Consider the following 133,736-nt stretch of genomic DNA (forward strand, 5'->3'; position numbering starts at 1 on the left):
TGCTGGAGTTTGTGGATTACGTGTTCCACGGCGAACGGGGCCGCCGGGAAACGGCCAACCTGGAGCTGCTGCTGCAGCGCTGCAGCGAGGTGCAGCACTGGGTGGGCACCGAGCTGCTGCTCTGCGAGTCCCTGGGCAAGCGCGCCCACCTCCTCAAGAAGCTCATCAAGATCGCTGCCATGTGAGTATGGGGATGGGGGGGGGGTTCATCCCCCATCTGCGCCTCACCCTCTGCCCCCCTCCCTCCCCTTCCCCATCAGATGCAAGCAGAACCAGGACATGCTGTCCTTCTACGCCATCGTCATCGGCCTCAACAACGCTGCCATCAGCCGCCTGCGCCTCACCTGGGAGGTAAAGATGTGGGGTGCGCCTGGGACCCCCTGGGTGCTCCTGGAACCCCCATGGGTGCCCCTGGGCCTCCTCGCATGCTCCTGGGATCTCTTTGGGTGCTCTTGGGACCCCTTTTGGTGTTTCTGGGACTCCTTTGGGTGTTCCTGGGACCCCTTTGGGTGCTCCTGGGACCCCTTTTGGTGCTTCTGGGACCTCTTGGATGCTCCTGGGCCCCTCTGAATGCTCCTGGGCCCCTATGGATGCTCCTGGCCGCCCCTATGGATGCTCCTGGGCCCCTCTGAATGCTCCTGGGCCCCTCTGCATGCTCCTGGCCACCCCTAAGGATGCTCCTGGGCCCCTCTGAATGCTCCTAGGCCCCTATGGATGCTCCTGGCCACCCCTCTGGAGGCTCCTGGGCCCCTCTGGATGCTCCTGGGCCCCTCTGGATGCTCATTCCCCCCCCCCCCCCCCCCCCCCCTTGTCTTGCAGAAGCTCCCAGGGAAATTCAAGAACCTGTTTCGGAAGTTCGAGAACCTGACGGTGAGAAGGGCTATGGGGTGTGTGTGGGGTGTGTGTGTGTGGGGGGGTGTTCAGCCCCCCAGGGGATGGTCCCACAGCATCCGTTCCCAGGCCCCATGCCCACTGGTGCCAGTGCGGTGGGGGACCAGGGTGCTGGCACCCCTAGGGAGCTGCTCCCCTTGTTCCCCCCCCACCCCAGGACCCCTGCAGGAACCACAAGACGTACCGGGAGGTGCTGGCCAAGATGAAGCCCCCCCTCATCCCCTTCGTGCCGCTCATCCTCAAAGGTGAGGGGGGGGGGGGGACAGGCTGTGCCCGGAGGGGCTGCGGTCCCAGTGCTTGCCCCATTGCCCCCCCCCTCCCCTCACCCCTCTCTGCTCACCCCCAGATCTCACCTTCCTGCATGAAGGCAGCAAAACCCTCCTGGATGGCTTGGTCAACGTGGAGAAACTGGTGGGTGCCCTTTGGAGGGGGGGTCCCTGGGGTGAAGCTGGGGATGGAGAACCCCATTGAGAGGATGGGAATTGGGGGGGTGTGAAGGGCCCCTGGGGTGCAGAATATGGGTCCCTGGTGATGGGGATGCCCCAGGGCAGGGTTGAATGGTCCAGGGGGTGCTGGGGTCTCACCGGGGGTGCTCTGTGCCCAGCACTGCATCGCTGAGAAAGTGAGAACCATCCGGAAGTACCGGAGCCGCCCGCTCTGTGAGTATGGGGTGGGGGGGGGTAAGGGCATGGCCCCACATCCCTGCTGCTGGCTCTGGGATGGGGACGTGTCTGCACCCGCGTCAGCTCATCCCTGCATCCCTTCATCCCTGCATCCCTTCATCCCTGCATCCCCCTCCCTGCATCTCCATCCCTTCATGCCTGCATCCCTGTCCCCACATCCCTGCATCCCTTCATCCCTGCATCCCCCTCCCTGCATCTCCATCCCTTCATGCCTGCATCCCTGTCCCCACATCCCTGCATCCCTTCATCCCTGCATCCCTTCATCCCTGCATCCCTTCGTCCCTGCATCCCTTCATGCCTGCATCCCTGTCCCCACATCCCTGCATCCCTTCATCCCTGCATCCCCCTCCCTGCATCTCCATCCCTTCATCCCTGCATCCCTTCATCCCTGCATCCCCCTCCCTGCATCTCCATCCCTTCATCCCTGCATCCCTGTCCCCGCATCCCTGCATCACTTCATTCCCATCCCTCTATCCCCACATCTCTATCCCCCGCATCTCCCCCATCCCTGTGTTCCCATCCCGGTCCCCTTCCTCCACGCCTCCACCCCTTGTATCACTTTGTTCCCGTGCCTTCAACCCTGTATCCCTTCACTCCTGTCCCAACGTCCCTGCATCTGCAATTCCACTTCCTTCTATCCCTGAATCCTCATCTCCCCACATCCCTTCATTCCCACCCCTGTATTCCCATATCCCTGCATCCCTTTCTTCCAATCCCTGCATTCCCATATCCCCACATCCCTTCATTTCCATCCCTGTATCCCCATATCCCTGCATCCCTTCATCCCCATCCCTTCATCCCCATATTCCTGCATCCCTTCATTCCCATATCCCCACATCCCTTCATTCCCATCCTTTCATCCCCCTATCCCCACATCCCTTCATTCCCATCCCTGTATCCCCATATCCCTGCATCCCTTCATCCCCATCCCTTCATCCCCCTCCTCACATCCTCCTCCCCTCATGCCCTTCATGCACCCCCATCCCCACATCCCTCCATCCCCTTTCATCCCCATCCCTTCGCTCCTCTCCCTCCATCCCCGTCCCCCGTCCCCCCCCCATGCCCCATTCCCCCCCCAGGCCTGGAGCTGGAGGCATCCCCGAGCCAGCTGCAGACCAAGGCGTACGTGCGGCAGCTCCGCGTCATCGACAACCAGAACCTGCTCTTCGAGCTCTCCTTCAAGCTGGAGCCGGGCGGACAGTGAGGGACCGGCACCGGGACCGGCACCGGGACCGGGACCCCCTTCCTCCTCCCCGGGGGGCCCGGTGCCCCCCAGCACTGACGCACTTTGGCCTGACGCAGGGTGAGGGGCACAGCCGGGCGCTGCCCCCACCCTCAGCACAATGATGGGGGGGGGGGGACGGGACCCCCGGGCTCATCTCTCCCCCCAGTGTCCCCTTGGCACCCCATTGACCCCCTCCATTGATTGACCGGGGTGCAGGGACCCCCCCACCCCCGGACTCCTTCCCCCCCCCTCTATTTTTGTACGTGCCCCCCCGCCCCTCCCCCCCAGACGTGTATATTTTGTACGGAGCCGCCGTCGGGAATTGTACATTTATTTTTTAAGAAAAAGGAGGAAAAAAGGAAAAAAAAAAAACAAACCCAACAATGGGGGGGTGGGGGGGGGTGCAGAGCCCCAATAAACGTCTGTCCCGGCCCCTGTCTGATGATGTCATTGGCTGGGGAGCGACGTCATAGCTCTGCCCGGTGACGTCATGCCGGTGGCTTTGAGGGTTTGACCTCCTCAAGATGGCGGCGAGGGGGGGGAAAGGACCTCTTCAAGATGGCCGCCACAGCGGGCTCATGCGGCCGGCTCTATACGGCGGGAGGGAGGAGCTGGCTGCCGTAACCCCCGCTCTGCCGGGGCACCTCCGGTCTGCCGCGGCTCGTCCCGGAGCGCGGAGCCCTCCCGGTGCCGCCGCTCTCCCCGAGGCCCTCCCGCCGCACCGTTGACCTTCCCAATATGGCAGCCCCGCCGAGCGCCCTTCCCGCCCTTGACCTCCCCATCATGGCGGCGCGGCCCCGCTGCTCCCCGCCCACATCCGGCCCGGGGCGGCGCAGGAGCGGCGGGGGCCGCCATTTTGTCTGTCGGAGGCCGGACGGAGTCGCGGGGCCGCGTTTCCGGGTGCGGCGGGAGGAGGCCGCGGGCGGCCGGTGAGAGCGGGGAGCGGCGGGGGGATCCTCGGGGGTGAACGTGAGGGGGAAGCCGGGCCCGCAGACACGATCGCACCGGGGCCCGGAGGGGGGGGCTCCCACCGGTGGGAGCGGCTGCGCTGGAGCGGTGATGGCGGCGGCGGGGGGCTTCTGAGGGGATCCCCCCCCCTCCCCGGTCCCGCTGCTCCCGGTTCCCCCGTTCTCTCCGCACCAGCCGGGCTCCGGCTCTGCGCTGCGCTCCTCCCGGTGTCCGGTTGGGCCAGGGGGACGCGGGGCCCTCGGGGTCAGGGACCCAGCACCGGGATCCCCGGTCCGGTCCGGTCCCTGCTGGCGTCCTGAGCAGAGCCGAGCGTGGAGCCCCGGTGGGCGGGCAGCGGGTGCCCCGGTGGAGGCCGGCGCCGGGCGCTGCTGCGGGTAAACACGGCCGCGACCTCCCGGCGCTCCCCACCCGCGGAAGCAGCGCTGCAGCCGGGCCAGGGGCAGCACCACGGCCCTCGGGATCGCGGGCGTGCTGCGGGTTCGCTTCGGAGCCCTCCAGAGCGCTGGTTGTAAGCGAAGGAAGTGAGGAACTGGTTGTTTGCCGGGGCTCCTCTGGGATGGAGGCAGAGCTCTGGCTTGCCCCCTTTGCCCCTGCAAGGACTCAGCAGAATTGATGCTGCTCAGCCCTGTCTGAGTGCCCGCTTGCAGAGCTGCCTCCTGCCCGTCCCAGCTCCCTGTTTGTGGGGTTCCCTGCGTGCCTCGATGCACTCGGTTGGGATGTGCCTGGGTTCAGGCTGTTGGGGACATGTGCTGCACAGGGGTGAGCCCAGCGGCGGGGTTGTATCCATGTGCGTGGAGGAGTGGTCCCTCCTCGGGGTCTGCTCCTCTTGGGGTGATGCTGGTTTTGGGGGTTGCCCCATCACAGCGAGCCCAGAGCTGGGGGAGACCAGGGTTGGTTTGGGGCACTCTCAACCCACTTATTTAACAAGCACTGCTCAGAGACTGATTTTTGGGGTGTGGGGGGGTTAACCTCGAATCCCCATGGCTCTTAACCACGGCTCTGCTCCATTTACCCCCTTGCTCGGTCTCCCCTCTGACCTTCTTGCACTTGGGCAGCATTTGGGGGTGGGATGCAGAGGGAGGAGACGCCGGCTGCCTCCTGACCCTCAGCTGATGGACGTGCGGCTCTGAAGGCCTCATGACTGCCCTGCTCCGGGTTATCCCATCCCCACCATCCAGGCGGAAAGTGGTGCTTGGGAAGGCAGCGAGGAGCCGGTGCAGCAGCGTCCTCAGGCCAGGTGGAGGCAGAGGTTTTGCATGGAAGTCATTGCAGCGAACCGCAGCCTGCGTGCGCCGCGCCGAGCCTTGGAGCGCTGCCGCCATCCCACATCGGCCTCGGTTTACCTTTGGCAGACTTGGCTGCGGGCAGCATCCGCCCGGGTAGCTCCGGCCTGGCCTGATCCCTGCTGTGCAGCGGCTGCCAGAGGGGAGCTGAGCTGGGCTCGGGGTGCCCATGAGGTGTGAATCCACCCGGCTCCAGCTCCGCCGTGCTCTGCGGGGCAGCGCTGCCTGGTGAGCGTGTCTTCTGCTTCTCACAGCCTGCCTTCCTTCGCTCCTGCCTGCCTCAGCCTCAGCGGATCCAGTGCATCCTGGCCCTGAGGGGTTTCGGCACTGCTGAGCCCCCCCCGGAGCCGTCCCGTCTCCCACCGCGCTCCCTCTCACAGCCACGCTTTGCTGCTGGAATGCAAAGGCAGAGCGTGTTTTCCCATGGCTGCTCCGGGGCCGGGAGCACAGACCCCTCTTTGTGCCGTGAGGGCTGAGGGAGGGCTTTGGCTTCATCCTGCTGCGACCAAACAGGAGCCAGTGCCATCCCAAGCCTGGGGAGTGCCCGGACAGAGGGGACCGGTGCCACCTTTACCAGGGGTTTGGGTCTGTTTGGGAGAGCTTTTGCCACTAAAAGTAGGCCTGCACCATGTGAGGCTGCAAAGCCTTTGGCTGCTGTGGCTGCAAGGTGCTAGACCCTGTCTCCAGTATCTCTGTGCACGGTGCCACGCTGCTGCTCTGGCATCCTCTGCTCTTGCTGAGCGAGGTGAGGCATTGCCGGCCCCCTGCCCCAGCACCGAGGTGATGGGGGCATGTTCCAGGTCAGGGCTTGCTTCCCGCTTTGCTTCCCTTCAAAGTGCTGTTGTCGAGGCGCCCTGGTCCTTGTCTGACCTACTTACTTACATCTGGCTGCTTGGAAGGGAGGCAGATTTGCTCTGCCAAAGAAGTAGCTTTGTGTTGGGAAGCAAAGGTAGGAGGAGGGAGCGGGGGGGGGAAGTGCCCTCGTAGCAAGGGGCTGAGCGTGTTGGGTTTCTCCTGCTGCCTTTGCCAGGGCAGCTCTGGCACGAGCACAGCTCGGGGCCTGCTCCTTGCTCTGATGTTATGAGCTTGAGTGAAGAATTGAAGAGTCTTTGCAGAGCTGAACCGGCTCCTTCAACACCAGCCCTGGGAACCCAAACCTGCTGGGGGGTCTCCTGCAGCACAGAGGCCGTGGTCCTGAGGCTCGGGTGCTTCTCTGCTTCCTTTGGCTCATCCCTGCTCCCTTTCCTTCCTCTGGCGTCTCTCACATGCAGTACCATAACCGTAGGGATCCGTGCTGCTTGGCAGGACTGGCTGCACCGGCCGGGGCAGAGGCAGCTCCGGAGGGGCCCTCAAAGGGAAAGGGAAGATGCTGCAGGCAGTTATGGAGGCTTGCAGGGAGCTTCCCTTTCCCGATGGGAGCAGGCTGGGGGGGTGTGGATGCAGCTCACAGCATGGCTCCTGGGTAGTCTGGGCCATGGGGGGTCCTGAGCATCGTGCTGGGATTCAGCTGCTGCTGCACTCCAGTGTCCTTGCCAGGACAAGGTGATGGGCACCTTCCTGCGGGGCTGGTGGTGTTTCCCTCCCTTAAACCTGGGCTGGAGCCTGGTCCGGGGGTGCCGGTGACACTGCCTGGCGTTGGGGAGGACACGGTTGCATCCTCAGGGACCCTGTTGCTGCGGCTGTGTCTGTCACACCCCGTCCTGGGTCACATCCCGGAGCAATCCCTGCTCTCCCTCTGTAAATCCGCAGCGTGTTCTTGGCACCCACTGCCCCGGAGAGCAGCTGAGAGAGGCTCCCAGAGCTCCGGGTCCCCGTGGCACGGGCACAGGCGCTTCCTTCGTGCTCTCCCACCTCCCGCTGCCGCAGTGAGGGACGGTGGGGCCGGGCCCTCGGCACCTTCAGCAAGGCTCCGCTGGCTCTGAGCCCCGTTTGTGAGGCTTCTGCAGCTTTAGGGTCTTGCACAAACACCAAGCATATCCATCTGGCCCAAAATAACACTCGAGTGCTGGGGATTCGACAGCAGCTTGTAAATGTTCTCTTTATGACTCCAGGTACAGACCTGCTTAGAGGAAGGATGTGTTTCTTTTGCCAGTTAAGTGGTTTAGAAGCAGTCAGTGATGGGTTTCTGAGTGGCTGCTTCCTTTCTGCGAGGCCTTTGTGGTGACTTTATCCTGCGGTGGGGACTGCGCCCTTCCAGCAGGCACCTCCCAGTGACTTGCACTCTGCCTCTGTTCCTCACCCTGTGTATTCTGGATCGGGAATTGGTGCATCCCTGCTTGGCCTTTGCCTAGGAAAACCCTGGGAACACTTGGCCGGGGGCTGTGGAACAGCAGGAGACCTCGCGCCCGGCTCTGCTCGTCTCCTTCAGGGCTGCTGCCCGCAGCCGGGCACGGAGCAGCTCTTGCAAAAGAGGCGGCAGCACAGGAGGGCGGTGAGGAGGCAGAGCCTGGCAAAGGGGACCAGAGCTGGAGGTCTCCATCCTCAGCCTCCCCCAGGGACCCCTCAAGCAGAGGAAGAGGGAGGGAGCATCATAGATGCCTTGTAGGGGATGGGAGAGACCCCACTGAGGGTCCTGCAGGCTCCTGGCTGGGGCGGGGGGGGACTAATCCAGCCCTGGGCACTGCCCTGCAGAGCAAAGGGTGTGGGGGCACAGCGAGGTCTCAGGGGTGTTTAAGCCGAGTGTTGAAACCCAGGCAGAGGCTGGTACAGGGGTTTAAGCTGGAGCCGGGCCTGCGGTACCTTAAAGGCACAGCTTTTCTGCTGGGGACAGCAACCTCCAGGCATGTGGTGTAGTGGCTTTTCAGCAGGTTTGTTCATGGTTTTAACCAAGCTCCCTGTGTCGGGGCAGACCACGGGGGTTGGTTTGGTAGCGCAGCCTTCAGCGCCGTGCCATCCACTTCGTGTGCTCTGTGTGGCTTTGTGCTGTCCCTGGCTCAGACCTGCTGCGGCAGTGACAGCATCAGCTCGGGGTGGCAGGCTGGAGCTGGAGCCGGAGCCTGCCTGCTGCTCCCCTGTGAGGCTGCTGCTGCCATGGAGCATCTGGTGCTGCTTCCCAGATAACTTTGTGCACTGTCGGGTTCCAGAGCTGCGGGTTTGCTCGGTGCCCTTGCTCTTCGTTGGTAGCGTGTGAACCACTTTCAAAGGCTCTTGGAGGCTGCTGGAGCTTTTCTTTGCTTCCCATCCTGCTTGCGGCAGCCTGAAGCCACCAACGTTCTTCTTGCTCCTCAAGGAGCTCCCAGCTCCGTTGGCTCCATCCAGCGCCGTTCCCTCTAAACGCACAGAGGATGCTGGAACCTGCGCTGAGGGGCAGTTGATAAGAAGTCACTTTAATCTGAGCTCTCCACTAACAGCACCAGGCCCGGGAGCTGCTTTCCAGGCAGTGCATTGTTCTGTGCGAGGCGTGGGCCCTGCAGCACGTTATTCCCAGCCGTGGGTCACGGCACAGCCGTCGGGAAGTCCTCGTGTCTCCCGCCGCTTCCTCCCGCTGGAACAATTGGAGGTGTCCGTCGGAGAGCAGTGGTTCCGAGCCGTTCCTGCCCGCTCCCTTCGGTGCCACCCTCTCCCTCCCCAGTTTCCTTTCCCTCCTCGCCTGGCACATGGGATGGGGAGAGGCAGGGAACTCTCTGGGCTCTCCTGGGATGGGCTTTTCCTGCCCTTTGCTGCAGCCGAACGTCAGGCCGCAATTCCTTGCTCCTGATTAAAGGTTTCCTCTGGCAAGCGAGCCGAGCTGGGTGGAAAGCTGCTAAAGGCCAGCCCGACCCCGGGGGTCCCGTGGCCGGGCTGGGGAAGCCGTGGCTGCGGAACTGAGCCCGGGGGGCATCCGGAACCGTTGTGTTGTGGGGGGGGGGGGGTTGTTAAAAACGCATTGTCAGTGCCCGTGGGTTGTGAATAATTGAGAGCGAACGTCTGAGTCCCGCGGGGCTGCCGGCTGTCTGTGTGTCTGCACGCAGAGATGCACCAGCTCTTTGAGGCGCTCCAAATGGAGATGGCAGCTCGCGCTCTCAGCGCACGCCGATATGATTTTGAAAGCCTGAATGACCTCAAATCCTGCGCTGCTGTCGTTCAGGATAAATTATTTATGGCGCATCCTCGGTGCTGCCGGAGCCCCCGCTCCTCGGGAGCGGGCAGAAATGTCAGCCTTTGGAGGACAGGCTCTCAATTGGGAAGGGCAGCGCTCAGGGTAACTGAGGCTTGGGATGGGAAGAGGTGGAAGATAAAGGCGCCCTGCGAGGCGGGAGAGGGAGGGAGGGTGTTTCAGAGGTCCAGCCTTGGAAGTCATCCCCAAACCGGTGCAGCTGCATTCTGCAGCCGACATCAGAGGGCTGGAAATTCCTCTTGATCTGCAGTTCAAAGCCGCTGCCTCCCTGAGGACCAAGCTTCATCTCGCGTTTGCAAATGCGGGCTCGCTGCGGCGTAGCTGTGAAATACAAATCTGCCACAGCACCCAAATCCCTCTGAAAGGCGAGGGAACGGCGGCTGAAGGTCACTGCTGCCTGGGCTGCTACAACGGCAAAGCCCCCCGAGGGGTGAGCAGGAGCCGGGGCTGCTTCGCTTGCTGTGCTGGAAGAGACATTTCATCTCCTTTCAGCAAATGAGGACTTGAAAAACGTGGCCTGTAGTCTTGTCCTGGCCAGCTCTGGCTAATGCAGCTCGTTTCTGGGAGAGAGGGGGGGGCTGCTGAATGGGGTTTAACAGTGTTCTGAAGCCAGGGTTGTCAGGGCACACGCGGCGGTGGTGGTGGTGAGGGTCCAGCGTGGCTGCTGAGCAGCAGCTCTCTGCAGGGTCACCTCGTTTCGGTGAGCTCCCTGCCCTCCAAAGGGCTGTTCACGCGTTCTCTTCCCCGGGGTTCCTCACAGCTTCCTTGGCTTTGTGCTTTCGTTGTCCAGGGGAAGCCGAGGTGCAAACCTACCCCAGGCTGCGCTCCCCTGTGCTCTCATCTCACGGGGGTCTCTCCTGCCCTGCTTCAGGTCTTTCAAAGCACTTTCCCTGCGAGCACAGGGAGCTCTCAGCGGCTCAGCTCTGGCGGGGTGAAAGGATCCCTGGTAACGAAGAACAAAGGAGAAGGCACGCGGAGAAGGCGGCTGTCGGAGCAGCATTGTTTCAAAGGGCATGGTTTCCGTCAGGCATACGCCAGCCCATGGAGGGGTGGTGAGCAGTGCTGGGAGAGCTCCCCTTGGTGTTTTGTTCCTGGAGGATTTAGCTGTGCCTCCCTAATCTTTATCAGCTGTGTCTGTCCTCATGGCCATTGAAGGTTTCGGCTTTATTTTAAAGGCACTGCAGCCTTCCCACCCGGAGGGCTCGGCGTTTCCCATGGGATGAAACAAGCGGCAGCCGCCGTGTGCTGTGTCCGGTGCCTCTTGAGCTGGGTTTCTCAATGTGACCTTTGCTGTTAATCCACAACCTGAACGGGGCCGTGTGCTGAAACGGAATGACCCCTTTCTCAGGAATTCAGTGTCTCCTCAAGCTGCTTGAGCTTTGAGTCTTCTTTCCCCTCCTCTTGCTCTTCTAGGACAGAGCCTTTATCTGAACGCGGGTTTCGGTGCAGCGCTGGTTTTGAAGGGCATGGTAGCTATGGGGAGGTCATGACTCATGGTTTCTTTGTAGAAATACCCCTCTCCTCCCCGGCTCTGCTTACAGGAGTAATGTCACGTTGGGATTGTCCCCTGACGCAGGGCTTACGTGGGGGGGACCCGAGCAGCGCGCTTCCCTTGCAGCCATGACTTGTGTTCTGGCGGCTGACGTCCCGCTCTCCGTCTGCCCGTGTCCCTGGCACGGGAGTGGTAAAGGAGCTCCGGTGACCCCAAGCGCCATCGAGGTGCGGAGCCTGTGAGTAACCAGCGGGAGCGTTAACGGGTTGGTGGTGAGGAGGAGGTGTTTGTGTTCCCGTGGGTCGGGAGCAGAGGTGACAAGCGGCAGGGCTGGCACCAATCCTGTGCTGGCTCAGGCCTGTGACACATGAGACCCAGGCAGGAGTCTCTCATTACCTGGCACGTTTCTCAGCTCTCTCGCTGATAATTACCTCCTGCTGCTGGTGTTCCAAAGAGGCCGGGGCTCTCCTGCCCATCCTGTGCCCCCGCCGTCGCGCTCCGTCCTGGCAGCAGCTTGCGCCGGCCCGGCCCTTCCATCCTGCTGCGGGGTGGGAAGCGGCACGGGGGAAAAGCATTCCTGTTGCAACACGTCCCGGCAGTGCCAGACGAGCACGTTGTGAGCCGGCTCTGATCCTGCTTTGGTGGGAAAGGTGCAGGCTGAATGGGTTCGCCGGGCTTGGTTCCAGCCTGCGGAGTGTCCCGGCTTGGTGGGGCTGAAGGAGGAGTTGATGGACATGTGCGAGGCTTCAGGCTCGGTCTGGAGCAAAGCAGCACCCCACGTGTCGGGGGGGGGCGTGTTTCCAAGAGGCAGGAATGAGCTGGCTTCCCCGGTGAGGTGGACAAGGACTTACTGAGTCATGGCAGGTTCGTTCCCAGCTCTGCAGAGGTGTGGCTGGTGCCATCAGAGAGCACGAGATCCCAGGTGACTTAGGAAAGGCTGGGAGCTAGAGGGAGGAATGTCTTCCCAACAAGGGTGTCTGCACTTGGGGAGCTTCTCACTTGGAAGAAGAGCTGCTTTTCATGAGAAGGCAGTTGAGTTCTTTATCCCCCTGAACCGCAGAGAGCTGCTGGGTCACTCCAGGGCAGCCGCTGGCACCGCGGTGATGCTGCTGCTCCTTCTCCTGTTCTCACACCTCTGCCGTGCCAGGGAGTGGGAATGTGTGACACGTGAGGATGGACCTGCTCTTCCTCTGGCCTCCGTGTGCCGTGCCTTCAGCAAACTGTAGTTTCTCTGGTAGAAGGTGAGTCTCAGAAGGGTTTTTAATACCTGATAGAAACCATTTTAGAGGTTGTGGACACCTTGGTTTTGGTGCCTGTCTCCTAAAGAAGCTTTCACTGTCATGTTGGATGTGTCTGTCGCATGCCCTGGAGGTCATGGATGGGAAGTTGGAAGCCTCAGGTGTGAAACTTCCCTGTTCTCACCTTGTGCTGGTATTGTGGTCCACTTCAGTGGTTAGGGAGCAGGTTTTCCTATGGGAAGGACATCGTTGGTGCTGAAAGGGGCATTTATCCCCTGCCTCTGTCTGCCCCCGAGCACCTGAAACTCCTGGAGTGCCGAGTGAGGCCTCCAGTCACCACATTCCTATTCCCTGAGCCGGTGCTGCTGGGACAGCCCTACCTGTGCGCTGCTGTCAGAGGCACGAGCTTGCCAGGGGCCCATCCTGTGATCTCCGGGTGATTCAGGCTCATCCTGTCCCTGCTTCCTCTGTGCTCAGTCTCCGGTGCTGACCAGAGCTGCCGGGCTCCGTGGAGCCCCACTGGTGAAGCACTGTGCGGACGGGGATCCATCCTGGGTGAGCCATGGCGTGGGACAGGGTGGTTTTGGCCTCGTGATGAGCTGGATTGAAACGTAATCAGGTTGATGTGAGGAAAGGTGGTTTCATTGCCTGCTCGGGCAGCTTCGAGGGGTGCTTCGGAGCTGTGTAAATGGAGCGGGGTGCAGGCAGCCTTTGGGGTGTTGGGTGATCCGGTGGCTGGTTTAGTGGCGCTGGTGACAGCAGAGACTTTGGGCTCCTTTCACACTTCCACGTGTGGCTGCAGGTAAAGGAGCTGGATTCATGGTGCAGGATGGGCTCAGCCGGGTTCTCTCTGCTGAGCAAGGCGGTCGTGAGGGAAATGTGCTGGGGTCTGTGCTGGGGTGGGGGCCCTGCTCATTTGGGGCAGGGAATGGTGCTGGCTCCCACCTCCAGGCTGTTGGGAGAGAACAGCCCCAGGCTCTGCCCCGCAGCACAGGGCAGGAGCACACTGGCCTGGGGCCGTGTTTCTCTGCTCTCTGGCTTTCCCTTCCAGTCCCTGACCGCTTCCTCCATTCCCACAGGCATGAGTGACCAGGCTTGTCCCCACCTCTGAGCCACCGGAGCGGGGCCACGATGCCGATCCCGCCGCCGCCGCCGCCCGGGCCCCCGCCGCCTCCCACCTTCAGCCAGGTAAGAGCTGCTCTTGCTGCCCGTGACCTGAGCCCTCACCTCCACACGGTGCTGCTTGCCAGGGCCCGTTGTGTTGTTTCTGGAGCTCCTCAAGTCCAGCCTGTGAGAGCTTCAGGTGGTCCCTGGGCAGCAGAGTCTGTACATGGAGGGGGCTGCACGTGGCTGTACTTTTGCATTAGTGTCTTCTGCTCCTTGGTGCCTCAATGGGGAGAGCTGGGGATCTTCCACGTGGCTGTGGCTGAGCTGTGCTTTGGGTCTAGGTAGGATGGGGTCTCAACCTTGCCCCATAGAAGAGCGGCATAGCCTGGGGCGACCCTATTGCTCCATGTGGAGAAGGATGTTTGCTGGCAGGGGCTGGGGAGGTGGAGTGGGGCTGTGCCTGCTCTGTGGGTCGGGGTGTCCATGCACGCAGGCCAGCTGCTGAGCTGCTGCTTGTCCGCAGGCGAACACAGAGCCACCGAAACTGAGCCGAGAGGAGCAGCGGGGCCGCGGGGCCCTCCTGCAGGACATCTGCAAAGGGACCAAGCTAAAGAAGGTGACACAAATCAATGACCGGAGCGCACCCATCCTAGAGAGTGAGTCCTGTCGCCGGGGGGCTCTCAGCCCTGCGCCGGCTGCTGCTGTGTCCTTCAGGACAGCTTCCGAGCTCTCACCCATCTGGTTTCCAGAGCCTTCATGCTGCTGGAGGAGCTAATACCAGGCTTAACCTCTCTGCCTCTCTCCTTTCAGAGCCCAAGGGCAGTGCTGGCGGTGGCTGCAGCTACAGCTCCAGCTCAGCTGCCATCCAGCCAAAGGGCGGCCTCTTCCAAGGCGGCGTTCCCAAGCTGAGACCCGTGGGAGCGAAGGACAGCTCAGGTAATGGCCTCCTGCTCGTGGTTTGTGTGTGGTTCCCTGGGGAGGTCCCGGAGCAGGAGGGGGGTTGAGGATTTGGCTGTGCTTCCCTGGGGATTTCAGCTGTTTAGCGGCAGTTCAACACCCCACGAGTGGCCGCGGGCGAGCTGCACGCTCCGTGCCGCGGCGACCCACGGCACAGATCTCCTTGGAGGGCCCTGGTGTTGTGTGTGCTGCACAGCGCTTTCTCTCTGCTATTTTCTGTGGCATCCTGCCTCCCAGCAAGGCAGAGAGCGCATAGCAGTGGTGAGAGGGGAGCCGTGTGTGGCTGAGCCTGGTGCCAGCTCCCTGCCTGTGCCAGACAGCGTTCCGCACGGGCTCGCTGCCCCGCAGCGCCGCACGTCGCCTCTCACTCCCTCCCTCCCTCTGCTCTCCTACCCCACAGACAGCTCGGGTAAGCAAACCCTGCAAGTCCCCGGCTCCAGAGCAGCCGCCCCCAGGCCCCCGGTGCCGGCCAGCAACAGCCGACCTCAAGATGATGCCGACAACAGCCGGGGCTCGCCGCCGGAGCTGCCGCGCACGCAGAGGCCGTCGCTGCCGGACCTGTCCCGGCCCAACGCTGCCGGCAGCACCGGCATGAAGCACAGCTCGTCTGCCCCCCCGCCCCCCCCACCGGGCCGCCGTGCTGCTGCCCCCCCGGCGCCCCCCCCAGCGCACAGCGCCAAGGTCTCGCCCTACAACCGGGAGAAGCCGCTGCCGCCCACCCCGGGACAGCGCCTGCCCGCCAGCAGGGACGGGCCCCCGGCCCCACCGCCCATCAAACCGCCCCCCTCCCCAGTCAGCATCCGGACTGGGGCAGGGGCTCAGGGCCAGTCCCTCGCCCCCCCACCACCCCCTTATCGACAGCCCCCCAGTGTCCCCAATGGCCCTTCCAGCCCCATCAACGAATCCGCCCCGGAGCTGCCGCAGAGACACAACTCCTTGCACAGGAAGGCGCCGGGCCCTTTGCGGGGTCTGGCACCGCTGCCACCCGCTTCAGCCTCCCCATCTCTCCAGAGCAGTCGCCCCCCTCCTCCAGCCAGAGACCCCCCCAGCCGGGGAGCAGGTAAGAACCATTTGCTCTGCTGGACCAGGCTGCTTTGGTGCCTGGGAGCAGGCGGGGTGGGTCCTGCCCATGGGGTGTTTGGTGGCTGGTAGGAGATGAGCGAGCTCCAGGGTGCAGTGAGGCTTCTCCTCGGTGTAGGGGTTGAGCCAGGGGCAGTAGCTTCTCTGTCGGGTTTAATCCGTGTCCCTGGTCCTGTCCTGTTTATCCGGCTCCTTTCAGGCCTGATGCTGCTGGTGGGTTGTGGCTATGCAGCTCCTGCCTGTGAGATTGGTGCATCCTCCTGGGGTGGGAGGTGAGGACATGGTGGAGCCGGAGCCATGTACACTGTGACTGCTCCCCTGAGCTTCCTAAATGTCACTGGCTTGGTGACAGAAAGCTGTGGCAGAGGAGGGAGAAGCCTTTCCCATGGTGGTGCAGCTGGACACTGCCCCATGGCCCTTGGGAGCTGTCCTGGGCTCTCTGGGGCTGGGAGCAGCGATGGCTTCATCCCGGTGCCCCCCCCCCCCCCCCATATGCTCTTGGGCTCCGTGTCCAGACCACAGCTCCCGCCTGGTCCCCTGCCAAAGCTGCTCTGTCCTTCCGGCCCTGCCAGAATCCCTCCTCTGAGCTACAGCTGAGGATCTGCTCCCTCAGTCTGCCTGGAATTAGCCTAATGAGGGGCATGAGCTGCCACTGCATCCGTGGGAGGCTGGGCAGGAGCAAGAGGTGGGTCAGAGGGGCTGTGGGTGCTGTCACCACCTCGATGGCAGTGGGGATGTGGTTTCCCAGCCCTGGCAGGCACCATCTTGCCTCCACGTGGAGTTGCCTCAAAGCCTTGTGTGTTCGGGCTCCTTGGATCTCCTCTGTGCAGGGGCTGTAGCAGCCGAGCCGAGGGGCACAGGCTCTGGCCCCTATCCTGCTGACTGCAGGAATGTAGATGTGAGCAAGCAGGAAATCTCCTCCGGGAGCGTGTGGGAGCATCCCTGGCCGGCTGCGCTGGCCGCTGGCGTGGTCTGGCTCAGCAGCCGGCCTGGAAAGCTTCCTCGGAGGATGTCCTTGGCCCTGCTGCCAGAGGGGAGGGTTTGCCCTGGGGATGCCGAGCCTTGGCAGGCTGCAGTGGCCGCGCCGGCGCTGACCCAGCTCTCATTGCAGCTCCGCCGCCCCCTCCGCCGCTGCTGCGCAATGGGGGGCGTGATGCCCCCCCACCTCCGCCCCCCTACAGACTGCACGGCTCCACCGAGCCCCCCAGCAGGGGGAAGCCGCCGCCACCCCCCACGAGGACACCGGCAGGGCCCCCCCCGCCGCCGCCACCGGTGCGCAACGGGCACCGGGACTCCATCGCCACCGTCAGAGCATTCCTGGGTGAGTGGGACCCCGGTGGGGCTGAGCTGGGGAGGGGGGGAACCCTTTGATGCCCATCCAGAGCCGCTCACCCTGACCTGCTCCTTGTTCCCCTTTCTCTGCAGATGACTTTGAATCCAAATATTCCTTTCATCCCGTTGAAGACTTCCCAGCCCCAGAAGAATATAAGTACTTCCAGAGAATCTACCCCAGCAAAACAAACAGAGGTAAGGGAGGAGGAGGAGGAGGAGGTGTCCCACCGTCCCTGCCTCCCCTCCTGCATGCTCCAGGGTGGCGGGAGGTGACAGCAGAGCAGCTATGGCCAGCGCTGTCCTGTTTGTCCCTGCTCAGGGTGGATCATGCAGGGGCTGGCGTGAGCCTTTCTGAGCCCCAGGCTCCTGGTCCGTGTCCTCTGTGCCCTGGGACCTGAGCCCCAAAGGCAGCCTGCACCCCCTTCTGCTTGCTGAGTCTGCACAGAGAAATGCTGCAGGGCTCAATCCTGCCTGTGCTGAGCACCTTAAGTGCTGGAGTGGCTCCAGAAGGAGCCCAGCAGCTGGTCCTGCTGCCAAACCGATGCTGGGCAGGGATTTGGGGGTGAAGAACCTCCCCCGTTTCACACCCCAGGATGGGCCCAGCGCTGCCAGCACAGCGCAGCGTGCCCTTGGTGCGCCTCTGCTGCACGTCAGCCCTGCGGATCCCGCAGGAGACTCCGGGGAGAACGGGATGCTCGTCTATTTTTAGAGCAATGAATGTTTAATGTGGATTTGAAGAGCCCGGAGCTCTCCGTGCGTGCTGCAGCGGCTGGTGCCAGGCGCAAATCCCAGCTTCTGGATCTCCGCATGGATTGGGGAGGGAGGGGAGGAGGAGGCAGCTGGTGTGGGGATGTGGAGGAGGGAATGGAAGTGGCTTGGATCCTGCTCTGGGAGCACCGGGACGGAGACCCTGACCCAGGGCTGGCACGTGGGGAGGTGGCACACGGGGATATGGCAGATTGCACGGGGCAGGCTCTGGTTTCATTGAGCTTTTCTTGTCCTTCAGCTACACGTGGGGCTCCCCCTCTGCCCCCCATCCCCAGGTGAAAGCGAGCTGCACACACGGATTGATCCTGAGCAGACACACGGAGACCTCCTTCCCCTTCCTCCGCTGGACCCTCCCCACCTCCCTGCATGAGAAACTCCCAGCGTCTGGTTCTCCCAGGACCAGCAGCTTCCGCCAGCCCAGCTCCCTCCATCCTCATCTATGCATCTCCCCCGGGACCAACGGGACCTTTCCTCCTCCCTCCTCGCAGATCCCGGGTTCCTGGTAATCCCGCTGCAGCTCGGGAGCCAGACACAAGGACTTGGGGCAGAGCCTGTCGGGACCAGGGGTATCTCAGTGCCCGATTCCCTGGGGCAGAGCAAGGGCTTGGAGAGGAGCTGGAATAGGGCAGGAGCTGGAAGTGCTGCGGGATCACCGGCAGAGCGAGGGGCAGCCGGGATGTTGGGATGGAGCTTCCTTATCCCGGCACAGCCGATTGCTGTTTTGCACAGGAGCCAGTGGAGGAGCAGGGGGTGAGTGGGAACCCCCCGGAACCCCTTCCCACAGCGCTGGGGTTGGATGGGGTGAGGAGGCACCTGGCTTTTAACGCTGAATTCCCGAACTGGAGCATTTTAACGGGAAAACACTAATTATCCATGGAGCAAACTGGGGCTGCTGTTATTGGGGGGGGGGTGTTTGTTCTCTTAGGTGGCGGGGGGACCCGTGCCTGGGGTGGGGGGGCTCCAGCTGACGTTTTGCCTTACCCCTGTCCCTACTGTTGGTACCTTGCTGGTTTCTCTGGCATTCCTCACTGTGCTGGGGGGGGGGGGGGGGCTGGATATTAACTGTAGTTACTGATCTCTTTTGTACTACCAGAGGCGGGGGGGGGGGGGGGGGCATTGCGGGTGTACTAACCCCTCCCCTCTAACTGTCCTGTGCTTCCTTTGGGGTTTCTATGGAGGTGGAGCGAGGCGGGGTGAGGGGCTGCGCTGGAGGACGAGCCCCCCTTCCCTCCCTCTGTAAATAAGGGTTCAATACAAAGGTTCTCCCCCAGCGCTGGCAGCCCCCCCCTCCCCAGCAGGGGCTGGGTTAAGAGGGGACAGAATTAACCCCAAGGAGCTGGAAATGGCATTTAAATAAAAGTTATAAAGAAATGTGGCTGCTTGGGAGCACTGGGGGGGGGGGAGGGGGTGTGTCCCCAAGGCCCCCTCCACTCTTTGGGGTTGGGGGGCAGGGATGTGGTGCTGGGAATGGTGGAGCCACTGGGACTATTGGGAAGGCAGGACTGGGTCAGTGAGAGCAGAGGGAAGCAGGACTGGGGACACTGGAACCATCGGGAAGCAGAACTGGGGTCACTGGAACCATCGGGAAGCAGGACTGGGGACACTGGAACCATCGGGAAGCAGAACTGGGGACACTGGAAGCACTGGGAAGCAGAACTGGGGTCACTGGAACCACTGGGAAGCAGAACTGGGGACACTGGAACCACTGGGAAGCAGAACTGGGGCCACTGGAACCACTAGGAAGCAGAACTGGGGTCACTGGAACCATCGGGAAGCAGAACTGGGGACACTGGAAGCCCTGGGAAGCAGGACTGGGGTCACTGGAACCACTGGGAAGCAGAACTGGGGCCACTGGAACCACTGGGAAGCAGAACTGGGGACACTGGAACCACTGGGAAGCAGAACTGGGGCCACTGGAACCACTAGGAAGCAGAACTGGGGTCACTGGAACCATCGGGAAGCAGAACTGGGGACACTGGAACCATCGGGAAGCAGAACTGGGGACACTGGAAGCCCTGGGAAGCAGGACTGGGGACACTGGAAGCACTGGGAAGCAGGACTGGGGACACTGGAAGCACTGGGAAGCAGAACTGGGGTCACTGGAGCCATCGGGAAGCAGAACTGGGGTCACTGGAGCCATCGGGAAGCAGAACTGGGGTCACTGGAGCCATCGGGAAGCAGAACTGGGGTCACTGGTGGTCGGTTCGGCGGGCGCTGGGACCCAGCCCGAGCAGACTACGCCTCCCAGCATGCTCCGCGCGCCGCGCACTACCCCGCCCGCCAGGCCTCGGGCTCCCCCTCCCATTGGCTCCTCGGCGGCCACACCCCTCCTCCTGGCGCGGCGCGAGGGACGCTGAGCTTTGCGATTGGCCTCGGCGGCAGGCGCCGCAGCCAATGGAGAGGCAGGGGGCGGGGCCAGGTCTGCCTGGTGGCGGGAACCGTGGAGCTGAGGCCGAGTTGGCGCCAGGAGGTTGGTACCGGTAGCGAGGGGATCGGGACCGGGACCGGGACCGGGACCGGGACCGGGACCGGGACCGGGATCGGGATCGGGATCGGGATCGGGATCGGGATCGGGATCGGGACCGGGACCGGGACCGGGACCGGGACCGGGGTCGGGACAGTGGCAGCATCAGGGGCCCGAGCCGTGGGGCTGGGCTGGGCTGGGCTATGCTGGGGGGCTGCGGGACTCCCCACCGCACCGGTGCCCTTCTCCCTCCCTCCGCCGTGCCCCCCTTGTGACCGGTATCCCCGCTCCGCCCGCAGGCCCGCGCCATGGCCAGCACCCGCAGCGCGCAGCTCCAGGGCACCATCGGCTTCCCCCGCAGGAGGAGCGCCCGCCGCATCGCCACCCCCACGGCCAAGAGCGGCTCCGGTTCCCCCGGCCTGAGGCTCTCCCCCGTGGCCGCGGATCCCGGCCCGGACACGCGCTCGGCCCGGACGGAAGCGCTGCCTCTGAGCCCCCGCAAGCGCCTGGGTGAGGGTTGTGGGGGGGGGCTCATCCTCTTTCTGAGCTGCTGTGGGGCCGGGCTATGGGGCAGGCGGGGGGTCCGGCTCTGCCCTGTCCCTGGTGCAGCCGCGGTTGTGGCCTCCCCTGGTTTCAGGAGGAAACGCTGCTTCCGGGGGGCTGGGAAGGGCTGAAGCACGAAGCCTCCCCCCCATGGAGGGCGGCCCCGTGTCACCAATGGCCTCTCGCTCAGGCCCATGTGCTCATCCCCTCTATTGACCCATCGCAGGTGATGACAACCTCTGCAACGTGCCCCGTGCCCTGCCCTGCTCCCCAGCCAAGCGCAGCAAGGAGAACCAGGGCCGCCGCTTGCTCTTCGGGGACCCCCCGGCCTCCCCCGAGAAGCCCAACAGCCCAGGACCGTCCCCACGGCGCGGGGGGCAGGAGACCCCCCGGAGCTCGGGGCCAGCTCGCACCCGGCTCTTCAGGCAGGAAGGTGAGCGGGATCAGGGAGCGGGATGGGGGTCAGGGTCCTGGCAGCACCCCGTTACCCCCCGCCCTGAATTCTCCCTATTGCTGGCACAGGCACCAGTTACCAGCAGGCAAAGCGGGTGCTGCATTCAGCTGTGCCCGACCGCCTCCACGCCAGGGAGAAGGAGATGGGTGTCATCCGGCAATTCCTGCGGGATCACGTCTGCGGCCGCCGGCCCGGCAGCCTCTACATCTCCGGAGCCCCTGGCACAGGGAAAACGGCCTGTCTGAGCCGTGTCCTGCTCGACTGCAAGGTGCGGGGGGTCCCGGCAGCAGATGAGGGGTGCGATGAGCTCCCCTAGGGGTGCTGGTGGAGCAGGTTGGCAGGGAAGGACCGCTATGGGTGAGGGGAGCGGGCAGCGGGTTGTGGCTGGTGTTAACGCTCCCATTCCCGGCAGGACGAGCTCGCTGGGAGCAAAACCATTGTCCTGAACTGCATGGCCCTGCGCAGCCCCTCCTGCGTCTTCCCCTCCCTGGCGCAGCCCCTGGGTCTGCCCGCGGCCACCGGCCGGGAGGGTCTGCGGAGCCTGGAGAAGCGCCTGACGGCCCCAGGACCCATGGTGTGAGTTCCCTGCATGGGGGTGGCATGGGGACACCCCAAGGGGTGGGACCCCAGGGGCAGCTTTCCCTGCTCAGGGAGCTGCGACCAGGGCAGAGCTGGGGCTCATGTGGGTTCCTCCATCGCAGTTTGCTGGTGTTGGATGAGCTGGACCAGCTGGAGAGCAAGGGGCAGGATGTGCTCTACACCCTCTTCGAGTGGCCCCGGCTGCCCAGCTCCAGGCTCGTGCTTGTTGGTGAGTGCACAGCACCGTGATGCTGCCCACCCCGGGGACCACCTGCCCTGGTTTTGGGGGGGGCTGAAGGGGGTTTGCCTTTGCCACCTGCTCCCTCCTCACCTCCCTGCGCTGTGCCCACAGGGATGGCCAATGCGCTGGACCTGACGGATCGCAGCCTGGCCAGGCTCGGTGCCCACGGCAGCCCCCAGCTGCTGCACTTCCCACCCTACACCAGGGAGCAGCTCACCAGCATCCTGCAGGAGCGGCTGGGGCAGGTGGGGCCGTGGGGCTGGACACACTGGAGGGGGGCTCACCCATGCAGGCAGCAGCGCTGATGGTACCTGGTGCTCTCGTAGGTGGCTGGTGACCCTGTGCTGGACGCTGCCGCGCTCCAGTTCTGTGCCCGAAAGGTCTCTGCGGTCTCTGGTGATGCTCGCAAGGCTCTGGATGTCTGCAGGTCAGTGCTGGACCCATAACCCAGCTGGGGTGACCCCTGTGAGCCCCACATTAGGGGGGCGGTGCTGGATGCTCAGGGCTGTCTCTCCTCAGGCGTGCTGTGGAGATGGTGGAGCTGGAGGTGCGGAGCCAGACGCTGCTCAAGCCGCTGCCTGGTGGTGAGTGGCTGCTGCTGGACACAGCGATGGAGCCAAAACCCTGGGAGGGGGGCACCTCAATGGGGGTCCAGGGTCTCTTTTGGGGCTGCCACTCGCCTCCCCCTGAGGTCCCTTTCTTTGTCCCACAGGAGACTCCCCGGCACCCCCCGTCCCCAAGCGCGTGGGGCTCCTGCACGTCTCCCGTGTGATCTCGGAGGTGTTTGGGGACCGCCTGGCACCGGGGGGCCGGGGCACCCTGGACTCCTTCCCCCTGCAGCAGAAGGTGCTGCTCTGCTCCCTGCTGCTGCTCACCCGGCACCTGCGCATGCAGGAGGTGACGCTGGGGAAGGTGAGTGGTGGTGGTGGTGGTGGGAGCCTCCCTGGGCTGGATGCAGGGAGCAGGTTTGTGTCCCTGGGGTCTCCGTTGGATGCAGCAGCCCATGGGTAACTCCTGCTCTGTCTGCTCCAGCTCCATGACACCTACAGCCAGGTCTGCCGGCGGCAGCAGCTCCCCGCTGTGGATCAGGCCGAGTGTCTGTCCCTTGTCACCCTCCTGGAGTCCCGCGGCATCCTCGAGATGAAGAAGGCCAAAGAGGCTCGGCTGGCCAAGGTACCGGGGGTCTGGCAGTGGGGCAGGGGTCTGGTAGCAGGGCACTGGGGCACTGAGCACCTCTCATCTCTCGCCCAGGTCTCCCTGAAGCTGGACCAAGCAGCCGTGGAACACACGCTGCAGGACGCGGTGCTGGTGGGCAGCATCCTGGCCCAGGGCCTGCAGTAGCCTCCCTATGGCCGCGGGTGGGATTCTGGTGCCGGTGGGGTTTGGCTGGGTCATGGCAGGAGCAGGGAGATGGCTCCTGGAGGCCTCAGCCCTCGTGTGCCCAGCCCTGCCTCGCTCTGGGGTGATTTTATTAATATTATTAATGTTATTATCGTCATTATTTGAGGGGCACGAGGGGTCCCGGTGCTGCTCCCTGCTTTGAGCTATGGCCATGGTGGCTCCTGGCTCATTCGGAGCCTTCTGGGGCTCCTGGCTAGGGGAACATTGGTCCTTCAGAGCAGGGAGGGGTGCAGGGATGGAGGTGGGGGATGACAGCAGGGCCCCCTCTATCTGCTGCTGTTAATAAAGTCATGTTCTGCTTCAGTGCTGGCTCCTGCTTCTGCGTCCCCCATTCCCCTCCTGCCCCTAAGGCTGTGGGGCCCAGCCCAGTCCTCCCCCAGCCCCTTTCCTCTGAGCTGCAGCCCCCCCCCCCCCCAGCTCCTGGCCCCAGCTCCTCTGCTTGTGTTAAATAATAGAAGCTTTGACCTAATTTTGCAGCTCCCCCGGCTGGGGGGGGGCACCCAGGGAGGGGATGAGGCTGCGTCAGTGTCCCACATCCAGCCCTCGCACCCCACCTCTGCCCATCCCACCCAGCACCCCTCGCTGCCCCCATGCTGCCGGGGGCCGGGGTCCCCCCACTGTGCCTCGGTTTCCTTTGTCCCCATGGTGTGGCCCTGGTGTGTGCCGGGCCTGTCCTGATGCTGTCCCCATGGGGTGCAGGGTGTGGGGACATCACTTGTGTCCCAGTGCTGCAGCGGAGCCCAGGGGGGGTGCAGGAGGCCAATACTGAGCTGGGTGTCCTGGTGCAGCCCCCTTTTCCCACCCCCCCTGTTTGGGCACTGCCTTTCTCTGCTGTGCCAGGGGACACTGGGGACAGGGCAGGCCCTGGGCACAGGGACTTGCAGCGTGGGGAGCACTGGGGAAACTGAGGTGGTGCCGGGGGCAGGCGGTGGCCCCAGCCAGGCCCTGAGCACGGCTTAGCCCATTGCTGCCACGGGGCTATTTATAACAGAGCTGCTGGGAAGCAGCACGGGGGGGGGACGTGGGTTCAGCCCAGGCTGTGTCCCCTGTCCCTCACCAGGCCTCACATGTGGGGGACCCAGGCCCTGCCACCCATCCATGGGGCTGAGCTGGTACCAGCATCCCCATGGGCAGAACTGGGGCTGCCAGGGGGGTTCCCTGCTCCCCCTCACCCCCAGCAGCTGCATCCTACCCTGTGCCCATGATGCAGCCCCATGGCACAGGATGGCATGGGCCGGAAGGGAGCGGCTGGCAGCGTGTGTGACCACAATGACGTGTTGGTGACACGGGTGGGCACCGCGGTGCCCCTGCTCCCCGCATCCCCCCTGTGCCCACCACGGTGCTGGGTGAGGTGCTGGGTACAGGCAGGGCACGGTGGGTACCAGCCCCGCTGCCATGAGCATCCCATGGTGAGGCTGGAGGGTGCTGGTGCTGCCTTCAGGGTGCCCTGGGTGGGGACAAGGAGAGCGGGGTGCCACAGGGACGTGGCCCCATGGCGTGGGAACGCGGCTCCGGGGCCGTGCCAGCCCTGGCTCCGCTCTCTGCTGCAGTGCGTGAAAAATCAATAGTGCACACGGATGGGGTGAGCTGCGCGGTGCCGGAGCCGCTCAGCACCGCGCCGTGAGGGGCCGGCAGCACCACGGCGAGACCATTGCAGTGTGGGGACACCTCTGCTTGCCTGGGACCCCCCCCGGCCCCACAGCATCATGGGGATGCTGAGGGGCCAGCCGGGCTCCGTGCCCCCCCCAACTCCGGCACATGTGTGCCCACGTCCCCCTGCTCCCGCACACACGTGCTGTGCCCTCTGCGTGCGTGTCCGGCCGCATGTGCTCAGCGGGGACCTGGTGTCCCCTCGGCGGTGTCCCCGGTGCCCCGGCCATCGCTGTCCTCCCTTGCACTCTCCTTACATAAGCAGCCACGTGTCGGGCACGGCCGCCTCCCGCTGCGGCGTCACCGCCGGCACCCAGATTCCATCTGACAGCCCCGTTCCGCTCGGCTGCGCTCCTGTGGGTACCGGGACCAGGGATGTGGGGCAGGACCCCACATGACCCCGCTGTGATGGCACCGGGGGAGCGCTGCGGGGACACCGGGGACGCGGCCCTGTGCCCATGGCGCTTCTTGTCTGTGCGCCGGCACCCACGTCCTCCCGCTGGGCCTCGGCACCCCGACGCCATGGGACAGGCTGGGGCTGGGAGCTGCGGGCAGGCAGGATGCGGGCAACGGGGGGATCAGCCCCACAGTGGGGTGCTTTGGAGTCCTTGGTGCCCGGTGGGCCCTGGAGGGGGCGGCGGGGTGGCCTCTGCGCACATCTGGCAGTGATTTGGCGCATTCCTCTGGGCTGAGCACATGCCGGCGCTTGGGCCTCGCCGCAGCGGCAGCACCACCATGTTGGGGAGGGGGCCAGCGGCCGTGCCGGGCTGTGGGTGCCCAGACCTCGCTGCCCCCAGTGAGCCCGGGGGTCCCACCTCGCCCTGCCTTGAATAGAGGGGAAACTGAGGCACAGGAGTGCTGCTCTGGGTGGCCCCAGGGACCCAGTGGGAGCCAGCCTGGGGCATGAGGCTGGGCCAGGGCTGCCTCAGGCTGCAGCTCTCCTTTTTTCTTTCCCTTTTCACAGCAAAGTTGCCTTAATCCCCTGTGTGTCCTCAGTGGGATGCAGGTGGGCGACCTGGTGAGAATGTGAGGGACACAGAGGTGCCGGAGCTGTCACCCTGGTAGGGATGAGGGAATCAGGAATGCAGCAGCACAACCTGTGTCCATATCCCTGTCCTCGGGGTCAGTGGCTTTGTTGGGGGGCAGGCAGGAATGCCTCCTTCACCCCCTTGACTTCAGCCCATGGAGGAGGACCATGCCCTGCCCCTCTGAGCGTGGGGACATCTTGTGTATCCCCCATCCCGCTTGACCGTCCCCCCCAGTCCCCCATGCCCTGGGTGGTCCCTTCACCCCCATCCTGTATCCCTTGCATCCTTTTACGAGACAAGGAGAAGGAAAAGGCGCAACGAGCTTTATGAAGCGCGGCCCCTTTAAGAGCCCCCCCCCTCTCCTCGCTTCCCGCGCGGCGCGCGCACCCACTTTCTCCCCTTCCGCCTTCTGGAGACTTCAAAGAGTTACAATGTAGCGGCGGCCCCGCCCACGGCGGCTTCCCATTGGCTGGCGAGGGTCGGGGGAGGGGCGTGTCCCGCGTGAAGGGCGTGGTGTGCGAACGGGCGTGGTTTACGCGAGGGGGGGCGTGGCCTGTGGGGGGGCGTGGCCTCCGCTCGGTCCCCGCCCGCCGCCGCCGCCGCCGCGCCCGGCCCAGCCCCGGGTAAAGTTTCCCCGCGAGCACATGACTCGCAATGGCCGCGGCCGCCGCTCGTTGAACCCCCCCCCCCCTTTCCCCTCCGGTACCCCCCCCACCCCCGCTCCCCCGTCACCACCCCCCCTTCAGGCCGGGTCTCCCCGCCGCCGCCATGCAGCCGCCACCGGGAGCCTCCCGGTTCTGAGGATCTCGGTGGGAAGTCGCCGTGATCAGGTAAAGGAGCGGGCCCCTGTGAGCGCGCCGGGGTGGGCAGGGAGGACCTTGCCGCGGATCCGGTACCGCCTCTGGGGATCCCCCTCCGCTTAATGGGGATCCCTCCCGGTGGGGGGGGGATCCCGGTGCGTTTCCTTCCCCCCCCCCCCCCCCCCCGCTTGGCTGAGGCTGCCGTGAGCCCCGGAGGCGCAGCGCTGCCCCCGCCGCGGTTCCGGATCGCGGCTTTGCCCCCGTTTTCCCCGGCCTTGGCGGTGCTGGGTCCTCTCTGGTTACCGGTGCTGGGGTCCCCCCTCCCGGGGCCGGATCCCCCCCCCCCCCCCGCCGCCCTTGTGAGGGTTCGGGGTACCCCACGCCCCGGGGGGGGGGGGGTGTCGAGGTTCCTCCATAGAGCGCGGGGCTGGGGGATGCCCCCGGAATCGCCGAGGTTCCCCCCCCGTTACCGGTGCGCGCAGCCACGTTCCCCCCCCCCCCCCCCCGCGGCGGGGGGAAGCCGGGGCCGCTTCCCCTTTTCGGGGTGCCGGGGGGGTGAAGCCGGGGCGCAGACGGCGGGGCCGGGCGGGTGAGCGGGGCCGGGGGCGCGGGGGGCGCCGGGGGCTGGGGTCCGGGGGGGCGGGAGCGGCGTCTGCGCCGTTTCCTGGCCGGCGGGCGGAGGAAGCCATCGCTCTCCGCGGCTGACAGGGCGCTGGCGCGGCGGCGAGGCCGGGGGGGGCCGGGCGGGGGGTGCCGGCTGCCGCCGCCGCAGATACCGGGGGTCGGCCTGGGGGTGGAGGAGCCCCGGCGGGGTCCTGATGGAGCGGTGGTGACGGTAGTGGGGGGGGGGGAGCTGGGGGCTGCCCCACTGCGTGTCCCCCACTCCGCGACCCCGAGGGTGGGGGGACCCTCGGGGTGGGCAGCAGCGCCATAAACAGGGGGGGGGGTGTAGGTGCAGAACCCCCCTGCCCGCTGGAGCTGGGGTGTCCCCCAAATCTGTGCCTCTGACCTTTGACCTCGTTGGGTGGCAGGGGCTGTCCCAGAGCCCAGTGGGTGCCAGGGGGGGGAACACGGGGGCATCCCCACACCGGTGCCCCTCGCCTGTCCCGCTCCAGGGTGCTGGGAGGCGCCGGGTGGCAGCTCTGGGTGCGGTGCCCTGACCGCAGCCTCGGTGCTGGGATTAGCGGGTGACGACTCGGTGGCTTAGCAGCCCCACAACCACCGCTGCCGGGCCATATGTCACCCGTGGGCCCCGCGCCCTGCCCTTGAGGGTGACCTTGCTGTGGTGCGGGGACACGCGTGTCCCCACGGGTGCTGGCACTGGGGGTGCCAATGGGTGCCTGGTGCCTTCATCCACCACTTGCAGACCCTTCGCGGTGACCCAGCTGCCACCAGCGGGCACCGGGACAGTGGGGAGAGGCCAGTGCCCGGTGCCTCATCCTGTGCTACCCCGTGCCTGCAGGGATGCTCGGCTGTCCTTGCACACCCGCTGTGTCCCTAGTCCCGGTGCTGTGAGCGGCGTTGCGGCCGGTGAGCCTGGGGAGGGCCCATGCCACCGCCTGCCCTGCGGCGCTGGGATTCACCAGCGCCGCGGCTCCGGCTCTATTTATAACCAGGAGGCTCTGGCGTGTCAACGTGCCACATTCGGCTGCACCGGCCGTGGGCAGAGCGTGCCCTGGGCCACCAGGGCTGCCACTGGGGGTGTTCCTTTGCCCTTTCTGGGGTGCTGCTGCAGCACTTTATGGGGACTCTCGGCTGGGACTGCGGGACCCATGCTGTGGGGTACCCCCATGCCGCAGGGCTCCCCATGGCAGTGCCAGCCCCAGGGCTCGGGGGGAAGGGCTGCGGTGCTGGCAGCACGGGGGGGGGGGGGGTCGATCATATCTGCGGTGACACATGTGCTGATTACAGAAAATGGGTTAATCTCCCTGCGGCTGGAGGCGGCTTAGCGGGTGGTGGTGGGGGGGGGGTTTGTTCATGGCAAGGCCCGGCGAGGGGCCGCATGTGCCCGTCCTGGCCTGCCCCGGCCCCGGTTACCAGGCGGTGCCAGAGGACACGGTGGTGGCACACGTCTGCGTGCCCTTGTGTAGCCAGCCTGGGTGCGACGCGGTGGCGGTTTGGCTCCCCCCCAGGTATCCCAGGTCCCATCCCTGCATGACCTGGTCCTGGAGCCTGCCGGAGCCAGGGGCCCGGTGCCACCAGGTCCCGCTGTCCGGGGGTGTTAACGCTGCCGCCTGCCCGCTGCGCTGTCCCACGCCAGCCGCGGGTGCCGTGTCCCGAGCGGCCCCATGCCGCGGGCGCAGCCGGCTGCACTTGTCTGCCGGCTGTCGCCGAGCCAGAAAGGGCTGTCTGGGGCCGCGCTGTTCCCGGCACGCCGTTCCCAGGGCGCCGGCTGCGCGCCGCATCCAGGGCTAAAAACAACCGGGGGCTGCCGCGAGCGGCTGCAATCCTGCTGCTGCCCAGGAGGAGTCCGTGGGGAGCCGGGATGGGGCACCCCGGGACCGTGACTCCCCGTGAGCGGGACTTGGGGTTCCCTGCGCTCATCCTAAGGATCGGGGTTGAGCTGGAGCCGGGGGTGTCCCCGCTGTGGGCATGGGTGGGGGTCCCCGCAGTGCCAGGTGCTGGGGGGGGGGGGCATGGCTGGTCCTTTGGTGATGCAGCACCCACGGTGCAGAGGTGGTGCCGGTGGCAACGTGGCACGGCCGTGCCGGGGGCTGTGGCGGGGGCCGGGGCACCTGTTCCCGCAGAAGAATGGGGAGCGTGGTGGCGGGTGCGGGACGTGTAACCGGAGCATCGCGTTCCCGGAGTAACCAGAGCCGGCCTGGCCACAACAGGTGGAATTTCAGTTTGTGGCTCCCAGCCGGCAGCGGGACGTGGGGGTGTCAGGGGCGAGGACCCACGGGGCGAGGGCTCACGCCGTGGGGCCCCCGTGGGGTGTTGGCAAGGACTCCGTCCCCACCTCTGTGTCGCTGTGTCCGGGTGTGGGTTGATGCTGGTCCATCGGGTGCCGTGGCGCAGTGGCATCAGTGCTGCCCATGCAGTTCCTGGGGTCCACACGAGCCCCACATCCCCTTGAGCGCGGCTGTGGCAGCCCCAGCTCTGGCACACGCAGTCTGTGCCGAGCGTGTGCCGCTGGCTCCGGCCCTGCAGCCGGGCTGGGGCATGATTCACGCCTGCCCGAGGACGTGAGAAACGTGACGGTGACTCACGGCTGAGATGCTTCGGGGATACAGGGTGGGGGTCTCGCTTGTGCGGCCCTGCCAGGGGACCCCCGCGCACCCCCTGAACCGCGCCGCTGGAGCCGGGGGCCGGGGGTGGTTGGGGGGCAGCCGGTCCTTGGCCTCGCGTGTGAGGCCGTCCCGGGCCAAGCGCTGACAGCAGCGAGGAAACCGCAGGCTTCGACCGCACAGCGGCTCCGCGGGCGCTTCCTGCCCTGCCCAGGAGGCTGCCAGAGCAGCGGGGGCCACCGGGCTCCCCCCGGCACAGCGTGGTCCCCAGAGCTCCCCGGCCTGACCCTCGGCCTGGGTGCCACGGGGGTGGCCTGGCACCGTGATGTGCCTGTAACCCGTTGGGGTGAGGCTGGGGGATGTGGGCAGCAGCCCCGGCCAGCTCTGGGCTGGCAGGGGGCTGGGGTGGCGGTGGCAGAGGAGTGGCAGGGCACCAGGGTGGCACAGGAGCAGGGTGGAGGTGTCTGTGGTGGCACAGGAGCCGGGTGGCAGAGTCTGGGGTGGTACAGGAGCAGGGTGGCAGGGCCTGGGGTGGCAGAGTTTGGGGTGGCATGGAAACAGAGTGATACAGGAGCAGGGTGGCAGGGTCTGGGGTGGCACAGGAGCAGGGTGGCAGAGTTTGGGGTGGCACAGGAGCAGGGTGGCATTGTCTAGGGCGGCACAGGAGCAGGGTGGCCGAGTTCGGGGTGGCACAGGAGCAGGGTGGCAGTGTCTAGGGTGGCACAGGAGCAGGGTGGCAGAGTTCGGGGTGGCACAGGAGCAGGGTGGCAGAGTTCGGGGTGGCACAGGAGCAGGGTGGCAGAGTTCGGGGTGGCACAGGAGCGGGGTGGCAGTGTCTGGGGTGGCACAGGAGCGGGGTGGCACAGGAGCAGGGTGGCAGAGTTTGGGGTGGCACAGGAGCAGGGTGGCAGTGTCTGGGGTGGCACAGGAGCAGGGTGGCAGAGTTCGGGGTGGCACAGGAGCAGGGTGGCAGTGTCTGGGGTGGCACAGGAGCGGGGTGGCACAGGAGCAGGGTGGCAGAGTTTGGGGTGGCACAGGAGCAGGGTGGCAGTGTCTGGGGTGGCACAGGAGCAGGGTGGCAGAGTTCGGGGTGGCACAGGAGCAGGGTGGCAGTGTCTAGGGTGGCACAGGAGCAGGGTGGCAGAGTTCGGGGTGGCACAGGAGCAGGGTGGCAGTGTCTGGGGTGGCACAGGAGCAGGGTGGCAGAGTTCGGGGTGGCACAGGAGCGGGGTGGCAGTGTCTGGGGTGGCACAGGAGCGGGGTGGCACAGGAGCAGGGTGGCAGAGTTTGGGGTGGCACAGGAGCAGGGTGGCAGTGTCTGGGGTGGCACAGGAGCAGGGTGGCAGAGTTCGGGGTGGCACAGGAGCAGGGTGGCAGTGTCTGGGGTGGCACAGGAGCAGGGTGGCAGAGTTCGGGGTGGCACAGGAGCAGGGTGGCAGTGTCTAGGGTGGCACAGGAGCAGGGTGGCAGAGTTCGGGGTGGCACAGGAGCAGGGTGGCAGTGTCTGGGGTGGCACAGGAGCAGGGTGGCAGAGTTCGGGGTGGCACAGGAGCAGGGTGGCAGTGTCTGGGGTGGCACAGGAGCGGGGTGGCACAGGAGCAGGGTGGCAGAGTTTGGGGTGGCACAGGAGCAGGGTGGCAGTGTCTGGGGTGGCACAGGAGCAGGGTGGCAGAGTTCGGGGTGGCACAGGAGCAGGGTGGCAGTGTCTAGGGCGGCACAGGAGCAGGGTGGCAGTGTCTAGGGCGGCACAGGAGCAGGGTGGCAGAGTTTGGGGTGGCACAGGAGCAGGGTGGCAGAGTTCGGGGTGGCACAGGAGCAGGGTGGCATTGTCTAGGGTGGCACAGGAGCAGGGTGGCATTGTCTAGGGTGGCACAGGAGCAGGGTGGCAGAGTTCGGGGTGGCACAGGAGCAGGGTGGCAGAGTTCGGGGTGGCACAGGAGCAGGGTGGCAGAGTTCGGGGTGGCACAGGAGCAGGGTGGCAGTGTCTAGGGTGGCACAGGAGCAGGGTGGCAGAGTTCGGGGTGGCACAGGAGCAGGGTGGCAGAGTTCGGGGTGGCACAGGAGCAGGGTGGCAGTGTCTGGGGTGGCACAGGAGCGGGGTGGCACAGGAGCAGGGTGGCAGAGTTTGGGGTGGCACAGGAGCAGGGTGGCAGAGTTCGGGGTGGCACAGGAGCAGGGTGGCATTGTCTAGGGTGGCACAGGAGCAGGGTGGCATTGTCTAGGGTGGCACAGGAGCAGGGTGGCAGAGTTCGGGGTGGCACAGGAGCAGGGTGGCAGAGTTCGGGGTGGCACAGGAGCAGGGTGGCAGAGTTCGGGGTGGCACAGGAGCAGGGTGGCAGTGTCTAGGGTGGCACAGGAGCAGGGTGGCAGAGTTCGGGGTGGCACAGGAGCAGGGTGGCAGAGTTCGGGGTGGCACAGGAGCAGGGTGGCAGTGTCTGGGGTGGCACAGGAGCAGGGTGGCAGAGTTCGGGGTGGCACAGGAGCAGGGTGGCAGTGTCTAGGGTGGCACAGGAGCAGGGTGGCAGAGTTCGGGGTGGCACAGGAGCAGGGTGGCAGTGTCTGGGGTGGCACAGGAGCAGGGTGGCAGAGTTCGGGGTGGCTGGCATCCGTGGCAGCCAGCCTGGGGGTGAACTGAAACCTGGCTGCCCAGGAACCGATAGCGGCGAGGGGAAGCTGCGGCCGGGAGCACGGTGCCCGCAAGCATGACAGGAAGGGCTTGGCCGCTGCCCGCTGCCCTGCCAGGCACCTCCAGAGCAACCCCAGCCCCGCTTGTCCCCTCGGTGCCAGGGGGAGGCCAGGGCGGTGTCCCCGCTCCCCGGAGTGTCACATCCGGGCGCTGGCGCTGCCATCGCCGTGTGCCCTGGCAGGAAGCGCGGCTGGGTTTGGTGGTGTGATGGGGGCACCGGGGCTGGGGGTGCTGCTGCACTTGGGGGGTGGGGGGGGAGGTTCACGGATGGGAGGTGCTGCTGCCTGGCCCCCTCAGCTGGCAGGGCTGCGGGTGGCTGCTGTGGTTGGGTACCGCAGTCCCGGTGTGATGCTGCGTGCTCTGTGGTTAGCGTTGGCCCTGCCAGGGGCTGTGCCTGGCGTTGGGCAATGAATCCAACCCGGGGTCGCAGTACTTTTGGAAGGGGTCCCCTGGGGGTCTTGTGCCAGTGCTGCCGGCTCTGTTGGGGTGTGCGGGGTGCGCTCTGTTGGGGTCCATGGGCTGAAAGCGGCTCTGGCAGCCGTGGTCGCCCCCAGCCGCGCTGCTGCCAGCCCTGCGAAGGCTCCGGTCCGTGTGTCCGTGCGTCCGTCCGCTCCCGGGGGCCACCCCCGGCCTGGGCGGGAGGTTCCTCGTGGCTGGGATTTGGCCCGGGCCCCGCAGCAGCGTTTTCCGCGGGGCTGGAACGAGGCGCTGGATTCCAGGAAGCTCCGGGGCCCGTCCAGCTCCTGCCGGGGACTGGAGGAAAAGGCGCCGGGAAGGGCGAGCGTGGGCCCCTCTCGAGGGGCTGCGCGGCCCCCGGCCTCATGCTGCTGGCCTGGGGCTCTCCAGGAGTGGGACCCCATTTGCCATGCCCGGGACTCACGTTCGGGATGCCCATGACAGCTGGGTTGGGAGCAGCCATGGGCCGGGGTCTGTGCTGGCACGGGGGGTCAATGGGATCCAGACCCTCCTGCAGCTGTGGGGCACTGGGAAGCTGTGGGTCTGCCGCAGGTTTAGGGTGCCCGGTGCCGGCCTCGTTCGGTCCCAGGCTGGCGGCATGCGGGGGGGAGAGTGTTGAGTAATTGGGGCCCGTTGCGGCTGGCGTGGTGCCGGGTGAGCACTTGGCACTGCCAAACATAAACAGTGCTTCCCGCACCTCCAGCCCCCCTGCTCCCCCCGGGCAGCGCGGTGCAGGGACCACTGCCTGGCTGGGGGGCAATGGGCAGCCCCCCGCTATGGGGCCCTGCAGCGCCATGTGGGGACCCCACGCCAGGTCTGTCCCCTCCTTGGTGCCAAGCGCTTGGTCCAAACGGATGATGCTGACCCGGTGTCCAGCACCGTGCCCATGGGAATCCCGCAGCATCTTGTGCTTGGGGAGGATGTAACCCCCACCCCAGCCATTGCTGGGTGCCCGCCCTTAGGTCTCCCATGGGTGCTCCAGCCGGTCTCAATGGGTGGGAGCAGCGCAGGGGTTGTGGGTGCTGGTGTATGCTGGGAGGATGGGGGGGGGGGGAAGGGGGTCCTGTCTCGGGTGGGTGCTCCCAGTTGGGTGCTGGTGGGGCGGGCAGGGCCGTGCCCGTCCCAGCCCCTCCCCAGCGCCTCGCCGGGCGGCCCAGCCTTGTTCCTCTGGATCCTTTTCCGCCTCCGCCAGGCCGGGAGCCAACACTCTCGGCAAATAAACAGCCCCCGCCGGGCCCCGCGCCAGTGCTTAAATAAACAGCCAGCCCGGATTGTGAAAGCCCCGTGCCCCCCCCTTTACCACCCCCCCCCCCCCCCCGGACCTCTCTTCCCACCGCCACCCCCCGGCCTGGCGCAGGGTCCCTGTCCCTGCCTTGGCGTGGGAGCTGCTGGCATCACCAGGCACACGGTGCAGGCTGCACCTCGATGGGCACAGCCCAGCCCTGTGGCAGAGGCTGAGCCCCCCCCCCGGGACCTCAGGGGGACACCACCCCCCCTCCTTTCCTGCCCCATTGAGGCCCCTTGCGCTCGGTGCATGTGTGGGAGCAGAGGTGGAGGGGCCATGGCTGTGACAGCAGAGCCAGGGTGGAGCAGGGCCACTGTCCTCAGGGGACCCCGGTGCGCTCATCCATCCCATATCCCCCCCCCCCCGGCTGCCTTGCAGCCCCCAGACTGGGGCAGGGGGGCTGCCCCATGCTCCCCATTCCCAGGGTAAGGCTGGGGGAGCAGCTCTGATGCTGTTGCTTGGTCCCTGGTGTGAGGGGGTGCCCTATGGGGCCGCAGTGTCCCCGCGCCGTCCCCCCCATCGCCCGCTAAACCCCGATTAGCGCCCTGCGCCTGCCCGTCCCGGTGTCGTTAATCTGGGGGGATTGTGGTTAATCCCATGGGGAGCGCTGGGCCCAGCCGCCTGCGCCCTCCTGGGGCCGGGAGGGGACGTGGTCCTTGGGAATGGAGGGGGGGGGTCTGGGGAAACTGAGGCACGGCTTGTGGGTGTCCCATCACTGACCCCCCTCTCTGTTCCCCCCCGCAGCGCTGCAGGAGCCAGTGAGGACAGCGCCGGGCAGCGGGTCCCCGCGGGCCCCATGCTCTGCTCAGGCCCTGCACCCCGCGCCTGAGAGCCCCCCACCCTGCGGAGACCCCCCCCTCTTCGCCATGGCCAGCAACAGCAGCTCCTGCCCCACTCCTGGAGGGGGGCACCTCAATGGCTACCCCGTGCCCCCCTACGCCTTCTTCTTCCCCCACATGCTGGGGGGGCTCTCACCGCCCAGCACCCTTGCTGGTATCCAGCACCAGCTGCCCGTCAGCGGATACAGCACCCCCTCGCCTGCCAGTGAGTACCGCGGCTCTTCCGGAGGGGTGGGGGGGGCTGGTGGGAAAGGGGGTGTGTGAGGACCCCTGGGTGCTGGAGTCTGTGCTCAGATTGGGATGCGGGTGCTGACCCCGTGATGCTGCTCCGGCACCGGTCCATAACCAGCACTAGGGCGGTGGCACCGGTGATGGGGGGGGGTCTTCCTGCTCACAGCCACTAATGGGAAGCTCTGTTTGGGGGCACCAGCTCCTTCCTGGTGGTGGTGGGGGGCGAGTGCCGGGCGCTTCCCCCCGCGTGTCCCCCGTTAGTGCTGCTGGGGAAGCTGAGGCAGGGGCGGACGGGTGCGTGTGACTGACCTGCTGCTGCGCCTTTGTTAACGGCTCTGTTTATAGCCCGGCTGCTAACGGCGCTGCGAACGGGCCCTTGGCTGTCCCCAGCACCCACCGAAGCCGGGCTGCACCGAGCGGTGTCGGCGGTGGCCGGGGAGGCCGATGCCGTGTCCCCGCCGTGGCTCTTTGTTCGCCGGCGGCGCGGGGGCCGCGGTGGGGGAGGCGATGAAGGCAATCATCGCGTCTGCTCCTGATTCAATTTCCCCCTGACAGGGTCGTCCATCACGGCCCCGGTAATCACCGCCCCGCCGCGCCGGCAGCCAGGAGCCGCGGGAGGTGCTCCCGGCACCGCCACCCCGCAGCCTGCCTCAGTTTCCCTGCACCCACAATGGGTGCCGTGGGGCAGCTGCCGGAGCCCATGCACCGCTGCGGATGGGTGCCCTCGCCCGTTCCCGCGCCGGTGGCATGGGTGCCCCGCGGCACCCGCCGTCGGGGAGGCCGCCGTGGGTCGGGGTGTGGCGGGGCCCCCCCCCCTACCCCATCCCTGGCCGCGGGGGACGGTGCAGGCCCGGGCAGGGCCGGCCTGGGGTGCTGTCCCCGCCGGAGCCGCCCCGGCGGCGGTGGGACCCAGTGGGACCAGTTCAGCCACTGGGTGTCGGCGGGTGGGGCCCCTCCCCCGCGCTGGCTCTGGGGCCATTCCCGACGCCTGGCATTGTGGGAACGGGATGGGGGCAGCTCTTGTGTCCCCCCACATCGTTCTCCCTCCATGTCTGACAATGGGGCTGGTGGCCCCCAGGTGGGCTGTGCCTCAGTTTCCCCTCGGCTTTCCCTGCTGGGGAGCGTGTTCCAAGGGGTGGGGGCGCTTTGTGTGCTTCCCCCCCCATGGCACCCACACAGCCTAACGGGTGTCGTGTTTGTGTAGGTCCTGCGGTGTCTGGGGGCTGTGGGCAGGATGCCCCTGCTCTTGTTGCTGGTGATGGGGCCAGGAGGGAATTGCTGGGATCCGCGTCCCATCTGAGGGGCTGGTGCAGCGCCCCCCACCTCCTGATGCGCCTCCATCCCCACCACCAGCCCACCCTCACCAGATGTGCTGCAGCTGCACAGCCCCCGGGCCGATCCAGCTGGGCCCTCCCGGGGGTGCAGATTTCCCCCCCCCCCCCGGGGGTTTGGCCGGGAGCCACGCTGGGGCCTTGGGTGTCAGGATGGGGATCCGGTATCGCTGGGGCTGCTGGTGCCGGATCCGGCTCCTGGGATGCCAGGGAATGGGATTGGCTGCATCCTGTGCGTGGTGCTTGGGGCTGCCCCGGCTGTGGATGCAGGGGACGGCTGGTGGCACCCCTCAGCCTGCAGTGGGTGTCCCCGGGTGCCCTGGGACCCATTGTCATGGCCAGGGCTCCAGGCTATGGGTGAAGAGCATGGGGCACCCGGGGTGGATGTGAGACCTCTCCCCACTCAGTGCTGTGTGACCCATGCACATCCGTGTGTGTCCGTGATGCTGTGCGTGTGTGCTGCCAGCTGTGCCCACATGTGGCTGGGGTTATGTGTGTGCATGTGGGGTTCATACGTGTAACAAGCATGTGCAGGGCTGAGTGACTCTGTGGAGGGGGCTGTGTGCAAGTGTGCTCAGCACCCACTGTGCCCGTGTGTGCACGCCACATGTGCCATAGGGCTGCCTGTGTCCCCATGCACGCGTGGCGGGGCTGTCCCCAGGGACTCCCTGATGGCTTTGGGTCTGGCTGTCCTGGGGGGGGGGGGTCCCCTTCCCTTGCTCATGGGGGGGGCTATGAGGGGTTCCCTCCTGCTGCCCTGGTTCCCAGGCCTGATGGCTGGAAATGGGCCCCCACCGTGGCCCCCTCCCCGTGCTCTGGGCTGCCGGGCCGGGGGGCCCCCGGCTGTCACCCTACCCCCTGGCTCCGGTTTCCTCCACGCCGCAGCCGCTCTCCCGCAGCGGCCCCGTAATTAATTAATTTTTAAAAATTAATGAGCAAAACGTGCTCCCTGCAGCCTGCGGGGGGGGGTTGGGGGGGGTTGGGGGGCCCCGGTGCTGGGGTGCGGGGCTGGGGACCCCTCGGCCGCCTCCCCATCTCCTCCGCCTGGGGAAGATTGATGAGGCCGCGCTGGGCGCAGGGCCCCCGCGCCTGGGAAAGCCCATTACAGCGGAGGTTTTCTATCACTGTCACGGGGGCCGGGGGGGAACCGGGAATTCGCCGCGCTCAAAAGGCGCTGAAGGGGATAAATGGGGTCTTTTGAAGTGGGCGGGCGAGCGGGGGGGCTGCGGGGCCCCGAGGTGCCAGCATGGGGATGGGGGGAAGGGGCTGGGGCCCTGCACCCCGAACCCCAGGCTACGCTGGGGGGGTCCTGGGGGTCCCTGCCCGTGTCCTGTTGTTGGGGCTGTGACCGTGCGCTCCTGAAGCTGCTCATTCTGGGCACCGTGGTGTCCCCCGGGGTGTCCTCATGGGCTTTGTGGCCAAGGCTCCATCCCGCTCATGGGAGCATCCTGTGCTCCCCAGAGCATTGTCTGTGCCCCCATGAGTGGTGCCGGGAGGAAGCAGGGCTGGGGGGATGCTGCTAAGCAGGGAACCCCATTCTGGCACCTCCGGGCTGCTTGTGGGGCAGTGGGACACGGCATTAGGGTATCCGTGTCGCCCTCGCGTGCGGGGTGCTCCCCTCACCCAGTTCCTCTTGGCTTCTGCGTTAAGACTTTGGGGTGGTTTCTTCTTTATTTAATCTCTGCTTCTTCCTGTTCCTCCGGCGTGGGACGGGAAGCGCTGGCCGGCGGGGCCTGCGTGCACGGCACAACCGGCCTGGGCTGCGCGGTGCCACCGGCCGCCGTCCCCTCCGCCGTCCCCTCCGTCGCAGCCACATTCTTTCCAGCGCTGGTAAATGAGTCAAAGCAGACATTTGTCATGTTCGCTGCAGGAAGTTGGAGGAGCGCTGGGCTTTTGTTCAGAAACCTGCTGGCTAAGCAAAGCCTTTGACTTTCTATTATTATTTAAACAGGCGCCGCCGCTCTGCTTTGCACACATCCACACATGCACACACATGCACACACATGCACACACATGCACACACATGCACACACATGCACACACATGCACACACACATGCACACGCCTCCCGGCCTTTTTCTTACTCATTTCTGTGTTTTCCTCCCCTTTTGCCCCCTCTCTTTGGGGGCCCCTCGCCGCTCACTTTGGGGCCCGTGGATGTGCTGAGTGCGGCTGTGCCAGCGGGAGGGTGTCCTCAGTGCTGGGGTGTGTGTGTGTGCACCCTCCTCTGTGTGTGCATTCTGCTGTGTACATGTGCCATGCGTGCACACACATGTGCACGTGCACATCTGCTCATGCACGCTGCTTGCTGCATGTGCAGGGTTGAGCTGCTTGCCCAAGGCAGGACCTGTGTTGGGGTTCACTGGGCTCTGCAGTGTCCTGAGCTCCCCCTCTAAGGGCACCCCTCTGGTGGGCAGCATGGGGCAGAGGTGGACCCGCATCCCATGGCAAAGGCCACATGCACTGAAGCTGCTGTCCTTGGCATGGGTCCGGCCCTGTCTGGTGCAGAGAGTGGTGCTGAGCCCACCGTGATGCCGGTGTCACCGCTTTGGGGTGTCACCTCCAGTGGCGGGCCTATATGCACAGATGGGGAGGGATAACGTGTGGTGCTGTGGGCCGCATGCAAACGCACATGTGTGCAGTGGCGGTGTGTCCATGCACTCACACGCAGTGTGGACATACACAGACACGTGTTCACGTGCTCTGCTGCTCCCGTGCTTGGTGGGGACACGGCATCACACACATGTATGTGTGCGTAGAAGGGATGCACATGTGTGTGCGTGCACATGGGCTGCCCTATGTGCCCACACACAAACGCACCCGTCAGTGCCGCCGTGCAGCGGGGCTGCACATGCGAACACACGCGTGTGCACAGACACACGCACACGCACACACACGCTCCCGCGCCCCGGGGCAGTGGTACCCGCACCCCCGGGGGTCAGGCCGAGGTGAGCCCTTCCCGCCGGGTTCACCCGCAGTTCACCCGCATCCCATTAAGCAAATGAGCCGCGGCCGACGGGCAGCCCCGGCCCCCCCCCCCCCCCCCGGCTCCCCCGTGGCCGGTGCCGCCCGCCCCGTCCCGTCCCGTTCGGTACCGGGGCGGCCCCGCGGCGCGGAGCGGGTTAAGGCTGTGGGGAGGCGGCTGGTGCCGGGAGGGACCGGGGCTGCCGGAGCCGCAGAGCCGGCGGGGCTGCGCCTTCCTCCCCTCCCCCTCGTCCTCCTCCTCCTCCTCCTCCGCCGCCGCCTGCCCGGGCGCGGAGCGGAGCGGCGGGGCCGCGCTCCCCGGCTGAGCCCCGGCGGGGCCATGGCAGCGCGGCGCGGGGGGCCCGGCTGCCGCGGGGGGGGGCATTGACCGCACCGGGGCCGCCCCCGCCGCCGGACCGGAGGGAGCCGCGGCCCCGGGCCATGTACGAGGGCGCGGCGGTGGCGGGGCTGCCCCCCGGCCCCTTCCTCCGGATGGATTTCTACGGGCCGGGCCGGGGCTGTTTGCTGCCGGAGCGCGGCCCCCCCGCGCCCCGAGGGGCCCCCCGCCGCCCCCCGTCCTGGAGCAGCTCCGGTCGCTGTAGGTACCTGCGCCCCGGGGGGCGGCCGGGCCCCTCACCGCTGCCTCGGGCCGGTGCTGGAGCCCGCCCGGGCGGGAGGAGCGGCCTCGAAACGCGGCTCTGATCCGGGGCGGGGGTGGGTGGGAATGCGGGGATGGGTGCGGGGTGCGGAGCGATGGGTGCTGGGGGCTTGCCCGTGGGTGCGGGGGCTGAGCGGGGCGCGGGGGGCTGGTCCCGGGGGTGCTGATCCAAGGGGGTGCTGGCAACAGCCCCCAGCCCAAACCCCTCTTCCCCAGGCCCAGCTCCGGCACCGCCGCCGCCAGCTCGGCCATGAACAACCCTTGGCCTATTTCGGTGAGCGTCGGGATGGGGCTGAGCCCAGCGCGGGGGGGGGCTGGGGCCCTGTGGGTGCCCCTCGCACCCCCTTCCCATGAGCAGGGTCTGCAGCGGTGCCAGCGCCAGCTCCAATGGGAATTCCGCTCCCTCCTGATAAGGGCTCCAACAAAACCCAGTTAAAACGGAGCCGCCGCCACTGCTGCGCGGGTGGAGGGGGGCACCAGCGTGGGACCCCCACCATGGGCCTTGGGGGGGTCAGGGTGACCCCCTGGGCTGGGGTGTCCTGGGTGCTGATGTGGGGTCCAGGCAGCCCCTCTGGTGCCTGGGGGGGTGATAGCCCCGTGTCACCCCGGGGGTCCCCTCTGTCCTCAGGACAGGATGCAGAGGATGTGTGGGTGCCTCTGCTGAGCAGGGGCAATGTACCCGGAGCTGCCACCCCATGGGGAACATGGAGCCTTCCTCTGCTTTGGGGGGAGCCCCATGGTCCCCACAGCATGTGGCTGGCCTGGCCTGATGCCCATGGGCAGGAATGGTCCTTTCGGGCTCTGTGGGACAGGCACCGTGATAACGGCTGCGTGAGCCTTCAGTGAGGCACATGGGGCCGGGGGGGGGTTCCCGGTTCTCCCTCCTCTGGTGCTGGTGCTGGGGGTTTGTGTGTGGCCGTGGCGCCCGGTCCTGCTCCCTGCATTGTCTCTGGTCCTTTCCTCTGGCACGGAGCACGGCCGAGGGGCCTTTGTCTGCGGCTGGGGAGGGCGCAGGGGCTCCCACTGCCTCTGTGGGTGCTGCGTGTCCCAGGCTGTGCCCCAGAACCCAGCGCGGTTGTGCTGCCCCGAGCGGGGTATGTGGGGACCACTGTGTCCCCATCCTGCAGGGCAAGGGGCGACCTGGCCACGGCCCCGTCCCCACGGGTTGCTGGCTGCGATTGGAACTGTGGCCCTGGTGCCATGGGGAGGGCCAGGGCACCTCCGGGCGCTGGTCACAGTGACCGTGACCCAATGGCAGGCGCGGGCAGCTCTCCCTGGCACTGTGCCCCGCTCCCTGCGTCACACCGAGGTGCCGTGTCTCCCCGGCTCGGGGCTGCCAGCCAGCGGCAGGGCTCAGGGTGACTGCACCGTGCCTCAGTTTCCCCATAGACAGCAGTGGCTGGGCTGGCCCCGAGGTGCTGGCTGCTGCGCCGGTGCTGTGCGGCCTCGCTGGCGCATCAGGAAGAGCCTGGGAATGCTGTGGTTGTGGAAACTGAGGCACGAGGGCGGTGGAGGAGCCCGCTGAGGTGATGGGCATCCTGTGCCAATGTGGGTCCGTGGGATGCAGGGTTGTTTGTGGGGTGCTGTAGGGGTCTTGGGGGGGTCCATGGTGTTGGGTTGTATGTTAGCGCTGGATGGCTCCGCTTTTACCTTGGGCTCGTTGTCAGGGTGATGGGGACCCTAAGCCCTGATGCTGGTGGGGGGCAGGACCCCCATCCGTAGGGCAGGATGTGCCGTAGGGACCAGATGGGGTGGCAGTTCCCAATGGCACCCCATGCCCTGGGGCACCCCACGGCTCAGGGCTCCCAGGGCCCTCTTCCCACCCGTCGCTCACTCCCACAGGCGTTGGAATTCAGGGCACGTGGGATCCTCACCCATAGGGCAGCCCTGGGGGGGGGGACCCCCCACCCTCCTTTGGGTGCAGTGGACCCCACCGCAGCCCCGGCGGGGCTTTGCCCCTTGTCCCGCTGCTCTCGAAGCCTGGATCCCATCCCTGGCTCCCATCCCTGGCTCCTTTGGCCGCCGGTTGCTGGGAGCAGCCCTGACTCCCGGGTGTCCCCCCCGGGCCCTGGCGCACGGCGGGGCCCTGCGGGCGCTTTCCCACGCCAGGGCGGGGGTGCGGGTGCCGGGGTGCCCCGGGGTCCCCTCGGTGTGGGCAGGAAGCAGCCGGCGGGGCCGCGGGCAGGGGGGATGCAGCCGGAGCCGCAGCATCTGGTCTGCAGCTGGGCTCCGCTTCCTCCAATGGGGGGGGGGGGGGTGCCGGAGCCTGGGCCCCTCCTGTTCCACAGGAGATGGGGCTGGGGGAAGGGAGGGAGCCTGGATGTGGGGTTCCCGCTGTCCCCAGCCCGCCCTGTGGGAGCAGATGCTGTTTGCACCCATCGTGGTGCCTCAGCGCCTTTGGGTGCTGCTGAGGGGCACCCAGGCCTGATGCCACCACGAGGGGCTCCCGGATGACCGGCCCTGGGGGCGGCTGTGCCCGCAGCCGCGCCTCCTCGCTGGTGGCACCGAGCTCCGGTGGCTGCGGTGGCTGCGGTGGCAGGGGATTCCCATGGTGCTGGTGGTGGCGTGTGCTGATGGGGGGGGGGGAACCGGGTCCCTTCCCCCTCCCGTCTCCTCCGCACCCAGCACATCAGAATCTTGTCAGATCTGCATTTTGCGAGTGCAGCTCTCCACCAGGAAGTTCTTAAATTATATAAAAGAGGCGATAAATTATAGACGACGTTCGCTCAGTCACTTTAATGGCTCCGCTCCCTCGAGTGGCAGCAGTGATTTATTCAGTGACGCCTGGGAAGCTCTGCCCGGCGCGCTCGGATCCCACCCCACGTACTCCTAAACCACCCCGCACGCTCCCATCCCACCCCACACGTTCATCCCACCCCGCACGCTCCCATCCCACCCCGCATGTTCATCCCACCCCACACGCTCCCATCCTACCCTGCACATTCATCCCACTCCGCACACTCCCATCCCACCCCTCACACTCCCATCCCACCCCTCACACTCCCATCCCACCCCGCATGTTCATCCCACTCCGCACGCTCCCATCCCACCCCACACGTTCATCCCACCCCGCATGCTCCCATCACACCCCGCACGTTCATCCCACCTCGCATGTTCATCCCACCCCGCACGCTCCCATCCCACCCCGCACGCTCCCATCCCACCCCTCCCACTCCCATCCCACCCCTCCCACTCCCATCCTACCCCTCACACTCCCATCCCACCCCTCCCACTCCCATCCCACCCCTCACACTCCCATCCCACCCCTCACACTCCCATCCCACCCCGCATGTTCATCCCACCCCGCACGCTCCCATCCCACCCCTCCCACTCCCATCCTACCCCTCACACTCCCATCCCACCCCTCCCACTCCCATCCTACCCCTCACACTCCCATCCCACCCCGCATGTTCATCCCACCCCTCACACTCCCATCCCACCCCGCACGCTCGGTCCCTACCCTGCAGCACTCGCCTCCATGCTGCACACTCACCATCCCTGTTGTGACAAGGCCTCGTGGGTGGCTTTGTCCCCGTTGGCCCCCCCTCCCTGAGCCCCTTCTGCACCCATGGCAGTGGCACAGCCAGCCCTGGGGGGAACCCCCCCAACCCTCATCCATCACCCCTGAAAGCCCCACTGCCTGCATAGGACCCCTCCTTGGCTCAGCGCCAGGGTGGGTGCCCCTGGCCAGGGCCTCTCCTTGGTGTGGCTCCTTTTGGGGGCCCATTTTGGGGCCTTTTTTGGGGCACAGGGGATGGGGGGGGGAACAGGACCTGGGTTCCCCTGTAGGGCCTGGCCTTTAATATCCTGTTTGACTGGTTCGCTTGGCTCCGCTGCAGAAAAACATGAGCAAACATCCCGGAGCAGCCGGGGAGCGCTTAACCCCTGCCTGGCTGCACCCTACATTGGGGGCTGGCACCCCAGAGTGGTTTGGGCTTGTCCTGGGGGTACCTCCAGGCAGTGCTGGGGGGCAGTGGGGCACAGGGATGGCCTGGGAAGGGCACATCCCATGGGATTTTGGTGTGCTGGGGAGGTGCAAGCACATCCCACACGGTTTTGGGACACGGGGGTGCCCCTAACTATGGTGCACCGGGGGCTGTGCACACGGTGCCCACACGTGAGGGTGCGCGACAGCAGCCCCCCCCCATCGCGGGGCTGCCCGGGGGCTCCTGGGATCCCGCATCCCGGCTTTTTTCTTTCCTTTTTTTGCTATTTTTTTCCCCTTTTTATTATTTTTTTGTCTGCCTCAAGCCCACGTCATCTCCGTGGCCTGGAAATGTCAAGTTCCATCTTCCCAGCTCGTGTCCTCTCCCCGCTTGGCCCCGTGCGACCTCGGCCCCATGGCCGGGTGGGCAGCGCAGGTCACCGCAACCAAGGACCAGCCCTTGTGTTACTGGGGAGGGGGGGGGGTCCCCATGGGGCCTATGGGGGGGTCTCCATGCCCTGAATGCTGTCACCTTCCCTGCAGCCGTGGAGACGCAGAGCACCAGCTCGGAGGAGATCGTGCCCAGCCCGCCCTCGCCCCCTCCCCTGCCCCGCATCTACAAGCCCTGCTTCGTCTGCCAGGACAAGTCCTCCGGGTACCACTATGGGGTGAGCGCCTGCGAGGGCTGCAAGGTGAGAGCTGCCACTGTCCCCATGGGTCATGAGAGCCCCCGGGCCAGGGCCACCATCCCCATGGGTCCCTGGGCTGGGTGCTGATTGGGGTTTTTGGGGTCATTCCCCCTTCCCCCAGGGCTTCTTCCGCCGCAGCATCCAGAAGAACATGGTGTACACGTGCCACCGGGACAAGAACTGCATCATCAACAAGGTGACGCGCAACCGGTGCCAGTACTGCCGCCTCCAGAAGTGCTTCGAAGTCGGCATGTCCAAGGAGTGTGAGTGAGGACAGGGATGGGATGGGGACATCCAGCCCAGCAGCTCCCACCGTGTGCCCAGGGAGGCCCTGGCCGGGGGAAGATGGGGGACCCCTGGGTTTGTGTCACATCCTCACCGTTGCCCAGGCAACGCGTGATTGATAATGTCAGAGATAAATGATGCCGATGGGGCCTCCTGGTGTCTCGGTGCCAGTTGTCATGGTGCCCGGCGGTACCCCGCAGGGCCGCACCACCGGGGTGGGTGGGTGACGGGGGGGCGATGGATGCTATGGGGGGGGGGGAGGCTCAGCATCCCACACGCTGCAGCTCAGGGAGGGGGTCCGGGCCCACAGAGATTGATCCCTGCGGGATGTGGGGCTGCTCCCACTGCTTCTTCCACACTCCCCCACAGGGAGTGCGGTGCCTCAGCTGCCATTTTCAATCTCTGATGCTCCCCTCCTCTGTATAGGCTTTGTAGAGCAGAGCTGAGCGCTGTCCCCATGGCAAGGGATGGGGGTGTCCTGTGTCCCCCCCCCAGGGCGCAGTAACCCCTCATTGCCTCCTGATGCCTTTGGGGGCTTACTTAAAGGAATGCTGTGCAGGGCTGGATGTCACTGCAGCACTGGCGGTGGGGGGGGGGGACACGACCTCATCCAGAGTGTGTTGGGCCTGAGCCCCCACCTCGGGCAGGGACTGGTGGCCATGGGGCTGGTGACACTGACCCCATTGTCCCTGCAGCCGTCCGCAATGACCGGAACAAGAAGAAGAAAGACGTGCCCAAGCCGGAGTGCTCGGAGAGCTACACCATCACACCCGAGGTGGAGGAGCTCGTGGAGAAGGTGCGCAAAGCCCACCAGGACACGTTCCCTGCGCTCTGCCAGCTCGGCAAATACACTACGGTGAGTTGGTGATGGGGGGGGGGTCCTGTGGGGGGGCTGCAGCAGCCTCTGCAGTGCCCTCATCCCCTGCCTTGCGCCGCAGAACAACAGCTCGGAGCAGCGGGTGTCCCTGGACATCGACCTGTGGGACAAGTTCAGTGAGCTGTCCACCAAGTGCATCATCAAGACGGTGGAGTTTGCCAAGCAGCTCCCCGGCTTCACCACGCTCACCATCGCCGACCAGATCACCCTCCTCAAAGCCGCCTGCCTCGATATCCTGGTGAGAGCCGGGACCGGGATGGGGACGGGGTTGGGGATGGGGATGGGGACAGCAGGCTGAGCCCCCAGCCCTCGCTCACCCCCAGATCCTGCGGATCTGCACGCGCTACACGCCGGAGCAGGACACGATGACCTTCTCGGACGGGCTGACGCTGAACCGCACGCAGATGCACAACGCCGGCTTCGGGCCCCTCACGGACCTGGTGTTCGCCTTCGCCAACCAGCTGCTGCCACTGGAGATGGACGACGCCGAGACGGGGCTGCTCAGCGCCATCTGCCTCATCTGCGGAGGTGAGTGCCAGGACATGGGATGCAGGGATGGGGATGCAGGGATGGGGATACAGGGATGGGGGATGCAGGGATGGGGAGTGCAGGGATGGGGAGTGCAGGGATGGGGAGTGCAGGGATGGCGGATGCAGGAATTAGGATGCAGGGATAGGGGATGAAGGGATGGGAATGCAAGGATGGGGGATGCAAGGATGGGGGATGCAGGGATGGGGATGCAGGGATGGGGGGTGCAGGGATAGGGGTGGAGGATGCAGGGAGGGGCAGCTGGCCCATTGTCCTGGCTGCACTCCCCAGATGGCTCATCAAGAAGACCTCAAATGTTGGCCCTCGCTATGGCACAGCCTTTGCAGTGACTCCCCCTGGAGTGAGGCAATATCCCCACCAATGGAATGATGGGATGTGTGCTTCTCCATCTCCCCATAATAAACTATGTCCCCCCCCCATTCCTCAGACCGCCAGGACCTGGAGCAGCCCGAGAGGGTGGACAAGCTGCAGGAGCCGCTGCTCGAGGCACTGAAGGTGTACGTGAGGAAGAGGAGGCCCAACAGGCCCCACATGTTCCCCAAGATGCTCATGAAGATCACGGATCTCCGCAGCATCAGCGCCAAGGGTGAGGGCTGGAGAAAGGGGCCGCAGCTCCGTGTCCCAAGGGAAGCATCCCCTGGGCATGGGATTGCTGGGGGGGGGTGCCAGTTTGGAGGTGCCAGTTTGGAGGTACCAGTTTGGAGGTACCAGTTTTGGAGGTACCAGTTAGCGGGTACCAGTTTGGGGGTGCCAGTTTGGAGGTACCAGTTTGGAGGTACCAGTTTGGAGGTACCAGTTTTGGAGGTACCAGTTAGCGGGTACCAGTTTGGGGGTGCCAGTTTGGAGGTACCAGTTTGGAGGTACCAGTTTTGGAGGTACCAGTTTTGGAGGTACCAGTTTGCGGGTACCAGTTTGGGGGTGCCAGTTTGAAGGTACCAGTTTTGGAGGTACCAGTTTGCGGGTACCAGTTTGGGGTGCCAGTTTGGAGGTGCCAGTTTGGAGGTACCAGTTTTGGAGGTGCCAGTTTGGGGTGCCAGTTTTGGAGGTACCAGTTTGCAGGTACCAGTTTTGGAGGTGCCAGTTTGGGGTGCCAGTTTGGAGGTGCCAGTTTGGAGGTACCAGTTTGCAGGTACCAGTTTGGAGGTACCAGTTTGTGGGTACCAGTTTGGGGGTGCCAGTTTGGAGGTGCCAGTTTGGAGGTACCAGTTTGCAGGTACCAGTTTTGGAGGTGCCAGTTTGGGGTGCCAGTTTGGAGGTGCCAGTTTGCAGGTACCAGTTTGGAGGTACCAGTTTGCGGGTACCAGTTTGGGGGTGCCAGTTTGGAGGTGCCAGTTTTGGAGGTACCAGTTTTGGAGGTGCCAGTTTGGGGTGCCAGTTTGGAGGTGCCAGTTTTGGAGGTACCAGTTTGCGGGTACCAGTTTTGGGGTGCCAGTTTGGAGGTGCCAGTTTGGAGGTACCAGTTTTGGAGGTGCCAGTTTGGAGGTGCCAGTTTGCGGGTACCAGTTTGGAGGTACCAGTTTGGGGGTGCCAGTTTGGAGGTGCCAGTTTTGGAGGTACCAATTTTGGGGGTACCAGTTTGGGGGTGCCATTTTGGAGGTACCAGTTTGGAGGTACCAGTTTGGGGGTGCCAGTTTGGAGGTGCCAGTTTTGGAGGTACCAATTTTGGGGGTACCAGTTTGCAGGTACCAGTTTGGAGGTGCCGATTTGGAGGTGCCGATCTGGGGGTGCCGATTTGGGGTGCCATCACCCCCCTGCTGACCCCCACCCTTCCCGCAGGCGCCGAGCGGGTGATCACGCTGAAGATGGAGATCCCGGGGTCGATGCCGCCGCTCATCCAGGAGATGCTGGAGAACTCGGAGGGCATGGACACGCTGGGGGGGCAACCGGGCGGCCCCCGCACAGGCACCCTGGGCCCCCCCCCGGGCAGCTGCAGCCCCAGCCTCTCGCCCAGCTCCAACCGCAGCAGCCCGGCCACGCAGTCGCCGTGACCCGCGCCCGGCGCGCACCAGGACAGAGCCACACGGCAACGGAGGGGGGGGGGGGCACCCGGCACCACAGCCACAGCCCCCCCCCTACCCCCTCTGGACCTCCCCATCGCCCGGGGTGGACTCCTTGGGGAGCCCCCGGCCCCCCCCTTTCCCCCGGCCCCGGGCACAGCGCGTTGGTTGAGTCACATTTCAGGGGCGCGGGGACCCGCGGGGACCCCCCCCCCCGGCCCCACCAGCACCAGCACCCATGGGATCGCGACCACCGAGCCACCCACATCACCCCCCCCCCCCCCAAGCCCTCCCACCCCAATCGCAGAAGAAGTGGAGGGGGGGGGGAACGGGACCCGGCCAGACCCCGCCCGCCGAGGAAGCAGAGTCATTTAAAAGAGAAGAGAAAGCAAAGTTATATATATATAAATATCTATAAATATCTATAAATACGTTTTAAAACCTTTGTAAAAGTTTGGAGGGGTTTTTAGGCCTGTGCAGGTGGAGGGGGCCCGGTGGGTGCTGCCCGGGGGGGGGGGGGGGATGGGATGGGGGGAGGGGGGGGGGAGGTGGGGGAGGGGGCACACGGTTTATTATTATTAAATCTCTCTTTTTTTTTTTTTTTTTCCGGTTGTTGTTGAGGTTTTAGTGGGTTTAGAGCCGGGGGGCACCAGGCGGGCCCTGCCCCGGCCCCCCCCGACCCCCCCAGGGAGGGTGGGGGCTGTGGTGCCACCCCGGCCTCACGGGCACAGGGGGGATGGGGAGGGGGGGGGGGGAGGCTGGCTCCAGAATAAAGTTTATTTATTCTAGTGCCTGGCTCGTTCTTGATGTGGGGGCTTTGGGGTGGGGGGGGGGGGGGCTTGTTCAAGGCTGCAGCACCCCAAATACCGGGGGTTCTTTGGTGCTGGGGGGCATCCCAGGATCCCTCCTTGCTGTTGTCTCCATGGGGTAGAACCCTTTAGGGTCCCCCCAGCACTCCCCATCCTTTCCCATTGCTGATGCTGCGGTCCTGTCCCCATGTGCCAGGAACCAGCCCTGTCCCCGATGCGTTTGAGCTCCCCCCAGCCCGGGGAGGGGGACAGCCCCGGGGGGGTGCAGCAGGGATGGGACCTGTTTGTTTTCCGTTTGTCCGTGTTTTTTGTTCCAGCAGCTGCGGGGCGAGGCCCATCCGCTGCCCACAACAGGAACCGGGGGCTCGGCTCCGCGTGGCACCGGGGCAGGGAGCCCCGGGCTGAGAACGGCCACAACTCGCACCAGCGATGGCAGCGCGGAGCCCCCTCACACAGTGAGGTCCCCGCGGGCCGGGGGGCCGGGAGGGCAGCGCGGCTCCTCCGTGCTCCCCGCCGGCTGCCCCGGGGCCGGTCCCCGCTCCTGCGGCCGGTGGCAGCAGGCGGCGCGGGGCGGGTGGCCCTTGCGCAGGAGGTGGCCGAGCTCGGCCAGGCTGAGCAGCGCCGACACCAGCCCCACCACGAAGTAGAAGTGGATGAAGACGGTTTTCTCGGTGGGGCGGGACACGAAGCAGTCGACGCGGTGCGGGCAGGGCCGGCGGCGGCACACGAAGAGCGGCTGCACCCTGAAGCCGTAGAGCAGCGCCTGCCCCAGCAGGAAGCCCAGCTCGGCCGCGATGCGGGCCACCACGCTGCCCACGTAGAAGGGCTGGAGGCGGCGGGTGCGTTGGCCGGGCCCCCCTCCGTGCCCCGGTTTGGCCGCTTGGTGCACGGCGAAGATGACGAAGAGCGCGGCGGGCGCCGAGAGCACCACGACGTGGAAGACGAGGAAGCGGTAGTGGGAGATGGGGAAGGCAGCGTCGTAGCACACGGGCTTGCAGCCCGGCTGCTGCGTGTTGCAGACGAACTCCTCCTGCTCGTCCTCGAAGACGTCGCTGCCCACCGTGGCCAGGACCAGGATGCGGAAGAGGAGCATCACCACCAGCCAGAACCGCCCCACCATGGGCGAGTGCTCCTGCACCGCGTCCAGCAGCGAGCTCAGGAAGCCCCATTCGCCCATGGCCGCCCTACGGGAGCGGGGTCAGCTCCAGGGGGATGCTGTGCCCAGGAGGATGGACCCCAGCGGCAGCACGGCCCCTCCAGCTCACCCCCATGCCAACCCCAAACGCATAGAATCATGGAATCAACCAGGTGGGAAAAGCCCTTTAAGCTCATCCAGTCCAACCATTCCCCAGCACTGCCACGGCCACCACTAACCCATGGCACTGAGGGTGTGGGAGCACTTGCAGGGATGGGGAGTGCAGCCCTGCCCTGGGCAGCCTGTTCCAATGCCTGAGCACCCTCTGGGCAGGAATTGTTCCTCAGCTCCATCTAAACCTGCCCTGGTGCAGCTTGAGGCCGGTTCCTCTTGTCCCATCCCTTGTTCCTTGGGAGCAGAGCCCAGCCCCTCCTGGCTCCATCCTCCTGTCAGGCACTTGTAGGCAGCAATCAGGTCCCCCCTGAGCCTTCTCTTCTCCAGCCTGAATCCCCCAGGTCCCTCAGCTGTTGCCCATCACACTTGTGCTCCAGGCCCTGCACCAGCTTCATTGCCCTTCTCTGGCCCCGCTCCAGCACCTCAATGTCTCTCTTGTAGAGAGAGGCCCAGAGCTGAACACAGGATTCGAGGCATCGCCCCGTGTTGCTCACAGGGGGGTACCCGGCAGTGCCAGCCCTGCTCACCCCATCACAAGCATCCCCTGTGCCCCAGGACTCACCAGAGCTGGCTCCAAGGACAGCAGCCGGGGCAGGACCAGCACGATCCCCATCCCTTGTGTCCCTCCCCAAGCTCCTTCCCCAGCCCCATCCCGCTGGGGTGAGCCCCGGTACCTGCGGAGGCTGCGGTCCACGGTGTGCCAGTGCGGCTGGCGGCGGCTGTCCAGGGCTGACCGGGACTGTCCGGTCCCTTGTCCGGCCGGGATGGGATAACGGCCCTGCAGCCACGCCTGGACTCCTTTTAAAGAGACAGAGCAGCCCGGGGGCGCCCGGAGGGGAGGGAAGGGCTTGGCTCTGCCTGTGGCCTTGCCTGCAGCCAGGCTCTCCTGTGGGGCTGGGGCGCTGTGCCCAGGGGATGCTCATTGCTGGTATGAGATGCTGTGTCCAGGCTGCCAGGGCCATGGTGCTTCATAGGATCAGAATGGCCCATTGGGTTGGAAAAGACCTAACGTTCATCCAGTTCCAACCCCCTGTCACAGCCGGGGATGCCTCACACTTGTAGACCGTGCTACCCAAAACTGTGTCCAACCTGGCCTTGAGCACTGCCAGGGATGGGGCAGCCACAGCTTCTCTGGGCACCCTGTGCCAGCGCCTCAGCACCCTCACAGGGAAGAGCTTCTGCCTTGTATCCAACCTGAACTTCCCCTGTTTCAGTTTGAACCCATCACCCCTTGCCCTATCACTGCAGTCCCTAATGAAGAGTCCCTCCCCAGCATTCCTGTAGCCCCCTTCAGACACTGGAAGCTGCTCTGAGGTCTCCACGCAGCTTCTCTTCCCCAGGCTGAACAGCCCCAGTGTTCTCAGCCTGGCTCCATACGGGAGCTGCTCCAGCCCCTGCTCATCCTCGTGGCCTCCTCTGGCCTTGCTCCTGCAGCTCCATGTCCTTAACGCTGAGGACCCCAGAGCTGCACACAGTGCTGCAGGTGGGGTTTCATGGAGCATCCCAGGCTCTGGCATGTGCTGGCAGACGGAGCCACGCCAGTGGTGGGAGGCCATTCCACTGGGTAACTCTTGGAAAGCACTGTGATGCTTCACAAGGAATTCTCTATGGCACAGGCAGGGCAATGCCAGTGGCCTTTGCCTGTGCCTCAGGATCCTTTGGCAAAGGGAGCAGAGCCCTGGCCAAAGCAGGTCACCCTTGGTCCTCCCTCACCCCTTGTGATGCCCACAGTGTGCTGGCGCCCTCAGCTCCCCCTCCAGCAGCGCTCAGCATCCGCAGTGCCCTGGTCAGGATGGATTTGTGATGCAGACACCGCAATGCGCTCGTGTCCATGCACACACACCGCAGGGTGATGCTGGGGTTACGGGAGCAGCCCCCGGCACAGCCGTGGCCTCACCAGCAGCCGGTCCCCGGGCTCACTGGCAGCAAGAGGAGCTGTAAATAGCTCGGCCCCTCGGCAGGGACGTGCCGGAGACACTCTCCAGAGCCTGGCAGTGGAAAATGTGACAGCACTTTCCACACTTGACTGGGTTCCAGCAAAGCACCTCGGTGGCACCGATAGTGCCTGCTCCCGGCCCCAGTGCCACAGGGGACTGGGGGCCCTGGTCCTGAAGCTGTACAGTAACCTCCAGATGCTGCCAGGGATGTGATTCCAGCCTGGAAAGACAGCTTAGCACAGACTCTGCTCTGCTCTCAGTGTGCTGTAAACCTGTGCAGCTCACCTGCAGCCATTGCCCTAAAGCAGGACCTAGGGCAGATGCAGGGCATCACAGAGGTGCTCACATGAATGTGGGAACAAGGCAGCAAAGCCACAGGCTCAGCTGTGAGGAAGTTGCAGGGAAACAGCCTGAGTAGCAAGGAATTTCCTCAGGCAGGGTCCAGAGCTTTCACCCCAGTGCTGCTCCTGCAGTGACCACCTACACCAGCCCCACACATGGAGCAGAGGGCTTGGCACAAGCTCTACGATGGGTATTTCCCTAACAATGCCAAAACTGCCCAAATCAGCCCTAGAAATAACCTCAGAAATAACAAATGTGGTTTGATAATGGAGACGAGACATTTAGAGCAGGCCTGGCAGCAGAGGGTGGAAGCTGATGGCCTCTTGCTCCTGAGAAAGGCAGAGCTTCAAGTGCTCACCACAAAGACAAGCTGTGGCTCTGGACAGCGGGCACAAGGGATAACTGAGGCAACAGCAGCTGAGGACAACTCCTTTTTAATGAGCAAAGCTCAAGTAAAAACCCTTTTATTACATAAATATTAAAAAAGACAAAGGACAAGACAAACACAGAAAGTATTTACATGGACAGTCAAGAAACCACAAGAAGATAAATACTCTGGCGTGGAACTTCAAATTTGAGTGTAAAACCCCAAGGGCTAAAACTCAACATGGCAGAGGCTGAGCAACTGGGGCTTGCACAGACATAAAGGACTAAGAGAAAGAGACACACTAGCGTGGAGTTCTAAAACACCTCCCTGTTACATCTCTATGGTTGTGAATCTTATTATTAAGGTCTCTAAAATGGAAGGTGTCTATGCAAGAGAGTACTTAAAAAGGATTTGATCTGTTCTAAAGTATAGCTGAACATTAAAATGACAACTGAGTGTCAAAGGATTCCAGCTACTAACAGGTAAGAGGAGGGAAGGGCATCAGCACCAGCTGGGCGTGTGGCTCCAGTGTTCCCAAGAAAGGGGGAAAGGGGGGTGGGGGTCCTGTTTAAACAACTCAAAGTTCTTTAAACCCAAGAAAAACAGAGAGATATTCACTTACACCAACACATTTAAACTCGCTTTAAACTCAGTGGAAGTATTCACTAGACCAAGATAAGGATGTTCTTTGGCGAGAGCATGTCCAGAGCTCTGCTGATGGGTTCAGCACTTTGAAACTCTTCTTCCTAATTCAAAACGAGTCGTCCTCCTCTGACTCCTCCAGGTACTGGACTGGCTTCTTGAGACGCCCGGGCCTGGCACGGGGCACGGCTGCGATGGGGCTGCCTCCACGAGCACTTGGATCAATGGTAAAGCTGTCGTCGTCCTCTGGCTTGGGTTTCTGCAGGGAAAGGATGGTCAAGAAGTGACTCACGACTCTGAGCAGAAACAGGGAAGGCTCAATTAGCCCTTAACACCCCACTGTGTCAGGGAAAGGGATGGTTGGGCTGATGAGACCAAACCAACAGCCTGGGATAAGCCTGTGTGCCCAACCCTGCTTCTTGCCCACCCCTCCCTGCACCCCCGGGCTGTCATACGGGAGGTTCTACCTCTACCACACTTTTCCTGCCACTCTCTATGGTACCCCCTCAGCCCTAACGGGTGGTGGAGCACAAACCTTCGCTGCGACTGATTTGGAAGGCTTGGAGCCAAAATCTGACTCAGAATCCGAAATCAAAGCAGTCAGCTGCCTTTTGACGACTTTCCGCCCCTTGGTCTGCACAGGCTTCTTGTCACCCACTGCTGCGGCCTCAGAGTCCAGGGATCCCTCCTTTGCTGCTGTCTTGGTAGCTTTGGGTGCAGCCTTTTTCTTGGTGAGAATATCCACGATGGATGGCTGGTTATCTGAAAGAGAGCTGTGTTTAAACCCTTGCTCTGCTGCCTCTCTTCTCCTTCACAGCCTGTGAGTGACTTCCAACACAAACACGCTCTGCACTACGCTGTGAGGCTGCGCTGGTTGTCTAATTTTGAAGCATGGTTTTCTAGAATGATCACTCTTTACCAAGATGAGGGGAAATGAAGGGGTTTATCTGTTCAGTGCCACTGCATTTAGAAGATCAAATTAAAACGCACCCAAAGCAATTTGCAGGCTATTCCAGGTTGAAAAGGCCTCAACTCTCAAGGCTGTGTAACCAATCTCACACCTTCAAAAGTTCTGCAAAGGAAGGAATGAATTTCCTGTCTACACCAAACCCTTTCTGGTAGAGTTCTTCCTTACCTACATTTTTTAAACAGCATTTTGAAGCCCAGCTCCAAGCTGAGCTGAAATGAGCAGGCCACTTCTGAGTGATAATAGGCTTTCTCAATTTAGGAGCGGAAGAAACAGCTATTTTGCTGTCAAGTAACATGCTATTTCACTGCTGGGATCAAAACCAGCTCGTGATGGGATATGCAAAACAATTCTCCAAGTTTGACACAGATTGGGCACCTAAAAAAAACCTGAATCAAATGTGGTAGATTTATGGGGTTGAGCTAGCACTAAATAGTTCAAGCTACCCCAAAGCAGCTTGGCTTCTTCCTGGGAAGTGAGCTACCACGCTGCTTTCTTCCCAAAAAGACATGAAGTAGAACATTGACTGCAAGACACAAATTCCACTCGGATTGTTTCTGCCAAGTATTACATAGCACAGTAGGAAGCATTCACTTTTCCTGTTCCCAAACTAAAATTCACTCCCTTCAAGCATGTCTGAGATAAACTCGAGCATGATCTGCTTGGAAACAGACTTCTTTAAAAATGACAACAACCAGGAAACCTTTGCCACAAACCTCAGATCTTTTTGAAGTGAAAACTCAAGTTATTTGGGCCTCTGAATGCCTCAAAATCACTCAGACTGGTTTCCCACAGGAAAAATACTTGTTCATCTAGAAAGGTCACTAAGGTAAACTTCTTACCCTTTGTGGCCCCGGCCTTCTTAGCTGCAGCAGGTTTTTTAGCTACAGCCTTGCTGTGAGGCACAGAGACAGAAGAAGCTGCAGCAGCTTGACTCTCATTTTCATCAGCAACATCCCGACCTTGAGCTGAATAAAGAAAACAGAAAGCAAGTCTGAAGCAGTCAAATTTTATCTATAAACATTACAGCAGAAGAAAATTGGCTTAACCCACTCTATAAAAAGCACAACTATTCAAACTGGATTTATCCCAAGTCCAAGTTGGAAACGGACAAGAAGTCTGGTGCCCTGAAACCACCTTGTACCACATCAGTGCCCTCTCATGGAGTTATAGGTAAAGCATGGAGGTTTGGAAGGTCTGGTACTCACCAGGGATAGTGCTTTGCACTGGCTTTTGCTTGGGAGCTTCAGCTGCTTTTTCAGTGGTTCCCCTAGAACACAAGACCCCAAAGTATTTTTACAATGTGCTAAAAAGGTACACTGAAGAAAATGAGCTATTAATATCTATAGAGCAGTCACACTAGAAACACAACTAATTTCCAGTGACTATGCAGAGAAACACTCACTTTGGAGCAGCTCTGGGCTTGGAAGGGGGTTTTTCTTTGGAGTCTGTATCCGATTCAGTGTTGCCTTCACTGCTGGCCTGAAATTTAAACTCCTCATCTGACCTGGAGGGATCTGAATCCGAGTCCGAACTGATTACGGTCTTGACTTTGGCTGGTGAAATGACACAGATGTATTTTACACATTTGGCAACATGAAACTCAGTTTCCTTTTCCTTATTTTAGCTGCAGTTATTAAAAAATACAGATCTGAATAAACCCAAGCAGAGACTGCCAGTGAGAAGACTCCAAATCACAGGTGTATTCTGCACCCGCTCACCAACAGCATACTTGATTTGCCAAACACTTGTGTAATTAAAGCAAATGACCTATTTCTCTTGCTGCCCAGTTCTGCTTTTCCTTGAAAAGCATGGTGAAAATTTGCTTAAATGGTAGAAATATTTACTTCTTCTCTCTAGTATAATAAACAAACCTCTTAAAAATGATTTCTGACCGAGATCTCAGGCTCTGGGAGCTCTCTGAAGAGCCTGTTCAATTTTCTCCTTCACAGACCACCCTTCATTTGTGTTGCACTCACCTGCTGCTTGGCGAACCACTCTCTCTCTTTTAGGAGGCACTTCAAAATCATTCTCTGAATCAGACCCTGAGTCAGACCAAGGGTTTCGTTTCTTCCCTTTCTTTAATGGCTTAAATGGTAGCGTGGCCTGTCTCTTACCACCTGAAAAATATTGGAGGCAGGATGAACCAACTTCCACATGTGCTTCAGGCTCCGCAGTTCAAGCTCAACTTAGAGATACATCACTAAATTCAGAGGATTCTACCTTAAATACTAAAGAGAAACAACAGTCTTACCCTGCCTGTTATCCAGGATCACTTTCACAGCTCGTTTTTCCAAGAATAGTGATCCTAGATGTTACTCATCACTTTAGGAAGAGGTCAGATAACCAAATGTACAACCCTTCCCCTCATTTTCCGTTGATGCAGTGACACACAAAAACATTTACCTTGCTCAGTCTTAAGCTTCTGTGCTAATCTCTGCTTAAGGCCTGAAGGCTCTTTGTCCCCTGATGGGCTTTCTTCTTGATTCTCATCACATTCATTTTTTTCAGTCTGAAGATACAAGCAGATATCAAATAGAAAGCAAGTCAGCTCACACAGGAGAGGCAACACAGGGTAATGCAGAAAGGAGCTGCTTATTTGAGATGTAACAAAAGCTGGTGAACCAAATTGTGTGTAAAAATGATTACAAGTAAATAGGACATGATGTGTGCCCAGAGCTGGTGACTTCAGTGCAAAATTCACCTATTAACAAAAACAGGAACTTTGCCCCCACTCTGAGTGCGTTTTTGGTATCGCCTTTGTGTGCTGCTGGTCTGGCTCTGGGGTGTGTTGAGGACGCAGAATTGAACAGGGTGGGTGAAAAACAACAGTGCAGGTTATGTGGAAAAACTGTTCAATGGAAGCATCTGTAGGAAAGGAGCCCTGCCTGGCTCCAGGTCAAAACAGGTGAAGGGCTATTTTAATTTTCTATGTTGCAAATGGCTGAATGGCACAATTAGCTCTATATAAAGGATTCAGTCTTTATCTCCTCAATATTGAGAACAATAATGGCATGAAGTGGCTGAAAGTATTACTGGAAATGCAGAGACTGTTCTAGAGAAGTGAATTTACTAGCTGTGCTTCTTGCCTGCTAGGGGATTTATAAAATGCCCAAGGCACCTAGGACAACTTTACTTGCATCTGCCTTTTAATTTCTAAGCTACCAACCCATCTCTGACACTGTGACATATGCTCTTGCCAAAAGATTTCCCTCTAAGCCATCTCCTGATCTGTTAGCGTATCTGTTCTCCTTCAGGCTAAGAAACATCCATTTCCAGTGTTCCCCATGTGTTAGAGTTCTGTCCTTTTCCCTGAATAGCTGCTTCATCAGGACAAGTTCAGCTAACAACTTGCATTTCTTTAGGACTGTACTGATGGGGATGTAAAGGAAGATTAAGCAGAATGCTCCTTGTTACCTTAATTTTCTTTTTACTTCTCTTCTCTGCCTCTGCCTTCATCTCTGCAGTTATCCGAGGTACAACCCTTTCGCCATGAGGAGATGGCATTACTTCTGGCAGTTGTGCCTTCTTCACTTTCCCTCCTTTTGCTTTTAAAGGTTTCCCAACAAAGCCTGCCATCTCATCCTGCCTTTGCTTGGCTTCCACTGCCTGCAGAGGCGAGTTTAAAATAAGACAACCATGAGAACACAAAAGAAACAATGTACTCCTGAACAAATCATCACAGACTGCAATGGAGGACTCTGCACTTGCTGATACACTTCCTACCATCAGTTTAAATGAAGTTTCCCACCCTCGGAATCTGCAGATTTGCTCAATGATTTAAGCCAGAGATGTAGTTACTTGGGAAGTAAGGAGAGACACAGGCAGTGACCAGGTGCGATGGTGCACAGACGCCAGCCCACAGTTCAGGCTCTGTTCGGTAAAGTCCAGCTCGTCCCTCCCTCATCCACCTTTGTGTTTTGACTCCCTGACCCAGAGCTGTCGTGCTCCTACCCAAGCTAGGAAGGTGAAAAAAGCTTTCATTCTCCATAGTGAGTGCAAGACAGTGCAAGACATAGGAGTTATTTTTAGTCTCCTTGTTATGACAAAAAAGTCAATAAAGAGCTGGTGGCTAAGACTACGAGGGAGTCAGTTGTCTGCACTGAACATTGACATACATCAAGTTCTTCAACAAAGACAGCAAGGTCTTCCTTCCACAGATCAGAGGGACTCTTGCACTTCAGGTTCTCCAGCTCCTTTTCCTAAAGGGAATCACAGTTGGTAGTCATTAGTCACATTTTAATCCACAATCAAAAAAATATGTGACGATGCTTTTACGAAAAAAAGGAAGTCACTTACTTTGTTATCTCTCTGCTTACACAGCTCATCTTTCTTCTCTTTAGTCAGATACCAAAGAGGCATGTTAAGCAGATAGTTGAAGTCCGGTCCAGTACCTGCAGCCGATTCCTTGTCACTCTCCTCCTCCTCCTCCTCCCCCTCTTCTTCCTGAATGTGGATTTAAAACAAATACTGTCAATAAATGCAGTGACATACAAGGGTAGGGCTGTTGATCAAATCTGGACTGCATCACAGGTAACTCCATGGGCTTGTGGTGTCCTAGGCAAATAGCAACTTGGGCTTCTTCACATGAATTAAGAAGCTTCAAGATGGGCTAATTGGGATCTATTTAGAGAGGATGACTGAAGCGTTACCTTGTTCTGCGACTCCTTCCAAGCCTTCACTGGATCAGATTCATACCCTCTCTGGATAAGAACTTGAATCAGCTCTTTCTTGGGTTTGTTTTCTGTAAACAGTCAGTTCAGGATTGTCAGTTAGTGACCACTGTCAGTCACTGGTCTGTAGCATCCCATGGTTCTAGCAGCTCAGCATCCTATCGGGCTCTAAACCAGCCTTTCCTTATGGGAGGTGGGACATGTGGAAGAGCCTGAAATAACACCTAAAATGTTCCTACTTAGCAGGTGATTTGTCAGGTCAGCATTGCTCCTAAACCTGCCAGGAACTCCTGCCAGAGCACTGTAAATATTTTTCTTCTTCATTTCCATACATGCATTTCCTCTGCCCTCAGTAGTTTTTGAACTTGGAAAAAGAGGTGTGATGGTATCAAAAAGGCTTCATGGTAATAGGCAGGTGGAGGAAAAAAAGCCCTGATAGCACTCCAAAGGCTTTGGTGTAGCTTCTACCTCATTAGACATCAGCTGGGAAATTTATGCTCTTAAGTGCCCCAACCACTGGAACTGCTTCAGCTGGAATTTGTTCCTTTTTAAGATATCAGAAGCAATCAACCATGAGACACAAATACAAATGAAACCAGCTCTGTCAGCCTTGGAACTACTTATTACAAAACCCCAAGAAAATGCATTTCAAGGGAATTATTTCTCTTCCCGAGTCAAGTCAGACAGACACAGGCTATTGGGATTATGGGGCTGCCTTCAGATACAAACCACAAAGCATCTTATGACACTTTGTCTAGCTGAGTCCTCCAGGAATGCAAGTGAAATACAGACTTGCCTTTTAGACTGAGGTGGAAAAGTTGATTGAAAAATCTGAATGCTGGGAACAAAGATCTGTTTCTTTTCCTAGCTCATGATTCTCAGATGCTGCTAACTTGAGTATCTCCTGAGTTTGAAATCCCAGTCCACTGAGAACATGATTTGGAATACTTTTGCAAAGGTTCACAAAGGTAACACACCTTAAGTACGCATTTAAACAGAACACACTACCTCTCCTTTTAACCCCACCAGTACTTTGCTCTTATTCTGAATCAGAAATGCATAGGGATTATAACTAAAACAATTAAAAAAAAAAGAATTCTATTCTCAAAATAGTGTCAAACACACAGTAGGAAAGCTGCACGAGTATCCTGTGCATAATGCTCTACAGACCAAGGATACTCTGTGAAGCATTTTCCTCTTGCATGTTACTGGAACAGAAAGATAAGCTCTGGTGTTGCTTGTTAAGAGCCAGTCCAGGGCTGAGGGGGTGCTGACAGAACTCAAGGGAGCACCTGGTTCTCCCTATTTCATCAACCAAGTACCCAAGAACAATACATACCAATGACAATTTTGCCGTCTATTTTCTCCAGGATGAACCGAGCCTGGTTGCTCAGCTTTGCGGACTCAGCACCCAACATTCCAATCAGCCATTCCTTCCTCAAATTGTAATATCGGAGTCTGAGTTCAAAGAACTCTTTAAGAATGTCTTGGGGAGAGTCGTACTTCTTGAGAAAGCCAACATGGTCAAAAAGAACCTAGATGAAAGAACACGAGCGTTATGACAAAACTGATTTCCAGACCCACTGAGAAGTACCTATAACACAGGTGTGACAGTGCAATTGAATTATTAGCCAACAGGTTATAAAACCTTTGTGTTGCTTTAGATACGATTGCAGCTTGCAAGCCCAGCAGCAGAGACTATTTTAGAATATGAAAGTTCTTGAAAGCACACAGTAGGGTGAAGGTTACTCGAATCTTCAAGCTATCTGTAGGATAAACGTCTTGCATCAAGCTTCACACATTGTCAGAATCCAGACATTCAAGTGGCAGTGCTGTTGTCACTACAAAGGTTTCTGTAAACTGTGTGATTTCAGATCACTTTGACTCCTTCAGGCAAAACTATACCACTCTGAGCCCATTCCCAAGCAAGCCTCTTGACCTTTTGAAGGTATATTTAGAAAGCAGATTTAAACCCAGTAACAGCAGAAAAAAAAAAGGATCAAAGTGAATAGCTTACTGCAAAAAGGATTTTTGTTACAGGCAGCTGTTTTCACAGTCCGAGTTAAACCAAGGACTTTCTTCAGCAAAATCTATTACATACCATGGAGTTGCACGTTAAACTTGTTTGGAGTTTGAAGACCTTATGTACCCCTGCTGCTTTAACTTCTGCTAGTTTTTCTTCAGTCATCTTCACTATAAACTTCACTGTTGTATCTGTGTGATATTCTTTATAGTCTGTGATCAGTGGGGGTGTCTTCTCAGTCCCATTCAACATTGGCTCCAGAACTTGCTCCTTGTAAGTCTGAGAAAAGAGTCAAAGTCAGACCCATGTTTTCTGTGGAGATGAAAAGCTCCAAAACTAATCACTTTTGTTTTACAAGGCAAATTATCCATTCCTGGGGCAAATTCACTGCTTATTACCTGTGTCCAAGTTCTGACAGGCAGTTCGGTGATCTCAATGGTTGTAGAATTAAGGATAGACACTTCGCCACTTATCACATACTGATTAGGTCCCAGCTCATCTATTGTGCCTTTGAAATTCTTGTAACTAGGAAGCTAAGCAGAGAAGAACACCAGGTTCAGTTCTGTGTTGATGTTTCAAGTTTTGAAGCACTTGCTTGAAATGCTCCAAAGTGCTGAATGAACTGACAAGTGAGGCCTTGGTTTTTAAATGCATTATTTACCATTGGCAATGGCTCTTCTCCATCCATTAGGCGACGGATATTGTTCACAACTTCCCTAATATCAAAGTTGGGGATCTTACAGGACCAGCCAGTCCCAATTCCTTCTGCCCCATTTATCAGCACCATTGGAATGATAGGCATATACCACTCTGGCTCCACACGTTGATTATCATCATACAGGAACCTCAGGACATGGTCATCCATTGGTGGGAACACCAGCCGTGCTAGTGGACTAGAATGGAAAAAACATTTTAAGCCCAAATTCTCATTATTATCCTACTCAAATTTACCCCTTTGTTTTCACTCCTATCTCCGTATTCTCTGCCATGCCTTTCTGTTCTCTGGGATGATTAGGGACACAGTTTAGTGATGGACTTGTCAGTTCGAAGTTCAGGCTTGGACTTCATGATCTTAGAAGTCTTTTCCAACCTAAATGATTCTATGATAACCAAGTTTACATATCAGAACCTAGCATCCAACTCTCACTTCAGTTGTTGCTTTTGAGTATGCAAGTAGCCCAAAGTTTCAAAGGGAAAAAGTAACTTCAGTTTTGAGCCCTGCAACATGCTAATAATATTTAAAACAGTAAGAAATCTTTAATGCTGACCTGAGCATTGTGAAGATGTATCGAGGACTGGCAGAGTCTTTCCCACCATGCAGCCTCGTGCCAAACTGACCAATTGGCTGTAGCAAGTTGAGGTTGTTACTGCCCACAAAGTTCTGAGCTAAGTTAATAATAGTCATCATCAATGATGCCTGCAGTAAAGGAAAGTTCAAAGCTAAGAATGCAGAATTCTTCACTGAATGGACAAAGTTAAAGGTAAAATTCACACCAAGATCAAAACTGACATAGAGGATAATCTCCGCTAATATAATGCTGGAGGAAACCCACTGAAAGAGCATCTCAAGACCATCTATCTAGCCTGGGTGACGGGATGTAATCCAGTGACTCACAGATATATTGCTATCTACCTGTCCTTGAAACCTCCAATGAAAGATTCTGTCAATCTCCAAAGGGAAGCTTGTTTTAGCGCTTAACTTCTCCTTACCAAGGTATAAAGGCTATTAACATCTGCCTAAATCTAGCACAAATAAAGTGGGTTTTTCTTGCTCTACTTTTCGAATGAAATATAGTCCCATGAAATCTAGGTAGGACAGGCAGACTGACCAATCTCACATTAATTTAATAATGAATAATTAATAAAGGATATACAGCCACTTGGCTTTGTTTACACTCAAACATCTAATTCTGCTCTAGTCAACTTAGCTGTCAAGTCAACAGAGGGGCTTTTTTTGCCTTTCATTTAAAATGCATTTTGCCTAACCAGGCCAGGTTCTTACTTCACCGTGATGGTATGAGGACATCTCAGCTACAGAACCAGCCAGCTGAGCAACCTTCACCTCCCGCTTATCATTTCGTTTGAAACATGTGAACAGAACTTTTCTTTGACCTGGCTTCAAACCTGTATAAAAAAGAAAAGACCTTGTGGTTAGAATGTACAATGTGTTTCACTTTGCTTCTGCTCTCTAGAGACCAAGAACTACTTGAGCACCTAAAGATTCTGCACCCAGAGAGTAAGGTACTTGCAATGAATACTATAAAACAGACAAGGCATTCAATCCATAGGTTAAAAACCTGGGTAGCAGAAAACCAACTTCAGAGCATTGATCCTGAAAACTCAGCAGGTTCACAGACTCTGATATGACATGACATACAACACCCATTTATTAAGTTCTGGGGAAGGCACTGTGCAGTATCACCACCTTGAAATAACTTACCATCAACCAGCGACGGGATTGATCTTTCATTATCTGAGTTTGAGAACAGCACTAGCTCCTTGTTGATGAAGTTGTTGTATGTCAGGTAAGTAGTGTTTTTCCCGTATAGGTATTCCTAAGAAAAACAGGTGCAAGACTGCCTTAATTTTAACAAGGTCTAATTGCTGAAAATCATACCTGGCTAGTTTCAATAGAATGGAAGCTCCTTGTACAACTAGGTAGACACAGCTCAAGTGCTGAAATCCTTAGCATGGCCCATGATGTTTGAGAAATAAAGATCTCAAACAGTCCTTGTGGAGTTATCAATAGGGAAATTATAAAGTAATTTGGAAGGTTAAGAGTTAAAAATTAACTGTTGGACAACTGACAGTGAGGCCATGCTGATAAGATGAGAGAAGCAGCTGCTCTGCAAAATCCCAAAACATTTCAGCTGTCCCATAATCCAGCGACTGACTCTCCAAATCCAAGCTGTATGCAGCTCTCATGTGCCAGAATGAAGCTGAGAACAGCCTCAGGGAGAGACAGGAAACCAGTTTACTGATATATGTAAACCTTCTACCTCTGGCAGGCCATGCAGCTTCCGTTGTCTTCTATCCTCCATGAAATTAGTCAGCCACTCCTTTCGCTCCTCTACCTTCTTCTTGCTAAAGGCCTGTATATTACAAAATGAAAAGTAACTCAAGGTCTGACCCAGGAGAAAACTGCAGCAGAACATGCAGAAAAATGTTAAAGGAATATTTACTGTTGTGTCTGAAAATATCAATTGGTTTGTAGTGATTAGTTTGTTCTGAGCTATATTTAAAACCCATCATTAAAAGGGTATTCCTGGCCTGAGGTCTGTGGACAGATTTGCTTCTACTGGTTAGACTAAAGCTGTAGCCTTGACAACAAAGAGATTGTCTCAAGCCCAAAGGCCTCTATGAGCATTTTAAGAAAAATACACAGCACTCAAAGCAGTAAAATACCAAAGGTATTAAATCAGCAGTTAAATCAAGTGCTAGTAGTTACCAGGGTGATCGCAGCATCATCTTCAGGCCCAGTGTATTTGAAGCCAATTCGATGTTTAGCCATATCTGCAAAGTATTCTTTAGCCTCCTTCGATGTGCTGGTACCCAAACCTGCAGAGACAGTATTAGTTAATCCTAGTCAATTCTTGCTTAAATCAAGTTGTAGTTCAAAGGAGTATTTTTGCTATGCCTAGTGATACGTCTGTGATATGTCATTAAAATGCACAGCATGAAGAGGACTTATTGAAAACTTAAGTTACTTTAAAATGAGGTGTAATGTATCACAAAATATCACAAGAATTGCAGACTGGTGAGCAGTTGCATGCTGTACCTTTGGGTTTTGTCTGTAACTCCTGTAGATATCTGCAAGTATTAACTGCAGATTGGAAACAATTCCTCATATCCACCAGCTGGCAACTTTCTTATTGGTATTAAGCAATGGGTGATTACTTACCTTACAGTGCCAACAGTACACAAGAACTGTGCTACGGAAAACAGCACATAAAGCTGAGGATAATTGCCCAAGAGGGGTGAAAGAATGGTTACCTACAAATATTGTAATTCCATTTTGACATTTTATCCACTTGGAGGTTACTATTTCTTTACTTTTATAATTTATGTTGCAGATATTCCTAATCAGGGTATCTTGGGAGGGTAGAGACATGGAGGACACCCAGTCCAAAACTCCTTCCGCAAAGGTAGGGCTAATTGAATTTAATGATGAATTCTCTTGATTGGGTCATTTAATTTCACCACATTACATTTTTTACAAACCTTTATAGTACTTGATTTTCCATGAATTGTAGTTCTGTGTTCTGTTTTTCCATTCTTCAAATTCTGGAATGCTGTAGAATGCAATTTCTTCTTTGTTTTTAGAGGCCTACAATTAATAAAGTAATTTGTGAAATGAGAGGCAGATTTGGACCAACGGATCCTTCCTCATTCGCCTTCCCATCCACCCAACCCTTACCTTTATGATGGGAGTAATAAATTCCTCCAAAAAGTTGTGTTTTAGAAGAGATGGCCAGTTGTGATGGATGAAGTTAATCAGCAAACCTTTGATATGTGATCCATCCTGATCCTGATTTAAGAAGAAAAAAAGAGACATTTTATCAGGGGCATGCTAGAATTGGCAATTGCTAGACTGATAGCAAATGATTTGATAATTCCAGCTAACTGGCCCTATTCACATTCACTTCTAACAAGGTGACCATGTGTTGTTTAATCGTTGAAAATTAAGAGAAATAGGAAAGGCACATTCTTGGTGAAAAGAAGTAAAAGGGACTGGGTCAAGGACCCTGAATCAGCAGACTGAAAGATAGTAATTGGCTATTTGGTGATGCTACTCCCCCTTCTGCTTCATCTGGTTTGTGGCTGAAAAGATATTATGACCCACTAAAATAGAGGATGATGAAATATATACAGAGAATTTGGTACAATGATGGCAGTGGAAGAAAAATGCCATTTTCTTCCTTCTCCCCATATTCAGTTTGAGTAAACCTAACCTGATCTGTCATAATCATAATCTTGCCATAGCGAAGAGTGTTTAAAGATTCTCGATCTTCATAGTTCTTTTTGTATTGCAAACCCACAATCTTGATGATGTTGTTGATTTCAGCGTTTTCCATAATCTGGAAAAGACCACACAGAATAAAAACCAGTCTTTCAGACTTAAAACATAGCTCTCAGAAAGTCTAAAATGATTCAGAAACTGTTGACTGAGCTTTGTCTTGTCAGTGGTTTTTTGCTGTTTAGAAACTTATTCCTAAACTGAAGCCTAGTGCTTAAATTATTATATATAATTCCAAATATTTTATAGTCCACAACACAAACACTATTTCTCCAGGCAAAGTGCTGAACAGGACTTAATATTCCCACTTAACCAGCAAGGCAGGCTGAAGATGAGACTAAATTCAGGTGTTTAAGATGCTGCTCCTCTGAGTTCCAGTGTTCCAGATTATATTGACTCATTACACTAATGTGCCTTCTAACATGTAGACTCTAACAATGTTCCAACTCACCTGCTTGTGAGAAGCTTCTCTGACATTGAGTATTTTCCCACGAAGTGGAAATACTCCGTATTTGTCTCTACCAACCACTCCTAGACCAGAGACAGCCAGGGTTTTGGCTGAGTCTCCCTCGGTCAGGATAAGCGTACAGTCTAAAGAATTCTTGCTGCCTAAAAAGAAAAAAAACAAACCAAGACAATTTCCCAAGTAAGTGAAATCAAAGCCTGCATGCTCAAATTGAATGTGAATATCTTCCAACATACAGGTTTTGTTGCACTGTGTGTAGTAAATGGGGATAAACATAGTAAATGGGACTGCCAAGTGGGGATAAACTATAATTACAGGTTCTGTCTTCTTTTTTTCATTCTTTCATTTGTCTAATGAACAAGTTTTAATTGTTTTTGAAGGAATTGGTTATAAAGGATGCAAAACACTTACCAGCATCGTTGGCATCATCCAGCTTAGGAACACCCTTAATCTTCGTGTGTTTCACAGCTGAACATTTCTTATTCAGCAGGTTCTGAGCTTTAAATTTTACCCAGTTTAGGATACTTTCAACAATGCCACAGGCGATTGCCTGCAAGACAAAAAATAACCCTGAACAACTGGAAAAGCCTTAACAGTGATGGAATTTTAAGGTATATACTTTAGTTCATGACACTACTTCAGAAGCATGTATTTGCCACGTTAAACGTAAAATGGAGTTTACAGACATCTTGATTGTGTATACCAATACTTACACCCTTAATAAATTTTTCACTCAGTTTACAGGTTGAGCCAAAGTTCTTTGCCTGCAGAGTCATGTTCTCCTTAGTCTGAGAGTCAAAAGTTGGGTTTTCAATTAAGGCATTCACGAAAATCCACATGTGATTCTTCACCTGGGGTTAAACACAACAAGCACCACAGGTTACACGGGCACCTCTCAGTAACAGTAGCCAGTGCATTCTGACAGCTGCCTGTCAGAACCACACAGTGAGGAAAAGCTGTTATCACTGTACGGTTTGGAATTTTCCTAGATGTGCTGAAAGAATTTAGGACAGCTAATGAACTTTCCTGAACAATACTTTATGATTTGGGATGTCAGGGAACCAACAGCGATCAGCCTAATAGCGATCACCTAACAGATACTGAGTTTTAGTGCAGATACACTGACTTATGGTGTTCTGATTACAAAACACATCAGTCAAACAAAGAGAAGATTGTTAGTTGTCTTAAACTGGACAACACTTCTATAATTAGCACATTTTTCTATATATTGTCTGTACAGTGGAAATATGTATTAATTAATGTGGTAATGCATTAAGCTGTAGTTACAATGTGCAATAATGCTAGAGTTGTGCTTCCCACTGGCGACACTGTACCTGAAAAGGCTTCACTCCAACTCCGTTCTTGTTCTTCTTTTTCACAACTTCAATGACTTTAGTCACAAGCTGGTCAGCTATGTAATCAACGTGCCTGCCACCCTAAGGGAAAACGGGACCAGAGACTTGATGGTAATTCCATTTAAAAAAAGAAATCGATTTCAAACTTTATGCATAGCCTATGTAACATGAAGCAGCAATGTCTTGTTCACTAACATTTGAAACAGCTAATGACAAAGAACATGGCATTAGCTTGACTGAAAAAAACAAAGAGTTACCTTTGTAGTGGCAATGCTGTTGACAAAGCTAACTTGCTGGAAGCCTTTTTCACTTAAAGTCAAACACACTTCCCACCGAGAATTTACTTCCTCATGGACAACCTTAAGTGTGTTACCGGTTTCATCTACTTTGTCCTTCAGATAGAGGTCCACATAACTGCGGAATCCTTTTACCTGCACACAGATATAAGCAGACAACTCCTTTATAACAGCTCCTATAAATACTTAATTCATATCCTCCTGAAAAGTGGGTAGAGAAACCACTCAGGCACATTTTCCACTTACTGCGTGTAATGACATAAATTGCTTCAACAAAACCTCACTGTTTAAATGGCATGAGAAATGCAGATGTTACCATTTCTGCTAAATGCTCACTTACAGGCAGCCTCTGTCCATTTAGGAAAACTTTGACATCCTTTGTGGATCCAGCAATATCATACGCTCTTCGAGACATCAGTGCTACAATGTCTTTATCAAGGATTGTCATCTTGAATTTTGACAGATCAGGTTGGAAGGTGACACACGTGTAATCTTCTCCATCAAAATACTTCAGTTTCATTTCACCAGCCTTCCCCATGTTGTCGGTCCAAGTCTGAGAAAAGGAGGTTTTGTAAGTAGCAAGTCTAACACACACGAGCCACTAGAGCTTGGTTTTTAAAAGCAGAAAGCCAATTTGCAAGTTTTAGATACTTTCAACTAAAAAAGTCCCTACTGGTTAAAAATTAGATTCTGGTTATGTCTGCTCATTTCATTATTCATTTGAATTTTACTGTGTGGTACAGTAACTGTGGGCTAAACTTATTCTAGTCACAATGCTCTGAATGCAAGTTACACCTGGATTTTTGAAACAAAAAATTAGGGTCTTAATGGAAACTCTTGGGTATAATCTTACTGAAATAAGAAGGGTTCATACCTGTCTGAACAGCTTTTTGTATTCACGACAGGCTGTTTCCACAGTAAATTTTGTGCTAAATATGTTGCACAGTTTGGCTCCATAACCATTTCGCCCACCTGGAATTAGAGGGAAAACAGACTCATGTTATTACCTTTGGTCAAAACCGCCTGAAAGAATTCCAGACTAACAGGAGTTCAGCCACTTCAGCGCAAAGAACAACAGGCAATAAGCAACAATATCCTACAAACTCAGTATGTAACTATAAACCCATATTTAATTACAATTAGCATTCAAAGAGAATTTTCCACGTTTGCACTGTTATTAATATAGAGCATGAAGGTATCTCTCTGGTGGACTCCAAACTTCATTTTCAGTTGCATCAAGGGCACCCTTCCCAATGTTATTTTGGTTTACACACTTTCATCCATCAGGCTGCTCATCTATTTGAGTCTTCCCTACCTGTGACTTTCTTTTCATTGTCATCATAGTTGCTGGATGTTAGCAGCTGTCCAAAGATAAGAGCAGGCACATAGACCTTCTCCACTTTGTGTTCAACAACTGGAATACCTTTCCCATTGTTCCATACGCTGATCGTGTTATTCTCTCTAGGTAAAGGAAAAAGGGTGTTTTTGAGGCTGCAAATGACTGAGCTATGAAACAAGTGTCACACAAAAGCTCTGGGGAAAGGCCACCATTTCATCAAAAGCAAACCTCTGCTGAGCAAGTGCAGAAACTGCCAGCAGAGGGAGAACAAGTCAACCAAAAAACTCAGCTCCAAAGAGTTTATGAAATGGACCACCACACACGGAAATCCTCCATTTGTGCTTGGTGACAGAATACAAAGGTTGAGAGGCAGAGAATGGCCACAATAGAAAACAGCCACAAAGCAGTCATTTCACAAGCCAGCACTCTAAGAGACCAAGGCAAAGAAAATAGCTTTTCACCAGAGTTAAATTACTAGTCTACTTTGGATTGACCTCACAGCAGAGACCACCACCACCACCACCACCACACCAGCTTAAACAGTATCCATGTGAGAAAATACAATGTACTCATGTTGGGAAAGCAATGAACAGAAACAAAGCAAAACTTACACGTCAATTGTAACTTTAATGCATGTCATGTTTTTATCCCTCTGCTTGTTGTCTGCAGCATTGACTAGAATGGAAAGATTGTTGTTATTATATTGCATTGTCAAGCAAGACAAAGCTACTAACTGATAAAGTGTCTTCAGCAGAATGAATGCAAAAACTCAATACAATGTTATTAACAACCACCTTGGCATGCAAGTATGTTGCAAGCTAAAGATGAGTACAAGTTAACATAAAAATGAGAAGTCTGGGCTGAATTACATCAGTTTTGTCAGCGTGCCATCATCCCACGAAACAGCTTCCTAATAACTAATGGAAGGACTTCAGTATCCAGTATCTCCAAGCACAAACCACACACCCTGCAACCACCATCCATCAAACTGTGCTGCAGACATTAGGTGCTCAACAAGGCAACCAGATAAAAGTAGATTTGCATTTCTTAGCTGTTTATTAGACATTCAGCACCCATTAATCAACCATCAACCACTGACTCAACAGGCAGGTCTCCTTACCTAGAATCTCGTCAAAGATCTTGTACAAGCCAGGCACAAAGGTCACGTCTCTGCAGTTGAGGCCCACGTCTTCATCAAAAACCCACATTTGCTGAAAAAAAAAAAGCAAAACCCACATGAGTCCTTGGGAACGCCTCCACCTGTGTGCCCTGGGCCTGCAAAGCAGGCGTTTTGTGCTGTATAAACCAAGCAGATAGCGATGCCTTCCCGCCTGGCACCGAGGAGCTCGGGCGGCTTAGCCCCAACCCCGCACCTGGGTGACCATCTCCACGGAGCCGATGTAGGTGTCGGGCCGGAGCAGGATGTGCTCCAGCTGCGTCTTCTTCTGGTAGATGTGCTCCACCGAAAGCGTCTTCTTGACGCCATCGCCCTTGTGCACGCGGAGGTTCCCGTCCGCGGGCTGCTCGGGGGACACAGAGCGGCGGTGAGGGGCAGCGGGGTCCGGGGGGGATCAGGTCGGGGACGGGGAACGGAGTGGGCCCAGGTGGGGGGGGACCGCGGCACGGAGGGGAAGGACCCGGGGGACCTGAGAGGACCGGGGGCGGGGAGAGACCAAGAGGGGGCCCGGGGGAGCGGAGGGAAGCGCGGAGGAAGCGGGAGTGAGGGGAAGGGGCTCCCCGGAGCGGGAGGGGGCCTCGGGGCGCCCCACGCACCCTGAGGGGGGCCGGGTGCTCCTGGAGCTCCATGATGGCGGCAGCGCGCGGCTGAGCGGCGGCGATGGCGGCCCCAACGGCCCGCGGGCTTTCAAAGCTCCGTTTAAGCCCGCCGAAAGCCTCCGCCAATCAGCGCCCGCGGCTCCCCTGCGCGCCGCCAATCGCGGCGGGAAGGCGGTGACATGGGCGGTGCCCCAGCTTGTCCCCTCTGGCCAGTCAGAAACGAGCAGCGCGTTCAAACCAGCCACTCAGAAGGGAGAGTTGAGGGATGGGCAGGGGAATCTGCCAATAGGAGGGCGTTGATGCTGGAGGCTCTGCCTGCCCGGACGCTGTTGGCGCGCTGGGCAGGCGCTGGTGCCGCACTGGGACCATACTGGGACCCACTGGGACCATACTGGGACCCACTGGGACCATACTGGGACCATACTGGGACCACACTGGGACCATACTGGGACCACACTGGGACCCACTGGGACCATACTGGGACCTACTGGGACCATACTGGGACCATACTGGGCCCCACTGGGCACGCCCTGAGAGCACCGCGCTGCCTCTGGGACAGGCACCGGTGCTGTGCCCCATGTGTGTACCCAGCAGTGCTGGTGTCACTGGAGCCCCGTTCCATGGCTTCAGCGTCCCTATGGTGTCCCTGTCCCCCCATTTGTGCTGGTCCCAAAGCCCACGGGTGGCTCCAGACCCTCTCCCTCTTCCCCAAGCTGGCTGCAGCGTGACCCCCATTGCCCCTCGCTGCAGCAGGCGATGTCCTGGGTAAGCTCCCCCACTCCAGTAATGCTGGGCATCATCCAAACCTCAGCGGTTTGCATCTTTATTTCCATGGCAGTGGCAGCATTCCCTTTACTGGAGCTGCAGGGATGCAGCTGGGCACAGACCAGGGATGCATGGGGTTGGCACAACCTGCGATGAGCCCGGCTGCACGCTTGGCATCCTCTCGATGCTCTCACCTGGCTCCAGCGCTGCACTTCTCCCCCCCCCTGCACCACCCCATATCCTCACCCGCAGGACAGGGGAAGCCGCCTGGAGCGTGCAGCCGGAGATCACCGGTGCCACGGCGCCGGCGTCACCACATGTGCTGATAGGGAAAGGCCACCTCCACGCAGAGCACCACCAGCGCCTCGGAGCAGTTGTGCCGCTGCCCAGCCAGGAGCCTGCCCTCGCCCAGCGCAGCGGCCAGGCCCTGCCCGGTGCCGGAGCTGCGCCAGCCCTGGCAATCCCGCTTGCGGGCTTGGCTGCCCCGCGGCGTGGATCCGTGCCAGGCCAGCGGCCGGGGCCTGCGGATGGGGATGGGGGTGAGAAGGGCTGGGGGGACCCCCTCCAGGTCTTTGCATCTGTGCAAGCATTGGGAGCAGGGGGACCAGTGCAGACCCCCCCCACCCCAGTGTGGGTGCGTTCATTCAGGGTTACTCTGCTGGTGCCCACCAGACTCACCAGAGAGGATCGGTCAGGACATTGCCCCCATTGAAGGAGTAGATGGGGCCCCGCAGCGCGGCGCTGGTCTGCCCCTCAAAGAGGGAGGTCCAGGACTTGGCCAGGAGCTGCCCCTGTGGGCACAAGCAGTGGCACTGAGCTGGGGGCCAGGGGTTAAGGCGATGCCACGTGTGGGCAACCCTCCGAGCTCCCCATAACACAAGTGCTGAGCACGGCCAGGGTGCAGCAGCCCCGCGGGGGACAGGGGTACCTGCCTTCAGGTTGACGATAGGGAGGTTCCTGTCCGTCCTCTTAACGATGGAGACTAAGTCCTGGGTAGGGGCTGACAGGAACGCCCGGAAAGTGCCGTAGAGCTGAGCCTCCTGGGACTGCCGGTAGCACTGCAGGTCGGCACCGCGGAGCCCGCTCATGTCACCGGTGAGGGGCACGTTCAGCGCGGCCAGGCGGAGCTGGGGGGAAAGCAGGGAGGCTTGGGCATGGCTGGGATTTGAGGTCTCTGCTCTCCCTTCCCAAGAAGCTGTGAGGGGCTGCCTGGGCATGGAAAGGTCCCCTCAGCACCTCTGCCCAGAGCTGGGCACTGCTTACTGATGGGATCCGTGGGGCGATGGTGGTGGGCAGGGTCTGGGGCATCTCTTGTCCCCCTTCCTTCTGGACCTGCAATAACACAGCTCAGGTCAGCCCAGGGACATCCATCCCTCTGCCATGGGTGCAGCCCAACATGACCCCAGGCTCTGCGTGTACGCTGCCCTGCAGATACCCCAACCCCATGGCACAAAGACATGCTGCAGGGCTCACCAGTGAGTCCATTAGGGTCAGCGCAGGCAGTGCCGTGTCAGGACCTTTTGTCTGCACCCGCTTTGCCTCCTGAATGGAAAGGAGAGGACAGTCCCACAGGAGCCTGTCTGCCCCCTGGCCAACAAAGGAGGGCTCTGTCCCCTCGATGGGTACCCACAGCCCTCACCTGGTACCGAGGGGTGGAAGCAGAGGGGTCATCACCAGCAAAGAGGGACTTCGAATCCTCCAGCTGCTCAAAGCAAAGAGCAGAGCCATGGGTTAGGGAGGAACCAGCTCCATCCCAGGGCTCTGCTGCCCCAGTGACAAATCCAGCTGCCAGGGCTGGATCCTGCTCCCCCAACCCTATGAGGGACCCCAAGGGGTGTGCTCGGTACCAGGAGGCGGCTCCAGCCAGTGGGGGTCCGGAGGAAAGCGCTGCTCCCTTCCCGCACGTAGACCAAGCTCCCCTCGGGCACGGCGCTGCCTGACTTCAGCATCAGCTCCTTGGTCCTGAAGACCCACATCTGGCGCTGGGGGATGGAGAGGTTCATGGCTCAGGGGCACGGCCCAGCTGCTGTGCGTGGGGCAGCCGGACAGCTTGGGGGGTGCTCGACTATGGCCATGGTGAGGACCAACCTGGAGATCGACACGGGAGTCCAGAGGCTCCGTCCGAGGGACGTCGGCACCTGAAGAGGGTTGGGGGTTATAAAGCATCCCGGTGCAGGGGCTGGGGTGCTCTCTGCAGGGATGCTGGTACTGGGAGCGGGGTGGGAGAGCCAGCTGCAGCACTGGGGATGCCGGAAAAGGAGTCCAGAGTTGATAAAAGGTGGTTCCAAGGAAGATGGAGCACTGGAAACACCTGAGAAATGGCCTCACCTTCTGTCCAGCCCGCATCCGAGGCTGCCTGCGGAGGCAAGCGGGGCCCGTTACTGCTGCTGGGCACCAGGACACCCTTCCTGGTGCATGGGGAGGGGACGGGGTCTCTCCTGGGGACAGTAAGTCTGTGGCTTACCGGCTGCTTGCAGGGCTGCTGGGCACGGATGGGGTAAACCCTCTGGAAGCAAAGAGAGGTGGGTTTGTGGGGAGCCCCTCGTGCTGCGCGTGCTCACACATGTGTGTGCTCTGGCACAGGCACGTGCACAGCCACTGCTGCACCTTACATTGAGGTAGAGGAGTCCTGGTGCTCCGGGGGGACCAGGGGGCCCGGGGGGGCCGGGGTTCCCAGGGGGACCTCGAAGACCCTGCAGCAGATCAGTGTGGAGGTTGGGCTGGGCTATTTTGGTGCTGCCTTTTGGGGGGGCAGCTATAAGACACCCCATTGCTGTCCCTCATCCTTCCCACTCCCTTCCCCTCCCAGGGCTGAACCCCCCCTGGGCTGGGGCAGCACACAGATAGGAGCCAGACAGTGTCTCTCACATGGGGAATGATTGCTCCGTAAATCTCCGTCTCCTCTTTGCTGCCCTGCAGAAAAAGAGAGAAGATTGAGATGATCTCCATCCTCCCTCTCTCCATCCTCCATCCCTCCAAACCAGCTGGGGCTGTGAGCCCTGGGGACCTGCCAGTGGGGCACACAGAGCCTCCTGGGCACCCCTTGCCATGATCCCCGTGATCCCTGAGGACTCACCGTCTGGTACCCATTGATGGGCACCCAGGAGCCGGCCTGGCTGCCGGTGCTGGGGAAGGGGGGGTGGCCTGGTTTGCACCCATGTTCCCCATAGCAGCACCCCTGGGTGAGACACAGAAAAGGCACGATTATATCCTGTGCTGGGTGACGGGGATGCTGTGTGTGTGCATGGGGGAACTGCATGCTTGCATGGCTGTGCACACATGTGCATTGCAGGTACCACAGGGATAGTGTGACTCTCCAGTCCCCCCTTCCCGTGCCCCAGCCCGTCTGGAGACCCCAGTGATGCCACTGGGTGAGTGAAGGTTGGTGCTGCCCAAGGAGAGGGCAGTGGGGAACGGAGGCAGCTCTTGTGGCTCAGGGGTTCACATTCAGGTTGCAGGGATGGGACCCACCCCCTGCACCAGTGCTCGTGGCTACTAACCCGCTCTCCGGGGTCACCCTTTTCTCCCTGGAAGGAAAGCAGAGAGGTCCCGTTGGTGCCCAGCTCCGGGGGTACAGTCCCAGCCCCCCTGCTCAGCGCTGTGCCTCACTCCACCGGGCAACACCCGCCATGGAACTGTTTGGTTTTGACACCAGCACCGGGGAGCAGCGCGGCCGATGCTGTCCCCATGCCCCTGGTGCCAACACCTCCACCCGCGGTGCCCTGGCTCACCTTGGGGCCTGGTGGTCCGGCTGATCCATGGTGCCCTGCGTGGCGCAGGTCGCACTGGAAGGAGAGGATGTGCCGGGGGTGAGCATGGGGCAGGTCCCCGAGCACCTGCAGCCCCGGGACCTACCCCCTACTCACCCTGTAGTCCCCCGGTGGCCCTGGTGGTCCCATGGGCCCTGGCATGCCCGGGGCACCGGTCTCTCCGGTGCGGCCAGGGTTCCCTGGCATGCCCGGCAGTCCATATTCGCCCTTCTCGCCCTGCCAGCATACATGGGGTAGTGAGTGTGGGGGCTTAGCACCCCAGATCCATAGCAGCAGGGCTGGGGCAGAGCAAGGGGCTCATGGTCCATCCCCATTTCGCTGGCTCTGAGCTCCTGCAGGACCATGGACAGGCTGGGGCTGGGACCCACTTACCTTTAGTCCAGGGGATCCCGGCTCCCCTCGGAGCCCTGGTTTGCCAGGGAGGGATGTAGGTCCTGTGGGGCCGGGGGGGCCTTCGTGCCCAGGCACCCCGGGGGGACCCTGGGGCCCTGGGAGCCCCGGTGCCCCCGGGGATCCATCTGTCCCAGCCAAGCCTGGAGATCCCGGAGGTCCTTCAGCCCCAGGGAAACCAGGGGGTCCCACAGCCCCAGGTGGGCCGGGGGGTCCTGGCTGCCCATCCCGCCCAGGGACCCCTGGGGGGCCTTCGTGGCCTGGGTAGCCTGGGGGTCCGGGCAGCCCTGGGGGACCTGGGGGTCCCGGGTTTCCCACCGGGCTGGATGCTCCCAGATGCTTGTTGGGTTGGAGGGAGAAAGAGAGAGTGGAGTTAGTGAATGGCAGCATCCCATCCCCTATTCCCATCTGCTGCTCCCATCCCCTGGGCTGCCCACAGCCATGCTCCCCATCCCTCCCGGGCATTGACACCACTGTCAGCCCCCCCGCCCTGGAATCAGCCTACCCGAGCACTCACCTCGTTCTCGGATCCCTTGGGAAGGGCGGCGGGTGCAGGCTGGCTCCTGGCTCCCCAGGTGCCTGGGGGTCCCGGGGGTCCCGGAGGACCTGGGGGACCCCGGGGTCCCTGGTGACCCGGCTGCCCTGGGCTGCCCGACTTCCCTCTCTCCCCAGAGAGCCCTGGCTGGCCTCTCTCCCCCGGGGATCCTCGGTCGCCTTTCTCTCCCTGTTTGGAAAAGATAGAGCCTGGCTCCGGCTCCTGGTGCTCTCCTCCATCAGTGCCCATCGCGGGGACCTGCTGCCCCTTGCCAGGGACCACCCGCTCTGTCCCCCACCCAGACCCCGAGGCAAGAGTCCAAATACGAGTGGAAAACTGTGCACGGCCAAAAGAGCCTCAGGATTCCTCCCGGTGTGTCCCTATGGGTCCCTGTGCCCCCGTGTGTCCCTATGGATCTCTGTGCCCCCGTGTGTCCCTATGGATCTCTGTGCCCCCGTGTGTCCCTATGGATCTCTGTGCCCCTGTGTGTCCCTATGGGTCCCTGTGCCCCCGTGTGTCCCCGGGGAGGATCACCGCACCTTGGGGCCGGGGGGGCCGGGAGGGCCGGGGCGCACGGGGCAGACGCAGCCGGAGCCGTTGTGCATCTGGAGAGGGAGAGCGCGGTGAGGTGCGGGCTGGGAGCCCGGCTGCAGGCTGCGGGGTGGGTGCCCTGAGCCCCGCTTACCTGCACAGCTGGATCCACCTCTGGGGCTGGGGGCACCCGCCGGGGCAGCCCCTTTGCTGTTGTCTGTGTGGAGGAGACAAGGGGCTGAGTCCTGAGACCCCTGGGCACCGGCCCCATCCCCTGCAGCACCGTCCCCATCCTGCCCTGCCAGCCCACATCCCCCAGAGCCCCCCACCCGGGGGCACATCCCGGGCTGTCATTGGCAGCCCCCCTGGGGCTCAGGGCCCTCCACCACCTTGATCTGCAGGAACTCCTCTTCCTCTGCGCTCCCCTCGAAGATCTCCGGGGCGACTGTGGGTCGCTGCTGCGGGGATGGATGGACAGGGAGTGCTCAGTGTGGGGCTTGGGGGCATGAAGGACCCCTCCACAGCCGTGGCTGCCTGGGGAGCGGGTGGGGGCTCAGCACATCTCTGCTGTGGGGCTCGGCCATGTGTGGGGACACCGGGAGCTGCCACAGCTCCTTCCCATGGGATAGAGGAGGCTGAGCCACGGCCGGAGCAGGGCGCGTTGCCCTGCCTGGGCTGTGTGTGCTGCAGGGCACGGATAAGGGGAAGGACAGGGCAAGGAGCCCTGCAGCGGCTGGGGGGGGTCGGGAGAGCTGGAGAAGCTGGGGGGAGGACGGACTCCCTGTCCGGGGAAAGGCACCTGGCCTCGTGTGCGTGGTGGGGCATGGCCCAGACCCTTCCCCGCGCCCCTGGCGAGGGGGTCCCGACGTCTGGGGGCTGTTGCCAGCGGGGGTTTGCTCAGCAGCATCTTCCTAGTGGGCTCCACGGCATCTCTGTCTGCAGGAGCAAAGGGGTGATGGGGTGGGAAGTGGTGGGGCAGCCACAGCAGCCCCGGACCCCAGCACCCCACACCTCACCCTCCAGCCTTATGCCAGAGGTTCCCTTGTTTGCTGGGGTGCAGGAGCCAGGGATGCAGGGAAGCCATGCCCTGTCCCTCCATACCTACCTTCCTCCCCATCCAGGATGGGCGCTGTAGGGCTGGTGCCTGGGTCCGGGGTGGTGTCGTCCAAGCCCAGGGGATAAAACCACTGGGCCGTGGCAGAGGGCAGGCGTCCGGCCAGCACCCAGAGGATGCAGAGCACGGGGAGTAGGTGCTGGGGGCTGCCGGACCCCATGCCGCTGCCTCGGGGCCGGGCTGCCCAGGCTGGGGGTCCTGGGCTCATCCCGCTCGCCTGTGCTGTCTGCTCCCGACACCCGCAGTTATCACGGCGCCCCCCCCGCGGCCCGACACGCCCCTTGCCCGCCCCGGCACCCGCACCTACGGGCCGCATCCGGAGGGGGCTCAGCACCAACATGGCCGGGTCACTGTCCAAGAGTGAGAGGGGGCAGCCGGGAACCACGGGGAAGGGAGCCAGGGCCGGGAGGAGCTGATGGAACCAAGGCGAGGGCGGGCTGGGGAGGAGATGCTGCCTGGAAATGGGGAGTAAAACCAGCGAGGAGGGGGCTGGCTGAGAGCAAGGGGCATTGACCGTGGCGAGCAGTCGGGTGCTCTACAGGGACTGCTGGTGCTGGTGCCAGGAGGGGACTCGGGACTCAGGGGATTTGGGGGTCAGTGGGGCTGAGCCTTGGGGACAGGGGGGTTGTGGATGTCCTGCAGCATACGTGATACCTGTGCCCTGTGGTGTGTGCAGTCATCGTGTCCACAGTGGGTGCAAAGAGCCCTGTGTGTTGGTGGCTCCATCAGGGCCACCTCATCTGGGGGTATTCAGCCCTCTCTGACTCCCAGACCCCCTTCTGCCACTGCCTTGTGCTAACCTGCAGCCTCTCCCCAGGCTCCAGACCATGCTGGGGCAAGTGGCAGGGAGGTAGCAGCCAGGCTGGGCCCCAGCAGCCTTGGGGACCCCAAAGAGCCACTGAGGCAGGGAAGCTGTGCTGGGAGCTCCAAGACCAGGGACAGGGGGAGCTGGGTTGCACCAAGCACCATGCACTGAGCTCTGTGCACTGGGCATCAACCACCGGGCACTCTCCTTGGCTGCAGGGCTGTGAACAGGGAGGGGGGCAGCATGGCTGTGGGTGCCCCAGCTCAGCCCCCCTCTCTTTGGCAGGATGGTGCTGGGGACCTGGAGGAGCACAGCGAGAGCATCCCTGTCTCCTGCACACGCTGCAGACACAACAGTCTCCGCAGCGGGCGCTCGGCGCTGCCAAGGCCTGATAAAGTGCCGCGGGGCTGGGCGCATGTTTGGGTTTGGTCCCTGCTTGGACACTGTGTCAAGGCTGGTGTCTCTGCTCCGAGTCATGGCCACTGCAGCAGTGCCAGGCAGGACAGGGGCTCCGGAGTGGCACCCGGTGCTGATGCCTTGCAGGGCCCCTGTGGCAGATGGGAGAGGAAAACTGGGGCTGGGAGGCTTAGGGGACACAGACCCTGCCTGCCTGTGTCCTGCTGGTACACTTGGTGCTTCCCGACTCATCTGCACAGGAGAGAGATGGTCCTGGGAGCTCTTGCAGCCAGTGCCACCAGTGCTGGCACTCCAGCCTCAAGATACCAGCTTGAGCACTGGATGAGATGAGTTCAGGGTTCTCAGCCTGAGCCCTAATCCTCTCATCCCACTCACTACACCGAGCCCCACACCAGGGGCCTGCAGCAAGACCCAGTGTCTGGGTATTTAATGACTGTTAATCACCATGTACGTGGTGCAGGGCACAGTCACAAGCCCCAGCAAACCTGCTATTCAGCCAGGTCTTTGGTGGGATGTGGTTGTTCCCTGCTCGTTGTGCTTGCCCTACAGCTGGGCTGGGCTGGTTCCCTTGTCCCAGACGGTGAAGGCCATCTTCCTGACAGGATGCACCATCTCCCCACTGTTGCTGTTGGTGGGGATGGCTGGGGTGGTTGTGGTCATTTCATTACTTTGTGTGGCACAGGGTGGCGTTTTTGCTGGCATTGTCCAGGGCCAGTGTGGTGACACGGCCAGCACCCAAGTGCTGCTGAGCCAGTGTGTCCCTGAGTCTGCAGGACAAAGCTCCCTGCAGTGCTCAGCTCCTCATCCCATGGCATGAGTTCAGCAAGTCTCTGCTTTACCCTTGCTCGCAGCTCATCCTGTCCCTAGGGTGGGGAGGAGGGCTCTCTGTGTCCTTGCACCCCCGCAGCGAGCTGGGCGTGCTGGGGACAGCTTGTGCAAAGCCTGCGTGGGTGCCACGGCCATTCACAGAGGGCAGCGAGGCTGCGCTTGTACCGGAGCTCATCCCACCCGCAGAACCCCGCTACCGCACCCAGGCGGGTCCCCCCGGGCAGGGCGCTGCGGGTACCGGCGGGGCCGGCCCGCGGGGAGGGATTCCGGCTCCCTCCCGGTTTTCCCGAATAGCCGCTAGGTGCCGGCAGCTTTCAACTTATCCCGGGGCCGTGCGGGGCGCGGGGAGCCGCCGGGTGCGGGGCCGGGTGCGGGGGGAGCCGGCGGGGCCTCCCCGGGGCGTTCCGGGCAGATGGAGCTGAGCCGTCCCCAGAGCGATGCCGCTGCCGCCGGGACCCCCGTGCCCGCGGCCCGGAGCCCACCCCGGGCTGCCCCATGCGGGAGGTCTTGGCCGCAGCCCCCGAGAAGCAGCTTCGTGTGGTGTCCGCGTCCCCCCTCCCAGTTCACCCCCGCTGCTCTCGGGCCAGGGCGGGTTTCGGGGCTGCTGGAGGGGGCGGCGGGTGGGCGGCGGGGAAGGGGGGCGCAGGGCCGGGGGTCTCCGCGCTGCGCGGAGCCGGAGCTGTCCCGCCGGCGGTGCCGGTGCTGCCGCCGCCCTCCCCGGTGCTGCCGCCGCCGTCGGCTGGGATCGGTTCTCCCCGGTGGCTTCCCGGTGTCAGCGAGGGCGGCCCCGCCGGTGGCCCCGGTGCCGGCGGCGGGAGGTGTGGCCAGGGGCCGCATAAAGCCTCCGCCGCCAGCCGAGCGCCGCCAGCCGCGGGCCGGAGCGCGGGCGCGGGGCCGCCATGCGCGGGGCCGCCGGGTGCCCGCTACCGCCGGTGCCACCGGTGCTACCGGTGCTGCTGCTGCTGGCGGCGGCGGCGGCGGGGCTGGGCGGCGGCGAGGAGGCGATCCAGTGCCCGCCGTGCTCCGAGGAGCGGCTGGCGCGCTGCAAGGCACCGCAGGGCTGCGCGGAGCTGGTGCGGGAGCCGGGCTGCGGGTGCTGCGCGACCTGCGCCCTCGGCCGCGGCACCGCCTGCGGGGTCTACACCGCCCGCTGCGGCGCCGGGCTGCGCTGCTACCCCCCCCGCGGCGTGCCGCGGCCCCTGCACACCCTCATGCACGGCCAGGGCATCTGCACCGACCTGGCCGACGTCGAGGCCATCCAGGAGAGCCTGCAGCCCCCAGGTAAGGCCGGCCCCGGGGCGAGGGGTGGGTGCCGGGGGGGGGTCCCTGCCCCTCGCATGCCTGGTGGCAGCCCCCAGGCAACCCCTGTGTGCCCCAGGCCGCGCTCCACTCACTTGGCAAGAGTTGGGGCCATGGTGCCGGGGGGCTCAGCAGGGACCCTGTGGCAGGATGGGATGGGGCAGCCTTGGCATGGGCATACAGGGAGCGTCTCCCAGTGGTGCTGAGCTCCATGAGGTCCCACAGCTGGGTACCAGTGGGTCATGTCTGTGCCATCCTTACCCAGCATGAGCGCAGCCGTGCCATGGCCTCTGAGGGAGCAAGGTGCTTCCCAGGGACCTGTCACCCGCTGTGCCCTGGCTGCAGCGTGCCCCTGGACATCAGGGCAGCACCCGTGGTCCCTGGGACAGGTCCCAGCTGTCTGGGAGGCTCCTGCTGCACGGTGACCCTTTCCCAGGGATGTTGTCCACAGCTCTGCCGGGAGGAAACAGGAAAGAGGCTTCAGGGCACCTGCTTCCCTCCCAGGCAGGTCAGGCTGTGCTCTGCCGGGGCTTTGCTGAGGGCTGTGTCCTTCCCACAGCCGGACAGGGCAGTGGGATGGAGGCAGGGCCAGGGCAAAGAAGCTGCCTCTGCGTGTCTGCCCCAGGACCCTCCTGCTGGTGATCGTGGGCTGGTGATCCTGTGGCTGGGAGCAGGTCACGCTGTGGCTTTTTAGTGGGAATGGAGCTGCTCCTGCAGGCTGAGTGTGGAGACCAGGCCCATGGAGCTGGTCCGTTAGTGGCTCTGGATACTGCCACATCCCCATTTGCCCATGCTGTGAGCTGTGCTCAGGACCACGTCCTCTGGAGCTAGGGAGCAGCATCCTGCCACGGGATAGTCCATGGGCTATTCTGGCCCCGTGTGCCCATGTGGGGTCACCCAGAGCTCCCCAAGGGGCAGAGGGGGCTGGAGTGGTGTCTGTCCCTGTCCACCTTGATGGCCAGATCCCAGCTCCATTCCCTCCTCGTGTAGCTGTTCCATGGGTGCTCTGCTGGTGTCCCACAGTGAGGAATGCCCTTTGTGGATGGGCCCCTCCAGCTGCCCCTCTCCAGAGACATCCCCACGAGTGCTCGGCATGGGGTCCGCTGCGGAGACCCCCTGCCCTGCCTGTCTGTCCTCATCCCACATCCTGCAGGAGCTGTCTGGGCTGCCTGGCCCGGGGCTGCGTGGGGCTGCCAAGGCCTGTTGGTTTTGGCTGTGCCCCCGGTAACGCAGCATTTTTTCCCAGAGCCTTTAGGAAACAGACTTGCAGATTTTTCCCTTCCTTCCCGCCGTGTTTTGGCCTTGCTGGGCACGGGTGGGTGGCCGTGGGAGCCGGGCTGGCCCGCTGGGCTCCGTGCCTGCCTGCAGCATCGCAGGTGGCAGGATCGGGGAGCACCTTCCCCTGGGACACCCCACAACACGTTGCTCGGTGCAGCCCTGGTGGGAAGATCCCAATGGGATGTCTGAGCCGTGGCTCCCTGTCCCGCTCCTGCAGCCTGGAGCAAGTGGGAATGTGGGGCTGGGGACTGTGAGCTATAACCCACCATAACCCTGCCTGGCACAGTGAGGGCATCCCAGCATCCGATGGGTCTCCTCTGGGTAAGGAGAAAGGGATTAATTGCCTGTTCAGGGGCAGGGGCATAGGGAGTGGGTGCCCCCGGGGCTGAGCGGGTGCCGGGGAGCAGAGGCTGCAGCAGGAGGGTGGCTGGGAAGCGGTTAACATGCAGCTCGTACAGTCAACACTTTGTCTGGGGGCTCAGCCCAGGGGGGCTCTGCATTCCAGGGAAGAGGCTGGGATGGAGGGGGCTGGGCTTGGAGCCGTGGAGCACCATCGCCAGGAAAGAGCCTCTCTGCTCACCCAGGACCTGCAGCACCGTGGGATGGGGCTTCCTAGGAGCTGAGGATGCTGGTGGCTGCTCTCCTGACACGAGACCTTCACCCGTGGCTGTTGTGCAGGACCCTGGTCTCTGCTTCCCACTCTCAGCCCTGCCAGCTCCAGGTTGGCTCCCGGAGCATCCCGCTGGTCTGGCCAACCCCAGGAGGTTCCAGCCGTGGGTTTTTGGCACAGCCTGTGGGTGCCTGGGGGAGGTGATGGCTGAAGCCGCGTGTGGCAGCCGGGAAGAGGTGAGGACGTTTTCCCCAGCACACATGACAAGTGATTTAATGCTGGTTAAATAATTATGTCTGGGAAGAACTGACCCCATGGGAGCTGCATGCGTCCAATGCGGTTGCTGGAAGCAGTGTCTGGACCGGACCCTATTCCCTTCCCATGTGCAGTGACTAGGAGGGACAGTGGTAGCTGTGCCCAGCTGAATGGCACAGGGATGGTGAGGACGGGCTGGGTTCATCATGGTGGCCGCGGTGCATTCATCTGTCCCTTTCTGCCCTGGCAGGGGGCCCTGTCCCATCTGTCAGCTGGGATGGTGTCTGGCCTTTGCCCATGCTTGGGTTTTTCCAGGCTGGGAGCTGCTCCCAGCAAGGCTCTGGTCCCTACCAGGAATCATCCGCATCCCGGTATCCCGACCTTACCTCCGTTGGACTCTGGGCACCGAGCCGGGAGGTGCAGATGTGTTTGGCCATGTTTGAGCACAGCAGGGGCTCAGCACCATGTTCCTGTGGGATGAGGATGGGCTTGGCTTCCCAGGAGCATCCCTGGCCAAGGGGCACCCCTGTGCCTGGCTCCCTGCCCTCCACCGGGGCCAGCTCTCACCAGGACAAGCACAGAATTCCCTGTGCCGGTGCCTGCCAACCCCGGAGCCCCGGCAGGCAGGAGAGCCAACGCCGCTGGTCCCTGCCAGGGCCACCCACCGGCCGCATCAGCCCTGCCAGATGGGGAAGAGGAGGGTGCCGGGACCCTGCGGCTTGTGCTGGCCATGGACACATGGACGTGTCCCTTCTGGCTCCCTCTGGTCCTTTGCCCCTGGGCTGGTGGACTGGGGGAGCAGGGCTGGAGCTGTGGGACCCTCACACTGTTCCTCTGCCACGGACACACTGCCCCGGGCTCTTCCCCCATGGGAACCATGTGGTGGAGCCGGAGCCCTTCCCAGCTCCCTTGGAATCACAAGCTCCACATGTGACCGACCTCATCTGCAGCTCCCGTTAATTGAAGTTGATGCTGAATGACCCGTTTGTGTCTCCCATCCACAGCTCGAGCAGAAGGCCGGGCAGAAACCCTCCTCCTGCCAGGGCAGGGCGGCCAGCACGGGCAGCATCGGTTCCCATCCCGTTGTGCTTTTTCCATGTCCTTTTGTGAGCAGTTCCCTCATCCAGCCGGTGCAGGAGGATTGCCAAGGGCACCTCAAGCTGCTGCCTGTCTGAGAGTGGGTGAGAAAATCACCCCGAGGATTGCAGGGATCCTGGAGGGATCCTGGAGGGATCTGTGTGCAGGTCGGGGACCATGGGCACAGAGCTCTGTCCCCAGAGCCGAGTGCAGGACCAGGAGGCTCCTTCCTGCCCGGAGGCGCTGACGCTTCATGTGACCTTAGGAGAATGTTATTGGCATCTGGTTTTATTTAAGCTGAGGGATGTGATGCTCTGAAAGCAGTTGGCTTTCGGGGGGAGGAGAGGGGTCGGTCCATGCCAGGGCTGGCTGAGGGCTTCCCCCAGGCAGTGCTTCCCAGTGCCTTTCCATGGCGCGGTGGTGGTGCCAGGACTTCGGCTTGGTGGTGCCAAAGCTCCCAGCTGGCTCTTTCCTCTGTGTATCCCCGAGGAGGTGCAGGGGGAGGCCGGGGAGGGAAGGAGCTCTGCTGCCAGCGCCCGCTTTGCGCCGCGGTCCCGTGGTTGGTGCCACCGGGGCTGGCATCGCTCTGCGCCGGGTGCTGGAGGCTTTGGGTTTGTGTTCCAAATTTCAAGGGCATGAGGCATTTCCTGGAAAAGAAGAAAAAAAAAAACCAAAAAAAAAAAAAGAAAAAGGACAAATTAAACGAAAAGCAAACAACACGAATTGAAGGAGAAAGCTTCGATCCAGGCTTCGCTGTGAACTTTAACCAGGCTGCTGGGAGCTGGTCCAGGAGCCTTGCACTGCAGGGGAGCTGATGGGAGACCAGGGCTTGGATCCCATGGGGATGTGGCAGGCAGGAGGCTGTGGCTCTGACCCTGCTGCCTGCCTGTGGGAAGGGCTGGTGCTGGGCATCACGCCAGCAGCCTCCATCCCTGGTGCTGTGGGGCCCTGGGTGCTTCCCCCCGTGCTGCACCATGACCGCCTCCCGCCTGGTTTGGGAAGGTTTTTCCCGTTGCTGGCTGCGGTATTGATTAATACAAGCCAAATCCTGGGATAAGCTCAGGCAGGAAAGGGCCCTGGCTGCTTTCCTCTTGCAGCCCAGCCGGGTTGGGAGTCAGAACGCTGCCTGACGTGGCTCTGAGCGCAGGCAGGACCCAGCTGCCCAGCGTGTCCCTGTCCTGCAGAGCATTAATGGGCCCCAAGCTGGAGTGACCAGCAGCTTCTTAAGAAACAAAGTGGCCCCGGGAGCTGGGTCTCATGACACCTCCTCCAGCTGCCAACATCTGGGATCGCAGTTTGGCTGCGCTCCTGGCACAGGCGAGGATGCCAAGCGCCGCCTTTCGGGATCGGCCCTTTGGGAGATTAACTTTCCTATTCCAGGAATTCCTGCTTTCATGTCTTTGCGGGGGCTGTGCCCTGCGGCAGAGCACGGCTCCGGTCCCAGCCGCGGCGCCCGGTGCTGCCCCACGCCTGGCGGGTGCTCGGCACCGTCCTGGTGCAGCCCCAGTGCCCCCGTTCCTGCTGCAGCTCCTCAGAGGCAGCTTTTTGGGGGCATCAGGATGCTCTTGGGGCTCCCTGGCCATGCACCCCATGGTTCACCTTTCAGCCCTGTGGATGCAGTGCACGTGTCTGGCCAGGGCACAGCCAGACCCTCGTGCTCCGCTGTCACTGGAACAACTGCCCATGCTTTTGCTGCATGCGTTTGCAACCCTACAATAACAGACACATGGCAATAAGCCTGCGAATCATGGCTAATGTGTTGTCAAAACTCCCAGGAGCCTTTCCCAGCACTGCAGTGCTCAGCCCAGCGGTAGGAGGGGACCCAGGGCTGGGGGTGATGCCCATGGGGATCAGGGTTTCAACGCAGGGCTGAGCCCCCTCTTGTCTGTGTCCTTGCAGAGAAGGAGGAGATCGACCACCCCAACAACAGCTTCAGCCCCTGCAGCATCCACGACCGCAAGTGCCTGCAGAAGCAGCAGGCGAAGCGGGTCAACAACGGCAACAAGATGCGCAACAGCGGGAGCCCGTACCACCGCGAGGAGACACGGCCCATAGTGAGCACCGGGCTGGGGAGGGCAGGATGGGTGCTGAGCAGCCCTGGGCTGTGCTGCAGAGTCAGGGTGTTGGGGTTCGGGGCTGGAGGCATCTATCATATACCCCCCCACACCGTTCCTGCAGGCACAGGGCTCGTGCCAGAGCGAGCTGCACCGGGCGCTGGAGCGGCTGGCCGCCTCGCAGACCCGCACGCACGAGGACCTCTACGTCATCCCCATCCCCAACTGCGACCGCAACGGCAACTTCCACCCCAAGCAGGTAGGGCAGGGTCACATCCCTCATGGCGGTGCCACTTGTGTGGCTTGGGCAGGCTGGGAGCAGGACACAGCCGATGGGGGCAGGAGCCACCGGTGGGAATCACCCTTCAGGGTGGGATAGGGGTGGCAAAGCCCCCCATGAGAGCTCCCGGTTACCCCAGCCATGGGAATGGGGCTGTGGGGGGCCAGGCTGGGCACCCCTCCATGAACCTGTCCCCTCAGTGTCACCCGGCGCTGGACGGGCAGCGGGGCAAGTGCTGGTGCGTGGACCGCAAGACCGGGGTGAAGCTGCCGGGCTTCCTGGAGCTGAAGGGGGACTTGGACTGTCACCAGCTGGCAGACAGCATGTGAGCGCGACCGGGACACGCAGGAGAGGAAGAGAGGGGACACGACTGTCGAGCAGCTCCTGTGTGCCGGGGGACCCTGCCACGCAGCCCGGCTCTCTGCGGCGCTCTGCGCCCCAGCACGGGGCACGGCACCACGACCTGCGCCATGACCACGAGCTGCCAGTGCCGAGGGCTCCCCGGCACACCTCCATCCTGCACGGACACTCGCTGGGACTGATGCTGCACTGGGGCTGGTGTCACCGCAGCATCCTCCTGCCCCTTGATGCTGCTCCCACCCCATGGTAACCCTCTGGTTTTCGTCCTGGCCCCCCTGTGCAGTGGTGTGGCCGTGGACACTCCAGTGGCTGCATCGGCAGCATCACCCCCTGCCCACGGTGCACTGTGTCCACACTGGACCTCTGCATGGGGCAGCAGCAGAAGTGCCTCATCCTGCCCCCCCTGGCAGCAGGCATGGGCTGGAGGTGCCCAAAGAGACCCGACCCCCCCCCACTGCCACTGCCTGCCTGGAGCCCTCCCTGCCCGCACCTCACTCAGTGTGCGTGCACCATGGGCACCGCAGCCACACAGAGCAATAAGAAACCTTCCCCCTCCCCACTGCAGCCCCCCCAGCTCCACAGCCCAGGTCCTGCCTGCCCCATGGCCCAGCCCCATCCCTGCACAGGGACAAAGCCAGTGGCCACAACATTTTCCTCCCATTCATCCCTCCATCCATCCATCCATCCATCCATCCACTCACCCAACCACCCATCCACCCATCCATGCATCCATCCATCCACCCACCCACCCACTCACCCAACCACCCATCCACCCATCCATGCATCCATCCATCCACCCACCCCCTCCATCTGTCCACCCCTCCATCCATCCACCCCTCCATCCATCCCTCCATCCATCCATCCATCCATCCATCCATCCACCCACCCACCCACTCACCCAACCACCCATCCACCCATCCATGCATCCATCCATCCACCCACCCCCTCCATCTGTCCACCCCTCCATCCATCCACCCCTCCATCCATCCCTCCATCCATCCATCCATCCATCCATCCATCCATCCATCCATCCATCCATCCACCCATCCACCCACCCACCCATCCATCCATCCATCCATCCACCCACCCACCCACCCATCCACCCACCCACCCACCCACCCACCCATCCATCCATCCATCCATCCATCCATCCATCCATCCATCCATCCATCCATCCATCCATCCACCCACCCACCCATCCATCCACCCACCCACCCACCCATCCATCCATCCATCCATCCATCCATCCATCCATCCATCCATCCATCCCATCCCCATGCCCAGTCCCCATGGGTGAGGGGGGTCATGCACCCCCAGGTATGTCTTCTTCCAACTTGGCCAACATGACAAAACCAGGATGAATTTCTGGCGCATCCCAGTGATGGGATCTTCAGGTTTCGCCAGCACCAAGTTCTCAGCTGGGAAATTGTCACCACTTTTGTAATGATTTTTTTCCTTAATTCCCTTTTTTTTTTTGTATTATTTTTTAAGCTGGGCTGGAAGTTTTCACCTGAATGGCTTTAGGTGAGGAGTGTCCTTGCTGGCTGCCATGGCGGGTACCAAAGATGGAGGGGATTTTGCTGACCACCCCCCTCCCAGACCCTCAGTGGGAGGTTTTGGTTTTCCGTGTGGATTCTCCCTGGTGGGTGCCAAGGCCCCGATGGGAAGGAAATGTTTCAGTTTTAGTGAAACACCCTGTGCCTCCCAGCAGCTGCCCGGCACAGCACGGCACAGCATGGCACAGCATGGCACAGCACAGCATGGCACAGCAGCTCCCAGCACCAGCGAGGATGTCCCCACGTGTCTCGGCAGCGGTGCTGCCATCCCGCTGGCCAGCAGCGGCCGGATGGTGAGGACGGAGCAGGGACGGGGCTGGCACCGGGCTCAGTGCTGCAGCTCATCAGCACGGCTGCATCTGGCTCCTCGTCCATGTGCTGCTGCCCTCGTGTCGCATCCCGTGTCCCCAGGTTCACGTGTCCCAGCACGGCCCCGTGCCTTGCTGGGCTCCTGCTGGATCCCCTGCCTGGCATCACCGGGGGGGGGGGGGGGGTTCCCGGGATGCTGCTGGGCCCCACGGCCGGTCCCAGTGCCACCAGCAGCACCACGGCAGATCCCATGGGACCTCGCCTGGTTTGGGGTGGCCAGGGGGTGGTTGTGCAGGGACCGGGAACTTCCGTATCCAGCTCAGAGGGCTCCAGTGTTTTGTAGTGTCTCTCCTGTAGGTTAAGGCTGTATTTACACACGATCATATACCAGCGTAAGGCTCCCCAACCCCAGCTGCGTTTTTCCATGCCGATGTGATTTACGTCAGTTCCTCCCGGGCCAAGCCCATCCCTTCAGCCCCCCCATGTAGCACCGACCCCCTTTTACAGTAAACTTGAACCTTTGTATCGTCAACAAGGAAAACAAGTAATTCCTGTCTTAACTGTCCCTGTTATTTAATGTGTTTCTGTCGAGTGTATTTTATCGTTGCATTGAGGAGAGGGGGGAAGCAAAGCAGAGGAGGAGCGAGGGGTCTGTGGGGATCTCCCCCCTGTGTTCCTGCAGTGCCGCTGTGAGCCATATGGAAACGCTCCCAAACAAATCAGAGGCTGCCCATGGCCTTGGCACCATCCTGCTGCCACCTTGGAGCCCTGGCAGAGGGCAGAGGAGCAGCCCTGACCCATGGAACCCCATCCAGAGGGAGCACTGCTGCTCCTCACACCCATGGCACCCCCTTTGGCCACCTCCAAAGCACCTTGGCCAGGGGTCGTGGCCGGGCTGTGGAGCAGGATGAGGGAGGATGAGGGAGGCCAAGGCAGGGGGAGCTGAGTAGGGCGAGGGGCTGGGCTGCAGCAGTGGAACCACTGCCGGAGCTGTGCGTGCATTGCGGATCCCGGGATGGGACCAGTGCACACAGAGCTCAGGGACCGGCACTGAGCATCCCATGAGTGCAGGGACCAGCCCAGCCTGGGGGACCCTGCACCGGGATCGGGGATCAGCCCCCAAACATCAGGAAGAGCTGCACGAGCCGGGATGGGGCGAGAGGCAAATGATTTAATGCCTTGTCCTGAGTCCCAGCTCAGTCTCTGCTTGGTGCCACAGTGAAGGCAGCAGAGATCATCACCACCAGCCTGGCACAGAGCAGAGGTGGGGCCTGGGGATGGTGCTGGGCTGGGATGAGGCTGACAAAGGAGGATAGGGACAGGTACTGGTTTGTGCCAGGGCAATGTACTCGTGGCCAGGCAGCACCACTGGCCGCAGCATGTGTGTGTGTACGTGCTGGTGCTGATACACACCGAGCACCACCGGCTCTGCTCTGCCCTGCAAGGGTGTCAGGGGATACATTGGAGAGATGCCCAGCCATGGGAATGCTGATGGCCCAGTGCTCCCGGCCATGGCTTGGCTTTCCCATGGTGTTTGCAGACCGGGGCACCTGCATCCCCACGGCTGCCTCCGCTTGTACCCATCAGCTGAGGTTGTGCCATGGCCTTTTTCCTCTTCTGGAGGCCATCAGGAAGCCGGTGACAGGAGGAAACCAAACCCTCTGCACCCTCCACGTGTCTGGGAGTGCTGCTGGCTGGGACCTCCGTGCCGAGTGGGACCCTGTTGTGCCGGAATGCGGTGATGCTCACCCCAGCAGTGTCCAGAGGTGGGTTCTGGGCGCTGGGTGCGCTGCTCTGCACCTCACCAGGGAGTAAAGCTCCACCTGCCGCAGCCACTGAGGGGGATTTGTGTCCCCACCTGTGTCCGTGCACCCCATGCACCGGTGCCATCCTTGCCACGTGCTGCACTTGTTGGCTCTCGGGGTCCTGCTGCAGTTGGGGACGTGGGGCAGAGGCTGCCGGGAACAGACCCATGAGCCTGGCCACAGAGGGGCTGGGCTGGTTACAAAATGGCTGGAACCAGACCCAGGAACCAAAACCAAGAGCCGCGCTTCCAGGAAGGCTGGGACAAACTTTGGAAGCCACGAGGAGCTCAGAGAATTGTTTGTTTTTTCCTGAATCCAGGTGGTTTTGGCTGAACTGTCCCTGCCGCCGCGCCTGGGCGCAGGCTCCAGCTCCGCTGCGCTGGAAAAGGCTTTCCAATGAACTGAAAGTTCCATGTGTGAAAGACAGCGCCTGGCACGGGGCCTGCTCCCCATCCCACATGGTCCTGCAGGGGGGAAAGGTAGCATTGACCCCCCCATTCCCCAGAAGATGAACCCTCCTGGACTTCTGCAACAGGGAGAGGGATTTGCTGGGACAAGGAGCAGGGCAGGGATGGGGAACAGCAGCGTGACCCCTTCTTGGAGTCAACGTGACCTTCATATTCCCTTGGGCTTGTCACTGCTGTCACAACAGCATCGCGATGCACGCGATGGAGCTGCGCTGCATGGCCCTTGGGGTGCAGGGGCTGGAGTCCTGCGGCCACTGCAGTGCCGATGAAGTGTTGGTTACTGAAAACAGCCCTGAGCACCCAGCTCTGCCCTCATCTGTGGCTCCCAGCAGCCGGGCAGAGCACAGGCAGGGCACAAGCAGGAGGCAGGAGGCAGGCAGGGCTGATAATGTGGTGCTGGGGCCCCTTGCCGGCTGCAGCGTGCACTGCAGCGGGTCCCATCCTGCACAAGGGGCTGAGCTGCCCTCCTTGACCTTGGGGAGCTGCGCTCCTCTGGGTCTGCGCAGTGCAATGCAATGGGACCCCATGGGGTCACAGCTCTCCTGGGCTGGGAAGAGCCCAGGGGACACAAAGCTGATGGGGAAGGAGGAGAATCTTCCTCCCCTCACAGTGATGCCAGCATCTGCTCTATCTGATGGATGCTGCTTCTCTGCCTGGCTGGGGGAGAATCATGCTCATGAGCAGCACAGAGATGCTCGTGCGTGGAAGAGAACGAAGTAACGTGTTTCAGTGGCCAACACCGAGCCAAGTGCCCTGCTGCTTTATTGAAGATCCCCCCCCGAGCAGGGTGTGTTACACAGGGCCCGGAGTGAAACCTCCACAGAGGCACCAGGTAAGCGTGTGCTAACGAAGCCGCTGCGCTGAGGTTACAGCGCGAGCAGAGCCTTCAGCTGGTGTAAATCACAGCAGCGCCGGCTGCACCGCCCCGCGCCAATTCGCGTCATCCCAGGACCTGGCCCGAAGTCACACGAATCCGTTTCCAAAACCCCAGCGTTTCAGTGTCCTGAAGACGTCAGCATCCGCTCCTCAGCCCCAGGGCTGATGCTGCTTTGAGAAGAGGGGCAGGAGAAGGGACCGGCGCCAGGCAAGAAGACGCTGCTCCGATGCGGCAGCTTCTTGCTCCTTAGGGAAGCCGGGCTTTTCAGCAGGGCCTGAGGGGTTTATACGCTTTGATTTGCAAAACTGCCTCCTGGTGCCGGTCTGTGGGCAGGGGGGTGAGACCCCCCCTCAGCTTCACCAGGGGTTAGGGCTGAGGAGCTCAGCTCCTGCCTCAGCTTGGACACCCCGAGTGCCAGTAGAGACCTCAGCCGGAGTATTCCACTGCTCCAGAGCAATGGAATGGTGCGTGCCCAGTGAGGGAGGCAAAGCAGCTCCATACGGGAGCCCAGCTCCCATCCTGCGATGCCCCAAAAGGAGGGTCCCTGGAGCAACATTTTGTCTCACCAGAGCATGAAAATCTTTAACCGAGGCTCTTGACGTGCTGGTATGTAACAAAAATACAGATATAAATACGAGCCGTTGCCAAAATGCAACCTAGAAGCAGGAAAAGGGGAGCAGGGAAAGCTCAGAGCGATGGGGCCTGAGCTGTCCCAGGGTTCCTGTGCTCTATGGGCCCGGCAGGAGCTTGCAGAGCAGGTCGATGACAAGGGACGCGGGCTGCACAGCGTCGTACTCTGCAAACAGGTGGCAGAGGTTCTCCGAATCCGTCTGGCTTTTGGCCACGAACCCAAAGATTCTTTGAAAAGGGAAAGAGATTTGCTCAGTTTGCATCCAGGAATCCAAAGGAATCCGCTCAAACCAGCCCCAGCCACAGAGCAAAAGCCCAGCTCCAGCAATTCCACCTTGGCCCGCTCCCCAATCACGTTTACTTGGAAGCAAAAGACCCAGGAGAAGTGTTTCTGGCAAGGCTGTGCAGGGTTTCTTGAGCACAAGGTAGAGCCAGATATAAACTCACTTCCTGAGCCCAGAGCAAGCAAGACCCTGGGAAGGCTGATGGGCTTGGGCAGGAGCTTTCTGCACGGCTGGATGAGGAGAACTGGGCTTAGCCAAGCCTCTCATCAAAGCCTACAGAGCAAAATGCGCCCCGTGTCTCACCCTGCCACCACGTTAACTTTTATCACAGCCCCTCTTCATTTCTAAGCTTTGATCCTTTGCTGCTCTGCGCAGCTTTGCAATGCACCCACTGAAGAGACAGCATCTTCCCCCCCCCGGTTTCCACCAGCACCCTGGGGCTGCTCTTACCTGGAGGACTTGCAGTACTTCTGCCACCTGAGGGGAGAACAGAATTGGGTTCACAGACTGGTTTTTAACCCAGCCCATCAGCTGCAAAGCCAAGGTTTATATTTAGCTAAACCACAGCACGTTAAGCCCGGGGCAGGGGCTGCACAGCCGGTGGGTGGGGATTACAAGTGATGCAGATACAGGAGCCGTGGAGCACCCCTTGGACCTGCTCCCACTGGGATGGGAGCCCTCAGCCCATAACTCACTTTCTGTTCTCAGGGTCCATCCCACAGAACCTGATGGCAGCCAAGGGGTAATGTCGCCTGAAGAACACCCTGCGGGAGGAGGAGGAGGAGAGCGTGGTGTTAGAGGAGGGCAGAGCTGACAGAAGAAACGGGTATCTCCAAAACTAAGCCCTGTTTGCACTGCTTTAGCTGCTGGGGATGGGGGTTTGGGGGGGGATCCTATTTCCTGGGGCTGCCACCAGGCTGATGGTGGCAAAGCTCTCGGGATGAGCCTGCTCCTGCCTCAAGCACAGCAGCATCGTGCCCTGCGCTGCAACAGGGGGGGGTCAAGTCCGCCCCTGCATTGCGACACGGGTTTGTGCTCGCAGGCCAGCTCTTGACGTGCTGCACATCAGCCCGTTGGCAGCCTGAGAGGCAAGAGCAGAGCCGGCTGAGCTCTGTTTCTCTCACCCATTGAGCTCTCCCTGCACCTGCCCACCCGTGAGCCCTCGGCTCCATCCTCACCCTCCCCAGGCAGCTCTTACTTCCTCTGGATGTCCGTCAGCGTCACCCCCTGCTCCGTCACTCGGAAGTGCACCAGGGTGGGTGTGGGCAGCGTCTCCAGCTCGAAGGTGCAGGAGATGGCTTTCTGGATGGCCGGGGCTCCCGTCAGCGTCTCCGTGCTCACCGAGTTGAGGTACAAGACGTTGCACACTGCAAGGACAGCACAGAGCCCTGCTCAGCGCAGCACCAGCATCTCACTGCCGTGTGCGGTGCTGGTCCAGTTTGGGGGGGGTCACAGGCATCATCCTGCGGCACCGGGCACACGGACGGGGGTCAGGTTTGTTTTGGTGGAAGCTGGAGATCTGGTGACTCAGAAATCCATCAGGAATTTATTTTGGTTTACTTTAATTCTTTGCGCTCAGAGTTTTAAAAGTCAAAATATTTCATTTCCAGTTCCTAAATGTCACATTTGTTTGGGATTTTTTTTTTTCCTGTTTAGTGCATATTTCCTTTAATGAAAAGCAGAAATACCCCGAGCCAACGGAGGGCTGAAGCCAACCCTAGAACATGACTTTTTGGGCTGATTGAGCTCTGTAAAGGGCTGCTCTGGGTCAAACTGAACTTTCCAACTTGCCAACTTATTTTCCAGCATTTCCAGCTAAACAAAGTGGTTCCTGACTACGCCAGGATCCTCCCCATGGCCTCCTGCCCATCATCCTCTGCTCTCACCTGGAGAACACCCGCCTCTGCCCCCAGGCCTGGGGTACTGGTGGTGGAAGAGAAGCAAAGACCCTTCCCCATCCTGCTGTGTTGTTTCCATGTGCCTTCCATCAGCAATTTAACCAGCCCCAACTGTCCCATCCCTGTTCTAGAAACCCCAGATGTTCAATACCCATCGGTTCAATACAATTAGGAAAGGCTTAAAAATCCCAGCCTATCTAAACCTGTGGGAATTATGGGTCTTTCTTCAGCCTTGTGGCCTCAAGAACTGTGTTTTCACCATCCTGAGGACCAAAAGTCTCCTTTCTTTAAAGATACCAGGTTCCCCTGCAAGCCCATGATTTGAGGTTGTGCAGAAAACCTGCAGGTATCTGCAGCCTGGTGATAAAGGCAGGAGGGGACATTGGCAGCAGGTCACCCATGGGTGTTGGTGCAAAGACAGCTTCTGCTGTGAATGGTGCCCGAAGGAATGCCATAGAAAATAGAGCTTCTTGTTTAATAGGTAAGGATTAAAGCCCCAAGCACGGGCGCATGCCCAGAGCTGTGGCTATCACCAGCTCAGCTTTACCCTGGGGTCCTCCCCAGCTCCTTTCCTCACCAGCAGTCTTCTTCAGCAAGGCCAGGGTGGATTCCGGAGCACAGTCAGGGCAGTCTTCTCCATCAGCAAGATCTGCCCAAACAACAAGCAGGGGCACTGATGCGCAGGGAGCCCTGGATCACCACTTACCCTCCATTTCCCTCTCCTCCGATCTCCCCACTCCTCTTTTCGTTGCCCACCCTCAATAGTCCCCTGCTCCCCACAGCTTTGCTGAGCACCCTCCATCCGCAGCAGAAGCAGGTCACCACTGACTCGGGCTCAAGTCAGCTCTTGCAGGTCCCTGCTCCACCTCCAGCCCTACTGCAGGGGCACTGGGGTTCAGCCCCCTCCCCACTGCAGGACCTCACCCACCTCCCCAGGCTGGGGACGGCTCAGAGCAGCTCTCCTGTCCCCAAGCACCTACCTCGGGTGGGGATGCTGAGCTTGCAGGGCAGTGCCAGTGGCGTGATGGCATGCTGGTACACGAAGGCAGAGAGGCTCCCTGCAACACAGAGCTGGGAGTTGAGGGGTTGCTGATGCCCAAAACCTCCCACCCATGTGCCTCAGGCCCTGTACAGTGTCCCATGGAGCTCAGAAGGAAGGGGGGGGGGGGGTACTGAGTTTGACTATTTGGGGTCTCACGTGGGTTTTCCAACCTGCATCCCATGTTCCTGGTTTGGAGACTGCTTTTGAGGGCTTTTAGGGGCTTTTTGGGGGCTGCTGTGGTTGATGGCAGCATCCTCACCGAAATACAGCTCCTCGCTGGCTCCTTTCAGGTGCACCCCTTTGGCAGAGGACTCGATGAGGAAGTGCCGGATGAGGTCACTGCTCTCATCGCCTGCAGGCGGGAGTGGAGACAGTGTCAGCACCAGCATCGGAGCCGTTTTCACCCCTGCCCTTCCCCGCCTGCCCCTGCCAGCTCCAGTGCATCCACCGTGCAACAAGTGCGGTGCCAGCCCCAGCACAGGGGTGCAACGAGCGCGCACAGACCCCGCCACTTGCATCTCTCATAGACAAGAGCAGCTTCTCAGCTTGCTGCAGTTTGAGTAGTTTCAGTTAAACCCTTGGCTTTCCCAGTGAGCCCTGTACCTGTCTGGCTGCCGGATGGAGACACGAGAACCTTCATGGCCAGCCCGAATGAGCCGCGGTACGACGTGCTGTCCCGCACCACGAACGTGCCTGGCTCCTTGTCCTTCAGCAGCTGGATCGCTGTCAAAGCACAGGAAGAGGCTCAGCCAAGCTAAACAGGTAGAACCTCCCCGGGTTGCTGATGCTCTCATGGGGAGTTGTTCCTCAGCAGCACGTGCAGAGGACACAGGCATCCCTTATGTGGGTACCAGATGTGGTGCCCCTGCAGAGTGAGGGACCTGGCTCGGTCCCATGGGTCCTGTGGTCCCAGGACAGAGTCAGCCCCTGGCCAGGCCATGCTGAGTGGCAGCACATTAGGAGGAGAAACTCTGTTGGAGTTAAGGGAATCACAAATGGGCTGTGTCACAGCCCATGTTTGAGTGGGCCCCTGGACCTGGGAGTGGGCATCAGTACACTTTGAATTGCCATCACTGAGTCTCCACAGGACCTCAGTGTGGGCACTGGGATGCTGCGGGGGTAAAGCTCCAGCCTGGGGAACAGGCAGCATCCTCCCAAGAGCAATCCTATGGAGGGGTTACCCCTGCAGAGACCCTTTGCTGCCTTACCTTGCTCCCTAGTTATGCTCGGCTTGAACCAGTATTTCGATGTGTCCATCACAAACTTCATGGTGGGCTGCCCAGCCCTGGGGGGACCTGCAAGAGACCGTGCAGCGTCAAGGACCTGACAGACTTCACAGCAGCCATCACCAAGAGGACAAAGCTCTGGCAAAGCGATTCCTCTTTCAGGCTGGCCGAGGTTGAAGGCTGTTGTTTTCAATCCTTTTGAGCAGAGCTTCCTCCCTGTGCCTCAGAATAATTCATTCCCCACGTAATTATCTCTCTTGGCAGGCTGTGATGGAGTGCAGGGAGGCAGCACATGGAATCCCCCAGCAGTGCCCATCTGCACAAGTCTACCAGCCCATGGGGATTTACACGGGCTGAGGATCTGACCCACAAAGCCCTCCTGCTATTCCCATAAGGGTCCCAATTAAAACCCTCTGCCCTGAGGGCTGCCTCTGCTGGTCTCCAGAGAACAATAGCCCCAGTGTTTACCCTTGAATGAGGGACCCTATGAGCTCTGGTATCTTTAGATGCCCTCCAGAGCAAACTGCTCTGGGCTCACAGACAAGCATGAAACAACACAATTGTGGTTGGCAGTCTCAGGTGCTATAAATAAGTGTACCCGCACCTCCTGGAGGGGACCCGAGTGTTTCTGCCTGCGGAGCAAAACACCGTGGCTAATGCAGGCTCATCAGCAAAGAGCTGGGGACCCCCGCAGAGCCCTGCAGCCTGGTGGAGATGCAGTGAGGCTCTCCAGCCCCAGCAAGGACCTCCTGTCCTTTATGTCTATGACCCATGGATAAACCAGAGTAGAGAACAGTGTTTGCTTCCCCTTTCCTGGCAGCTCCTGGGCTCTGCAGCTCCTTCCCCCCTCAGGCCTGCCCTATGGCAGGGAGGTGACTTACTGTCTGGGCTGCAGGAGAGTGCTGGTGCTGACAGCGCGGTGTTCAGGCCACCGAGCCCTGAGGATGGGCTGCAGGTGGGAGCAGGGACCTGCTTGACAGAGGCTGGGGGGGCCTTGGCCGGCCTGGAAGATGCATCCCCTTGTTCCAGGCACCCGTTCACCAGCAGCACCGGGATGTCGGCTGAGGAGCTGAGGATGGAGGGGGGGCAGCTGCTGGCCTGTCCCTTCTGGGATGGGGAGGTGCTGGCTTTGGTGGAGGAGTCTGCCCTGGGCTGGTGGGGACTCAGGCCAAAAGCTTCTCCCGAGTGAGAGGTGATGCTTGGGGAAGGTGGGCAGGGGCTGCCCAGAGAGCTGGCAGGAGACGGGCAGTCAGCGGAGAGGCAAGCAGTGGGGTGAGCATCCGAGTCGTCGTTGTGGAGTGAGTAGGTGCTGCTGCAAGGGGGACACAGAGAGCAGGGGGGTGCTTAGCTGGGATGCAGTGCACAGCGCACCCCAGGGACCACACCAGCCCTGTGGGGCATCGAGCCCCAGCCTGAGGAAGGAGGTTTTGGACCTTGGGACTTGGGATAACCACCCCGTGCCACTTCCATCCCCACCATCAGCCCAAGACCAGTTACCTTCCAAGGATGTAACTGGTGTCCGAGCCAGGGCTGGTGGAGAGCACGGACACCCGGCTGCTCCTCTGCTGAGCCCTCACCACGTGCACTGGCTTCAGCAGGTTGTCGAGGCCCGGGGAGGTGCCGGGGGTGCCGGGACCATAGGAGATGCTCTCGGTCCGGCACTGATGGGGCACGGCCACGCACTCGGCTGTGCTGCTGTGGGGTGGGGAAGCTGCAGAGGTTGGCCTGGGGCTGGATGGGCTGGAGAAAACCACGCTGCCACTGGTGCTGTAGTTGCCTCTGAGCCCCCCTTTTTGGGACAGGAAACCGTTGCCCTGGGGGGACCTCGAGAACGGGGTGCCCGAAGGGCTGGGGGAGCCCTGCAGCCGCTCGGGACACATGGCTCTGCCTGGCGTCATCTCTATGTACTTGATGTCTGCAGGAGGAAAGAGGAGGTCGTTACCAGCTCAGCGTGAATCAGGTTTGTTAGCTAAGCTCTGTGGCACACACATGTCCCTTCTTGCTATTCATTTTGGCTCTGATGCGCAGGCCCTGCAGGGTGCTGCACCCCGGGAGGACCCCCATGGCCCAACGCTGTCTTCATTAAGATCCTGTGAGGGCTGATTTGATTCCTTCACAGACCCCAAGCCACAGAGACACCCCCCAGTGCTGGCAGGGAGGGGGGATACACACAGTCAGGTCTGACTGCGCAGACCCCCCCCATCCTGTACTGCAGCACCGGGGCCTGCAGAGACCTGCAGCCAGAGCAGGGTGTTTCCTCTGGCAGCAGCTCTGCTTGTACCTGACTCAAGAGAAAAACATGCGGCTGCTCCCCCAGCGATGGCACCGGGCTGGAGGGTGCCCACGGCAGCAGGCACGGGGCCCTGCGCACCCATTTGAGCACAGGGAGGGTGGCTCCTTGGTCCCCAGGGGCACCAGCAGCCAGGCAGAGGGAAGCCACGAGGCTGTAGGTGCCAGTTATGGCACCTGCTCACCCTTCCCTTCTCCCATCCTGCACAAGAGTACTCATTTCCAAGGCAGTTTCTGCGCCTGTGCCCTGCTGTGGGTTCCCTCGTGCTCTTCCATTCATGCTTGGGGCAGGCAAGGCACTGCCTCATCTCCTACCCCCTCTTTGCTCACCAATATCTGCATCTAGCAGAGCATCGCTTGCTCCCAGACCTTCAGTGCGATCTCAGGGACGGGACAAGGGGGTGCTGGCTGCCCATGGTGCATATCAGTCCCTGTGTGCCTTGAACAAGCTGTCTGAGCTAGAAGATGTCTTTTAGCAAGAGACACTCAGGCTTGATTCGTGTGCTCGCAGTGATGGTGAACTCATCACCTCCCCAGGGAGGCTGTTCCAGTGCTTAATCACCTCCACTGCTTCAAGCATGCTCCTTTCTAGTCTGAACGTGCCCGGCTCTGTTTTCAGCTCCTGGTTCTTGCCCTGCCATGGAGTTCAGGAAAGCTCCCCCTTCTTGAAGGTGTTTCTTGGAGGGAGAAAAACCCTTCTGCTGCAGCAATGAGAAGCTGCTCTTGCCAGCCCTGAGCTCCCTGGCAGCTGATGGTTTATGGTGTGCTGGGACCTGCTGGCCAGGGCAGAGCGGCTGCCCCTGGAACGCCAAGCGCTGCAGCCCCAGTTTCCTGCAAGGAACAAGCAGACCTCTAGGGCATAAAGCTGGGGGAGCAGGAAAAGCACAAGTCTGTACAAAAGTTACTCCCTGAGCCCCTTCTCCGCTCTGATCCCAGCGTGGGATCCGATGGGCAGAGCCGGAGGAGAGCTGCCGAGGAGGCGCTGGGTCAGGCTGCTCCCAGGGGGAATGCGGCTGGACCATGCACGGGAAGGAGCCGGAACTGCAGCCTCCTGCCATGGGCAGGCAGCAGCAGCTCCTCCGGAGCCCGGCGGTTCTGGTGTCAGCATCAAACCCTTACAGGAAGCTCTTTTGGGTGCTTCTTGTCAATGTCGCCCTCAAAAGGGGAAAAGAAATGGGGATTTTAATTGCTCTTTAAAGAAATAACCGAAAAGCATCTGTGCGCTGCAGAGTGCTGCTTTGCTGCCCTCGCTCCTGCTTATCATAGAGCTCAAATATTTGCTCAAGACCTTGGCAAGGTTCTCAGCATCAAGGAGTGGCAGGAGTGTCACCAGCACGGAGCAGAGCTGTCACGCGAGCTGGGATGCTGTCCCCTTCTGCAGGAGCAAGCAAGTACCAGAGGGAGTTGGTGACTCTCATCAATGTGTCTCCAGCAGCTGCGCTGTTAAACCCCTCCTCATGGTTTCCACTAGAGCAGAACAAGCCCCTCTCATGGGCTCAGGGCACTGTCAGTCTCCTGCCACATCAAGTGACTGTGTCTGCAGGGAAGAAAGAACCTTAGAAAGAGCATCAGGCAGAAAAGGAGGGTATGGAAGTGATTTGGGGGTGTTGTGGGGCCTCCCCTGCGTGGCCAAGGGGAGGAAAGGGAGGCAGGAGCCCAACAAGATGAGGAGATGAGAACAAGGCTGGGCAGGAGGAGGTGGTGATGCGAGATGTGCAGCAGTTGGGAGTTTGTGTTAGACAGGAGGAGAGCTGTTAGAAGAAAAAGAAAGCTGAAGCGAGGCTTTTCCCATGAATCCGGAGCCAGATTCCCAGATGTTCAGTTCCACACCGGGAGCCAGATTCTCTAACCCACGGGCACGACACCGATACCTGCGGGCTGCTGGGGACTCCAGCCCTCGAGTGATGCCTGGGGGGGGCATCCCAAGGCCTCTGCAGCCAGGCTGAGGAGCCAAGAGCTGAACTTGCCCTTTGCCACAGTACTTTATCTACAAGGCCGCCCCTTCCATCCGAGTGGGAAGCGGGAATGCCTCTGCTCCACAATCAGCCGAGCCCCATGGCAATGCCTTTAACATCCTCTCCCTTGCCTTTCCTCTGGAAACAGCCCTGGGGACAGACTGTCAGGCTATTTCTAAAGACACAGACAGATAAAAAAGCTTTCCAGAAGCATGGAGACCGTATCTTTAGGCACCCAAACACATGGCAGAGCTGCCCCGAGGCGCAGCACAGCGCTTGCAGCAGCGTGCAGCGCACGTGTCACGCTGCGCAAGGCTGTTGAGCAGCTCACACACTGCACAGGAGCCGCAGGCAGGAGTGCTGGGGTCAGGAGCAGCACACAGAGCAGGGCTCCGGACTGCTGGGATGACAGAGGGGTGCTGCACAAGGGGTCACATAAGGCACCCAAGCATGAGAGCAGGAAGAGGGGGTTGGTGTGTGCTGCTGATGCTCTGCCTCTTATACACCAGGTGTGCTGCTGGAGGAGCACAGGGGCTCTGGAAAAAGAATCTCCCTGGCAAAATGACTTTGGAACCTGTAAATGGGCTGGTTGGGCAATGACCGGTACCTTAGCCCAGGGCTCTGCAAGTCCGGCTCCAAGTCCTTGTGCTTCCGCGGGTCAAGTATGACCCGGAGGAAGGCTCTGCTGCCCTTGGGTAGAACCAGACTTCTGCTGCAAGGGGGAGCATGTCCGCACATCACATCCAGGGTCAATGCCTGTCCCTAATCACTGATGGCAATAACATGGATTAGGAGTTTTCCCCACCAGCTACAAGCCCCATTTCTAATGGGAACTGATTCCCCAAGCACAGAGGAACAAAGATCAGGCTGAATTAAAGGCTTCTTCCTGCAGATGGTTTTCACTACCTCTGAGCTGCACCAGCTCCACCACACTCCCAGCACCTTTTGCCTCACCTATTGCCTCTGGATCCTGTTTCTTGGTGGCAGCAGTGTCACCCTGAGGAGCAGCTTGGACTGCATCCTGCGCTGGCTTGCACGGGAGCGGCTGAAAGGTCGGATCGATTTCTAGGATCATCCTGTTGAGGCTCTCTATGTCCAAGGTAGGAGACCCCAGGCGAGCCTCCGGATCCACACCGGGGCTCTCCTCCTCCTTTGGCTGATGCGCTCTCTCCAAAGGGGTCTCCTTTGGAGCCATGTGCTCAAACACAGGGTGGGCTCTGTAGAGCCCCCCATGGGGCAGCAGGCGTGTGTTGGTGTGCACCATGGCCGGCGGGTCAGCCCAGCCCTCCGTGGAGTAGTAGGGGCACTGCATGGGCAGCGCCGAGCAGCCCTGGTACCCGGCTGGGTGCAAGCTCTTGCTCTCCTCCCGTGAGGAAACGCACACAGTCTGTCCAACGCGCAGCACGTGGCTTCGTATGACCTGGGACATGCTTTGGCTTCCCGCTTTGATGGCTTAGAGTCCAAGGGAAATCTCCTCCTCGTCCTCCCCTCTTCCTTCTCTCCGCCAAGGACTTCGGACCCCTTCACTCCAGTCTCAAGCAGCAGAAGAATCTGAGGAATGCAGAGAGAGGAGCGGTTACACAGGCATGCCCCGGGCAGGAGCAGACTGCAGCGGAAAACTCTATGAAAACGGGGATTTGGAGCGCAAAGCTGGAATTCAGCTCATAAGCAAACAAGTCATCCCCTATTGCTTTTCCACCCCCTTCCAGCCCCTGCGCCCGCCGCCACCGTGCATCCGGGCAAGTGCAAGGGGGATTAATTCGCAACAGCTTGTCAGGAATCAAAGGCCTGAACGCTGCATTCCGCTCCATCTGCACGCTGCTTATTTTCCTGGGCAGGAATGAAGGATGACTCCAACAACAGCAGTGGGGGACCCTTGGAAGCCACCCGGAGCAGACAACGAGCCCGGAACCACGCAGGTCAGACCTGCCGTGGGCCATAGGGATGGAGCTGCTGCCAGAGCAGTGGGTGTACACTTAATTGGAGGGTTTATTTGGCTGGCACAATGCGAGCTGAGCCCTGGAAGCCTGTGTATGTGTCTGCTTTCTCTAGGAATCCGATTGCTATTAAATTCGGCATACTCCCTGGCTTTGCTTTAGATAGAAAGTATTCTCTAAGTCTCCAGTCTAAAAGACCCATGCCAGGAGCTGGGTTCCTCTGGGGGGTTCTCAGACACTGTTTGGAGGTGGGGGAAGTCGTGCAACTGATCTGCAAACAAGTGGGGTCCCCCCCTGGCTGCTGCTCTCCCTCCTGCTCGTCGGCACAGTCAGCAAACCTCAGTGCCACCAGCGTGCTGAGGGAGCCTCACTCTGCCTTAGGAGGAGGAAAATAAACCTGTCGCCCTTCCTACCCACCGGGGCAGCCAAACCCCGGCGTCTTGGTGCTTGGACATCAAAGCCAAGTACATTTCCCAGGATGCCAGATGCATGGGAACGTGCCCATCCTCTCCGGTCCTCAGGGAGGGCAGCACCGGTGGGGACCACAAAGTCAGAGCCAAAGGCTCGCTGACAGGAGTTAATGCTAGAGCTCAGGGCTCGCTCCTGCGTGCCCTGTGCGGAGCTGGTGTGTGATGCATACAAGCAGTGGGCTGCGCTTATCACGGTATTTGTCCTTTCCTGCATCAGCCTTGAAGCAGTTATTTGCTCTCCTATCTCAGGGTGATTAACTGTGGAGTCACAGGGCAGAGGCAGAGCCGTGGGTCCATCGCGCCGTGGGCAGGGCTGGCGCCGTACGTCACGTCTGCCGAGCGGTGACTAACTGCTGCGCTGGGCGAGGTGGCCCAGGGCAGGCTGGCTTTGCCCTCGGTGAATGCTATAACCCTGGAGAAGCTTCTCCTCTCGCTGCAGAGACACCCAGAATAGCACACGCTTGCTGAGGTTAGTGCGTTAGAAGCAAAAGCACTGCTGCTGTCTGCTGGGTGAGCGGCTGAGTCACCCCCGTTAACACGCTCTGAAGAGCAAGGAGAGGTTTTTAAGGACTGCAGGAAGCGAATAAATACTTCAGCCCCATTTAGAATCCTGCCCAGACCCCACTGTGTCTCCTGGGCCTCTTGAGAGATGTTATTTAGAGGACCAGCAGGCTGGCGCAGAAGAAAGGCTCAGGACAAGGACGTGTCCTGCACCAAGACCTGTGCTGCAGGAAGGAAAGCACCTCTGGGAGGCAAGTGCTGTGCCTTTAGCTGGGAATCAGCCAGGCACATGGCATCTCTGAGTTGGAGCTAACCAATACTACAGCTGGGACAGACACAGCCCCTCCAGGCATTTGGGGTCTGCAAGCCAGCTCTGTCCCATCCTGATGGGAGATGACCAGAGCCTGGAGCAGGTTATCCCTATGGAGTGCCAGCTGGGATCTACCAGAAAACGGGTGGGAAGAGCTGGACCTCAGGGGAGCTGCCATCAGCACAGGTCCACGCTCTGCCTGCTTCTGGTTCCCTGCCTTGGAGCACGTATGTGCCAGGGTGCCACAGGCGATGCTGCGAGGGGTGCAGCACAGCGCAAGGCTTGCGGAGAGCGTTTGTCGAGTATAAAAAGAAGAGTCATTCCAGGTCAAAAGCACAAGTGAGATGGAGTGAAAATTGGATTCTCCCCCGGGGACAAGAACTGCCTGGCTCCAGTCAGCGTCCGCAAGACAAGGCTGGTTTTAATTTAAGTAGGTACAGAAATAACGTGCAGTATGCATGAACCGGGACTGTCAGGGGGTTCCAGGAGCATGCACGCAACAGTTTCCCTCCTCTCTTGTACTCCTGCCCTGAGTTTTTGATCCGTCTCGTGCCAGAAGGAGCCTCCAAACCTCATTTCCCTTCCCTTCTCTGGGTTAAACCCTCCCAGGCTCCTTGCAAGAGCCCTGAGCCTCACATGCAGGCTCTTGGGCTCGGAGGAGCCAAAGCAAAGGGCTGGGATGAAGGAGGTTAACGACAAGGTGGCTGCTCACAACCAGCCCATGGCATGTCTGTGCTGTGGGGCCCAATGCACCAGCGCTGCAGCAGAAGCATCGCAGCCCTGGCAGAGTTCACCCAGTGCTGCAGACGTGCCTTGCAGGGCTTGGCTGGGAGCTCATCTGAGCCTGAGAGCGTTCCCTGGCTGCACAGAAACTCGGGGGGAAGGAGAGCATTTGTTTGGGCGAAGACAAGGCCAGCACAGGCAGAAATGGAAATAAGCTTGCCATGAACACATCTAGACTGGAAATTACAGAGCTCCTGCTTCTGGAAGCAGGCTGCGGAAAGGAATCCCCCTTCAGATGAAGGCTTAGACGGACACGCTTATAAAGGCACTTGGCGGGGCAGCTGCTTACCCCACCAAGACACCCAGCTTGGCGAGGCAGGATTCAGCCCAGTAACCCCGGTCCTTATCGCCTCCTCCAGCCCAGCTCGGGGGGCAGACCCTGCTGTGATAACCCAAAGCCCCCCCCCGATGTGCAAAGGGGCTGCCAGCACTGGGGCTGGAACGGGAGCACCCGTGTGGGGCTGCAGGAGGTGGGAGCTGGGTGCCCTTGGGCCAGGGCTGTGCCAGGCACACCCTGGTGCTCCCTAACAGCCCATTGCCTTTGCCAAGCCCTCTAGGCACAGCCCAGCCCAGCCAACGGCCACGTGTGGTGAGCCCCATGGATCCCCCATAGAGCAAAGCGCCGTCGGTGGGAGCACAGCGAGACCCCCAGCTCCAGCTCTACCCAGTATGAGCCAGGACACAGCCTTGTGCCCTGCCTGCTCAGAGACCCCAGCACAGCAAACCCAGCTGCACCAGGAAGAGTGGAAGGAGCTGCTGGGACACCCAAGATTTACAGGGCTCATTACACCCAGTTTAACCACGGGGAGGGCTGCAGGGTGACTTGCCTGGATTAGCAGGTCGTGCTGATGAGGGCGAGGATAAGGGTTCCCATGGTTATGCTGTGTTTTGCCCACAGAGCAGGGAGTGCAGCGGTATCGCACAGCAAACACCAATATACCTCCAGCTACAGCGGGTTCCAGCACCTCTGGAGCACGAGGCAGCTGAGAGGGGTGACGGTCAGACAAAGCCAGCTCCCTCCTTGCTCAAACAAGAACTAGTTAGGAGGTCCAGCAGCCAAAAGAAGCCTTTATGAAATCCCTGACAGCTTCTTGGTATTCGATCAGCCCCCGGAGCCCCACGATGGGGCAGCATCCGTGTGGCCATTGCCAAAGGGGGACTTGTTGCTGGGGCAGGGAGAAGCACTGCAACACAGCCCGGCAGCAGCAGCCAACCTCCTGCAGCGATCCCCTGCCAGCAGCCCCAGCGCATCCTTGTTTAGCAACATTTCAGGCTTGACAGGGTCTCCAGGGCTTTGGATGAGGAGGGTTATTTGCAGTGTCGAAACTGCTCCTCTCCCGCTGCCGTGTTCCCTTTTCCTCTCTCAGGATGGCTCTTTCCCCGTTGGCAAGAGCTTGTCTGGGTAGGAGACAAGCACCATCCCTGGGAGAGGTCCCAGCGCAGCCAGGAGGGGTTTGCCTCCAGCTCTTTGCAGGCTGGGCAGTGGGCACGGGAAGCAAGAGCATTGGGCAGCAAGAGGAGCTTTGGAGGAGGGTGTGTGTCCAAAATTAGACTAAGTTAGCTAATCCTAGGAGCATCTGAGATGAGTTACAGGAATATGAGAGCTCTCAGTCACACCAACAAGCTCCTCGGAGCACCAGCCTGGGTTGCTCCCTTCTGATACCACAGACACATCTCACCTTCCTTCCCACATTAGGCTGTATAATGACAAGGGAAGCTGCAGCGTTAGGGAAGCTGTTTCCCTGCATTTCAGAGGTGCCAAGGGAATGGAAAGGATGGGAGCTGCTGTACAGAGGCTCTGCAGGTTCTCAGTGTTCCAGACGGACACTGTACAGCAGCTCTCCCCCACGCACATCCCCTCAAGTGTACAGCGCTGCACCCCAGGGCTTGAAACCTTATGAAGCCACAGACCATGCTCCATGCTCTTCTCTGTGGTGCAAGGGACAAACAGCACAAGGTGGGACTCGATGCTCTTCCTCCCCTCCTCAGAACTCCATCTTCCTGCCCATACATCTGCCTGCGCAGCCCTGTGTCTGCAGTGCTCCTGGCTGGAGCTTCCACAGGACGACCCTGATGTTCTGCTTCTCTCTTAGGCAAGGATGGATCCCAGGACCTTAGCTGTGGTTTCACAGCATCTCTTGACACTGACCCGAGCCACCGTGCTGTGGCTTTACTGTCAGTGGCTTAAGAAAGTACAGTGATACCAAATAACCTCGACAACGCACTGCCTCTGACTTCTTGCTACCACGTGGCATTTTGATTGCCTTGGACTCTCAACACTTCACCACACCACAAAGCCCTGTGTACACACAGAACGTGCTCTCATTGCCTCCTTGCTATGGGCTGAATTCACTTCAGAGTGAGTGGAGCACCTCGCACCACTGGTACAGCAAACATCATGGGAAAGCTTCAAGCTCTGCGTGAATCAGAAAGGCAATTGCTACCGAATAAAACCCATTGAAGACTGAGGAAAGCCCCAACCCTCTACCCAAGCAAAAAGCATAAGCCCGTGGCACTTCCCACAGAACATCCAGCAACATTCCCCACCCAGGATAAACAGCCCTTGGTCTCTCTGCCAGCCAGCAGCGTTGTTCAGGCAGGAACAACCATGTCTTGGCTTATTCAAGATCTCTGCAGCAGATTTCTCCCAAGGCACAGGAATAAACACCAGTTAAATGCAAAGCAGCAGAAGAAGAAAGAGGAGCGATGGAAGAGAGGAACGGATACAAGCTGCAAACAACATTAGCATGGAGGATGGAAGGAGAGAGCTGGAAAGGCAGATACGGCCCCTGAAGCAAGCACTCAGCAATACCTGCGCTGCAGCCGCTTGTCCCCTCTCCTGCAGCAACACCTCCAACAGCACCTTGAGCTCTTAAACTCAGCACAAGGGTGGGTCCGTGAAGGACTCGGTCCTCTGGGAGCCTTGGATTTAATGGGAGCCCAGTCCCTCCCACCTGGGCTGAGCTTCGCTCGCCGCCCCTCTGTGCACTGGGTGCAGCCCTGCTCTGGCCAGGTGGGATGCAAGAGGGAAGATCCAGGGGATGGGATACAGCTGGAGCATCCAGCGCATGGGCACAGCACAGCCCGAGGCAGAGCGACCCGGACGAGCTGCTCAGGACTTTCAGCTGGTGCAGGGCAAGGTAACTGCTGGCAGCAGCTGAGGGTTTGATGCTGCCATTGACAGCCGTGTCCATGAGGTCCCACCCGGGTCAGCAGTAGCCCAAAAACCAGCCCCCAGCCATGGCATGGGCCCCTCACAGCTTGTGGAGAGAGAGCAGACAGGGACCGGGCTTCAACCTCACTCTCTGGCCCGAAACCCTTGTCTTGATTCAGCCTCTGCTGAAGTGCAGCAGTGAAGTGCAACCATCTTGACTCATGATGCTCCTTTGTGTGTTCGAGCCCCCTGATTTACCCCAATGCCAGGAAAGTCCCAAGTACCTCAGCCAGCTCATGCCAGCATTGGGAAGGGGTCCTGTGACCTTTTGTTATTCCTTTACCTTAGTTGCATCCATTTATTTTCATGGGTGTGGAGAGAGAACAAGCTCCATTTGGAGCATTGCAATTGTGGTGTCTCCCTGCTCCTCCTTGGTGCAGAGGGCACCCACAGAGCTGTCATCGGGGGGAGCAGCCTGCGAGGTTACAGCCTGGCCCTGTGTCACTGCCTTGGTGGCAAAGGCGCTGCCTCACAGGGTGAGATGGGTCCAACTGGGTGCAAAGGGGAAGAAATGATCTCCCATCACATCTGGCTAAAGGGCGCCTATAGCCTTCTAAGGCTGTTCTGGCCTGAGCTAAACCAAGCCCTGGGTCTGCCCACACCCTCAGCACGTTATCTGCTGGCGCATTAACGGGGAGCTGATTCAAGAGTGTATTTAAAGGCAACTGTGCCTCTAAGTCCCTGCTTGTGCAGTGTCCGTCGCTGAGCAGCCCAGCCTGAGTGCTGCGTTCAGCATTCCCACGTTGGGAACGGAGGGGAATAAATAATCCCCAGCCATCCACATTTTGGATGGCTGTGCGTTTTGGCTCAAGGGTTTCTTCCAGTTTCAATGGGCACAGAGCCACGCGGCAGCCTTTGAAATCCCACATGTGAAATGCCCGTTTTCGGGGGAAATGCCTATTCTGCTCCCAAAAATGCTCTGTGCTGGCGGCAGCGCTGCCACACGGCGGAGGGACGCTTTGAAACAGCCGATTTTATCAGGAAAGACACCATATAAACTCCCTTCCTTTCAATTCCTTGATCTCACTTTACAATCTTTCCAACGTTTCATTTATTGTTGGCGGTTGTTTCTTCCTTTCCTTACATCCCTGGAATTTACAGTGCTCCATGCTGCCAGCACAGCCCCTTTCCTGCTGCAAGACTGAAGAGGGGAGTGAGTGATCTCCCAGCAGCTTTCCTTTTTCCTGGCTGGTAAAATTCCCCATTGATGGGGGACCTGACAGGCAGTGTTTGCAACCTGGAGGACGCTCAGTACCGCTGTTGCTGCACACACGCAGCATGAGGCTCCAGCTGGGAGCAGGCAGTGTTGGGAGACCAGGATCTGTGTTAGGTTGTAGAATCACAGACTCATAGAATGGCTCGGAAAGGATCATAAAGCACCTTCAGCTCCAACCCCTGCCACGGGCAGGGACCCCTCCCACTGGAGCAGCTTGCTCCAAGCCCCTGTGTCCTTGAGCACTGCCAGGGATGGGGCAGCCACAGCTTCTCTGGGCACCCTGTGCCAGTGCCTCAGCACCCTCCCAGGGAAGAGCTTCTGCCTAAGAGCTCATCTCAGTCTCCCCTCTGGCAGGTTAAAGCCATTCCCCTTGGCCTGTCCCTACATCCCTTGTCCCAAGCCCCTCTCCAGCTTTCCTGCAGCCCCTTCAGGCACTGGAGCTGCTCTCAGGTCTCCCCTTCAGGAGCCTTCTCTTCTCCAGGCTGACCCAGCCCAGCTCTCTCAGCCTGGCTCCAGAGCTCCAGCCCCTGGATCATCTTTATGACCTCCTCTGGACTTGCTCAAGGCTGAGCCTCTACACTGTTCCCTGAGCTCTGCAGCCCTGGTAAGATAAACCCTGTGTCAGCAGGATGGAGCGTGTGGTTCAGGGTTGAGCACATCCCAGAGCGAGCCTGCGCTGGACCACCCTGTCCCACCGCCCCAGCTCCAGCCTGTGGCTGCTTCATGCCTCGTTAGCCAGAAGGTGCTGAGCAGCCAGATTTGGTGATGCAAAGCTGCTTGCTGCGTTCTAACATCCCATCCCGTTCGCCCCGGGCCTGAAGGGGCCTCTCAGCCCCGGCCTGATGCAATTCCTCTTCAGAGGGTATTGGATTGTTACTGCTGTTGGCACTGACAGAGCCAAACTGAAATCCTGGGTTGGGTTTTGAGCATTGCTTTCAGTCTGCAGCACAGGCTTTCACGTCTCAGTGCTTTTCCATCTGCGTTGTGTAAGCCCCTCGGAGGTGTCCTGGAGGGACCAGTTGCTATAGAAAAGGGCTTGTTTGTTGCAGTGCCGGCCACCTCCTCGCCAAGTGCTGAAGCAAACACGATATTGCAAGACCCCTCTGAAAAAAAAACCATCATTTTCCTCTGGCTTTGACTTTGCTGCTTTTGCAGGGAAGCCAAGATGCTCCGTAGCTCCTTTACCAAGCCCTTGCACCTCCGTCCGCATGGGAGATTAACAGCAATAAACCCACGAGGTGCACTGGGGGCCCTGCCAGCACAGCAGCGTGTTTTGCCCTGCCCTGATGGATCACTAACCACAGCCTGTCCTGCCCAGGTGTGAAAATGGGCTTGCACTAGGGCTTGTTATCCCAGTCACAGCCTGGGTTCAGTGGATTTATGGAGGATGTTGTGTATTTGAGCAGCAGCGTCTGCGCACTGTGAGGGTGTGCTGACAGAGCTGGAAAAATCCCACTGTGGACAAGCCTCTGCCTCCTCCTGGGTTTCCCCACCCCGAAGGCCCAAACATGATTAACAAACAACCTATCCTAAGAGTCTTACATAGCTGTGCAGGTGGAGAAAATCACGGTAAGGCAGCTCCCCCGAGGTGGAATGGGATGGTGGAAAGGTGGCAGGGGCTGTTTGCAGATTGGCATTCCCAACAGGAGCAGGCTGCTCCTCCAGGTCCCTGTGAGCACCCCATGGCACATCCGCAGCAGAATCCTCTGCCCCCACCTCTGCTGGTAGCTCTGTCTCCTCTTCTCAACTAAAACGGACCCGCCTGTGCAGCGCAGATCTCTCCAAGCATGGCTCTACCTGGGATGTGCTTATGAAAGACCAAGTATTGATTTGACAGCTGAAGCACCCCAAATAAAACCCGTGAGCTGGCCCCAGCACCTGCTGTGCCCCATTGCCCTTCAGCAATGCTGTGCCCCATGTCCTGTGTTAAGCACTGAGGCCACCTCCCTCCCATCACCGGCTCCAAGCCTGGCACTTGAGAAGTGAATGGCTCCGTGCCTCAAGCTGCAGAAGTGACTGAGCAGTGCATCTGGGCAGGAAGCAGACTGCTGCTCTCTTCTTCCTCCCTCCTCCTCCCCACCCTCCAGCCTTCCTCCCTCCTCTGGGGCCTTCAGAGATGAAGCAAACATGATATACACTGGAATACCTACTTGAAGAGCCGCAGAGGGCTCTGACCTGCCTAGAATCGATGGCACAACTGCCATCAACAGAGCAAGTCCAGGCAGCTCCCAGGGAAACCTCTGAGGGATGCCTGACCGGCTTTGCGCTTGGATGGACCTCAACCTGCCCACCAAGCAGCACAGGGCAGGGGAGAGGACCACAGGCATTCACTGAGGTCTGGAATTAGGTCCTGCTGCCACCTTCAAACATCCCCAGAGGCATCCTGAGCCCTTCTTTTGGGGCCTGTGGGCACAGCGGGTAGCAGTGCTCAACAGCACTGAGCCCAGAGCATGCAACAGCACTCGTGATGCTGTGAGCCGCGCAGCACAGGGGGCATGAGGACAGATGGATGCTGAGGAGGCAGCTCTTCACACTCCACTGACCCTGGCACTGCGGGGCTCATTTTAACTGCTACGTGTGCGCTGCAGAGACCTCAGTGCTTCCGAAGCCTCCGCCAGGTGAATCACCCTTGGGCTTGGAACAAGCAGCACCGGGAGGGTGACGAGGCCCTTCGATTCCCCCAGGGGGATGTTAATCAGCCTCCTCTAACCGAGAGAAAGCACCTTTTGTTTCCTACACCTTACAGTTACGATTTTCATCGGCTCAAACGCAAGCCAACGTGGAAGCCACACCGGAGCATCAGTGAGTCAGTGGCAGCCACGAGCCAGCGAGGGAAGGGGTGCCCTATGGGGTGCCCCAATCCAACAGGGTGTCTGTGCAGGAGGGAACCAAGGAGCAACCGCTGTGGCCTGCAGCGTGCCAGAGGCTGCTCCATGGACCTGTCGGCACATGCCGGGTGGTGCGAGGGCTTCGGCAGCCGGCGAGGGGAAAACCACTGACGTCAGTGAGATGGGATGAGGTGCTGCTGCTGCCCTGCATGGCAAAGCTGAGGCGGCAGCACCTCAAGGAGTTCCCTCGTGTGGAGGTGGAGCGCTGAGAAAGCACCTTTGTTGGTCAGCGCTGTGTGGCAGCACCGGCGGTCTCCGATGTGCTGAGGAGCTATGGACAAGCCCCAAGGAAGGTTGGTTCTGGAGGCCCCCTGCCCCAAAGGGGTGCTCAGCACATAACAGCCTCCTGAGCCCCTGTCAAAGGCTCACCTTGGATTTCTCTGGGGTGTTTTCTCAGAGGCTGGGGACATTAAAGCCGGTGAAAGAGCCCAGGACAGCATCCTGCAGCGTGCATCTGAGGCTTGCGTTTTGCTCTCAAAACAGCACCTAGAGACTGGATTCTTCTTTTCTTCGTGTCCCTTTTCCTGAGGCAGCTTTTAACGGATCATTTCCAGTGAGGAAACCTCCCATGGGGAGTAGATGCCTCCACACTGCTGTGGTGAGGGGTGATGCAGGGAGCTGGCAGCGCTGGTTGTGCCATGTGGTAGCAGCCATCCGTCAGCTGAGACGTCACGGTCCAAAACTTTCCTTGGAAAGATGCTTTTAGGATCCACCCCGGAAACAACCGTGAGCAGCCCCGCTCACTGATGTAAGGCACTGAATGAATCACGGAGCCACCTGCCTCCCCACCACAGGCGTATTTTAGCCTGTGCCAAGTGACACCATCGCCCTGCAGCTTGTCATCACAGACTGGTGTTGGCCCTGCAGGCCAGCAGAGTCCTGAGGGATGCTCATGTGGGGGGTTGGAGGGGGTTCTGCACGCTGGGGCTCTCCACTACCAGAGGATCTTCCCAGTGCCTGTGCCAGACACCTCACATCGACTCAATAGGGCCAGCACGGTGTGAATGCACATGGCCATGGGCTACGGGAGACCTTCCCCTCCTCTCTTGTTGCCACAGCAGAGTCCCTGGGACTCTGTTTCTCTATCCACCAGTCCCCATGTGCTGCCTTAAGCTTTGCTCCCAGCCAGCCAGAGCCACAACATGGATGGACACCTCCAAGGAGCACGTTAGCAATGGTTCCGTAGGCACTTTCACTGTCCTGGATGTCCTGTGGAGATGCTGCTTGGGAAAGAAACACACTTGGAGCCATTCCAGTAAGTATCAGTGCTAAACCCTGGGGGTCTCCAGAGGGGACTGTGCTGCTCACGCCCAGGCAGCAGGACCTGTGGCATGGGTGCGTTGTGCACAGAGCCTGATGGCGCATGCACCCGAGATGAAGGCATCTCCACCTGCCTGCGTGCGCGCTGGGCTGCGCTCCAGTGAGCCCTCAGCAGAGGCAGGGCTGCAGGAGGGAGATGGTGACCTCTGAGCTGTAGCTGTTGACAGCTTTCCACTGTCCACTGACAGCTTTCCACTCCATAATCACGGAGAGGTTCTGGTCCCCAGGGGAAGAGATTTGCCTGAGGTCCGCGGTGGGTGGCAGAAGAACAGGAGATGAAACCCCGCTCTTCCCACTTGGCCTGGGCTGTCCGAGCCGCCCCCGAGCCGCATTTGAAACTAACACCATCAATTTTCCCTTCTCCGGGAATGAGGCTTCTGCAACCTCCGGGCAGGGAGCCGTGAAACAGCCTTTGTCTTGGAGCTGGCGTCTTTGTTATCAAGGTGAAGCCAAGGAGAACAATTGCTTTCCACACTTGCTTTTCCTCTCCACAGTCAGCCTTGTTTGCTCATGCTGCAATGCCCTAAGCTGATAGGGCTTGGCAGTTCAGGTAAATTGCACCATATTTGTTCAACAGAAAAACCTGTAAACCCTCCTGGAAGCAGGGAGTGGGTTCTGGGCACAGCCAGCAGCGTTGATTACAGCTCTGATTGCTACCAGGAATGAGTAGGAATGAAAGAAGGGATGGACAGGAAGGGGAAAGGTAAAGCCAAAGTGTACGGAGGGCCTCCGGATGGGTGCAGCTGCAAAGGGCTGGAGAAGAATAGGTTGGTTAATGCAGGCTTATGGGAAGAAGTGGGTAAGGATGGTGAGAGGTGAGAATCATTCGGAGCTGGAGGACTGCCAGGGGCTGTGAGTGGGACAGGGCAGTGCTGAGGGTGTGCAGCTGCCTCTGCAGCTCTGCACCGTTTCTGTCTTACAATGGGTAAAATCCACTGAGATCTGTAGCAGCCCTTGAGGAGCTGAGGATCAAACCCTCTCTGCAGCTGTTCCCAGGCTTCAGGAGAGCAGGAATGTCCTCTCAGGGTCTGTTTCCCACATGGAGCCACACACTGGCTGTACCCAAACCACTCATGTGCTACCTGCAGAGTGGCATCTTCTCCTCCATCCCTCATAGCCTGGGCATGCATCACTGCATCAGGGCTTCCCAATGTGCTGGCTGCACTTCTGTCTGCAGCCCAGGGGAGCAGCTGGGCTGGCAGGGTGGGCTCCTGTGTGGCTCACATTCCAGGGACCCGGAGACAATGAAAGCACGGTTTGTCTGATTGGGAGCATTGCAAAGGGCTGACTCACAGCTGCTGACACTTGTCATGCTGCAAGAGCATTTTGATATTTATGGAAGGCTGTTCACATCCGCAGCGCAGGGTACAGGGGGGCTGAATGCTCCGCGTGCCTTCCCCATGCCTCAGCCCTGGCCAGCACTGCCCTTGCCTGCGCCTGGGCTCCCAGGCTGGAAATGCTCTGGCCCTGCTCTGCCCATCAGCCCCACTGTGGGCTCCAGGCTGGGCCATTGCTCAGTCCTGGCCAAAGCCCTCAGTAGAGTCCTGTCCGTCCCTGTCCCACGTGCTTTTGGTGCAGGGATGCGAAGGGCTCTCCAACGGGGATACTGGGCTGTGGTAGTGATAACTGGATAGCAGAGACAGCTCACAGCAAAGCACTAGTGCTCCCAAAACCCGCTTTGCAGGACTAGCAAGTGCCTGTCAGACACAGGCACTTGGTTTGGATGTTGGAAACCCCATCGCTACGTCTCTTTCGAGTCCTTGCCTCTGCTGTTGTCCAAGTCTGCAGGAAAGGGAAGGAGAAGAGGCCCCTGCGGTTCCTTCCTGCACCGAGCAGTGGCTGCCTGAGGACCGGGCAGCATCCGTGGGCTCCCCTGTGCAGCAGAGCTGGGCAGAGAACTGGCTTCAGCCTCCGGACTGCTGTGCCAACACCTTCCCCCAGTGCTAACCTCACTTCGAGGTGAAAGGAGACTGAGGTGCTAATGGACTCTAATGGAGCCGCGCTGGCTCTCCTGGGAGGCAGACAAGCAGTCCTGAAGAGCAGTGAGCAGATCACTGGCACTTCCACGGTTGTTCTGGCTGTCATTCCCAGGCATCCCTTGGGGTCACAGCTTCCACAAATTGTAAAGGAGGAAGAAGTGCAGCTCCAGGCGTGACCACCGAGGCAGCCGGGTGCCAGTGCCACCACTTTGGAGGACTTTGGGTATCTCAGGCTCTGCCTCGCCTGCATCCCGACTGTGCCAGGTAACACCAGCATCTTCCTCTGCAGAGGAGCTGCTTGGTGAGCGCCCTGCCCGAGGTGGAGCCTGGCAGTGGGAGCGGGCCTGGCCCATGCATTAGGTGTGATGTGCTGCCCCCTTTAACTTCTATTTTGCTAACAGCAATTTCCAGTGCTTTTCTCATGACACTGACAAAAATGAGTCACGGCAGAACAGAACAAGCCAAAAAGGGATGCTCAGCTTGTACAAGAACAAGATGCTTTGCTCTGGTTTTGTTTGTTTCCCTGCATGTTTGTGAATTAGCACTTCCTCGCTTGCCCGTGCTCTCCCTCCTGCCCCTGCCCCGTGGATAACCCGCGAGGCTACAGCTCTCCAGCCGCAGCACGAGGAAAGGATCAGCTCCTAGACCTCGGCCAAGAAATGAACAGCTCCAAGCAGCAGTGCCCTTGTAGTGCACTGCAGACAGGTCACGCTCTATTTATTGATTCATTTTAATACCAGAAGTGCTGTGTTAATCCTTCCTTCCCTGTTCATTCGAGTGCTGCAGTTCTGCGCTGCAGTCCTGTGCCAGCAAGACAGGCAAGAGACGCTGGAAACCCATGCCCAGCTCTGCTCATGCTTCCAAGCATCACCTCGGACTTACTTCTCTCCCTCCAGAACACACACTTAGAGCTTGGCTCTTGTTTCCAAAGGCCCTTGAGATCCTCAAAAGGCACCAGAGCAACGCAAACTGTGGCTCTCCCACTGTGTCTCCCAGCTGGGCTTTCCCAATGCATTGTTCCCCGTTTGCAGAAGTGGAAATCATGCCTCAGTGGCCACCGACAGGACACAAGGCGCCAGGATTTATATGGTGCAAGCCTGCGTTCAAAGGAGGATGCCAAGAATGTGTTTTTTCTGGATATCTTGGGCATTATCTGACTCCCCGCAGCAGCACTGAGGGGAGGTTGTAACAGCGTCTGCTTGGGAGGCCTGAAGACATTCAAGCATCAAATTGAGCATTTAGACACTTAAAAAAGTAATGAAGGGCACCACGCTGTTCCACTTAAACCAGAAGAACGTGACACAGCTTGGAGAAGGATTTAGAAACCTTTTTTTGGGGGGGGAATACAGGGAAGGAAACACATAAAGGCTAACGAGGGCTTGATCTCATCGGTACGCTGCAGCTCCCGCATCCTTGTGCTGGGCTCGGCTTCCCAGCGGACCGATTCTGCAACCGCGGGTTGATTTCGTCTGCTCTTTGTGCTCATTCCACAGGACCAGGGGTGGGAGAAATCCCGTGGTTTCCTGTTGCCCTCCAGTGGCAGCTGCTCAGAGCAGTCGCAGCCCTGGGAATGCCGCTTCTCACCTGGGCGGCTTGGAGATGATGATAATTCCCCCCCTAGTGTTTAATATGTGTCTAATGAACATGCGGCTATGCCACCCCAGCCGAGTACAGATCCTGGCATTCCCCAGCACAGGGAAGGCTGAATGTCCCAGCTCCACACCATCACACCTGCATCGCCACATAGACCGCTCTGGTGTCCTTCCCCACTTCCAACTTTGGAATGGGAATGGCCTGGTTTTTAAATCTTTTCCTTTTTTTCCTGTTTCTCTTTCAGAGTCTTTGTAGGTTGGGTCACTACATGGCAATTCTTAGATGGCAATGCTCTCCTCCGCTTATTATCATGGAATGCTTTGGGATGAAGGAACCTTAAGCCATTCCCCTTGTCCTGTCCCTACAGGCCCTTGTCCAAAGACCCTCCCCAGGTTTCCTGTAACCCCTTTAGGCACTGGAGCTGCTCTAAGGTCTCCCCTTAAGGAGCCTTCTCCAGGCTGACCCAGCCCAGCTCTCTTAGCCTGGCTCCAGAGCAGAGCTGCTCCAGCACTCACAGCATCCTCACTGCCTCCCTCCCCAGCTCCCCACACAACGAGCATCCCCAGCTCCCCACACACAACGAGCATCCCCAGCTCCCCACGCACAACGAGCATCCCCAGCTCCCCACACACAACGAGCATCCCCAGCTCCCCACGCACAACGAGCATCCCCAGCTCCCCACGCACAACGAGCATCCCCAGCTCCCCACACACACCGAGCATCCCCAGCTCTGCACACAACGAGCATCCCCAGCTCCCCACGCACAACGAGCATCCCCAGCTCCGCACACAACGAGCATCCCCAGCTCCCCACACACACCGAGCATCCCCAGCTCCCCACGCACACCGAGCATCCCCAGCCCCGCACACACCGAGCATCCCCAGCTCCCCGCACACACCGAGCATCCCCAGCTCCCCACGCACAACGAGCATCCCCAGCTCCCCGCACACATCGAGCATCCCCAGCCCCGCACACACCGAGCATCCCCAGCTCCCCACGCACAACGAGCATCCCCAGCTCCCCGCGCACAACGAGCATCCCCAGCTCCCCAAGCACAACGAGCATCCCCAGCTCCCCAAGCACAACGAGCATCCCCAGCTCCCCACGCACAACGAGCATCCCCAGCTCCCCACGCACAACGAGCATCCCCAGCGCATAAAGCTCGCTCCCATCTTTATCCCCAGCACCGCCGGACTCGCCCTTTAAATCCCCCCCGGCCCAGCTCCCCCCCTTCCCCTTCCGATCCTCATCCCGCTCCGGCCGCGCACGGTGCTTCCCTCTCCCGCGAGGTGGGGAATGGCGGCTGCCGGTAACGTGCCCGCTGCGCCGTGCGGGTCCCGGTCAGCCACGGCTGAGCACGGCCCGGCCCGTGTCACCGTGCTGCGGCAGAGCCGCCGCCTGCTGCTGCCGCAGGGAGCGGGGATGGCAGCGGTGAGGTACGTGCGGATGGGGGCTTGAGCAGGGCGAAATCCACCAGGGGCTGCTCTGGCCAAGGGCCTGCAGGGACAGGCCAAGGGGAATGGCTTGAACCTGCCCGAGGGGAGACTGAGCTGAGCTCTGAGGCAGAAGCTCTTCCCTGTGAGGGTGCTGAGGCGCTGGCACAGGGTGCCCAGAGAAGCTGTGGCTGCCCCATCCCTGGCAGTGTTCAAGGGCAGGTTGGACACAGGGGCTTGGAGCAAGCTGCTCCAGTGGAAGGGGTCCCTGCCCGTGGCAGGGGTTGGAGCTGGAGGAGCTTTAAGTTCCCTTGCAGCACAAACCATGGTGGTTCTGTGAAGCGTGCTGTCCTCATGGCAGCACCATGGTGCTGCGTGGGCTGCACAGAGCCTGGTGAGCTTCATGCACTCATTGCCTGCGGTGCTGCAGGGAGGATGCAACTGGCAGCAGATGCTGAGGGCATGGTGGGATCTGGCTGGGGGTTTGTGAGCCCTTCCCAGGAGAGCAGTGAGGAGCCTCCTGAGAGGGTTTGTCATTGTCATTAAGTGCAAGCATGTGTTTCTGTCCTGCCCTGCTACTCCTACCTTTGCCTGCTGGGGATTTAGAATTGCTATTTCATATTTCATTTATGTCTGGGGGCTCCTTCATGCAGTGTCACACACAGGCCTTCCTACTGAGTTCACAATCCAGGCAGACAACGGGTGAGAGGAATTAAGTGTTAATGGCCCCATTTTATAGCTTGGCAATTGAGACCTGCTGTTCCTCTAGGATCACACAGGGACTGTGTAGGCAAGCTGGGAAGGGGACCAGATCCCAAGCTTCTCTTTGTGCTGAGGCATCCAAGCTGCTGCTTCTTCAGAGCCTGTGATGAAGTGATTGGGACTCATTGAAACAGGGAGGGATTGTTTCCCACAGCTATGCTGTGCCAAGCATCCTGCTCAGGAAAGCAAGGCCAAGGGTGGCAGAGCCCAGAGCAGGAAAATGCCTGGAAAGCTGGTGCCAGCTTGGCTCTGTGCTGCTCTCCAGAGCCCATCAAACCAGGGATCAATGCTTTTAGGTGTTCACTTTGCAGGGAAAGCTGCTGGATGTGCATTGTCCACAGCAGTGCAGAGTGCTTCACTTGGGAGAGGAGATTCCAGAAAACAGGAGTGTGGAAGTAGGAGATAGGGCTTCCTTCTGCTCATGTCCTTCAGCATCACAGCAGTTGCTGCTGACAGCATGAGGAATTCCCTTTGCTAAAATGAGAGCTGTCGGAGCAGGTTAGAGTCTGTCTGCAGGTGGAAGAAGAGCAGAGCAGAGCCAAACTGGGTCACTGCACTCCCTGCTGCCAACCCACTGGAGCACCTGGGTGCTCGATGGATGTTGGGAATAAAATCCATGTTTCCTGAGCAGCATCAGGACCCAAGTGGGACCTTGGCTGCTCCACAGGCAGATCTAGCATGACCCTCAAAGGATGGTGCTGGCCTAGTGCCATCCTTTATCATCCTATCACTTATTTTTGGGGGTGTGCTTGGGCAGCCTTCAGAAAGCAGCAGGAGCTCCTTGCCCATATCCTCGTTTTAGTGGTGTTTGGTAAACGTCTAGCAAAACATCTTTAAGGCCAGATAGGGGTGTCTGGTTTCTTATCTGCTGTACCCATTCTGGTGCGTGGGGGAGCAGCGAGCTGGCAGCATCTCGGAGAGCAAAACAGCAGAGTGTTTTTGTAAGGGGATGTGGGGAAACCTTCCTTGAGAACAGACTTTATGTCACCGTGTTTATTGCTTCAAGGCTTGGGTGGGTGGGGTGTGGGCTGCATCCCTTTCAGGTAAAAGCCATCTGCAGAGGTGGAGCTCTCTTTGTTGTTTTTGTTCATTTCTCTTCTGCAGAAAGCCACAAAGAAAGGATTTTTCTGCGCAAACAGGGGAAAGAGGCATCACTGGAGCGAGCCAGGAGGGTGCAGTTTGCAATAAGCACGTTTGAAGGTGAAAAGGAGGAATTACTCCAGAGCATAGCACCAGCAGTTTGTTAACACGGCGGGGTGTAGGGACCGAGACGCACGCAGCAGTTACCACCGGTTCCATCCTTTCTGCTCAACCCCTGCCAGCTGTGGCTTTAACGCTCACACCTCTGCTTAAGTTTGTTCTCACCTGCACAAGGGTGACTAAACCCGAGTCATCGCCGAGGCCTGGGCTCCGATAACAGGGTTTTGCTTGGTTAAAATCACTTGGGTGTATTTAAATTCAACCAAACTAAACTGACTCTGCTTTTTAGCCTGATTGTCCGCAGGGAACTGGAATACGATTCAGGTAACGCTGTTGGAGCTCACTCCTTTATTCCAGGGCTGAGTTTTCGCCAGGGTCCCTCTGGAATGTCTTCATTGGAGCATTTCTGAGCTCTTCCCGCTTGGTGTCAGCATCTCTCAAGGAGAGGGCTGCGGTCGGTTCCTGCTCGCCTGCAGGTTTACCCGGGCTGTAACCAGAGAGCGAGGTTTCGCTTGGAAACCTTTTCCTAAGAGCGTGATTTTCCATGTCCGGGGTGGCTGAAGGCAAGAGGAGAGGAGCTTGGATGGACAAGGGGAAGGCTGTGTCCCTGCTCTCTTGAGAACTCACAGCCTTCCCCCTCTCCTCCCTGCTAGTTACTGCTGCTGTGTGATGAGCACAGCCAAAGCGGGGCTGTGACCATGGACTCGGTCTGGATGTGCTGTTGGAGCCTGCCTGGGCTGTTGGGTCTTTCCAGACATCACCTAGGGCTTGGGGACAGTGTCAGTGCATTGTGAGAGTGTCTCCTGCTGCCTGGCTTTGCATTTAGTCTGTGGTTTTTTACTTCAGATGGCTTCCCCTTGCAGGAAGGAGAAGGGAGTGTTTTCAGCCTGGTTACAAGTCACTGAAGCTTCGCTTCATTGCGTGTTTCAGGCCATGTGCCATGACTGACAGACTGGATGCATGTCTGCAGGACACAGTGCCTTGTGAGGAAAGGCTCTTTTTGTATTGCTGATTGTAAAGGGAACTCATTTCCAAGCTGAAGATCACCATTACTGCCTGGCATGGAGATACCTCCCTCCTTCCCAGTGCCGTCCAGGAGCTGGGAGGCATGGCCAGTTGTTAGAGCCAGGAGGTGACTCAAGAACATGCAGGCTCCCCTCTGCTCTTGCTTCTCCTGCCCCTCTCCCACCCCATGTGTTTTGCATGCTGGAGGGCACCATGCAAAGTTGTGGTGTCACTTAGGTGCAACATGTCTGAGGCTCAGCTGCGTTTTAATGGCTCCTAATGGGCTGGCTGGACCATGATCCCGAGGGAGAAAGACCAAACCTCCCCAGGGATGCGGAACAGAGCGCTCTGCTCGGGTGAGCTGCTGCAGAGCAGGGTGTGATGCCCTGCGTGCTCCCTGTTGTAGCTTAGGAGCGGGTCTCTGGGGTGAGCATGTACCAGAAGCCCTAAGTCCCCAGAGGGGAGCATCTCTTCTGCAGAAGTGATGTCTCACTAGTGCATCACCTCCTTGTGCAGGAGCATCAGCGGCCCTGATGCTGGGCTGGCTGTCACAGGAGCCAAGAGAGCTGTGCCGTAGTGCTCGCAGGACGATCCTTCACCGTGAGCGGGTGAGCTGGCATGTTGAGTACGCATCCAAAGGCTGCAGCCCATGTCGTGCCCTCAACAGGATGCCCAGCTGAGGAGGCAGGTTCTGGCAGCGTTTCAGGTCTTGCTTGTGATGGTGCCGAGACCGTTTGTGTTGGGTGTTATCTGCAGAGCGCTTCACAACAGCCTCCAGTGCCTCTGGGCTGTCTGTTGGGCTGTGCAGGCAGCCTGGCACACGAGGGGGTGCTCATCCTGCAGCCCGGTGAGGAGGCTGGCCAGGAGCTCCCGGTAACGAAGACGTTCAGGTGAGGGTTGGAAGGATCCGGTCGCTGGGCAGGCCTGCTGCAATCCCCTCGGAGCCTGGCTGCTGGGGCCCGGGCAGTGACACTCGGTGACCATCACCCTCTGCACGTGGTTGGGTCACGAAGAGTGAGGAGCAGCAGCCTTGTAGCTCCCTGTGAGCCTCTGGCAAGGCAGGTGAGGGCGAGCGGCTGCGAAGGAAGGTGTTAACCTCTTCCAAGGAGCCTTGCACAACTCCCTGTCGAGGAGCAGGGCTGAGCTGCACAGTGGCAATAGCTGCTGGCTGTGTTAGTCATCCAGAAAGAGACTTGTTTTTCCTTCCCCCCCCCTCCCCGCCCTGGCACGGGCCCTAGAGGTTCTTTCTCACTGCTTGGTGTGGCCAAAACTGAGCAGAAGAAACACGTTATCTCCATGGGAATCTGACAGCTTTCCCCTGAAATCACGAGCTGCTGTTTGTGCCGCTCCAGTGGTGAGCTTTGGCACTTGGGGGGGGTTGAGTTTTGCTGTGTATGCATCACGAATGCACGCAGACGTGAAGGTGCGTGTGCGTGTTCGCACCTCCTGCCCCGCGAACGTGGGGACGGGCGAGTCCCTGCTAAGAAGATGCAAAGCGGAGGGTACAGGATAGAAACCTGCAAGGTTGGGCTTGCTACCTGTGGTAGTTGCACCAAGGACCTGGGTGGAGTGGAGGGGTTTGTGCCCACCAGTCGCTGTCAGAGGTGGGGCAGTGTGCTGCTGCTGCGGCTGCTGCTGCAGAGGGGAAGAGTAATTCCTCTTGTAATCGAAATTGCTCAACCAGGATGCTTAACCAAGAAGGCCCCTGGGGTCAGAGGAAGTCACCAGGGTTATCTTGGTTGGACAAAGGTTTTTTGGGGTGTCCAACTCAGCACCTTCATTTTCAGACAGCTGGGTGGGAAATGAGCAGCCTTTGTTGGGTGAGACATAAAAGCCTTCGTGTCTCTTGGAGGTGAAGGCTTGAAGGAGCCTTTGGAGAAGGCATTTTGACTCGTGAGTCACTGCTCTTGCAGGGGTTTGTCTTTCACTGCCTGCTTAGTGAAGCGTGGTTAACAGCACCTTTCCCCTCCTCTGGAGCATTCGGCCACTTGCAGGTTGGTCGTTGGCTGAGTGTGAACCAAGACATCACCGCAGAGGAGCGCAGCTTTTGAGCTTTACACTGCGGCGTAGCCTTGAGGACAGGTAGGGCCTGGGAAGTGGCTGCATTTCTCACCCTCCTGAGCGGTTCTGGGGGTCTCCAAGCCTTAACAGACCTACATGAAATCCAGCTGCTCGTGTAGCACATCCAATAGAGCTCAGCACTCAAGGCAGAGCGCTGCAAAGCGGTTTCTCCTTCCTGGGTTGTTTCGGGAGGAGCCTGGGTTGTGTGTGTGTAGCCACTGGGGTTTTGCCTTCTCTCCTCCCTTGTGTTCATAGCATGAAAGATTCATACCAGCCCCTCAGGTGTCCCGTGGCTTTAGTGGGGTTCAGACTGTGCTCCTCGTAGTGGAAGAAGGAACTTGAACCGATGGGAGACGTTCTCATTTTGGTACAGGATGCTGTGTCCAGGAAAGCTGTTTGGATTATTTATTGCACTGGAAGTTATTTGGTCTTTCCCTCCCCTGTAGGATGATTTCAGACACTGGAGCTGTCCTTCAGCCACAGAGGATCCCCCCCAAAAGCACATTATCGCTCAAAAATCGGGGTTTTAGACAACAATGCTCATCACCAGAGAGAGGAAATGTCTGCTTGCTGCCTTCTTTTAGACAATTGAATTAGAACCCCCGAAGCAGCAGGAAGGGAAGTCGGAGTTTCGCTTCCTGCAAGCTGAAGATTTGCATGGGTTCAGCAATGACAAATACATGAGCTCATGCTTAGACGGGCTCTGCATCTGCCACGCACGTGGCAAAGGTGAGCTCAAAGTCTCCCTGCTTGTTAGGACCTGAGTTTGATGTCTGTGGCAGTGACAAGCGTTTGCCTAACCCTGGCAAGGGCTGCCTCCCTGCTTGGGCAATACTCTTTGCTCTGCGAAGAACTGGGGGCTTGCTGAAAGATGGGAGTGAAAAGTAACTTCCAGGGCAGGCTGGAGGTGGGATAGCCCAGAGCTGTGCGTGCGTGTACCTGACACTGCTGTAAAACCTGGAGCCACGAGGCCTGCCTTGTTTCAGGGTGGGAAGGCTCCGATGTGTGGTGCTGGGAGCAGAGGAGCCGCCTCCAGTACTGCTTTTGCAGGGGCAGTTAGGGGGTGTTAGGGGCAGTTACCTGCTTTAGTGCTTGGGGAAGAAGAGCAGGGTTGACTTGGGTAAGGTGGTCTGGCAATGGGTTGTGCTGCTGTCATTAGACACAGCCCAGAACCATAGAATGGTTTGGGTTGGAAAGGACCTCAAGGTCATCCAGTTCCAAGCCCCTGCTATGGGTAGGGACACCTCACATTAAACCATGCCCCCCATGCTGCTTAATTGTTTCTTCCTTATATTCCAACTGCATGTTCTTGTCCCATCCTTTGTGCTGAGAGCAGGCTCTGAGCTGGTCCTGCCACCTTCTCATCCATGACAAACCTCTGCTTTTCAGTCTGGTCAGGCCCTTTGCTCTACCTGCTTTGAGGTCACAAAGCTGCTCGTGATAATAGAAACAAGGGGCAGCTGAGGTCTGAGCTGACTTCAGTTTCCCCAGACCCATCATAGTCAGGTAAGAAGGGAGAAATCCCCTGGTGTGGAGAGAAATCCCCTTGGAGGAGGTGTCCCCCTTGTGCTGGCCTGCTGGGAAGGAAGATGGTCGGCTGTGCCCCTGTGGTGTGACACCTCTGCCCTCAGAACAGGCCTTTGGGTTCTTGTTCCATATAGCAGATGGGGGGAGAGGAAAGCAGAGCCCACTCTCAGCCACTCTGATTGCTGCAGGATGCCACCACCCTTCCTCGGCTCACACACGCTTTATTTTTAGGCTTGCCTCTCAACTCCAGCTCATTCTTTCTTAGGGTGACAAGGACTTTCCTCCCGCAGCTACCCAGGGGCACATCAGAAACCACAGCCCTGCCTGGGGATGCTTCCCCTTCCTGCTCACGTTAACCAGTTCATTCACCAGCGAGGGATGGGAGGCAGCACCTGGAGCACGAGAAGGGAGAGGACCAACTGGTATCTGCTCTGAGATGGGTGGGAGAAGCTGCACTTAGTGAGGCCTCATAATGATTTACTTCCCTCTCATTCCAGTTTATCTCCCTCCCAGCCCAGATCCCTTTGGCACTGAGGGCTTTTAAATGTATGTGCCTAGCTGAAGCACTCGCAGGCAGGGAGGAATGCTTAACAGCCATGCTTTATTGGAGCTTGGGAGTGATGAAGAGGCTTTGCACAGTGACTTGGAGAAGGGATTACAGGAATGCCCTGGTGTCCACCTGGCTGTGACTAGGTGGGAGATGCCTCTCCTGCTTTTGGGCTCACTGCAGATGAATGACCCCCTCCTGTAACGAGGGCCAGGTGTTTTTAATTGACTTTTCAAAGAAGATTTAAACCTGAGATTGGTCCCAGTCCCCAGAGAAGTGAGAAAGGAAACTTTGTTCTCTGTCTTGCTGGTGAAAGGCACTAAAATGGGTTAAATCTATCCTAGAAATGCACTTTTTCTTTGGCCTGTAACTTGTTCTGTGTATATTTAGCTAGGATATTTGTGGCCTGAGGTGCAGCCTTTCACGGTTCTTGGTGGGCTGAGTTGCACTGGGTTGTAAGTCCCAGTTTTCTTAACGTTCAGGAGCTTCACTGTTTGAAGGCTTGGTTCCGGGTCACCTCTGAAGGGGCACAGGGAATTGCTGAGAGGTTGGTGGCTTTCTGCACATCCCTGGTTCTGTTTCCCGTTGTGTGTGCCCTGGTGCAGAGCTCCTGCTCCCGCAGGCTGCAGCTCTTGCACAGATGAGCTCCCTGCACTCGGGGCAGATGGGGCTTCTGACCTAGCTGTGGTGAGCAAGCCCTCATGTTTATTGCAGGAGCCATGGCTTGAGGCTGTTATTGTCTGCAGTTGTATTGTGGTGTTGAGCTCTTGAGGTGCTCCTGACCACTGCTTGTACCTCTGGGCCGGATGCTGAAACTCGCCTAATACTTTCTCTCTAGGGAGAAACCATGACAGATGTGTTTAGTGAAAGCAGAAATGATGCTTCAGTTTAGCACTCAAATGTCAAGCCGCGGGTCTTCTGGTTTGCTATGGGGCTCCTTCCTTTCTCATTCCATGGTTGCCATTAAGAGACAATGTTTTGTGAAGGATATTGATCATCCCTGTGTGCCTTGAGGCATGGCTTAGCTGGGGAGGCCAGGAGGAAAAGGTCTGTGCACATTCATCCTGCCACATAGGCCTGGTTGAGTGGCAGAGCTGGATTAGCCGTGCAGCACACCACGACTACCATGGCAGTTACTGCTTGTACCTCAGGGGTCGGTGGTGTGGCCACCAGAGCTGCCATCACTGCCTCTCCCCACAGCAGTCTGCACAGGGACGTGGTGTTTCATTACTGATTGCCCTTTCAGTGTGAAAGTGAGCAGTAAAACATTACAACATCATTTCGCACATGAACGTTGGTTAAGTCACGTTCAGGTGTATCCAGTGGAGTTAAAGCAGTTGGGCTAAGTGTTAAAATAGAGGCTACTACTTAACCTGTTGGTGACTTGGTTACTCTATAGTGCATCAGCAGAGGAAGGAAAGCAGCTCTTTTTCTACTTAGTTTATTTTACAGGCTTTTTTTCCTGCAGGGCTGCTATGAAGCTGGGTTGGTCAGCAGGCAGCTCTTGATATCAACTATTCTCATACATATGAGATGCATCCTATGGAGGAAATACCATGGAAAACCAAAGGTACTGTTTAAAAAACGGTATAATTTATTGTCCAAATATAGCAAAATACAGTCAGTTTTCAGACCTCAGCAGGGAACCTCGAGTCAGGATCTTGGGCCGCTGTTGATGGGATTCATCTCGGGAAGTGGCAAAGTTGTTTTGTCTGTTCAATCGGCTGGCTGATAAAAACCTGAAGGGTTCTCAGTCTGTAGAAGGGGAACAGCTTTTATCAGTCAGGGGACAAGTGCAGTTGCATGTTCTGCAGGTCTCCTTGCTAGAATAAGTTAGGTGGAAGTATTTTGTGGGAGAAGTTATGGTTATAGCAGTGTATTTTCAGGGTACGTTCAGGTACACATTTATCTTCCTCCGTACAAAGCAGCTTTACATATATGCGTATACATTGAGAATACATTGTTAATGATGAAGAAAACTAACCTGAGCCTGTATTATGGGTATTCCTTGCTCTGGCAGGGTTGTCCTTAGCCCAGGGTCTTGCCTGGGTGAGGATTATAGGAGCAAACCCCGGACAACTGACTCGTCAGTGTCGGCTGTAAGCCCCATGTCAGAGGTCAGAGAAGCAGCACTTGTGCACGTGTTACATGGACATCCTACCAGCAAATGCATTGAACAGTTGGATGGGGGGCAGGCAGGTGATGAGGAGCAGAATGTGCTTTCTTCCCCATTCCCAGCTCTTGGCAACATCCCGTACCCCAGAGCCAAAGGGTTTATGAAGAAGAATGGATTTAAGTGTGATGGCAGGCAGCTGTGTAACTGGCAGCCTTGTCTGAAACCCAGCTAACGGAATTCTTTCCTCGGGAGGTTGATTGTAATTCTCGTGTCTCTAAAGGAATGTTTGTCAAGCTATGATCCGGAGCGTTCCCTGCAGCGCTCCTCATGGATCTACCTGTGCTATTGAAAAAGGTACAAACGTCTTCTTCGTGGGGCTCGGTATGTCCGTGGGAACACGCCTCATGTGTTGCACAAAGCTGCTGTTCTGGAGGGTGAGGCTCTGCACCCACGCCAGCAGTTCCCAGGGTATTCGTCTGTCCTTAGGAATCTTGGCCCCTGCAGTAAAAGCACCAGCTGGCATTTCATTCTGGGCTTCTTTTCCAGGTCTTACTTTACGTGACAATAATCTGTTGTTCAGCTGCCACTTTCCTTTCAAGTGCTGACCCTGGCAGCAATCTTGAACACGTCACCGTCCTTTGCGTTGAAATCACACCAGCGAATGGCATCTTTCTGAGCAGGGGCTGTGCGACTGCCAAACACGTTTTCAATAGCTTATAAGTGAAATACATACCTGACTTAAAGCCAGCTGCTAAAGGCCTTCTAGAAGGACACGTTGATTGGGAAGGGAGAAGAAAACCCCACGTTCCTGCTTATCTCTGGAGGTCAGCAAGCAACAGCACAGAAGGCCCCATGTGTACGTGCCCACCATGGCCCATAAGGCCAGGTACAAGCAAGCTTCAGATACTGGTAGACTGGAGCGGTTGGACCATGGGCACAACTACATCCAGAATTTGAATGTTTTGCCTTAAGAAATGCCTGGGTTTGCCCTGGGCTTGAATCTTTAAAATCCTGAGGATCCTGGCACCTGGTTATTTGGAGCTCATCGGCCTTGGGCCCTTTCAGAAGCAAAAGGAGACTTTCTTTCCAGGGTGAAGCAGCATTTCTAAAGAATTCAAGTCAATATTGGGATGGAATCACTTGTGCTCCTTAGGAGGCACCTTCTTTATAGGTGAAACACCCGATGCAGGTGGAACTGGAGTGGAATTTGTACTTTCCTTGAGAAACATATGAGTTTCCACAATAATATATGAAGTTATTGAAATGATATCTATCATATGTATAGCTTTAGGATTAGTTATGGACATTTCTCACTTTTCATGGGCGAAGGCAGGGTGAAGATTGGTGTGCTTGGATACTTCACAGCTTACAAGCTTGGAGCCTGAGGCTGCTCGTGCTGTTCTGGCTTGAAGAGTGGATCAGTTCCACGGGCATCATTTCTGTAGGTATGGAAGAGCAATAGGCAGTCCTGTTAAAAGCAACATTCAAAGCAAGGATGATGCTCTCGGAAGTTCTTGTTTAGTTCTTGTCTGCTTCTCTTGGTATTCGTTGCTTTTAGGGAGAATGTTCTGAACATTTCTCATTTTGACTAGGAAAGACTGAAATAAAGGTGAAATGATGGGATAAGTTCTAGACTCACCAGGCTCCCTCTGCCTTGCCCTGCTGTTAGTCCCAGCTTTACTGGAGTCTCTCCATCCATGGGAGTATTGGCTAGCAGTGCTTGTTGCCTGAAGCAGGCAGAGCCTCCTGGGTTCTCCTCTTTCCTACAGTAGTGGCAGGTCTTGCTCTACCAATAGCTCAGAACAGAGGATGTGTACAGGACTACTGCAGCTCGGCCAAAGCCTGCCTGGAGCTCGGCTCATGGGGAGAACGTGGTGGTCGTCTCTGTCTCCATGGCGTAGGAGAACCTCTTGCTCTCGCGGCAGGTTGAGAGCTGCAAGAGGCGCTGCTGGCTCAGGCAGCCCAATTCCTTCAGGAGCTTGAAGAGGTCGTTGCGGAATTTGACGCCAATGAAGGCATAGAGGAAAGGGTTGAGGCAGCAGCGGAAGCAGGCCAGGGTGTAGGTCACGTCATCTGCCACGTCGAGCTGCTTGCTCTCCTCACACGAGCTGGTGTGGTTGAAGGCTGAGATGGTCTTGGCCAGCATGACACCGTTGTAGGGCAGCTGGAAGATAACAAAGACAATTACCACGGCGATGATGACTTTGATGGCTTTGTTCTTCTCAAAGTTGCGGGCCTGCAGTAATGTTTTGATGATGATGAGGTAGCAGGCAGACATGACCAGCAAGGGAAATAAGAAGCCAAAAACCATCTGGGACACTTTGATGCCGGCGTTGAAGGTCTGCAAGTCGTGAGCGATGATGGAACAATGGGGATTGTTGTCCACGTTTTTTACACCGCTGTGAACCAGCTCAGGGATTGAGAGGATGAAGGCCAGGAGCCAAATGAGGGTGCATGTAACCTTGCTAATGAATATCATCTGGGGACGAAAGCGGTGGGCTGAGGCAGCCTGGACAATGGCAAAGTACCTGTCGATGCTGATGGACAGGAGGAGCAGCATCCCACTGAAGAAACTCATTCTGCAGATGCAATACACAGCTTTGCAGGCAAACTTCCCAAAAAGCCAGTGCTTGGCTACAGTTGTGGCCCAAAAGGGGAGGGTCAGCAGGAAGAGGATGTCTGCCAGGGCCAGGTTCAGCAAATAGATGTCTGTCATGGTTTTGAGCCTCTTGAAGTAGATGTAGGTGAGCACCACCAGCCCGTTCCCCAGCAGCCCTGTGAAGCAGATGAGGGCGTACATGGCTGGGAGGAAGGCAGCGCGGAAGTTACGGACATCATCCTTCTCACACAGGACCTCGAACTCGTTGTAGTCGATGGTGGTGTTGGAGTCATAGTAATCGGTGACGTTGTTTCCAGCACAGACCTACAACGGGGGAGAAAAGGAGAGTATTGGGACAGGTACCATGCCCCTCGTGGTGTCGGGAGGGGGGCCTGGTGCTGCCCTGTGAGCAGGCAGGATTACCCAGCCACGGCCCGCAGAGAAGTCCCAGGGAGTTCCCAAGCGTTGGCTCATGCCAACACCATGAAGAGCTGGCAAGGTCTCATGGCCAAAACCACTTCCCATAAGTACATGGGGTTTAGGGGCTTTTTTTTAGGCTCAAAGTGGGAATTCCACCCGCACTCTTTAGTGCTCAGCCACAGTGCCACCTGCAAATCTCAAACGTGTGGCTGCTTTCCAGAGTGGTTCAGGACCCACGTGCAGCTCTTCGTACGCAGTCAGCTCTCCAAGTGTGAAAGGTAACACATCCTTCAGCGTTCTCCTTCTCTCAGCAGGGACATTTCCTCTTGACTGACTACTCGTGGCATTTGCTAACCTGAGCATTCCCTCCCTTCTCCCACCTGCAATATTCCTGTTGCTCACTCCTCACTTGTGGCAGTGCTAGAAGAGGGCTGCAGTGGTGGTGGTGGCTCCCAACAGCAGCAACCTCGCATGGGGAGGTCCCATCCTCACAGTGAGGGGTGAGCCCGGGGGTGCCTGGAGCTCCATGGGAGAATGAAGTTGGAGCCTCCCCGGGCTCTTTTCTCTGTTAAATTAATAGAGGTGTTGATGAGACTGGGAGGAAACTCGGAGTGAAGCAGGAAACTGTTACGGTGCTGGCACAGACACGTTGCCGCTGTCTCATTCAGGCTCCTGCCCCTGATTTAAGTTCTGATTAGTCTTGTTTTATCTTCCTACACTGTCTTAACACACAGGGCAGAGCGAGCCTGTGGTCTCTGTGCCCTGGTTTTTTGAGCCTTATTAGTCTCCAGTACCTTCTCTCCATCGCACAGAGATGAAAGGTTTCCCCTGGATACCTCTGCCTGTTATCACCAAGTATCTCTGCGTGCTCTCCATCTCAGGCAGGTTTGGCTTTCACCACATCCTGCCTGCTAGCTGGAGGCATGCCACCAGAAGTGAAAGGGAAAAGAAAGAGGCTGCAAAGCCCTCCCTGCTCTGCTGAGCCTCTTGGAGAGCCTGAGCTGGGGGCCGTGGTGTGGCTGAGGCTGCTCCTGTGGTTGTGAGAGCGCGAGCGCTGGGGCCAGGCTGTGGTTCAGGAGCAGGTCATGGCGCAGCTCCGTGCTCTGGGTTCTCCTTCCCCCTTCACATTCACTCTGAGCGGGAGCAGGCAGAGGAAGATGCTGAACTCCTCCTCCTTGAGCACATCAGCTCTTCAACAGTGAATGCAGTCGCTGAAGACTGAGGTCCTCAATGCTTTGACCAGGTGCTGCAAAGAGCATCGAGCTGGCTCTTCACAAGCACTCCGCATAGGATGCTCTTGTCTTCCCTGAAAATGCTCTTTTTGGTGCTAAAGGGGACTTAGTTCTAACAGTCCCGGCCACCTCAAATGGCAGTGTATGTCACTGCTGCTGTTCTCTCCTTGTCTTCATTCCTCTTGTTTTCTGTCCAGCTTTGCTCTGCTGCCTCACCGCCCACCTCCTGCTGGGCTGGACCCGTGCTGTGAGCAGCCGTGTCCCCACACATCTTTCAGGGCTGTGGGCGGTTGCTTTGTGCCTGTCAGAGCTTTCAAGA

At 59.1% G+C, this 133,736-nt stretch overlaps 11 protein-coding genes and 1 long non-coding RNA gene across 13 annotated transcripts in view; 5 read left to right on the forward strand and 7 right to left on the reverse strand.

Moving 5' to 3' along the window:
• Positions 1–5: 5 nt before the first annotated feature.
• On the forward strand, positions 6–2,790 carry RAPGEFL1 (Rap guanine nucleotide exchange factor like 1; the record flags this gene model as incomplete). The annotated part of the gene is made up of 7 exons (XM_061477716.1): positions 6–181; positions 261–351; positions 820–870; positions 1,049–1,136; positions 1,238–1,302; positions 1,496–1,550; positions 2,654–2,790. Coding segments are annotated over 7 exons (651 nt in total), but the record flags the coding sequence as incomplete, so codon positions are not given.
• Positions 2,791–3,624: 834 nt separating this feature from the next.
• On the forward strand, positions 3,625–18,492 carry LOC133281810 (WAS/WASL-interacting protein family member 2-like). The gene is made up of 8 exons (XM_061477659.1): positions 3,625–3,728; positions 12,957–13,065; positions 13,508–13,640; positions 13,795–13,920; positions 14,342–15,001; positions 16,133–16,342; positions 16,447–16,548; positions 17,360–18,492. The coding sequence occupies exons 2-8, from the start codon at positions 13,009–13,011 to the stop codon at positions 17,398–17,400; spliced, it is 1,329 nt and encodes a 442-aa protein (XP_061333643.1). The 5' UTR covers positions 3,625–3,728; positions 12,957–13,008; the 3' UTR covers positions 17,401–18,492.
• Positions 18,493–19,499: 1,007 nt separating this feature from the next.
• Positions 19,500–23,106, forward strand: CDC6 (cell division cycle 6). The gene is made up of 12 exons (XM_061477456.1): positions 19,500–19,591; positions 19,885–20,095; positions 20,355–20,561; positions 20,651–20,850; positions 20,995–21,158; positions 21,284–21,390; positions 21,514–21,647; positions 21,729–21,829; positions 21,922–21,986; positions 22,115–22,314; positions 22,435–22,575; positions 22,654–23,106. The coding sequence occupies exons 2-12, from the start codon at positions 19,894–19,896 to the stop codon at positions 22,741–22,743; spliced, it is 1,611 nt and encodes a 536-aa protein (XP_061333440.1). The 5' UTR covers positions 19,500–19,591; positions 19,885–19,893; the 3' UTR covers positions 22,744–23,106.
• Positions 23,107–26,172: 3,066 nt separating this feature from the next.
• RARA (retinoic acid receptor alpha) lies at positions 26,173–48,318 on the forward strand. 2 transcript variants are annotated; one of them, XM_061477481.1, is made up of 9 exons: positions 26,173–26,311; positions 34,680–34,979; positions 44,427–44,575; positions 44,694–44,835; positions 45,553–45,713; positions 45,796–45,972; positions 46,058–46,262; positions 46,711–46,869; positions 48,060–48,318. In XM_061477481.1, exons 2-9 carry the CDS (start codon positions 34,802–34,804, stop codon positions 48,269–48,271), a joined length of 1,383 nt encoding a protein of 460 aa, XP_061333465.1. In that variant the 5' UTR covers positions 26,173–26,311; positions 34,680–34,801; the 3' UTR covers positions 48,272–48,318. The 2 variants fall into 2 exon arrangements, with proteins under 2 accessions (XP_061333465.1, XP_061333466.1); XM_061477482.1 differs by lacking the exons at positions 26,173–26,311; positions 34,680–34,979 and adding an exon at positions 39,666–39,898.
• On the reverse strand, positions 26,748–33,554 carry LOC133281733 (basic proline-rich protein-like). The gene is made up of 3 exons (XM_061477529.1): positions 32,628–33,554; positions 28,319–29,908; positions 26,748–27,068 (listed from the first exon to the last, which is right to left on the reverse strand). The coding sequence occupies exons 1-3, from the start codon at positions 33,552–33,554 to the stop codon at positions 26,748–26,750; spliced, it is 2,838 nt and encodes a 945-aa protein (XP_061333513.1).
• Positions 48,319–49,352: 1,034 nt separating the features above from the next.
• Positions 49,353–51,263, reverse strand: GJD3 (gap junction protein delta 3). The gene is made up of 2 exons (XM_061477625.1): positions 51,073–51,263; positions 49,353–50,273 (listed from the first exon to the last, which is right to left on the reverse strand). The coding sequence occupies exon 2, from the start codon at positions 50,264–50,266 to the stop codon at positions 49,538–49,540; it is 729 nt and encodes a 242-aa protein (XP_061333609.1). The 5' UTR covers positions 50,267–50,273; positions 51,073–51,263; the 3' UTR covers positions 49,353–49,537.
• Positions 51,264–53,607: 2,344 nt separating this feature from the next.
• Positions 53,608–71,733, reverse strand: TOP2A (DNA topoisomerase II alpha). The gene is made up of 35 exons (XM_061477484.1): positions 71,596–71,733; positions 71,196–71,342; positions 70,943–71,033; positions 70,434–70,497; positions 69,799–69,944; positions 69,358–69,455; positions 68,824–69,036; positions 68,445–68,618; positions 68,167–68,268; positions 67,546–67,683; positions 67,244–67,382; positions 66,818–66,975; positions 66,302–66,427; positions 65,767–65,877; positions 65,571–65,676; positions 64,798–64,907; positions 64,349–64,441; positions 63,790–63,904; positions 63,352–63,473; positions 62,618–62,766; positions 62,011–62,242; positions 61,748–61,882; positions 61,428–61,628; positions 60,666–60,861; positions 59,306–59,397; positions 58,953–59,099; positions 58,772–58,855; positions 58,071–58,262; positions 57,060–57,165; positions 56,633–56,773; positions 56,059–56,209; positions 55,862–55,923; positions 55,496–55,621; positions 54,222–54,448; positions 53,608–53,945 (listed from the first exon to the last, which is right to left on the reverse strand). Exons 1-35 carry the CDS (start codon positions 71,626–71,628, stop codon positions 53,796–53,798), a joined length of 4,677 nt encoding a protein of 1,558 aa, XP_061333468.1. The 5' UTR covers positions 71,629–71,733; the 3' UTR covers positions 53,608–53,795.
• Positions 71,734–72,458: 725 nt separating this feature from the next.
• LOC133281734 (collagen alpha-1(I) chain-like) lies at positions 72,459–78,937 on the reverse strand. The gene is made up of 23 exons (XM_061477530.1): positions 78,695–78,937; positions 78,389–78,525; positions 77,979–78,047; positions 77,744–77,806; positions 77,598–77,663; positions 77,041–77,247; positions 76,506–76,952; positions 76,230–76,349; positions 76,095–76,148; positions 75,864–75,890; positions 75,440–75,541; positions 75,232–75,276; positions 74,976–75,056; positions 74,828–74,869; positions 74,692–74,719; positions 74,452–74,501; positions 74,211–74,345; positions 74,003–74,065; positions 73,837–73,905; positions 73,627–73,695; positions 73,296–73,490; positions 73,042–73,154; positions 72,459–72,884 (listed from the first exon to the last, which is right to left on the reverse strand). Exons 1-23 carry the CDS (start codon positions 78,909–78,911, stop codon positions 72,674–72,676), a joined length of 2,610 nt encoding a protein of 869 aa, XP_061333514.1. The 5' UTR covers positions 78,912–78,937; the 3' UTR covers positions 72,459–72,673.
• A 2,675-nt stretch (positions 78,938–81,612) lies between these two features.
• Positions 81,613–88,707, forward strand: IGFBP4 (insulin like growth factor binding protein 4). Its single transcript, XM_061477500.1, has 4 exons — positions 81,613–82,034; positions 87,172–87,326; positions 87,451–87,585; positions 87,807–88,707. The coding sequence occupies exons 1-4, from the start codon at positions 81,653–81,655 to the stop codon at positions 87,933–87,935; spliced, it is 801 nt and encodes a 266-aa protein (XP_061333484.1). The 5' UTR covers positions 81,613–81,652; the 3' UTR covers positions 87,936–88,707.
• Positions 88,708–93,361: 4,654 nt separating this feature from the next.
• TNS4 (tensin 4) lies at positions 93,362–109,284 on the reverse strand. Its single transcript, XM_061477617.1, has 13 exons — positions 109,118–109,284; positions 103,259–103,855; positions 99,558–99,975; positions 98,942–99,372; positions 98,043–98,129; positions 97,438–97,557; positions 97,094–97,186; positions 96,773–96,850; positions 96,370–96,441; positions 95,093–95,261; positions 94,590–94,658; positions 94,345–94,371; positions 93,362–93,838 (listed from the first exon to the last, which is right to left on the reverse strand). The coding sequence occupies exons 2-13, from the start codon at positions 103,731–103,733 to the stop codon at positions 93,709–93,711; spliced, it is 2,169 nt and encodes a 722-aa protein (XP_061333601.1). The 5' UTR covers positions 103,734–103,855; positions 109,118–109,284; the 3' UTR covers positions 93,362–93,708.
• A 19,337-nt stretch (positions 109,285–128,621) lies between these two features.
• Positions 128,622–129,534, reverse strand: LOC133281847 (uncharacterized). The gene is made up of 2 exons (XR_009747586.1): positions 129,035–129,534; positions 128,622–128,873 (listed from the first exon to the last, which is right to left on the reverse strand). It is a non-coding gene; the product is annotated as an uncharacterized LOC133281847 (long non-coding RNA).
• A 55-nt stretch (positions 129,535–129,589) lies between these two features.
• The window catches only part of CCR7 (C-C motif chemokine receptor 7), a 9,765-nt gene continuing 5,618 nt past the window's right edge, over positions 129,590–133,736 (reverse strand). Inside the window, exon 3 of the mRNA XM_061477691.1 lies at positions 129,590–132,089. Coding sequence (XP_061333675.1) covers positions 131,025–132,089 — 1,065 coding nt within the window. The 3' untranslated portion in view covers positions 129,590–131,024. The remainder of the gene's footprint in view (positions 132,090–133,736) is intronic.

This window comes from Pezoporus flaviventris, unplaced genomic scaffold, assembly GCF_033815535.1.
Source record: "Pezoporus flaviventris isolate CSIRO_AGI_PZ_B2104156 unplaced genomic scaffold, CSIRO_AGI_Pfla_v1 ptg000107l, whole genome shotgun sequence".
NCBI lineage: Eukaryota > Metazoa > Chordata > Aves > Psittaciformes > Psittacidae > Pezoporus > Pezoporus flaviventris.

Excerpts from the sequence above, each read along its gene's own strand:
- LOC133281810 (XM_061477659.1), top strand. The coding sequence starts at position 13,009 with ATGCCGATCCCGCCGCCGCCGCCGCCCGGGCCCCCGCCGCCTCCCACC. Across the intron at positions 13,066-13,507 it reads CGCCTCCCACCTTCAGCCAG|GCGAACACAGAGCCACCGAA; the intron begins GTAAGAGCTGCT and ends GCTTGTCCGCAG. Across the intron at positions 13,921-14,341 it reads GGGAGCGAAGGACAGCTCAG|ACAGCTCGGGTAAGCAAACC; the intron begins GTAATGGCCTCC and ends CCTACCCCACAG.
- CDC6 (XM_061477456.1), top strand. The coding sequence starts at position 19,894 with ATGGCCAGCACCCGCAGCGCGCAGCTCCAGGGCACCATCGGCTTCCCC. Across the intron at positions 21,648-21,728 it reads TGCAGGAGCGGCTGGGGCAG|GTGGCTGGTGACCCTGTGCT; the intron begins GTGGGGCCGTGG and ends GTGCTCTCGTAG. Across the intron at positions 22,576-22,653 it reads AAGAGGCTCGGCTGGCCAAG|GTCTCCCTGAAGCTGGACCA; the intron begins GTACCGGGGGTC and ends TCTCTCGCCCAG.
- LOC133281733 (XM_061477529.1), bottom strand. The coding sequence starts at position 33,554 with ATGCTGCGGGATTCCCATGGGCACGGTGCTGGACACCGGGTCAGCATC. Across the intron at positions 29,909-32,627 it reads CCAGGGGACCCCTTCCAAAA|CCCCCTGCCAGCCCAGAGCT; the intron begins GTACTGCGACCC and ends CCGCCACCCCAG. Across the intron at positions 27,069-28,318 it reads GTGTCCTCTGGCACCGCCTG|GCCGACCCCCGGTATCTGCG; the intron begins GTAACCGGGGCC and ends CTCCACCCCCAG.
- RARA (XM_061477481.1), top strand. The coding sequence starts at position 34,802 with ATGGCCAGCAACAGCAGCTCCTGCCCCACTCCTGGAGGGGGGCACCTC. Across the intron at positions 46,263-46,710 it reads CATCTGCCTCATCTGCGGAG|ACCGCCAGGACCTGGAGCAG; the intron begins GTGAGTGCCAGG and ends CCCATTCCTCAG. Across the intron at positions 46,870-48,059 it reads CCGCAGCATCAGCGCCAAGG|GCGCCGAGCGGGTGATCACG; the intron begins GTGAGGGCTGGA and ends CCCTTCCCGCAG.
- GJD3 (XM_061477625.1), bottom strand. The coding sequence starts at position 50,266 with ATGGGCGAATGGGGCTTCCTGAGCTCGCTGCTGGACGCGGTGCAGGAG.
- TOP2A (XM_061477484.1), bottom strand. The coding sequence starts at position 71,628 with ATGGAGCTCCAGGAGCACCCGGCCCCCCTCAGG. Across the intron at positions 70,498-70,942 it reads GATCTTTGACGAGATTCTAG|TCAATGCTGCAGACAACAAG; the intron begins GTAAGGAGACCT and ends TTTCCATTCTAG. Across the intron at positions 61,629-61,747 it reads CTGTCAGAACTTGGACACAG|ACTTACAAGGAGCAAGTTCT; the intron begins GTAATAAGCAGT and ends CTCTTTTCTCAG.
- LOC133281734 (XM_061477530.1), bottom strand. The coding sequence starts at position 78,911 with ATGAGCCCAGGACCCCCAGCCTGGGCAGCCCGGCCCCGAGGCAGCGGC. Across the intron at positions 75,891-76,094 it reads CCGGACCACCAGGCCCCAAG|GGAGAAAAGGGTGACCCCGG; the intron begins GTGAGCCAGGGC and ends CTTTCCTTCCAG. Across the intron at positions 75,542-75,863 it reads AGGGTGACCCCGGAGAGCGG|GGGTGCTGCTATGGGGAACA; the intron begins GTTAGTAGCCAC and ends TGTCTCACCCAG.
- IGFBP4 (XM_061477500.1), top strand. The coding sequence starts at position 81,653 with ATGCGCGGGGCCGCCGGGTGCCCGCTACCGCCGGTGCCACCGGTGCTA. Across the intron at positions 82,035-87,171 it reads GGAGAGCCTGCAGCCCCCAG|AGAAGGAGGAGATCGACCAC; the intron begins GTAAGGCCGGCC and ends GTGTCCTTGCAG. Across the intron at positions 87,586-87,806 it reads GCAACTTCCACCCCAAGCAG|TGTCACCCGGCGCTGGACGG; the intron begins GTAGGGCAGGGT and ends CTGTCCCCTCAG.
- TNS4 (XM_061477617.1), bottom strand. The coding sequence starts at position 103,733 with ATGTCCCAGGTCATACGAAGCCACGTGCTGCGCGTTGGACAGACTGTG. Across the intron at positions 97,558-98,042 it reads GAGCATAACTAGGGAGCAAG|CGATCCAGCTGCTGAAGGAC; the intron begins GTAAGGCAGCAA and ends GTGCTTTGACAG. Across the intron at positions 97,187-97,437 it reads TCCATCCGGCAGCCAGACAG|GCGATGAGAGCAGTGACCTC; the intron begins GTACAGGGCTCA and ends TCCCGCCTGCAG.